Below are 137,477 nucleotides of genomic sequence, written 5' to 3'. Positions count from 1 at the left end.
CTCTAAGGTGATGTGCACTGAAGACATCCACTGGTTCGAGTAATGTTTGAGTGTAACCAAACATTCAAACCTAAGCTGAATGACAAATACAAGTTGAAGGGTGGAGGAATGTAAATAAATCAAAGCAAGCCTACTTTGACCTATTATTGTGATTCAGTAACAGGTGATTCACCGTGGTTTTAGTAAGTCATAGAATTTCCATTATATGTATAGTCATTTCGGTTGCCAACCTTCCATAGCTAGCTAAGTATATGACGCAAAAATTATTTGCTGGTTTGAATGATGCCTGAACAGCATAGCCTATTATGAACACGGTGCCAGAAACATTCCATTTAATAATATTCAGTGCCTTCAGAAAGTATTCACACATTTCATTATATGTGTAGTCATTTTGGCTGCCGACCTTCCACAGCTAGCTAAGTATATGAAACAAAGATTATTTGTTGGTTTGAATGATGCCTGAACAACAGTATAGCCTATTATGAACACAGTGCCAGAAACATTCCATAAAAAAAATATACAGTGCGTTCAGAAAGTATTCTCACTATGACAATAACCTAAAATGCAAGGCCAAATCTACACCGTAGTTGCTTTCCAAGAAGACACTGAATATTCATGAGTGGCAGAGTTACAGTTTACACTTAAATCTGCTTGAAAATCTATGGCAATGATCAATAACCAATTTGACAGAGCTTGAAGAATTTTTGAAAAAAAAATGAAGAAATGTTGCACAATCCAGGTGTGGAAAGCTCTTAAGAGACTTACCCAGAAAGACTCACAGCTTTAATCGCTGCCAAAGGTGCTTCTACAAATATTTACGTATGCAAATGAGATATTTCTGTACTTCATTTTCATAAAATGTGCAAAAAAAATGTAAACATGTTTTCACTTTGTCATTATGGGGTATTTTGTGTAGAAAAAAAAATATTCAATCAATTTAGAATTCAGGTTGTAACACAACAAAATGTGAAATAAGTCAAGGGGTATGAATACTTTTGGAAGGCACTGTATATTTTGAAATGTTATAAAAGGAAGAACAATTAGTGTGACAGCAAAAATTATATATTTTTATTTGGGGATGGGGGAAGGTCTGTTAGAAGTTAGTAGAGCTCTTTTTAATTTTGTTAGTAGAGTTATATGGTGCGGTGGCTTATTGCTGCCACTCAAATTTGTTTTATGTCATTACGAGATAAGGTCATGTCACAAGTAGAGATGAAACAGTATGAAAATGTCATATCATGATTATAGTGACCAAAATTATCACGGTTATCAGATTTATCGCGGTATTGTTAAAATGTGCTGGAAATGTTAAAAAAAGTACTGATACACATACTGAAATCATTTCACCAAGTTTTATATTGAAAACCAACAAACAACAAATAAAATTAGCAGCACTATGCACTTTTTGAATTGTGCATAAACATTAAAACATTAAAAAAATATATACATATATAAAATGCATGAAATGAAATGTATGCATTCACTACTGTAAGTCGCTCTGGATAAGAGCGTCTGCTAAATGACTAAAATGTAAAATGTAAAGATGGCACCATGTGGCCATGAGAGGTAAAAGTTTCCCTAGTGCAGGTTTTAATGAACACAACCTTAAGTAAGCAAATCAAATGTGCATATAAAAGCAACACAAGTAAAGCAATGTGCATGTAAGAACAATACAACCATATGTAAACCAATCCAATGTGTAGGTGTTGACATTAAAATAACAACACAAAATATGTGAACAAATGAAATGAACAGCACTGATTGTATGTCTGTTCTCTCCTAAATAAAGAAATTAGGTGCTGCTGGCCTAACATCCTGTATGTATGCATCTTTGTTCACTTGAGATTGAAATGTAAAAATGTCAGCATATTTACTTTGTCTGGTTTAAGCAGTGACGTGTGAGGGGAGACAATGTGCCCGCTGGCACTGAACACTCTCTCTGATGGCACGTTGGTTGCTGGGATGCACAAAAGCTTCCTGGCAACCCTGGCAAGGTGAGAAAGCTCTGATGCATGGCCCCTCGTTGTTTCATTATAATTATTATTACACACACACACACACACACACACACACACACACACACACACACACACACACACACACCCCCCCGAGTCTATCTTCTGTTTTGCATTTGAGTAATTGCAATGTGCCCAACAATTGACATAAATAAGACTCCTTATTAGAGTCTTGTATAGGAGTCTACAGTGTTTCTCCTGTTGGAACACTTTTACAACCAAGTCCACGACTGCCGGATTTTAAATGAACAAAATATGTTAGTTGGGAGATTAAACTACATAACGTGTTATGTGTTAGAGCCTGCAGAAGCAGGTGTAAAATATACTTTATGTATTTCACCCAAAAAACTTAATTTATTTTAATTTATTATTTTAAAGTTATTTTGAGATGTATTAAACTACTTTCAAGAGTGAATTATTTTATTGTATTTATTTTCTAATTTCTGTTAATGCTGTGATGTCATCAACGGGAGCCATGATTTTACTCCTCAGTTTGCTCAGAGCGTGATAAGGAGAGGTATGTGTTAAGAATGCTCCGGTCTTTTGCATGCACATGTTCGCAAATGCACAAGAAAAGACAAGAAAAAGTTATATTGTCACTGATTTAGTGTTGCATTACTGTTTATAGTAATTTATATTTAGGTGAATGGGAATAATGTTCGAGTGCAACTTTGCAAGGCTAACCCAGCTATCGTTAGCTTTGTTGCGTGAGTGGGTCTCTTTCAGGTGCAGGCAACATGAGTTTTCTGATGATTTTCGTACAGGTATTCTGCACTGTCTTTTGTATTTTATCAGGCAAATATACTTATATTGGAGTCCAGACGGCAGCATTAACTTTTGCCTTGTATTTGTACCCATTCCATGCAGGTATGTTGTGAAATGTGACGATTTTGTATTTCATGTTTAATGTGCCTAGTTAGCTGTCGTTCATTTAAAAAATTGTGTTGCTTCTTCATTAGTATGCCTCAGGTATAATGGTACAATAGTACACTCTAAGAAATATTGAGCATTTAGTAGATTAGTTTATTGGTGTACAACATTTATAAAACGAAATGGGAGTCTTTTGAAAATATGAACATGAACATTTTGTACAATGTATTTTTTTGTTTATGCTTTTACTCCTGAGTTTGCTCACAGCGTGATGAGGACAGGCAAATATACTTGTAACGGAGTCCAGACGGCAGCATTAACTTTTGCCTTGTATATGTACCCATTCCATGCAGTCATTAAAAGAGAGACAACCTGCAGAATTGTGTCCAGAGCCTTATCTTCCACCTACACCTTACCAGAACACAACGCAGAAAGGTACCGGTACAGAGTCGGTTACATTGGTGCCATGACCCAGATCAACATGGATCATTGTGAATCGCTGTTGATCAACACCAGCTTGGTCGCCAGGAGTTGCTATGCTATAAATAGGTTGGAAGTGAAATATCTTACACACACAAGGGACTTTTTTTGTGTTTTGTTGGGTATATCTCTTAGATTAACTGATTCGTTTGAAATTGTTGATACATATATTTCATTTTATTTGTGTATAGTGAATGACTTTTATATTGTTGGAAAAGGAGACTGTTTTCAGTGATGAGCTTGTACTGGGTCTTGGGAGAGGGAGGTTTTTCAGGGAGTTGCCTCAGACCCCAGCTAGAACTATAGATGTTGTAGATTCACCATTTTTCCTCTACTCGGGTGCCTAACGACACACCCTCAGCTCCTATAATTATGCCTAGTGATACCCCCTCAGATAGTTAAGAGGTGGCCAATCCTGACTTTGGAAGTCTTATCACACAACTCGCTCATCAGTTAGGACAGTCTATATCAGCTCAGATTAGGAAGGAAGGAGGATAGAGACGCACATGCTCAGAGCACCAGTGCAGGCCAGACATTCACTGACACACCTTCCCTTAATTTATCTGGTATGAAGTTGGTCATGCAGTCTGACGTGAGAGAGCCCCCATGTTTCAGAGGGGATGGGTCTGACAAGTACTCAGTACATGAATGGGAGGAGCTCATGGATGTTTACCTGAGAAAAAGGAGTGTGCCGGTCATAGAACAGTCACAGGAGATCATGTCCAAGCTTATGGGGAGAGCTAGAGACATCGTAAAGATAACAATCCGCAGCAATACATCTGACACCTCACGAGAACCCTAAAGTGACAATAGATATACTGAAACAGCATTTTAGTGAGTTGACATACTCATCCATGCCTCTTGCCGAACACTTTGCCAGTATTAGGAGAAAATGCCATGGAGTACCGGATCTGTCTGAACAAGGCAGTAGATGTGGCCGATGAGTGTTTGAGGAGGCAGGGTCGGAGCATCGAGGACTCCAGCCGAGAGGTAACGATGATGTTTGTGAAACACTGCCCAGATCCTTCTTTCTGCGGTTTTAAAGTTCAAAACAGCTGATAGGTGGATGGCAGCTGAGATACAACATCTAGACGAGTATCAGTCTGAAATGATAGCTCAAATGCTGACCAGGTCAATGCGCCCTGCTGCTGTGAGACAGGTGACCACACATGTCCAGATGCCTGTACTTGATGATGAAGTGCCATCTTGTCCAGTGTCTCCTAGCCAGAGTGAAGTACTTGTCACACCCTCTAATCAAACTGAGGGAAACTGCATGCAAACCTTGATAAGCTTACTTGATCGTGCGCTAACGCAGAACACTCAGACAACAGTAAGACTGCTGCACCCACCTAACCAAGGGTACTCTTACAGGAAATATTGCATGGTGTGTAACGGTACAAACCACTCTATGCTTGCACACTGTAGAAGGGAGGGTCTGTGTTTGTCATGCTTTGAGTCAGGTCACTGGTAGAAAAACTGTCCGAAGTCTCGGTCTAGATATAGTGAGGAGCCCACACAAGCAACCTATGCAGCGGCGCCGTTAAACTAGCAGGCCCGCATTTGGAGGGGGGGATATTATTTTTTCTTTATTTATTTCACCTTTATTTAACCAGGTAGGCTAGTTGAGAACAAGTTCTCATTTGCAACTGCGACCTGGCCAAGATAAAGCAAAGCAGTTTGACACATACAACACAGTTACACATGGAGTAAACAAACATACAATCAATAATACAGTAGAAAAATCTATAGACAGCATGTGCAAATGAGGTAGGATAAGAGAGGTAAGGCAATAAATAGGCCATGGTGGCGAAGTAATTACAATATAGCAATTAAACACTGGAATGGTAGAATGTGCAGAAGATGAATGTGCAAGTAGAGATACTGGGGTGCAAAGGAGCAAAAAAATAACATGAGGTAGTTGGGTGGGCTATTTACAGATGGGCTATGTACAGGTGCAATGATCTGTAAGCTGCTCTGACAGCTGATGCTTAAAGTTAGAGAGGGAGATAGGAGTCTCCAGCTTCAGTGATTGTTGCAGTTCGTTCCAGTCATTGGCATCAGAGAACTGGAAGGAGAGGCGGCCGAAGGAAGAATTGGCTTTGGGGGTGACCAGTGAGATATACCTGCTGGAGCGCTTGCTACGGGTGGGTGCTGCTATGGTGACCAGTGAGCTGAGATAAGGCGGGGCTTTACCTAGCAGAGACTTGTAGATGACCTGGAGCCAGTGGGTTTGGCGACGAGTATGAAGCGAGGGCCAGCCAATGAGAGCGTACAGGTCGCAGTGGTGGGTAGTATATGGGGCTTTGGTGACAAAACGGATGGCACTGTGGTAGACTCGCACAAATGCGACCAGTTATTTTTTGTATTTGCATTTAATTTCTTTCACTACCAAATGTGAGTGAACTGCTGGCACTTTAGAGCCCACTGAATGTCCATCTTATGTTCGCTAATGTTAGCTTGAAACAATTAGTGTTTACCTTTCCACAACACACACAGTCGAAAAGGGTTTTGTCCATGTGTTTACGCACAGCTGACAGTCGGCAAACTCAGCATCACAACAAACAGGAGGAGGGCAGACAAAGGGTAGCTACGTCGAATAATGATGTATTAATTTCCATGTCCGTTGACACAAACTCCGTACATGTCTGTGTGTTGCAGCTCAAGAATCGGGATGTTAGATTTACTCAATGGATTAATTTTTTATTAAAATGTAATTAAAAAATATATATATTTAAAAAAATCAGGCCCTATTCAATTCTGCGTACTTTCAACTGCGTACCAAGGGCGTAACCAGACTTTTTTTGGGGGGGGGAACTTTTTGGGCCTAGAAAATTTGGATAGGCATTTTTTTTCTACTTATTTTATTTTGCGACGTATAGTGCATAGTACTTGGAGCAACCTCGTTACATATACAAATAATTACCTATCCCAGCATATTAAAATAAGACAGTACTTTACTACCAGTTGCCAACTTGCCAACAACATAAAACTCATCTTCAGATGCACTTTAATCTCGATGGGCAAACAAGCCTATATTTGATGTTACAATTTATACCACAGTGGGCAGTAGTACTATAAAATGGTACCTTACCTTTAGTAGACGTATCATAAAGCGTGACCACCTACATCACAAGGCGCAGATGGCTAGGCTTTAAGTTGAATATGGTGATGATTTCATCATAATCCAATGTATCTGTCAGTTCACGCTCAAAAGACAGCAAACTGAAGTGGTTCAGCCGGGTGCTTGTCATTGATGTGTGAAGACGATGTCATTGATGTCATTGATGTGTGAAGACGATGTCATTGATGTTCATTGATGTTTTTATCCTAGTTGTTGTTGAGAAAAGTCTCTCCACACTGCAGGATGTCATTGGAAGTGTGACAATGATCTTAACAGAGAGTTTATATTAGGGAAAATATAATCAGGGCAGCTGTTAAGTACACTCATTATGGAGGAAAAGTCACTCTTTCCCATGTTCATTTTGTGACTCAACTGCTGAATAAAAACAGTGAATTCAGCATCCTCAATTGATATTTCATAATGATCGCATGTGGTCTTCAGTTGCTCTTTAAGGCCGTAGGTTTGGGATTCTTTGGAAAAGGAGGCTGCCGCTTGCATGATCCCGTATGTGTCTTGAAATCTTGAGTTCAACTCAGTAATCTGTCTGTCTAGAATATTGTTCCAAAGTTGCCTTAGGTCACTGTCACTCTTGATTCTGGATGTTTTCCCTAATGAAGTTGTGACTACACTATCTGCCAATTTTACAGGCAGTTTTCACTGCTGTGATGCACTCACATCCCAATTACTAATATCATGCTTAATCATCATCTCTTCAGTTAGCTTGAGAACTTTATCAAAGTCTCCCCCTGAGTTTTCTCTGAGCGTAGAAAAGCTGCTATTGAGAATTTCACTTAAAACAATACAGTCCGTCACAGATAATGTAGAGCTTTGTAATCCCTTTGTAGCAAAATCACTAGTGTCAAACAATTTACTAAACATGACTAACAGGAATAAAAACTACTTGTTCTGGATTTGTTGTAAGAGGGCATCGGCTCCTAATTTAGTTTGTCCACAAGCCTCTGAAAACTCTGCAAGAACCTCTAAAATGACATCTAGCAGTAACAGCACTTTACTCACAGACCCTGATTTTGAACTCCAACGTACATCCGTGGATCTTTCTAGCTCGATACATGGTCTATCGGGATGCAACTCTTTCTGTACTTCTATGAATCGAGCATGTGTCGTGGACGAATCAGAATTAGTTGGGTAACATAGATAATTAAGATGTTTTATTAGTATAATATGCTTATTTGAGGTACTTGTCATTAGAAAGTGTCCATTGGACTCTGGTGTCTTTTCAGTTGCACGTCTACCTTAGCTGGGGCTCAGACACTTGGGGCCCAGAGAGGGGAGAGGTCAGATTTGTCTTCATATGTGAATGTGTCTTTACTTATTCTTAAACCATGTGAAGGGATGGCGTGATTAATGGGGAACCAATGACTTGTCTCCACAATGTCTGTGAGCAAGTCACTTCCTCCTTTTCTTTATTGTGGGGAGGTTTATGGCAGTAAATGGACCCTTGTATGTCCTCTCTTAGATCTCGCACTTATCCTGTGATAATATATGGCCTAGAGGCTCACTCCCCAGTGAGCCTGTCCAGGAGTAGGGTCAAGAGGGGGTTTGCTTGAGATGGGAGTATCTAGAGTTGACAATTGATATATGCCATTGGATGAAATGGTGTTTTTGTTCAATACCGTACCAGGGAGGGACAGTTCTAAGGGGACCAGATACTGGTCTATATAATGAACCCTGTTGACATAGCAGTTACTGTCTGATGTGTTTTATGGATATCTGTCATACAAAACTTAACCTTTGTGAACTGTTACTAAGTATCTGTGGTTTGTCAATGTTCGTTGAAGGGGGTGTATCGTTGCTATAAAAGATCCCTGTAGCCATTGAGTAATCACCTTCCTGGTTCATTCGAGAGAGTGCATTATTGAAGGTCAAGTACTTTTGCAAAAGTATCTTAAGTATTAAAGATGTAGTTTAACTCGGACTGTGTGTGTTTGTAACTCCTCATTTGGTAATGCGGAAATTAGCCACCACACATGTCTGTGGGATCCACTCATAAATGTTTGCAGCTGGTTTACTGTATCAAAAAAAGTACTGACATGTCCCGACACATTTGTCATGATGCATAGAACTAAATTCAAAACGGTGGGAGTAGCAATGCACATAGACCACTTGCTTAAATGTTTGCTTTAGTAGGACATGTACCCCTCCTCTGTTCCCTGACTGACGTGCCATCGTAACAAAAACCCACACACAGAGTGGGATCCAACTCCAGGGGTTGCAACACTTAACTTCTATGGGCTACGTGGGACGCTGTTCTGACGTCCCACCTGCGGGACACAGCCAGTAAAATATCAGGGCGGCAAATTCAAAAACAACAAAATGTCACAATTCAACTTTCTCACACATACAACTATTTTACACCATTTTAAAGATACACTTCTCCTTGATGTAACCACATTGTCTGATTTCAAAAAGGCTTTACAGCGAAAGCAAAACATTAGATTATGTTAGGAGAGTACATAGACAAAAATAATCACACAGCCATTTTCCAAGCAAGGACATGTGTCAATAAAACCCAAAACACAGCTAAATGAAGCACTAACCTTTGACAATCTTCATCAGATGACACTCCTAGGACATTATGTTACACAATACATGTATGTTTTGTTCGATAAAGTTCATATTTATATCCACTTATCCAAAGGCATAACGCGCGAGCTCGGAACCAGAGACGAAAAGTCAAAAATGTTCCATTACCGTACTTAGAAGCATGTCAAACGCTGTTTAAAATCAATCTTTATGGTATTTCTAACGTAAAATTGCGATAATATTCCAACCGGACAATAGCATATTCATTCAAGAAGAAAAAGAAGGAACGGCGCGCTCGTGTGACTGCACATATCCAATCCCTTTGTTGCCAGGCAGTCCACTTAGAAACTGAGCTCGATTTTGTATTTCCACTCGTTCAATTTGCCTAGAAAGGAATCTGTGAAAATGTCACCCTAAACATTGTTTCAACGAGTCAAATTACGTTCGTATGTATTCCTCAGAGATACTAGAACATAACAAGACTTCACTATATCATTAGGGGTGTAGTATATTCTATAGGACACCATATTTGGTCAGAGAGCGACGCCTTCATGGCACGACAATTAACTTTGTCAAATAAGCACCAATCGGGGTCAAACAAAGCTAGCTAGATAGCCAAAGAGCTGGGCTTTATGGGAGTATCCGGAAACCCTGTGTCTGTCGCAAAATGTAGGTGCTAACCGTTTGCGACAGCATACCTTTTCCTTTTGGACAAAAATTCTAAGAATATTCAGAGTTATGAAGTTATGAAAACTGGTTGTTTTGCAAATGTTGAACTTATAATATGGCTACTAATACTGGCTACTAATACTGGAAAAGCTAAATCAAAGTATACATATGTGATGATAGTCTTGCAGAAAAATGTAATATGAATGCAACTGTCTCCACGATTTGCCCATATGTAGCTGGGTGACTTCACCCTAAATGTCATGGAGAATGCTCATACTTCAAGTTATCCGTCTGAAACTTTGTACATACACTGCTTCCATCTTGTGGGCACCATCGGAATTACCAGAGGGCTGGCTTGAACTGGGTCCTTTCTCTTGCATTTCAAAGATGGTGGTAGAAAAAAACCAGTTGTTTTTTTCTTTGTATTTTCTTCTACCAGATCTATCGTGTTATATTCTCCTACATTCCACAAGCTTCAAAGTGTTTCCTTTCAAATGGTACCAAGAATATGCATATCCTTGCTTCATGAAGTTAGATTTGGTATGTCATTTTAGGCGAAAATTGAAAAAAGGGGGGCTATCCCTAAGAAGTTTTAATTAAAGGAACTATCTCCATACGTTAGGTTAGGACGCCGAGGATGAGAACACGTTGGTATTTCGGGTACTGGTTTCCTGCAGTTATGTTATTAACGACCGTGAGGGTATGTGTTCGGCAGGCAGATGCAGGAACGCCTCGAAATGCTGGCTGCAGTTGCACACCATTGCGTTTTTTTGGCGGAAGGCAAAGATGGCCACATCGCTTGTTGAGCATTTATCTAGCAAGAAAATAATATAAGCTTGTCGTTAATTGTGAAGCAAAGGACTAGTCTGGCAGTCGCATACAACGAACGATTTTATATACATATGTGTGTGAGACACAGTCAGAAGCTGTCTGTCTAGCTACATTTTGGTGGCGTGTCGATGGCTAGATAACTAACGTTAGTATGAATGGGAACGCGGTCGCTGTTTTGGCTGCAATGAGCTTGATACTTGGCTAAATAAATTGCTAGAAGAATAGTGATAGTTAGCTAACGTTAACTGGTTTGCTTGCATGGTCGCTTAATTATCTCGTAGCTAGCAGAAACATTCGATTAACGTTAGATAAATAACTAACGTTAGCCAGCCCCACCGGGCGTTAGTAAGCTAACGTAAACAGCTACTGTTGCTAGTTAACTAACTTAATTTGATCACCGGACCCTTTTACATTATGAAAAACTGTGAGTACCAGCAAATTGACCCACGGGGACTTTCAACACCCTCGTCAACGCAACCCTATACCGAAAATAATGTGCAGAGGCCTCGGAGAAAATGGGAAGTATTTCCAGGGAAAAATCGCTTTTATTGCGATGGACGGATTATTCTGGCCAGACAAAGTGGTATCCTGCCTCTGACACTCGGCCTTATCATTGTCACAAGTGGCCTTTTCTTTGCATTCGAGTAAGTGGCTATTCATCATAATATTGCTTCGCTTTTGTTTAACTTGACGTTACCAGTCTAGACAGCCATCTAACGTTAGTTGCATAGCTATCTAGGTAGTTAACATTACTTCGTTGAGTAGGCTTCCTCAGTTATTCATAGTTGCTGACTAGTTAACTAACAGTGACGCTCAGGGCCATACATACCTACCTAAAAATCTCTGTTTTTGCTTTTGTTTATTTTGTCTATTTGAATTGAGCTTGTCTCTGGTTCATGTAGATTTTAGAGTTGTACAGTAGGCCTATTAGAATGGGTGTCTCAACCACTCAAGGCCAGGGACAGACAAGCTCTCATATCCACTCTTGTCCTCTTGCAGTTGCCCATTCCTGGTGACTCACCTGACCGTCTGCATACCTGTGATTGGTGGAGTGTTGTTTGTGTTTGTGGTCACCTCCCTACTGCAGACCAGCTTTACAGACCCTGGAATCCTGCCTAGGACGCTGCCAGATGAGGCTGCAGACATTGAGAAGCAGATAGGTAAGATAGACTTAGGATATAGTGTAACAGACTGGGGTGATGGCTGGAGAGCTAGACCAGCTGGGGTATATCTGGGGTCAACTGTTTCAGTGGCGGTCATAGTACAGATAAATATCCTTCAGCAGCATGTGTATTCAGTTAAGATTTTCTTTCATATGTGATCTTGTTGATGTCAACAACATGATTGTATTGATGTCAAAGAATCGATCCCTCCCTCTAACCCTCCACTGATCCAAGACACCTCAGGTTCCTCCACGTACCACCCCCCTCCGCGCACCAAAGAAATCCTCATTAACCAGCAGGTGGTGAAGCTTAAGTATTGCTTCACCTGCAAGATGTTCCGCCCTCCTCGGACCTCACACTGCAGCATGTGTGACAACTGTGTGGGTAAGGACTGTATGGGTAGTGACTGTTGTTCAAAGTGTCCAAATATGCCATATCCCAATTTTTTGTAATGTTCTGCCCTCCAGAGCGGTTCGATCACCATTGCCCGTGGGTGGGGAACTGTGTGGGCAAGCGCAACTACCGCTTCTTCTACAGCTTCATAGTCTCTCTCTCCTTCCACACCACCTTCATTTTCGGTTGTGTCGTCACACACCTCACGCTACGTATGTATGCTCACTCGCAAACAAACACGAATGCACTTTGTTGTTTCCTTCCCTGCTGTTCCGTGACAATGTTGACTGTGGAGTGTTAGTATTGGGTTGCTGACTTTTTACCTTCTTGTTTTTCAGGATCCCAAGGAGGGAATGGCTTAGTTCTGGCCTTACAGGAGAATCCTGCCAGATATCCTTTTCACACCAAACATTCTCTCTATCTCATCACAATCCCTATAGTGGCATAGATGCCTACGCTGCTGCTCTTGCTCTTAGCCCAGAGATAAAAGTTGACAAGCATTTAGTTCCTGGTTCTAAGACTTTGGCCTAAGCCCACTCATTCCTAATAGGATCAGTTCCCTGTAGTCCATTCTTCACACACTGGCAATGGTGTAAGCCTGTGGCTTTTAGACAGATGGCATAACTTCAGAAGCAGGTGTGCACCCTAATGTTGTCACTCTGGCTGGCTAGACTCATTATGTGGTTTACAATAATGGGTTTTGTGATTTCTTCTAAACCCAGAACAGTTAGTAATATGGTATAATTGCAGTTCAGGTAAACCAGTAGTTAGGCCTTCATGGCTCTAATATTGTGATTCTGATTGTGATTCCCTAAGATTCACACAATAAGGCCTTCTGATGATCATGTAGCTCTTGTTATTGATAGTCATTGTTGATAACCCTTGCTAGTATATGTTGAAGCCTTGACAAGCCCTCTCACTGTGGTTGAACTAGTTATTTGCTTCTTCTCCATTTGGTCTATTCTGGGGCTTTCAGGTTTCCATACATACTTGGTGGCCTTCAACCTCACAACAAATGAAGATGTAAGTACCAACCATAGATCTTGAAAATAGTAGATAGTGATAGCGCTGACATCATCCACGTATTCCTATAGAAAACTCCAGATGGCGTATGAGGCCAGAACTATTTGAAGCGCCCCATATTCCTGATTGGCACCAAAAATCGCTAAGGATCATGGTCAACGTAGTTGTTTTCATCCTACCTGATAGTCAACAAGGAGCCTTGTCATAGCCTGCCGGCCTGTGAATGGTCTGTTAGCACGTGGTCCTGTGTGACGACAAATGTAGTAGTCAGAATGGATCCCTATTTAATACAATATCTCGATTTGTAGCTAACTTAAAAATAATTCAGTGGGGATCGAACTTGATCATGCTAAACACATTTTAAAGTCCAAAACTTCTGTCTAAAAAAGTTTTTGGCCTGTTTTGGCGATGGTAATTTACATAGGTTTTCTAGGGAAGACCAGGGCTTTTGGCACTGCTAGGTTGCTACTCAGGACAGAACTCATTACTGCATTGGAGAAATTAGAGGCTTCACAAGTAACTGAAGATTAGCTACCTATAATAAACTCAGCAAAAAAAGAAACATCCTCTCACTGTCAACTGTGTTTATTTTCAGCAAACTTATCATGTGTAAATATTTGTATGAACATAAGATTCAACAACTGAGACACAAACTGAACAAGTTCCACAGACATGTGACTAAAAGATATGGAAGAATGTGTCCCTGAACAAAGGGGGGGTCAAAATCAAAAGTAACAGTCAGTAGCTGGTGTGGCCACCAGCTGCATTAAGTACTGCAGTGCATCTCCTCCTCATGGACTGCACAAGATTTGCCAGTTCTTGCTGTGAGATGTCACCTCACTCTTCCACCACCAAGGCACCTGCAAGTTCCTGGACATTTCTGGGGGGAATGGCCCTAGCCCTCACCCTCCGATCCAACAGGTCCCAGACGTGCTCAATGGGATTGAGATCTGGGCTCTTTGCTGGTCATGGCAGAACATTGACATTCCTATCTTGCAGGAAATCACGCACAGAACAAGTAGTATGGCTTGCGGCATTGTCATACTGGAGGGTCATGTCAGGATGAGCCTGAAGGAAGGGTACCACATGAGGGAGGAGGATGTCTTCCCTGTAACGCACAGCGTTGAGATTGCCTGCAATGACAACAAGCTCAGTCCGATGATGCTGTGACACACCGCCCCAGACCACGGACCCTCCACCTCCAAATCGATCCTGCTCCAGAGTACAGGCCTCGGTGTAACGCTCATTCCTTTGACGATAAACGTGAATCTGACCATCACCCCTGGTGAGACAAAACCGCGACTCATCAGTGAAGAGCACTTTTTGCCAGTCCTGTCTGGTTCAGCGACGGTGGGTTTGTGCCCATAGGCGATGTTGTTGCCGGTGATGTCTGGTGAGGACCTGCCTTACAACAGGCCTACAAGCCCTCAGTCCAGCCTCTCTCAGGCTATTGCGGACAGTCTGAGCACTGATGGAGGGATTGTGCGTTCCTGGTGTAACTCGGCAGTTGTTGTTGCCATTCTGTACCTGTCCCGCAGGTGTGATGTTTGGATGTACCTATCCTGTGCAGGTGTTGTTACACGTGGTCTACCACTGCGAGGACGATCAGCTCTCCGTCCTCTCCCTGTAGCACTGTCTTAGGCGTCTCACAGTACGGACATTGCAATTTATTGCCCTGGCCACATCTGCAGTCCTCATGCCTCCTTGCATCATGCTTTAGGCACGTTCACGCAGATGAGCAGGGACCCTGGGCATCTTTTGGTGTTTTTCAGAGTCAGTAGAAAGGCCTCTTTAGTGTCCTATGTTTTCATAACTGTGACCTTAATTGCCTACCGTCTGTAAGCTGTTAGTGTCTTAACGACCGTTCCACTGGTGCATGTTCATTAATTGTTTATGGTTCATTGAACAAGCATGGAAAACAGTGTTTAAACCGTTTACAATGAAGATCTATGAAGTTAATTCGTAACAATCCAGATATCTTTGAAAGACAGGGTCCTGAAAAAGGGACGTTTTATTTTTTTGCTGACTTTATATTTTCTTTAGAACACTACACATACTTTTTTTTGAGGATTGTTTCTAAAATGTTATTGAACAGATGGTGAGAGAGACAGAGGTTGAAGATAAGAGTGGTTGGGTGAAAGGGCAGGTGGACAGATTTCAATCTATTCAGACACGGTAGACATTGTGCCGGAAGAAGCAGTATTCCTGCTAGACCACCAAGGCCGCACTAGACATTCTAATCACCTAAATATACAGTACTTGAATGTTTGATCCTGCTTGGTCTCCAGACTGCTTCTTAACTTTGTCTTTCCTGTGCAGATAAAAGGTTCCTGGTCGAGTAAAAGAGGTGCAGAGGACTCTGGGAATCCCTACACTTACGACAACATCTTTACCAACTGCTGTGCAACACTGTGTGGGCCCATGCCCCCCAGGTCAGTATGTATGGCTAAACCCCCACATCAGTCAAAGTTGCTACTGTCATATGAAATGTATCTCAGTTCACCCTTCGTTAAACTTGGCTCCCAACTTTGGGTTCCCGAGTGGCGCAGCGGTCTAAGGCACTGCATCTCAGTGCAAAAGGCGTCACTACAGTCCCTGGTTTGAATCCAGGCTGTATCACATCCGCCTGTGATTGGGAGGCCCATAGGGCGGCGCAGAAACGGTGCAGCGTCGTCCAGGTTTGGCCGGGGTAGGCCGTCATTGTAAAAAATTGTTCTTAAGTCCCACCTGCGGGACATAGCCAGTGAAATATCAGGGCGGCAAATTCAAAAACAACAAAATGTCATAATTCAACTTTCTCAAACATACAACTATTTTACACCATTTTAAAGATAAACTTCTCATTAATCTAACCACATTGTCCGATTTCAAAAAGGCTTTACAGCGAAAGCAAAACATTAGATTATGTTAGGAGAGTACATAGACAAAAATAATCACACAGCCATTTTCCAAGCAAGGACATGTGTCAATAAAACCCAAAACACAGCTAAATGAAGCACTAACCTTTGACGATCTTCATCAGATGACACTCCTAGGACATTATGTTACACAATACATGTATGTTTTGTTCGATAAAGTTCATATTTATATCCAAAAACAGCATTTTACATTGGCGCGTGATGTTCAGAAAATGTATTCCCACCAAAACCTTCGGTGAATGTGCACATCAATTTACAAAAATACTCATCGTAAACATTGACAAAATATATAACAATTATTTTAAGAATTCTAGATAGACTACCCCTGGATGCAACCGCTGTGTCAGATTTTAAAATAGCTTTACGGAGAAAGCACATTTTTCAATTGCCTGCACCCGTAATGGTTCAGCGGTCAAACGACCTCCACTCATCACTGTCAAACGCTCCCTGAAACATTTCAACGAGCAAGCCTTTCTAATCGACCTGGCCCTGGTATCCTGGAAGGATATTGACCTCATACCTTCAGTAGAGGATGCCTGGTTATTTTTTTAAAATGCCTTCCTCACCATCTTAAATAAGCATGCCCCTTTCAAGAAATTTAGAACCAGGAACAGATATAGCCCTTGGTTCTCCCCAGACCTGACTGCCCTTAACCAACACAAAAATATCCTGTGGCGTTCTGCATTAGCATTGAACTGCCCCCGCGATATGCAACTTTTCAGAGAAGTTAGAAACCAATACACACAGGCAGTTGGAAACACCAAGGCTAGCTTTTTCAAACAGAAATTTGCTTCCTGCAACTCAAACTCTAAAAAGTTCTGGGACACTGTAAAGTCCATGGAGAATAAGAACACCTCCTCCCAACTGCCCACTGCACTGAGGATAGGAAACTCTGTCACCACCGATAAGCCCACTATAATTGAGAATTTCAATAAGCATTTTTCTTCGGCTGGCCATGCTTTCCACCTAACTACCCCTACTGCATTCAACAGCACTGCACCCCCCACAGCTACTCGCCCAAGCCTCCCCCATTTCTCCTTCTTCCAAATCCATTCAGCTCATGTTCTGAAAGAGCTGCAAAATCTGGACCCCTACAAATCAGCTGAGCTTGACAATCTGGACCCTTTCTTTCTAAAATTATTGCAACCCCTATTACTAGCTTGTTCAACCTCTTTCGTGTCGTCTGAGATTCCCATAGATTGGAAAGCAGCTGCTGTCATCCCCCTCTTCAAAGGAGGTGACACTCTTGACCCAAATTGCTACAGACCTATATCCATCCTACCCTGCCTTTCTAAGGTCTTCGAAAGCCAAGTCAACAAACAGATTACCGACCATTTCGAATCCCACCGCACCCTCTCCGCTATGCAATCTGGTTTCAGAGCTGGTCATGGGTGCACCTCAGCCACGCTCAAGGTCCTAAACGACATCGTAACCGCCATCGATAAGAAACAATACTGTGCTGCCGTATTCATTGACCTGGCCAAAGGTTTTAACTCTGTTAATCACCACATCCTCATCGGCAGACTCGGTAGCCTTGGTTTCTCAAACGATTGCGTCGCCTGGTTCACCAACTACTTCTCTGATAGAGTTCAGTGTGTCAAATCGGAGGGCCTGCTGTCCGGACCTCTGGCAGTCTCTATGGGGGTACCACAGGGTTCAATTCTTGGGCCAACTCTTTTCTCTGTATACATCAATGATGTCGCTCTTGCTGCTGGTGAATCTCTGATCCACCTCTACGCAGACGACACCATTCTGTATACTTCTGGCCCTTCTTTGGACACTGTGTTAACAACCCTCCAGCTTCAATGCCATACAACTCTCCTTCCGTGGTCTCCAACTGCTCCTAAATACAAGTAAAACTAAATGCATGCTCTTCAACCGATCGCTGCCTGCACCTGCCCGCCTGTCCAGCATCACTTCTCTGGACGGTTCTGACTTAGAATTTGTGGACAACTACAAATACCTAGGTGTCTGGTTAGACTGTAAACTCTCCTTCCAGACTCACATCCATCATCTCCAATCCAAAGTTAAATCTAGAATTGGCTTCCTATTTCGCAACAAAGCATCCTTCACTCATGCTGCCAAACATACCCTCGTAAAACTGACCATCCTACCAATCCTCGACTTCGGCGATGTCATTTACAAAATAGCCTCCAATACTCTACTCAACAAACTGGATGCAGTCTATCACAGTGCCATCCGTTTTGTCACCAAAGCCCCATATACTACCCACCACTGCGACCTGTATGTTCTCGTTGGCTGGCCTTCGCTTCATAATCGTCGCCAAACACATTGGCTCCAGGTCATCTACAAGACCCAGCTAGGTAAAGTCCCCCCTTATCTCCGCTCACTGGTCACCATAGCAGCACCCACCTGTAGCACGCGCTCCAGCAGGTATATCTCTCTGGTCACCCCTAAAGCCAACTCCTCCTTTGGTCGTCTCTCCTTCCAGTTCTCTGCTGCCAATGACTGGAACGAACTACAAAAATCTCTGAAACTGGAAACACTTATCTCCCTCACTAGCTTTAAGCACCAGCTATCAGAGCAGCTCCCAGATCACTGCACCTGTACATAGCCCATCTATAATTTAGCCCAAACTACTACCTCTTCCCCTACTGTATTTATTTATTTTAGTTATTATTTTGCTCCTTTGCACCATATTATTTATATTGTAACTTTGAACTTTCTTCAAATTATAAATCTACCATTCCAGTGTTTTACTTGTATACTTTATTTACTTTGCCACCATGGCCTTTTTTGCCTTTACCTCCCTTATCTCACATCATTTGCTCACATTGTATATAGTCTTATTTTTGTCTACTGTATCATTGATTGTATGTTGTTTTACTCCATGTGTAACTCTGTGTTTTTCTATGTTGTCGAACTGCTTTGCTTTATCTTGGCCAGGTCGCAATTGTAAATGAGAACTTGTTCTCAACTTGCCTACCTGGTTAAATAAAGGTGAAATAAATACAATTTAAAAAAAATATTCTGAGTACATAGCTCAGCCATCACGGTGAGCTATTCAGACACCCGCCAAGTTCGGGGCAACCTAAACTCAGAATTAGTATTAGAAATATGCTCTTACCTTTGCTGATCTTTGTCAGAATGCACTCCCAGGACTGCTACTTCCACAAGAAATGTTGTTTTTGTTCGAAATAATCCATATTTATGTACAAATACCTCCGTTTTGTTCATGCGTACAGATCACTTATCCAAAGGCATAACGCGCGAGTGCGGAACGAGAGACGAAAAGTAAAAATGTTCCATTACCGTACTTGGAAGCATGTCAAATGCTGTTTAAAATCAATCTTTATGGTATTTTTTACGTAAAATTGCGATAATATTCCAACCGGACAATAGCATATTCATTCAAGAAGAAAAAGGAGGGGCGCGCTCGCGGGACCGCGCATATCCATCCCTTTGTTGCCAGGCAGACCACTCAGTAACTGAGCTCCTATTATCTGCCCAGTGACAGGAAAATGCTCAAACCACTTTCTGAAGGCTTTAGACAGCCAATGGTAGCCTTAGGAAGTGCAACGTCACCCCACAGACACTGTAGCTTTGATTAGAGAATCAAATGAAGAACTACAATTCTCAGACTCTTCACTTCCTGCTTGGATTTTTCTCAGGTTTTTGCCTGCCATATGAGTTCTGTTATACTCACAAACACCATTCACACAGTTTTAGAAACTTCAGAGTGTTTTCTATCCAAATCGACTAATAATATGCATATTCTAGTTTCTGGGCCAGAGTAGTAATCTGTTTAAATTGGGTACGTTTTTCATCCGGCCGTGAAAATACTGCCCCCTAGCCCAGACAGGTTAACTGATTTGCCATGTTAAATAAAAATAAATAAATACCTCAAGGATTCAACTTGCAATCAAAGAAATGGCCTCTTGGGTATTGAAATTGTCTAACATTCTCTTTTCCTCTCATGTCTTTCAGTCTAATTGACAGAAGAGGCTTTTTGCCCCCTGAAAACATTCCACCTGCTGTTGCAGTGGACATGGGGCGGCCCCCTTTCCTGGCCAAGAATGACACGAACATGGTAGGGCCACCATCTTGTGGCTACATGTCCTGAATGTGCTGTAGCTCAAAAGTCTTCACCTTGACCCTTGGAGAATCTCAATTGTATTCTCCTCGTGTCCTCTCACCTTCTTCTGGAGAGAGGACGCGAGGAGTATGCATTTGAGATTCTGTGCCTGTCCTGCATGAGCCCACTATATCCCCTTCGTACCCCCCCCCCCTTCCCCAAACGTACTTACCATAGTATGTTACATGTTGTGTCATAAGAGGGAGGATGGTGCACATTCTATTCTTATAATGCACATTAGGGATAGGACACTGCATCCATGAACATTACGTCTTGCTTTTAGTGTTTTTTTTGTATTTATTTTTTTACCTGATTTTTAAATAATTGTTATTTGCCTGAATCGGAAATACCTCTTAGGGGTACCCCTATGTTTTTTGTTGTTGCAAGTTTGTTTAGTTGAAAGGTTTCCACACTCGTGTTTATTGCACCTGTGTGTACCAGGCTATAAGTGTAGATATCCACAATGGAAATTAAATGGCTGAGGTTTGTAGAAGCTAATTTCTTGCAATAGAGATGCTTTCAGCAAACGGTTGAAAGTTTAGGTTTACATGGGTGAACTCTGGGTTTACATAGATTTTTTTTAATTAAGTACTTTATCACCAGTCATATTGTATTCACTTACAGGCAGGTCTTTGAAAATTCAGATCATTTTGTATTGTTGCATCATGTTCATCTAATTTGTCTTGATTATTTATTTTATTTAACCTTTATTTTACTAAGCAAGTCAGTTAAGAACAAATTCTTATTTACAATGATGGCCTACCCCGGCAAAATCCTAACCCGGATGACACTGGGCCAATTGTGCGCCTCCCTATGGGACTCCCAATCACGGCCGGTTGTGATAAAGCCTGGAATCGAACCAGGGTCTGTAGTGACGCCTCTAGCACTGAGATGCAGTGCCTTAGACCGCTGCGCCACTTAAGAGCAGCGGTATTGTTTGGACTCCCAAAAACAATATTTGGGGTGTCCAATCAAAAACTCATCTTTTGACCAATTGGTAAAATAACCAATGGTCCAAACCTTATGTCTCTGTCATAACTCCAATACGTTTTGAACGAATTTTCACCCTGTAGGATAGTCAAAATTAGCGGGACTAAATCAGTAGAGTCCAGAGAAAAAAAAGTTGTCTGAAATAGTGCTGTGGCAGTCATGAAATTCTGTCAGCTGGTGATTGTCATGCAAATAACTGCCTGTTTTACTGTAATTGACCAGTTTTAATTAAAATCAACACTTTTAGCATCTCCTGGCTTCCATGCATAGCCTACAAGCAACTGATGCAGACCCATGGAACATCTACATTTTAAAAAGTCTAATAAATTCATAGCCTACACCAGCGCAATAAATCCATCTTAGACAGGTCTGAAAAAAAGTAGCCTATTTCAGAAAAACAGAATGGCGTATTCTGAATTGTCCTCATCTTAGGCTATGCTATATGGCTGTGGGCTACACTAGTTCATTTAGCAGACACGATTTCCTTAGAATTCCGTGGCATTATTTTATAGTATGAATACAATTGAACATAGCTGAATAAAATTGAAAGGATATTTCGAGGGAGTGCGCTTATGTGGCTATTCTGTGTTGAGCAGTTAACAAAGAAACAGGTCCTCCTATATGCTTAATTTACAGTTATTTATGCAACTATTGGTTGCGATCCCTGGTGAGTGCGCACGGTGCATATTCACTATTTATCCTTGTTGGGTCAGTGCTACTTTAATGTTATGGCTACGCAATCTACTCATCAACCTATTATTTGTAATGTATCATACATAAGTTTGCAAATGCGATGATGCATGGAATGCTTTATTATAAAGGTGTATTTTTTTTTTAAAGGTCAAAATTAGCTTCCTCAAACTTAACTCACGTGCCGCCTATGTACGCTAGGTTGTGTGCTTAATTTTAATAATTGAGCAATAAATATAGTAGCACAAGAAGCTGGGATCCTCTTTCAAATAGTGGCCAGTCATAACTCTTATAAGAACACGTTTCACTAAGCTCTGTAGGCTATGTGCTCTCTAAACGTGTTCCAGGGGTCCTAGGCCTATAGTTTACATTTGGAGTTATTTGGCCACTTTAGTTAACCTCTCTGGGAAATGTGGGACGCTAGCGTCCCACCCGCGGGACACACTATTCAACAGCCAGTGAAATAGCAGGGCGCCAAATTCAAAACACAAAAAATCTCATAATTCAAATTTCTCTAACTATTTTTACACCATTTTAAAGATAAACTTCTCGTTAATCCAACCACATTGTCCGATTTCAAAAAGGCTTTACGGCGAAAGCATAGCATTAGATTATGTTAGGACAGCACCTAGACAAGAAAAACCACACAGCCATTTTCCAAGCAAGGAGAGGCGTCACAAAAAATCAAAAATACAGCTAAAATTAATCACTAACCTTTGATCTTCATCAGATGCCATTTAAACGACTTCATGTTACACAATACATGTATGTTTTGCTCGATAAAGTTCATATTTATATCCAAAAACCCCATTTTACATTGCCGTGTAATGTAAAGAAACTTTACAGCGAAAGCACACTTTGCAATAATCTGAGTACAGCGCTCAGAGACGAAACCAAACCCGCCATTTTGTGGAGTCAACAAAACTCCGAAATAACATAAATATTCACTTACCTTTGATGATCTTCATCGGAATGCACTCCCAGGAATCCCAGTTCCCAAATAAATGTTCATTTGTTTCGATAAAGTCCATATATATGTCCAAATACCTCCTTTTTGTTCACGCGTTTGGTAGAGTACTCCAAATGCACTGTGCTCGCGCAGTTAAGTTCAGACGAAAAGTCAAAAAAGTTATATTACAGTTCGTAGAAACATGTCAAACGATGTATAGAATCAATCTTTAGGATGTTTTTATCATAAATCTTCCATAATATTCCAACCGGACGATTCCTTTGTCTTCAAAAAAGATAAGGAACACAGCTAACTCTCACGGGAGCGCGTGCCACTGAGCTCATGTAATTTTCTCAGTCATCTGACTCCAGGACCTCTTATTCTCTCCCCATTCACAGTAGAAGCATGAAACGACGTTCTAAAGACTGTTGACATCTAGTGGAAGTGCAAAATGACCCCACAGACACTGTATACTGGATAGGGAATCACTTGAAAAATTACAAACCTCAGATTTCCAAACTTCCTGGTTGGATTTTTCTCAGGTTTTTGCCTGCCATATGAGTTCTGTTATACTCACAGACATCATTCAAACAGTTTTAGAAACGTCAGAGTGTTTTCTATCCAAATCTACTAATAATATGCGTATCCTACCTTCTGAGCCCGAGTAGCAGGCAGTTTAATTTGGGCACGTCATTCATCTGAATTTCCGAATACTACCCCCTGTCACTAAAAAGTTAAAAACCATATCTAAACATGTAGGCCTATGGACTAGGCTACATGATGTGTGTGACTGATTTGAAAAAGTTGCTGTTTCTTGCCTTACTGCACATGCTGGGCATCATTCACAAGTGATAATATTGTCACTTATCAGACTATTCTTAATTTAATCTTGTCTTTACATATTGTTAGGTTCTAAATGAACCTAGTAAAACTCAGACGATTAGTAAAGCTTAAACCAAGCTTAGAGTAGCAACTGTGCTGTACTTTATCCATTTATAGACAATTTGTCTTACTGTGGGTTGATGAACATCAAGGTTTTTAGAGAGTTTTGTAACCCTTTCCAGCTTTATGCAAGTCAACAATTCTTAATCTTAGGTCTTCTGAGATCTCTTTTGTTCGAGGTATGGTTCACATCAGGCAATGCTTCGTGTGAATAGCAAACTCACATTTTGTGAGGTTTTTATATTGTAGGGCAGCTCTAACCAACATCTCTAATCTCGTCTCATTGATTAGACTCCAGGTTAGCTGACTCATGACTCCAATTATCTTTTGGAGAAGCCTAGGGTTTCACATACTTTTTCCAACCTACACTGTAAATGATGTATTCAATAGACAATAAAAGTAAAAATGTTATTAGTTTAAGCACACTGTTTGTATGTTGTGAATTAGAGGTACATCAGATCACATTTTAGACCAATTTATGCAGAAATCCAGGTAATTCCAAAGGGTTCACATATTTTTCTTGCGACTGTACATAATCTATGCACTTAAATAGCAAATGGAGGACGCTTTTCCTGTGTTTCATTTTCATTTCCGACAGGTAGGCTATACTCCTGTTGCAAAACACTGTGCTTAATATTAGGAAAGTTTAGAAGTAAATATAGTAGGCCTAGCCTATAGAACGCTGATGGGATCCTTTTTAAGAGTCCATCAAAACTCAGTTTTCTCGCGCAATTGCATAGCCTATAGAAATGTTGCACAACATGAGCTCATGGGCTCTCATGAAGTGTTTGATTAGATCTTCCATTATATTTGCGTTAATGTCAGAGTGATTAGAGGGACAATAGATCGCTGGGTACCTGGCCGTTAGCGACTGGCCGTTAGCGAGTTTGGTAGGCTATTAATGACCATCAGCAGCATCAGAGCGCAGTTTTGGAGAAGCCTAGTTACCGTGACTGAACGGTCAAGTGGAATTTGACTGCAGTCATGACACATGACCGCCGGTGTGGCAGTATTACGGTAACCGTAACAGCCCTAGTCTCAAAACAAGGAAAATAGCACTGCGTCAGCTAGGCTGGATGCTGTGCAAAAATTAAGGCTACTTGACAGGCTTACCATTGGACCATCATCTTCTCAAATCCGGAGGACATAAAACAATATAGAGGTAAAATATATGGCGATTTTGAGACATGACATAGAGTTGTCATATTTTAGTACATGCTGTCATATTTTAGTACATGCTGTTCATATTACTGCAAAGTTATTTTTCGAAGAGACTGTGAAATGTCAATGGAGCAATGTGCGTACTGCAAGCTCTTATTTTCAAAGCCTTGTCATGCTAATTTACCTATTTGCGGCCCGCGGAAACAACTTGTAAGACAACGGCCCAAAAATGTAAAATCCTTAAGTTTTGTTGAAAGCTGCACCGCTCTGTCAACTGAGCTCAGTGCTAATCAGATGCATTAGCTCACGAAATCTGACTTTTTAGATATAATGTGAGTGATATGTTAGGGAAAGACCCCAGTGAAAGATTCGGAACATGAAAAATCATATTTGTCTTGGTAAAATAGATTTTATTACATAATGAAGTGAAATGTCATAACCAAAGTGTGTTTTCACCCACTCTGGGCAGAGTGGGTGAAAACACCCCACTAAATTATATATTTTTATCCTATAATATGAAGCATTGTAGAGGCATAATTATAAAGTGTTCCCATCTTAAATATGTATTTTTAAGGTTGGCCTCTGTAAGTTTCCTTCATCTTGGCTTAGTAATGATCTTTACCTGTTTTATTCAATGATTTTCTGTTTTTAATCTTTCAGTAACTCCATATTACCATCAGTTTATCCTGCAGTCCTGAGGCCTTTTTCCCTTAGTAGCTTTTTACAATTTGAGTGATTCTCCTTTTTATACCAGAACTAAACTGACAATCTCTGTGCTCCACAATGTGTAACACTTTTAACTCCCAGTTTTGTGATGTGTCCCTCCCACCCCACTATAGGAGGAGAATTGTCAGGGTTTTGCTCTGTCCTGCACAGCCTGAAGGGTAACTTCCGCATGTAGACGGTCGATGGTAAGAGTAGGGCTCAAGCTCCAACCCATCACCACACGTTTATTTTTGCTGTCATCTGTTCAGTTTGCATGTTCATGTGTGGCTGCTGTCATAGGTAACTGTGAAATTACATCACCATTTGTGAGAAATATCTGTTGGCATACTGGCTCATCACCCATCCAATTTTAGGGTTTTAATTTCAGTTAGTACATTGTATTCATCACTCAGTAGAACAAGTGACTCTCACTAGGGCAAGTGGAAAGGTGTTGTGAATTGAGCCATGGTATGTTGTGGGGCATCATGATGTGCCTTACCTCTGGAGCTGCATGCCACTCTGCCACTATTTGAGCCATAACTTATTCTTCATCTCCCTCTTCATTAATCTCTATTTTTCTCTCAGCCCTTTCTAGGCATGTGGATGTCATGTTGATGACTTGATGTAGAACACAGAGCTTAGAACAACTGTAGCATCATATTCTCAAACTTGGGCCGTTCCTATTATCAATCATTGTCTCTTATGCCCTGGGGCAGCTGAGCAGATGTGGTGAGGTCAGATTACAGTAGCCTTAATCCTAAACACTCATCTGTTTGTCTCTTATCCAGTTTGATAATTTAAGGTACTTACCCATATGCAATTGGGGGGGGAAGTATCATATAACCCAGTGTAATGAGGATATGGCATGATGGTGTACTGACGAACACACCCTATTCTTATTTACTGTACTTTTGATTGTATTTATTCAGTAGGAATGGTGTCACTAGAAGCATAAATACAATGGACAGGATAAACTTAATGTCACAGTAGCCAAACTAAAGTAGCCTAACTGTAACTCATGTTTCTCGAATGACATTCTACCCCCTACTACTACAGTATTGCCTTCCTTGCTGTTGTAAATAATAGCTCATTTCCCTGGTATAAACGAGCCTATCTTGTCAACCCCGGTGACCCAAGGGGAACCATACACTTTGTCCTGTCCTACATATCCTCACTCCCCTAACAGGAGGGAAGGGAAGCGTCCCCAAGCTTTGTATCTAATCGTCTCTTTTGTCTTTGTTCCTCCCTGTCCTGTGCTAACAGGATTGCCGCCAACAACTCACGCTTTCTCCACAATGCCATGCTGTCGCACCTAACCTGGTCATTGCTCTTACGTTAATCTCACTGTGCCGCTCCAAACAAATGCTTGTTTTCAGCTCCTGTGCATTTCCCTTCATTAACCATGTTCTGCCATACCATTGCTGTCAGTCTCTCACTTCATATCCCTTCGTTTTTTTCCTTCTCTTGCATTTCCTTTTCTCACTTTTCCCTTTTTCTTGACTTCTCTGCCTTCCTCCTTTCTTCACACAGTGCACTCAGAGAACTAAGGACCTTCTGGAGAGGGTGATCCGCTCTTCTGAGCTCCAGGGCCTGTGGCCCCCTGGCACCCCCAAGACTGCCCCTGGCCAGGAATTGAGAGCCAGACCAGAGTCTAGGTCCCCAGCCCCCTCCTCCTCCGCTGGGCTTCCCCCCTCGAGCTGCTCAGGGTCTGCTGATGGACCTCTCCCCACTGGCTGTTCTGGGTCCGCCAATGGGTGTCCCCCCACGGGCTGCTCTGATTCTGCCAATGGGCATCCCCCCACAGGGTGCTCAGGGCGCCAGGCCCCGTCCATGGAATGTCCCCCTGTGAACAGCAGCAAGAGACCCTCAATGCACTCCAACAACCCGGCCTTCCGCCTGGCCAGTCCCTCTCTCTCCTTCACCCACAATACCGTCATCCTGGGAGACGCTCCTGACATGGGCTTCATCCCACTGCACTGAGCGGACTCAGTGGCTCCAGTAGGACTGCTTCAGAGAACATTCCCCTTCCACACAGCTCCCTGGAACTCATTAGTGGCTACACTGCCATTCATCTTTGTAAGGGCTTTTTTTTTTTTTTTAACCATTAACTTTTTCATGGAACTTACTGCGTCGTCTTCTAAACTCAGGACTTAAGCCAGTGTTTTCCCCTGTCCTATTGGTGATGAATTAGCTGGTAAACATTATTTTCATAGAATGTTTTATTCCTCAAAGGAACGGTCTCCTACTGGCAGCAAGTTAAACTTGGTAACACTAACAAGCACAGATTTTATACAAGTTTTATACACACTGATTCATAGAACATTTGTTTCACGAAGCTTCAAGCCATATGTACTCACTTGGCTGGTGTTCCAACATAGTAACTAAGTAAGCAGCCTCTTTGCCTTTTATGTACTCTGTTGTATTACCTCTTATGCAAATCATTCATACACTTATGGCAGAATAGGGGTGTGTGAGAGGGCTTTTGTTAGTGGATAAGTAGGTTTTGGGCTACCTGGCTTCCTATGCTCTTGGTCTTAGCTGTAATGAAAACACCCAAGGTCTCCCAGTGTAAAAGGGCTCTTTGAAGTTCCACTCCCTCGTTCTACTCTACTGGCTTTTGGATCGGCCATGTTGTGGATATTGTTACGTATGTTTAGTCCTTGGCTGCAGTTGAGACAGTGACTAATTTAGATTGGATGAGACAAGAGCTATTGTCTGTAGTGGGCTGTTTCCCAAGGTTGCTGATGACTGACATCTAATCTGTTGGACCTCTTTTTGTTATTTTTCTTCTACTTAGGCTCAAAGTGTTCAGATTGATTGTTGGATTTAAACTCAGTGAGAAATAAATATACAAAAACGAGTGTGTTTAAGAGAGAGTGTCAGTGAGGCAGAGGGAGGGTGTAAATGTGATAGTGAATGTATTCTGTGTTTGAACTGACTGGTACTAGCCTTTGACTGTCCAAGCTAAATGAACATGTGCATTTTTGATTGTCCTTTTGAATGTTCCTTTTACATGTATTGTAATTTAAGCACTGATCCAAATACAGATCCACTACTGCCTGCTGAGTTTCTTGTGTTTTGGAGGCCAGTTAATACATTTTGACACAATGTTAACTGTTCAATTAACTTGCTAAGGATATTGAAATGTGATGCCTGGTTCCCTCTTTTTCCTCATGTATTATTACTGTAATGGCACATGTTTTATTGTAGAGAAGTAAGGTACAGATTAATAATGTGATGTGTAACGGTTTGCACCATGTTTGAAGCACATAATTTCTAGAAGTGTAAGATAATACCGCTTGCAGGCAATGCCTTGAAGTGACCTTTGCCTGTGCTGCTAGTGGCATGAAACCATATATCCCTTGGACTGGTCGTTTATCATAGACTACTATCTGTAACGTGACATTAAACTGAAGGTAATGCTGTTGGCCACAAGGGGGTGTTATTTTTTTCCACATAACACCATTATTACGTTCTAGGTACATTTTTATAGACTGTAGCGCAATTGGGGTAGGTCCATTGATGCCTACTTTTCCTTCAATATACTTAAATGAACTGTGTGCGTAGTTGTGGAGGACCGCTGTGTGATATCAACCATTTGTGTATTCGTTCATTTGAAACCTCTTATAACTAGGTCAGTTGTATCAAAGATGTTCAGCGCTCCTACAACTGTTATGACTATAAGCTGTGCTTGTACTATTATGGGCTGTTTGATTTGGTTGTGTAGTCTGTAGATCATTCCAGTGATGATTAAATGGAGGAACTGTACCATTGCTCATTAAAATTCATTAGCTTTCTACTGTTTTTTTTCCCCTTCCTCAGAGGAGTCTCGTTCAGATCGTTTTCCACTTCAGTTGTCATTTGAGAGGTTTTGCAGTAGCAACACTGACATGACAATTCTACTCAGTGGAGGCTGGTGGGAGGCACGATAGGAGGACAGGCTCATTGTAATGGCTGGAATGGAATGGTATCAAACGTATGGAAACCATGTTTGACTTCATTTTTTTTATTCCATTCAAGTTGTTACAATGAGCTTGTTGTCCTTTAGCTCCTCCCACCAGCCTCCACTGTTTCTACTGTATACCCAGGCTTTCTATGAGCACACAGAATCTCTGTGACCAATTGGGTCAGACCACAATGCTCCCCAGCTGGCACATGGCCACTTTTAATTAAATAATCGGAAGGTTCCCTCATGAAGAACACACAATGAGAAAGTGTGTGATAACTACATGTGCTTGCTTGAGGAACATCCAATAATGAAAAGGGTCTTGTGCATGTGTGATACCCTGGCCTGACCACAGACTACCAAGTCTCCTGACAGTTTGTGGGTGTATGTTTATGAAACAGGTACAAAGATATATATGTATGTGTGTATATATACACTGCTCAAAAAAATAAAGGGAACACTTAGACAACACAATGTAACTCTTAAGTCAATCACACTTCTGTGAAATCAAACTGTCCACTTAGGAAGCAACACTGATTGACAAATTTCACATGCTGTTGTGCAAATGGAATAGACAACAGGTGGAAATTATAGGCAATTAGCAAGACACCCCCAATAAAGGAGTGGTTCTGCAGGTGGGGACCACAGACCACTTCTCAGTTCCTATGCTTCCTGGCTGATGTTTTGGTCACTTTTGAATGCTGACGGTGCTTTCACTCTAGTGGTAGCATGAGACGGAGTCTACAACCCACACAAGTGGCTCAGGTAGTGCAGCTCATCCAGGATGGCACATCAATGCGAGCTGTGGCAAGAAGGTTTGCTGTGTCTGTCAGTGTAGTGTCCAGAGCATGGAGGCGCTACCAGGAGACAGGCCAGTACATCAGGAGACGTGGAGGAGGCCATAGGAGGGCAACAACCCAGCAGCAGGACCGCTATCTCCGCCTTTGTGCAAGGAGGAGCAGGAGAAGCACTGCCAGAGCCCTGCAAAATGACCTCCAGCAGGCCACAAATGTGCATGTGTCCGCTCAAACGGTCAGAAACAGACTCCATGAGGGTGGTATGAGGGCCAGGCGTCCACAGGTGGGGGTTGTGCTTTACAGCCCAACACCGTGCAGGACGTTTGGCATTTGCCAGAGAACACCAAGATTGGCAAATTTGCCACTGGCGCCCTGCGCTCTTCACAGATGAAAGCAGGTTCACACTGAGCACATGTGACAGAGTCTGGAGACGCCGTGGAGAACGTTCTGCTGCCTGCAACATTCTCCAGCATGACCGGTTTGGCGGTGGGTCAGTCATGGTGTGGGGTGGCATTTCTTTGGGGGGCCGCACAGCCCTCCATGTGCTCGCCAGAGGTAGCCTGACTGCCATTATGTACCAAGATGAGATCCTCAGACCCCTTGTGAGACCATATGCTGGTGCGGTTGGCCCTGGGTTCCTCCTAATGCAAGACAATGCTAGACTTCATGTGGCTGGAGTGTGTCAGCAGTTCCTGCAAGAGGAAGGCATTGATGCTATGGACTGGCCCGCCCGTTCCCCAGATCTGAATCCAATTGAGCACATCTGGGACATCATGTCTCGCTCCATCCACCAACGCCACGTTGCACCACAGACTGTCCAGGAGTTGGCGGATGCTTTTAGTCCAGGTCTGGGAGGAGATCCCTCAGGAGACCATCCGCCACCTCATCAGGAGCATGCCCAGGCGATGTAGGGAGGTCATACAGGCACGTGGAGGCCACACACACTACTGAGCCTCATTTTGACTTGTTTTAAGGACATTACATCAAAGTTGGATCAGCCTGTAGTGTGGTTTTCCACTTTAATTTTGAGTGTGACTCCAAATCCAGACCTCCATGGGTTGATAAATTGGATTTCCATTGATTATTTTTGTGTGATTTTGTTGTCAGCACATTCAAATATGTAAAGAAAAAAGTATTTAATAAGATTATTTCTTGCATTCAGATCTAGGATGTGTTGTTTAAGTGTTCCCTTTATTTTTTTAGCAGTATATATATATATATATATATATATATATATATATATATATATATATGTGTGTGTGTGTGTGTATATATGTATATGCGTATATATATATATGTATATGTGTATATATATATGTATATGTGTATATATATATGTATATGTGTATATATATATATATATATATATATATATATGTGTGTGTGTATATATATATATGTTTATATATATGTATACGTGTGTGTATATATATATATATATATATATATATATATATATATATGTATATATGTGTGTATATGTATACATGTGTATATATGTATATATGTGTGTATATATATATTTATGTATATATATGTATATACGTATATATATGTGTGTATATATGTACAGTTGAAGTCGGAAGTTTACATGCATCTTTTGACATAAATGTCAATTAGCCTATCAGAAGCTTCTAAAGCCATGACATTTTCTGAAATGTTCCAAGTTGTTTAAAGGCACAGTCAACTTAGTATATGTAAACTTCTGACCCACTGGAATTGTGATACAGTGAATTATAAGTGAAATCTGTCTGTAAACAATTGTTGGAAAAAAATGACGTGTCATGCACAAAGTAGATGTCCTAACCGACTTGCCAAAACTATAGTTTGTTAACAAGACATTGTAGAGTGGTTGAAAAACAGGTTTTAATGAATCCAACCTACGTGTATGTAAACTTTCTACTTCAACTGTGTGCATATATATATAGGAATGAATAAGAGGTTGCACAACAATGTTTTATCACTCTGCTACTGAGCGATGCTCTCTCTGAGCAGTTTTGTGCTGTTTGTATAAACATTTTTTAATACATTTCTGAAACTAATCTCTTATCTTCCCATACATTTTTGCCATGCCATTATACAGTGCCTTCAGAAAGTATTCATAGCCCTTGACTTTTTCCACCTTTTGGTGTTGAGATTTTTTGTCACTGGCCTACACACATTATGTAAAAGTGGAATTATGTTTTTCGAAATGTTCACAAATTAATTAAAAATGAAAGCTGAAATGTCAATAAGTATTCCAACCCCTTTATGGCAAGCCTAAATAAGTTGCTTAGACTCCGTGTGCAATAATAGTGTTTAACATGATTTTTGAATGACTACCTCATCTCTGTACCTCGCACATACAATTATCTGTAAGGTCCCTCAGTGGAGCAGTGAATTTCAAACAGATTCGACCATGGATGTTTTCCAATGCCTTGCAAAGAAGGCCACCTATTGCTAGATAGATTTTTTTTTAAAGACCTTGAATATCCCTTTAGACCATTGTGAAGTTATTAATTACACTGTGGATGGTGAATCAATACAGTCGCTACAAAGATACAGGTGTCCTTCCTAACTCTGGAGAGGAAGGAAACCGTTCAGGGATTTCACCATGAGGCCAATACTGACTTTAAAACAGAGCTTAATGGCTGTGATAGAAAACAGAGCGGTTGTTACTCCACAATACTAACTTAATTGACAGAGTGAAAAGAAGGAAGCCTGTACAGATTAAAAATATTCCAAAACATGCATCCTGTTTGCCACAAGGCACTAAAGTAATGTGGCAAAGAAATTGTGGCAAAGAAATTCACTTTTTGTCCTGAATACAAAGGGAGAAATCCAATACAACACATTACTGAGTACCACTCTCCTTATTTTCAAGGATTTTTTCAGGATCAAAAATAAATGGAATGGAATGGAGCTAAGCACAGGCAAAATCCTAGGGGAAAACCTGGTTCAGACTGCTTTCCACCAGACACTGGGAGATGAATTCGCCGTTCAGCAGGATAGTAACCTAAAACACAAGGCCAAATGTGGAAAGCTCTTGAAAGACTCAAACAGAAAGACTCACAGATTGTCTACAAAGTATCGACGCAGGGGTGTGAATACTTATGTAAATGAGATTGTTCTGTATTTCAAGACATTTGCAAACATTTGTCATTATGGGCTATTGTGTGTAGATGGAATAAGATGGAATAAGTCAAGGGGTATGGAAACTTTTAATACTGTATTTCCTGTATTATATTATTTAAGAGGCTGTAAGTAAGAGCCTGTATTGTAGGTTCTGTGTGTGTCCTTTTCCCGAGTGATTCTGCATATACACACAAAAGAGAAACTGGAGCATGAACAAACAAATCTTAGACTAGTTACTATTACATAACTCCCTCTAAAACTGTATGTTGTATCTCATCCCACATCAAAGGCCTTCTCACTGCAGCATGTCAATGTTATAAATACATAGCCTATCCTAACTTCAAACGGGGGGTCAGAAATCAAGTAGATGTGCCTCACAAAATGAGGAAGCCATGGCATCAGCGTTTCAGCATGTTACATTTTGACAGCAATCTACTTTAAAACAGATATTGTCATTTCGTTGTTCTATTTTGCTAATATTTACCACCCTTACTATAAAACAGAATCAGAGTAACACCTAGTTGTGCCATTGTGGATATGCCAAGTCATACTGTAGCTGACATCTGGACCAGACCACAAACAGTTAACCAGTAGATGACTTGTTTCATTGCTGTTTATGTGTAACCTTTATTTAACTAGGCAAGATAGTTAAGAACAAATTCTTATTTACAATGACGGCCTACCCCGGCCAAACCCAGACGACGCTGGGCCAATTGTGCACCACCCTATGGGACTCCCAATCACGGCCGGATGTGATGCAGCCTGGATTTATAGCTGACTCGGTTTGGATGGCGAGGCTGAGGTGTACTATCATACATGTTAACCCCAAATCTTTTATGGGACAGAGGCCAGCTCAGTCCAACCAGAGTATTGGGGGTGCATGGCCTGCCTTGAGAATGAGAAATGAGCCAAAGGAAAATGTAGGTTAAAGCAGAAACGTCTTTAATTTTAAAAGGCTGTGCCTCCCTTGGATAAATACATATGTGTTTGGTGAAATTGAAGCCAGGCTTATACATTTACATTTACGTCATTTAGCAGACGCTCTTATCCAGAGCGACTTACAAATTGGTGGATTCACCTTATGATATCCAGTGGAACAGCCACTTACAATAGTGCATCTATATCTTTTTTTGGGGGGGAGGGGGGTTAGAAGGATTGCTTTATCCTATCCCAGGTATTCCTTAAAGAGGTGGGGTTTCAGGTGTCTACGAAAGGTGGTGATTGACTCCGCTGTCCTGGCATCGTGAGGGAGCTTGTTCCACCATTGGGGTGCCAGAGCAGCGAACAGTTTTGACTGGGCTGAGCGGGAAGTGTGCTTCCGCAGAGGTAGGGGGGCCAGCAGGCCAGAGGTGGATGAACGCAGTGCCCTTGTTTGGGTGTAGGGCCTGATCAGAGCCTGAAGGTACGGAGGTGCCGTTCCCCTCACAGCTCCGTAGGCAAGCACCATGGTCTTGTAGCAGATGCGAGCTTCAACTGGAAGCCAGTGGAGTGTGCGGAGGAGCGGGGTGACGTGAGAGAACTTGGGAAGGTTGAACACCAGACGGGCTGCGGCGTTCTGGATGAGTTGTAGGGGTTTAATGGCACAGGCAGGGAGCCCCGCCAACAGGGAGTTGCAGTAATCCAGACGGGAGATGACAAGTGCCTGGATTAGGACCTGCGCCGCTTCCTGTGTAAGGCAGGGTCGTACTCTGCGAATGTTGTATAGCATGAACCTACAGGATCGGATCACCGCCTTGATGTTAGCGGAGAACGACAGGGTGTTGTCCAGGGTCACGCCGAGGCTGTTAGCACTCTGGGAGGAGGACACAATGGAGTTGTCCACCGTGATGGCGAGATCATGGAAAGGGCAGTCCTTCCCCGGGAGGAAGAGCAGCTTCGTCTTGCCGAGGTTCAGCTTGAGGTGGTGATCCGTCATCCACACTGATATGTCTGCCAGACATGCAGAGATGCGATTCGCCACCTGGTTATCAGAAGGGGGAAAGGAGAAGATTAATTGTGTGTCGTCTGCGTAGCAATGATAGGAGAGACTATGTGAGGATATGACAGAGCCAAGTGACTTGGTGTATAGCGAGAATAGGAGAGGGCCTAGAACTGAGCCCTGGGGCACACCAGTGGTGAGAGCACGTGGTGCGGAGACGGATTCTCGCCACGCCACCTGGTAGGAGCGACCTGTCAGGTAGGACGCAATCCAAGAGTGAGCAGCGCCGAAGATACCCAACTCGGAGAGGGTGGAGAGGAGGATCTGGTGGTTCACAGTATCAAAGGCAGCAGATAGGTCTAGAAGGATGAGAACAGAGGAGAGAGAGTTAGCTTTAGCAGTGCGGAGAGCCTCCGTGACACAGAGAAGAGCAGTCTCAGTTGAATGACCAGCCTTGAAACCTGACTGATTTGGATCAAGAAGGTCATTCTGAGAGAGATAGCAGGAGAGCTGGCCAAGGACGGCACGTTCAAGAGTTTTGGAGATAAAAGAAAGAAGGGATACTGGTCTGTAGTTGTTGACATCGGAGGGATCGAGTGTAGGTTTTTTGAGAAGGGGTGCAACTCTCGCTCTCTTGAAGACGGAAGGGACGTAGCCAGCGGTCAAGGATGAGTTGATGAGCGAGGTGAGGAAGGGGAGAAGGTCTCCGGAAATGGTCTGGAGAAGAGAGGAGGGGATAGGGTCAAGCGGGCAGGTTGTTGGGCAGCCGGCCGTCACAAGACACAAGGTTTAATCTGGAGAGAGAGGGGAGAAAGAGGTCAAATCATAGGGTAGGGCAATGTGAGCAGGACCAGCGGTGTCGTTTGACTTAACAAACGAGGATCGGATGTCGTCGATCTTCTTTTCAAAATGGTTGACGAAGTCATCCGCAGAGAGGGAGGAGGGGGGGAGGGGGAGGAGGATTCAGGAGGGAGGAGAAGGTGGCAAAGAGCTTCCTAGGGTTAGAGGCAGATGCTTGGAAGTTAGAGTGGTAGAAAGTGGCTTTAGCAGCAGAAACAGAGGAGGAAAATGTAGAGAGGAGGGAGTGAAAAGATGCTAGGTCCGCAGGGAGGCTAGTTTTCCTCCATTTCCGCTCGGCTGCCCGGAGCCCTGTTCTGTGAGCTCGCAATGAGTCGTCAAGCCACGGAGCAGGAGGGGAGGACCGAGCTGGTCAGGAGGATAGGGGACATAGAGAGTCAAAGGATGCAGAAAGGGAGGAGAGGAGGGTTGAGGAGGCAGAATCAGGAGCTTGGTTGGAGAAGGATTGAGCAGAGGGAAGAGATGATAGGATGGAAGAGGAGAGAGTAGCAGGAGAGAAGTTTGCGACGGCGCAATACCATCTGAGTAGGGGCAGAGTGAGTAGTGTTGGAGGAGAGCGAGAGGGAAAAGGATACAAGGTAGTGATCGGAGACTTGGAGGGGAGTTGCAGTGAGATTAGTAGAAGAACAGCATCCAGTGAAGATGAGGTCAAGCGTATTGCCTGCCTTGTGAGTAGGGGGGACGGTGAGAGGGTGAGGTCAAAAGAGGAGAGGAGTGGAAAGAAGGAGGCAGAGAGAAATGAGTCAAAGGTAAACGTAGGGAGGTTAAAGTCACCCAGAACTGTGAGGGGTGAGCCATCCTCAGGGAAGGAACTTATCAAGGCGTCAAGCTCATTGATGAACTCTCCAAGGGAACCTGGAGGGCGATGAATGGTAAGGATGTTAAGCTTGAATGGGCTAGTGATTGTGACAGCATGGAATTCAAAGGAGGAGATAGACAGACGGGTCAGGGGAGAAAGAGAGAATGTCCACTTGGGAGAGATGAGGATTCCAGTGCCACCACCCCACTGACCAGATGCTCTCGGGGTGTGCGAGAACACGTGGTCAGACGAGGAGAGAGCAGTAGGAGTAGCAGTGTTTTCTGTGGTAATCCATGTTTCCGTCAGCGCCAAGAAGTCGAGGGACTGGAGGGTAGCATAGGCTGAGATGAACTCTGCCTTGTTGGCCGCAGACCGGCAGTTCCAGAGGCTGCCTGAGACCTGGAACTCCACGTGGGTCGTGCGCGCTGGGACCACCAGGTTAGAGTGGCAGCGGCCACGCGAAGTGAAGCGTTTGTGTATGGCCTGTGCAGAGAGGAGAGAACAGGGATAGATCGACACATAGTTGATAGGCTACAGGAGAGGCTACGCTAATGCAAGGGAGATTGGCATGAAAATTAACTAAACAACAGGGGAAGCGAGAGAGCAGGGCCTCCCTCACTAACAATTCACTGAAACGCTAAAATATAACTTTTCTAGCCACTAGAAATTAAAATGTATGTAAACTACAGTGGTTCAATGTTTCAGGAATAGGCTCAAACTTAGTTTATTCCGCTAGATAACTTGGTACAGTATTCTTCAATTCTTCTTATGGCTTTGAACATAGAGAAATTCCACAGTGGAGGGTAATTTAACCAGAGTGGATTGATGGAATATGTTTTATTGATTTTGCATCATTATGTACTTGAAGAATTTACACAACATAGTTCATATACAGTGGCAAGAAAAAGTATGTGAACCCTTTGGAATTACCTGGATTTTTGCATAAACTTTACATTAAATTTGATCTGATCTTCATCTAAGTCACAACAATAGACAGTAATTATTAAACTAATAACACACAAATTATTGTATTTTTGTTGTCTATATTAAATACATAATTTAAACATTCACAGTGTAGGTTGGAAAAAGTATGTGAAGCCCTAGGCGAATGATTCTCCAAAAGCTAATTGGAATCAGGAGTCAACTAACCTGGAGTCCAATCAATGAGACGAGATTGGAGAAGTTGGTTAGTGCTGTCTTGTCCTATAAAAAAAACACACAATATGTGAGTTTGCTATTCACAAGAATCATTGCCTGATGTGAACCACGCCTCGAACAAAAAAGATTTCAGAAGACCTAAGATTAAGAATTGTTGACTTGTATAAAGCTGGAAAGGGTTACACAATGATCTCTAAAAGCCTTGATCATCAGTCCACGGTAAGACAAATTGTCTATAAATGGAGGAAGTTTAGCACTGTTGCTACTGTCCCTAGGAGTGGCCGTCCTGCAAAGATGACTGCAAGAGCACAGCGCAGAATGCTCAATGAGGTTAAGAAGAAACCTAGAGTGTCAGCTAAAGGCTTACAGAAATCTCTGGAACATGCTAACATCTCTGATGAGTCTACGATACGTAAAACACTAAACAAGAATGGTGTTCGTGGGAGGACACCACAGAAGAAGCCACTGCTATCTCAAAAAAACATTGCTGCACACCTGGGGAACACAATACTATGTGTGGAGAAAAAAAGGCACAGCACACCAACATCAAAACCTCATGCCAACTGTAATGTATTGTGGAGGGAGCATCATGGTTTGGGGCTGCTTTGCTGCCTCATGGCTTGGACAGCTTGCTAACATTTTTGCAGGAGAATTTGCAGGAGAATGTTAGGCTATCTGTCCGCCAATTGAAGCTCAACAGAAGTTGGGTGATTCAACAGGACAACGACCCAAAACACAGAAGTAAATCAACAACAGAAAATACGCCTTCTGGAGTGGCCCAGGCAGAGTCCTGACCTCAACCCGATTGAGATGATGTGGCATGACCTCGAGAGCAGTTCACACCAGACATCCCAAGAATATTGCTGAACTGAAACAGTTTTGTAAAGAGGAATGGTCCAAAATTCCTCCTGACCGCTGTGCAGGTCTGATCCGCAACTACAGAAAATGTTTGTTTGAGGTTATTGCTGCCAAAGGAGGGTCAACCAGTTATTAAATCCATGGTTTCACATACTTTTCCCACCCTGCACTGTGAATGTTTACACAGTGTGTTCAATAAAGACATGAAAACGTATAATTGTTTGTGTGTTATTAGTTTAAGCAGATTGTGTTTGTCTATTGTCACCTAGATGAAGCTCAGATCAAATTTTATGACCAATTTATGCAGAAATCCAGGTATTTCCAAAGGGTTCACATACTTTTTCTTGCCACTGTGTGTGTGTATGTAAGTATATACTGTACAGTTGAAGTCGGAAGTTTACGTATACTTAGGTTGGAGTCATTAAAGCTCGTTTTTCAAACACTCCACACATTTCTTGTTAACAAACTATAGTTTTGGCAAGTCGGTTAGGACATCTACGTTGTGCATGACAGTCATTTTTCCAACAATTGTTTACAGACAGATTATTTCACTTATAATTCAATCTATTACAATTCCAGTGGTTCAGAAGTTTACATACACTAAGTTGACTGTGACTTTAAACAACTTGGAAAATTTCAGAAAATTATTTACATTTACATTTACATTTAAGTCATTTAGCAGACGCTCTTATCCAGAGCGACTTACAAAATGGTGCATTCACCTTATGATATCCAGTGGAACAACCACTTTACAATAGTGCATCTAAATATTTTAAGGGGGGGGGGGGGTTAGAAGGATTACTTTATCCTATCCTAGGTATTCCTTAAAGAGGTGGGGTTTCAGGTGTCTCCGGAAGGTGGTGATTGACTCCGCTGTCCTGGTGTCGTGAGGGAGCTTGTTCCACCATTGGGGTGCCAGAGCAGCGAACAGTTTTGACTGGGCTGAGCGGGAACTGTGCTTCCTCAGAGGTAGGGGGGCCAGCAGGCCAGAGGTGGATGAACGCAGTGCCCTTGTTTGGGTGTAGGGCCTGATCAGAGCCTGAAGGTATGGAGGTGCCGTTCCCTTCACAGCTCCGTAGGCAATCACCATGGTCTTGTAGCGGATGCGAGCTTCAACTGGAAGCCAGTGGAGAGAGCGGAGGAGCGGGGTGACGTGAGAGAACTTGGGAAGGTTGAACACCAGACGGGCTGCGGCGTTCTGGATGAGTTGTAGGGGTTTAATGGCACAGGCAGGGAGCCCAGCCAACAGCGAGTTGCAGTAATCCAGACGGGAGATGACAAGTGCCTGGATTAGGACCTGCGCCGCTTCCTGTGTGAGTCAGGGTCGTACTCTGCGAATGTTGTAGAGCATGAACCTACAGGATCGGGTCACCGCCTTGATGTTAGTGGAGAACGACAGGGTGTTGTCCAGGATCACGCCAAGGTTCTTAGCACTCTGGGAGGAGGACACAAGGGAGTTGTCAACCGTGATGGCGAGATCATGGAACGGGCAGTCCTTCCCCGGGAGGAAGAGCAGCTCCGTCTTGCCGAGGTTCAGCTTGAGCTGGTGATCCGTCATCCACACTGATATGTCTGACAGACATGCAGAGATGCGATTCGCCGCCTGGTTATCAGAAGGGGGAAAGGAGAAGATTAATTGTGTGTCGTCTGCATAGCAATGATAGGAGAGACCATGTGAGGATATGACAGAGCCAAGTGACTTGGTGTATAGCGAGAATAGGAGAGGGCCTAGAACAGAGCCCTGGGGGACACCAGTGGTGAGAGCGCATGGTGCGGAGACAGATTCTCGCCACGCCACCTGGTAGGAGCGACCTGTCAGGTAGGACGCAATCCAAGCGTGGGCCGCGCCGGAGATGCCCAACTCGGAGAGGGTGGAGAGGAGGATCTGATGGTTCACAGTATCAAAGGCAGCAGATAGGTCTAGAAGTATGAGAGCAGAGGAGAGAGAGTTAGCTTTAGTAGTGCGGAGAGCCTCCGTGACACAGAGAAGAGCAGTCTCAGTTGAATGCCCAGTCTTGAAACCTGACTGATTAGGATCAAGAAGGTCATTCTGAGAGAGATAGCAGGAGAGCTGGCCAAGGACGGCACGTTCAAGAGTTTTGGAGAGAAAAGAAAGAAGGGATACTGGTCTGTAGTTGTTGACATCGGAGGGATCGAGTGTAGGTTTTTTCAGAAGGGGTGCAACTCTCGCTCTCTTGAAGACGGAAGGGACGTAGCCAGCGGTCAAGGATGAGTTGATGAGCGAGGTGAGGAAGGGGAGAAGGTCTCCGGAAATGGTCTGGAAAAGAGAGGAGGGGATAGGGTCAAGTGGGCAGGTTGTTGGGCGGCCGGCCGTCACAAGACGCGAGATTTCATCTGGAGAGAGAGGGGAGAAAGAGGTCAAAGCACAGGGTAGGGCAGTGTGAGCAGGACCAGCGGTGTCGTTTGACTTAGCAAACGAGGATCGGATATCGTCAACCTTCTTTTCAAAATGGTTGACGAAGTCATCCGCAGAGAGGGAGGAGGGGGGGGGAGGGGGAGGAGGATTCAGGAGGGAGGAGAAGGTAGCAAAGAGCTTCCTAGGGTTAGAGGCAGATGCTTGGAATTTAGAGTGGTAGAAAGTGGCTTTAGCAGCAGAGACAGAAGAGGAGAATGTAGAGAGGAGTGAGTGAAAGGATGCCAGGTCCGCAGGGAGGCGAGTTTTCCTCCATTTCCGCTCGGCTGCCCGGAGCCCTGTTCTGTGAGCTCGTAGTGAGTCGTCGAGCCACGGAGCAGGAGGGGAGGACCGAGCCGGCCTGGAGGATAGGGGACAGAGAAAATCAAAGGATGCAGAAAGGGAGGAGAGGAGGGTTGAGGAGGCAGAATCAGGAGATAGGTTGGAGAAGGTTTGAGCAGAGGGAAGAGATGATAGGATGGAAGAGGAGAGAGTAGCGGGAGAGAGAGAGCGAAGGTTGGGACGGCGCAATACCATCCGAGTAGGGGCAGAGTGAGAAGTGTTGGATGAGAGCAAGAGGGAAAAGGATACAAGGTAGTGGTCGGAGATTTGGAGGGGAGTTGCAATGAGATTAGTGGAAGAACAGCATCTAGTAAAGATGTGGTCAAGCGTATTGCCTGCCTTGTGAGTAGGGGGGGAAGGTGAGAGGGTGAGGTCAAAAGAGGAGAGGAGTGGAAAGAAGGAGGCAGAGAGGAATGAGTCAAAGGTAGACGTGGGGAGGTTAAAGTCACCCAGAACTGTGAGAGGTGAGCCATCCTCAGGAAAGGAACTTATCAAGGTGTCAAGCTCATTGATGAACTCTCCAAGGGAACCTGGAGGGCGATAAATGATAAGGATGTTAAGCTTGAAAGGGCTGGTAACTGTGACAGCATGGAATTCAAATGAGGAGATAGACAGATGGGTCAGGGGAGAAAGAGAGAATGTCCACTTGGGAGAGATGAGGATTCCAGTGCCACCACCCCGCTGGCTCGATGCTCTAGGGGTATGCGAGAACACGTGGGCAGACGAAGAGAGAGCAGTAGGAGTAGCAGTGTTATCTGTGGTAATCCATGTTTCCGTCAGCGCCAGGAAGTCTAGGGACTGGAGGGTAGCATAGGCTGAGATGAACTCAGCCTTGTTGGCTGCAGACCGGCAGTTCCAGAGGCTGCCGGAGACCTGGAACTCCACGTGGGTCGTGCGCGCTGGGACCACCAGGTTGGAGTGGCAGCGGCCACGCGGTGTGAAGCGTTTGTATGGCCTGTGCAGAGAGGAGAGAACAGGGATAGACAGACACATAGTTGACAAGCTACAGAAGTGTTATGTCATGGCTTTAGAAGGTTAGGCTAATTGACGTAATTTGAGTCAATTGGAGGTGTGTCTGTGGATGTATTTCAAGGCCTACCTTCAAACTCAGTGCCTCTTTGCTTGACATCATGGGAAAATCTAAATAAATCTGCCAAAACCTCAGAAAAAAATTGTAGACCTCCACAAGTCTGGTTCATCCCTGGGAGCAATTTCCAAATGCCTGAAGGTACCACGTTCATCTGTACAAACAATCGTACGCAAGTATAAACACCATGGGACCACGCAACCGTCATACCGCTCAGGAAGGAGAAGCGTTCTGTCTCCTAGAGATGAATGTACTTTGGTGCGAAAAGTGCAAATCAATCCCAGAACAATCCCAGAACAACAGCAAAGGAGCTGTTGGAGGAGAAACAGGTAAAAAAGCATATATATCCACAGTAAAACTAGTCCTATATTGACATAACCTGAAAGGCTGCTCAGCAAGGAAGAATCCACTGCTCCAAAACAGCCATAAAAAAGCCAGACTACAGTTTGCAACTGCACATGGGGACAAAGACTGCACTTTTTGGAGAAATAATGGAACAAAAATAGAACTGTTTGGCCATAATGACCTTCGTACTCATTCAAGTTTTATTTTTATTTTTTTACTATTTTCTGCATTGTAGAATAATAGTAACGGCATCAAAGCTATGAAATAACACACATGGAATCATGTAGTAGCCACATTTTTTTTTAAACAAATCAGCATATATTTGATATTTTTCAAAGTAGCCACCCTTTGCCTTCATGACAGCTTTTCACACTCTTGGCATTCTCTCAACCAGCTTCACCTGGAATGCTTTTCCAACAGTCTTGAAGGAGTTCCCACATATGCTGAGCACTTGTTGGCTGCTTTTCCTTCACTCTGCGGACCAACTCATCCCAAACCATCTCAATTGGGTTGAGGTCCGGTGATTGTGGAGGCCAGGTCATCTGATGCAGCGGTCCATCACTCTCCTTCTTGGTCAAATTGTCCTTACACAGCCTGGAGGTGTGTTGGGTCATTGTCCTGTTGAAAAATAAATGATTGTCCCGCTGAGTGCAAACCAGATGGCATGGTGTATTGCTGCAGAATGCTGTGGTAGCCATGCTGGTTAAGTGGGCCTTGAATTCTAAATAAATCACAGACAGTGTCACCAGCAAGCACCCCCACACCATCACACCTCCTCCTCCATGCTTCACGGTGGGAACCACACATAGATAATCAGTTGACCTACTCTGCATCTCACAAAGACACGGCGGTTGGAACCCAAAAATCTCAAATTTGGACTCATCAGGCCAAAGGACAGATTTCCACCGGTCTAATGTCCATTGCTCATGTTTCTTGGCCCAAGAAAGTCTCCTCTTATTATTGGTGTCCTTTAGTAGTGGTTTCTTTGCAGAAATTTGACCATGAAGGCTTTATTCACGCAGTCTCCTCAGAACAGTTGATGTTGAGATGTGTCTGTTACTTGAACTCTGTGAATCATTTATTTGGGCTGCAATATCTGAGGCCGGTAACTCTAATGAACTTGTACTCTGCAGCAGAGGTAACTCTGGGTCTTCCTTTCCTGTGGCGGTCCTCATGAGAGCTAGTTTCATCATAGCACTTGATGGTTTTTGCGACTGCAATTGAAGATGCAGTTCTTGACATTTTCCGTATTGACTGACCTTCATGTCTTGAAGTAATGATGGACTGTCGTTTGTCTTTGCTTATTTGTGCTGTTCTTGCCATAATATGGACTTGGTCTTTTACCAAATAGGGCTATCTTCTGTATACCCCCCTACTTTGTCACAACACAACTGATTGTCTCATACGCATTAAGAAGGAAAGAAATTCCACAAATGAACTTTTAATAAAGCACACCTGTTAATTGAAATGCATTCCAGGTGACTACCTTTTTTAACCTTTATTTTAACAGGTAAGACATATTGAGAATCTTTTACAAATGCTGCCTGAATGCACCACCACCATGCTTCACCGTATGGATCGTGCCAGGTTTCCTCCAGATGTGACACTTGGCATTCAGGCCAAAGAGTTCAATCTTCGTTTCATCAGACCAGAGAATCTTGTTTCTCATGGTCTGAGAGTCTTAAGGTGCCTTTGGGCAAACTCCAAGCGTGCTGTCATGTACCTTTTGCTGAGGAGTGGCTTCTGTCTGGCCACTCTACCATAAAGGCCTGATTGATGGAGTGCTGCAGAGATGGGAGAACCTTCCAGAAGGACAACCATCTCCACAGAGGATCTGTCAGAGTGACCATGGGGTTCTTGGTAACCTCCCTGACAAAGGCCCTTCTCCCCCGATTCTTCAATTTGCCCGACGGCCAGCTCTAGGCAGAGTTTTGGTGGTTTTAAACTTCTTCCATTTAAGAATGATTGAGGCCACTGTGTTCTTGGGGACCTTCAATGCTACAGAATCTTTTTTGGTACCCTTCACCAGATCTGTGCCTTAACACAATCCTGTCTCGGAGGTCTACGGACAATTCCTTTGACACATGGCTTGGTTTTTGCTCTCACGTGCATTGTCAACTGTGGGACCTTATATACACAGGTTTGTGCCTTTCCAAATCATGTCCAGTCAATTGAATTTCACACAGTTGGACTTTTATCAACTTGTAGCAACATCTCAAGGATGATCAATTGAAACAGGATGCACCTGAGCTAAATTTTGAGTCTCATAGCAAAGGGTCTGAATACTTATGTAACTGTGATATTTCTGTTTTTACCAACATTTCTAAAAACCTGTTTTTGCTTTGTCATTATGGGGTATTGTGTGTCGATTGAGGGAAACAATTACTTTTAACCATATCAGAATAAGGCTGTAACGTAACAAAATGTGGAAAAAGTCAAGGGGTCTGAATACTTTCTGAAAGCACTGTATTTTGATTTTTTTTTAAAAGTCAAATAACTCAAGCATAGATTGGTAACATTTTTTCTAATTTGGCACACTTACTGTAAACTAGAGGCCAAGAGTTTGGTCAAAAAGAATGACACCGATTGGCTGATAAGTGGCACTGTTATAAGCAGTCTCACTTAAACCTTTGTATCCACCGCCCCGTTTGACCTAGAGAATTGAAACCCAAAAGGTCCGTCAGGATAGATTTTCCTCAATCATCGAAAAACGTATTCTCATGAACCATAAGTCCAAATAACACCATTCGGTATGTAGGCCCATGGTACGTACATCTCGTGATGTAGTTTGAGAAAAGCGAAGTAATTGGTTAAGATATAGCTTAGTTACTGATACATCAGATTTTACATGTCCATTTAAATCATTTGTAAATCCACTTCACAATGGGCTATCAACTTGAAACATTTTAGCGTCATCAAATACTTGATGAACCATGTTGAGTTTGGCATTGATATCTATTAACAATTCAATTTTATTACTATGTAACACTAATGTTTGAAATAATCATTAAAAAAAATATTCTCATGGACAAAGTCAGATTCACTCAAAATGTGGTCTTTGATCTCATCACAATAGTCCCTGAAGAGTTTGAGAAAATAATGTTGATGCATTCAAAGATTAAAATCTTCCTCTCATGAACTACAGGACCAAATGACACCATGAAATGTAGGCCCATGGTACGTCTTAACTTAGTTTGAGAAAAGATAAGGGCTGAGTTATTCACAATTAAAATATCAAATTTTACGTGTCCAGTTGAACCACTGTAAACTTGTCATTGCTATCACGGACGTCCCTAAGATGAACCACACTGAATTTGGTATCGATATCTCAAAAGACAAAGAAACTATTAACAACTCATTCAACTATATAATGCTAATGCTCAAAATCATCTTCTCCTCATGGACCATACGTCAGATTCACTCCAGATTTTGTATTTACATTGATTGGACATAAAGGAAGATACAGCTAACTGCCAAAATAAAGGAAACACCAATATAAAGTGTCTTAATAGGGCATTGGGACACCACAAGCCAGAATAGCTTCAATGCACCTTGGCATAGATTCTACAAGTGTATGGAGCTCTATTGGAGGAATGTGACACCATTCTTCCACAAGAAATTCCATAATTTGGTGTTTTGTTGATGGTGGTGGAAAACGCTCTCGTAGGTGCCGTTCCAAAATCTCCAATAAGTGTTCAGTTGGGTTGAGATCTGGTGACTGAGATGGCCAAGGCATAAATGATTTACACCATTTTAATGCTCATCAAACCATTCAGTGACCACTTGTGCCCTGTGTATGGCGTAATAGTCATCCTATGGGGGCATAACCATGGTAGCCAAAAATAATGTCTTGCCTAGAATTTTTATACATGACCCTAAGCATGATGGGATGTTAATGTCTTTATTAACTCAGGAACCACACCATGTGTGGAAGCACCTGTTTTCAATATACTTTGTATCCCTCATTTACTCAATCAAGTGTTGCCATTATTTTGTCAGTTACCTGTAGTTCCTACATGATAGAGTGCCTGCTTTGTTATCCAATGGATCATGTGTCCTTTCTGTCATCACGTGAACCCTGTTCATTGCTGCTCGCAGCTATATTTATGTAAATTTTTTACATGGACATTAATCAACATTTCTGTAAAAGTGCCAGTTTTAACCAGTTGGCTAATTTGCGACCGCAGTCCCTAGGCAGGTTATTAAAAACACCGACAATACAGACTGACAATAAGCACATACCGAGCAACATATAACTAGCAAAACAATGCAATGCAGACAGACAAAGTAAAAACACAAAAAGCAAGCAAACAAAATTTAAAAAAATGTGTCCATGTCTAACAATGTACGACATGGAAAGTGGCTATACACAGCTAGAGATTGTTCACACACCTGATTATTCTTTAGCCATGTCTTTAGGTTCCCAGCTAGCACATAACATATTTTTAGCACATATTTTTCTTAAAGCTTGATGAGAGCATGGTTGTCCTATGGTTATGTTGCATACAACCTTCCCACAATGTTTTGGGAATGGTGGCGGATACCCAGCTAGCGCCTAACGTTTTGAGAACCATATGTTTCTTAGGTGGGAATTTCAGTACTTCAGCATAATGGGGCGGCACGTAACCTAGTGGTTAGAGCATTGGGTTGCTAGATCAAATCCCCGAGCTGACAAGGTAAACATCTGTCGTTCGGCTCCTGAACAAGGCATAACCCACTGTTCCTAGGCCGTCATTGTAAATAAGAATTTGTTCTTAACTGACTTGCCTAGTTAAATAAAGGTTAAATACAAAATAAAAAAATTCAATGTTTCTTCATGGGTGTATTTAAAGTCATGTTCTGGGGAACGTTCCGAGAACGTTAAGAAATAACGTTCTTCTGTGGGATTTCAGTTCTTCAGCATAACATTTTCTACAGTATTCCTCATGGTTACCGTAAATTCCGGACTATAAGCCGCAACTTTTTTCCCAGGCTTTGAACCTCGCGGCTTAAACAATGACGCGGCTAATATATGGATTTTTCCCACTTTAAATTTTTTTCTCAAAAAAACAACACTTCTTTGACGTGCTCAGTTTTTTGGCGGCATGAAGCTTTCATTAGACCAATGAAATTGCCGAACAGGTTAAGGTCAAACAACTTTTTTGTTTACTGTTTAGATTAAATCGAGCGCTCTCAAACTTCACATCATTCTGATTACGGTAGTCATTTTGTCACCCTCATCATGGCAAAGACACGGAGAAATGCATATGATGCAGCTTTCAAGTTGAAGGCGATTTATCTGGCTGTTGGAAAAGGAAATAGAGCTGCTGCACGGGAGTTTGGTCTTAATGAGTCGATGATAAGACGTTGGAAACAGCAGCGTTAGGAATTGACTCAGTGCAAAAAGACAACTAAAGCTTACTGCAAATTTTTTATTTTTTGTTACAAGCCGTGTTTCGTTAAAGCCTATTTATTTTTGTTACAAGCCGTGTTTCGTTAAAGCCTGTGTAAAGTTAATTTGTTTCAATGTACCGGTAGGCACCTGCGGCTTATAGACATGTGCGGCTTATTTATGATCAAAATAATATATTTTTTATTTTAATATACACTTATATTCAGGTGCGCTTAATAGTCCGGAAATTACTGTATATTTAATGTTATGTTCTCAGAACATTAAGAAAACTTTCCATAAAAACCACAAGAAAACATTAGTAACATTCATAGAACGTTCTAAGAATGTTATTAAAAAACATGCTTTCAACGTTCTCAACCTTAACAAAACTCTCTATCTTGTTAAGTGTGTTCAGGTGTGTTGGTCGCGCCCACTAATTGGTCACACTTGAGCTTAATGAGTGCTTTTTTCCTTTGAAATGGGGTCTGTTTGAATAGACAAAAATGAACAGCTTTGTATGAGTTAAAAAACATGGCATGCTAGCTCCATCTTGGTGGGGCTGTGGACTTATTCCATGGATAGAGAATCGAAGATCATAGGTTTGAACTCATTGAAGCCGTGTCACAATAAAAAATAAATGTTTGCATGATTAATGCCTAAGCAAATTAATTTCCAAGTGTCCTATCTGTGCTTGGAGTTCAAAATAGTTAATCTAAGCTAGCAGTGTTATTAAAAGTCTTATTGAAACATGTTCTGAGAACGTTAATTTAATTACCTTCAAATAACCTCCCTGCAACCTAAAAATGAAGGATCCCAGAACAGGCAACATTTTCACTTCCGTTCTCAGAACGTTTAAAAAATGTTACATTTTACTGGTCAGGAAACTTATGGCTTCGTTCCCAGAACCAATGGGAAACCAAAAATGTACATTCTCACAACTTCCAAGGAACCAAATGTGCTAGCTGGGTTATGTGTGAAAGTGCAGTAGGTGGGGCAGTTCCATGTGTCAGAATGGAAGGTGAGGACACCCACATACAGTACATGAATCAAAGCCAACTAGGCCTGTGCAGTGTACAAGAACATTAAATAAAACAGGAAGCTCTGTTGAAGTGAAATTCTGGGCTAGTGCATGTTAGTTGATCTTACTGCGTGCATTTCCATATATATGTGTACCATGTCTTTCTAATGGGTGTAACCTGGGTTTTATTATCTCTGTGTGAGTTGGATGTGTGTGCTTGGTGGTTGGTGGGCTGGGTGTGTGTGTATGCAGAGATCCAGCTAAAAGTAATTGGATCAATAGTGTGGCATGTAGGCCTATTGGATTAGACTGAGCCTTGGGTACCTGAAGGTATGCTCGCTCTGCTTGCTTTCTACTGACACCTGATGGATCGAAATTCTTTATTAAATAGCTGGACATTGAGGGTGAACCTATTTGCATGCATAGCCGCGGGAAGTCGTTTGGGGGTGGGGGAGCTGATAATTTTTGGTTGACGACAACGGCGCTACAGACGGCTATATCTGTCCCCTAATAAAGGACTAGTAAAGGCACAGTGCACTGCTTTTGTGAGATTTCTTTTCCAGAAATAAAATAAAATACGTATTCTGATTTTTCAGGGGGTGCTGCAGCACCCTCAGCACCCCTACTTCTCACTGCTATGTCTGCATGTCTCCTTTCCACATGTGTAAGACCATCTTCTATGTGGGTCACACCTACCTGCCAGTTGTTTATTATGACATATAATAAATGCATAAGCTCTTTGCACCCTGTGAGACTTTCGGCCCCAATGTGTGGCCATTTCTTAATCTTGAAGGAGCATTTTTCATCTTGACTGGGTCCGATATTGATTCAGGTTGTTTCAGCAATCTCCCTAATATGGCTCTCTGTGCATCCTGTTCTGTTCTTATTGACGTTGTACGTTGGTGGGTCCAGGGAAAGAGCTGCACGAGTGGTCAGCTAGTCCAAAGATCAGTGAGACCACCGCCTCAGCATTTTAGTGTTTGGGCTTGCATGCCCATTTCAATAGTTTACCATGCATGAGGTCATGACCTGATTTTGAGGTAAATGATTGAACAGCGCTTTGGACTTGGTTGCCTTTCTATCTCTCTGATGATGTGCGGTGCATATAGGCTACATGTATGTACTACAAGTCTTTATGTAGCCTGTATCGATTTCCCATCTACATCAGGAACTCACTGTACACATTTGATAGCAGAAAAAAAGCTTATTTTGCAAGCTGCTATCAGTCATATAAATAGTGTTGAAATATGTTGGTAATACTATACATAGATATATTAAGCTTCTATTGTGGAAAAAGTATACACTTGTGGAAAATGTTTGGAAACCTGAATGTGTGCCATGGAAAAGTCTCGGGGTACCAGGTTATCTATGGTTCAGGGCTTATCAGAGCAGTGCTAATCATAGTGGCTCTGTGATATGGATTTAATCACCATAAAATTCCCTGGTTGCAGACAACACATTAAACAGCAATCCTGACTTGTCAGCACTTTGGCTACTTGTCTGCTTACAGAGTAATGTTTATCTAAAGACTGAAGGGAAACAAAGGCTGTGGAACTTCCAGAGAGACTAGAGCCTAAATCCAGCGCCTTAGACCACTCGGCCACACTAACCAGCTCTGTCCTCATAGCCATACTTTCTCATCTGTTACTTAGGCCTGCTGCGCTCCCATTATTTTCAATGTCTTATTTTTTCATTTTTCATTTTATTTTGTTCATTTATATCATGTTGCTTTTTCTTTAGGGTGGCTGGTAGCCTAGTCGTTAGAGCATTGGGCCAGTAACCGAAAAGTTGCTGGATCGAATCCCCTGGCTGACAAGGTAAAAATCTGTCGTTCTGCCCCTGAACAAGGCAGTTAACCCACTGTTCCCCGGTAGGCCGTCATTGTAAAGAAGAATTTGTTCTTAACTGACTTGCCTAGTTAAATAAAGGTCAAATAATAAAAATTAAAAAATGCTTGCCATCGATCATTTGGACCTTGAAGGACTGAGAGCATAGACATTGAATATCTCAAGAACACTACTCAATAATTAACCATAAATGCTATCCCTTGTATTATCTATAAGAACCATTGACAAATCAAAACTTGCTAGGACAGTAGTTTGACTGAACTTCAGTCACTCGGACATTACTTCTTTAGGAGCAATAACAATAAAGAAAGGTTGACAAGGCCCTGGTAATAAAAATGTATTTATGCTCAACTACAACTACGCCCTGTCATGGTGGGATATGCAAATACATATACCCATACTAGCAGGGCAGGGACACAGAGACAAAGAAATAGGCAGAAAACAAAGAGACAAATAGGCAAAGAAAGCTCCAGAAATATAGACTGTGAGGCAGAAACTGTGAGATGTACTGTATGTTGATGCGTAAAGTCATTGTGGGCAGCTGCTGTTGGGTCTGTAACTCCAAACAGACTTTGGCCTGCTTGACCAATAACGCCTGTCCTGGGCCTGCTTTCATTTACACTTTTAAATCATAAAACTTAAAATGCCTCTTTTCAACTTCTGGCATCAGTTTGAAAGCTGTTAAAGCTGTTAATCCTGCACCAATATTTGAATAGGCTATCTTTTAGAAGTGCTGAACTGTGCTAGATGTGTGTGTGATCCTGACCTTAGCTGACACTGCCACTGCAAGTGTTGTGCGTGCTAGAAGCGATTAGCAAGAGGAGTAGCTCTGTGTCTCTGATACTTTGCTGGGCCTGCAGGACTTTCTGTAGATTTATACAATGGCTTTCCAATGTGTTTTCCCCTGTTATATCCCAGACAGATCTCTACTTTCCCTGGCAGCTCCTGGATGGGAATGGGGTGTTTTCTGGGAATTAAATCAGAAATTCCCTTTCAAGAGGGTTCACCCCCCATTTCTGTTAAATGGAACAGAGAGAGGAGGGGGTCACTTCCTCCAGTGTGTTTTTTTGCTTGCAAAAATGTCATTTACATGCTACTGGGTGATGGGAGAAAGCAATGGGGTGTCGTATTTGTTTATCGATGCGCATTCCCCAGCTCTGCTGATTCGATAGATTTTAGCCCCTTTATGTTGAGTAACCTAATACACAGGGAGGAATCATAACTGAACTGGCTTGCATCATGATTATCCCACTCTGATCAGAGATAATATTGTTGATAACTGGGATACTAGTTTGCATAGTGTTGTGAAAATCAAAGCTTGCCTGCAGCTAACTTTACAGTATAGGATTTTGTTTAGCAGAGCTCAAGAAAAGTCTTAATGGGTTCCCTCTGGGTAGCAGCCAGGGGCTGCTTTGCTCCAGTCCTGACAGGAAGGTGCTGTTGGGCGAGGGGTCCCAGCCCCTGCATTTTCTGCCTTTTGGGGGTTGGGTTGGCTGATTCGTAACAATGTAAAGTCACCAACCCGATCAGTTCCAAGACCCCAGCTATTATTTTCTTCATTTATCTGACTTTAATTTATCTGTATGTCCAGCCCTTATATTCAGGCTCACAATGAAGTGTTTTACCATTTTCTTTTCAGGACAACCAGGGCTATAAGTAAAACACAAAACAATTTGAGATAAATAGTTACATTCATGAGTTTAAGTGACAAATGTCAATAAAAGTAAACAATTGATAAAAATGAATGTATATGAATGCTGTGAGTACAGAAATTGTTTGCTCAGTCATTAGCCCCGGGCCCCTTCAGGATCCGCCCTTGTCTCACAAACACCGCGCTATCTCAGCCTTTGTTAATCACACAGAAATAGACAAATACAATGGTACAAACCAGATGTCTGTAGCTCAAACACACAATGTTTAAAATGGGTTAGAAGTCCAAAACGTGCCGAATTCACAGTGAGACTGTAGCAGAGGAAGCAGTTGGTGTCGGGATGTCCCAGACAGAGGGGGTAAGATGACTGGATTCTCTGGACGCCTCTTCCCAATAGCTAAACAACCGCATGCCTTCTGCACATGTGCTACTTTACCTTGAAAGGCATGTTGTGCAAACTTATTTGCTGTAACTATAAATTACATAATAGACATGTTGTACAAACATCTTTCTCTGAAGTGTTGTAACTATAAACAACATAATAGACAAGTAGCCTACAAACTTTGATTGCAACTATAACAAACAACATGTTGTACAAAGTTGTATATGGCATTGAGGAGTACACCACATCAGTCACTGGCTTCATCAATAAGTCGTCCCCACAGTGCCTGTACGTGCATACCCCAACCAGAATCCATGGATTACAGGCAACGTCTGCACTAAGCTAAAGGGTAGAGCTGCTGCTTTCAAGGAGCGGGACTCTAACCTGGAAGCTTATAAGAAATCCCGCTATGCACTCTGACGAACCATCAAACAGGCAAAGCAGGACTACGATCAAATCGTACTACACCGGCTCTGACGCTCAGATGTGGCAGGGCTTGCAAACTATTACAGACTACAAACGGAAGCACAGCCGAGAGCTGCCCAGTGACACGAGCGTACCAGACAAGCTAAATTACTTCTGTGCTTGAGTTGTGCGTGGCGGAGATCTTCGTGGGCTATACTTGGACTTGTCTCAGGATGGTAAGTTGGTGATTGAAGTTATCTCTCTAGTGGTGTGGGGGCTGTGCTTTGGCAAAGTGGGTGGGGTTATATCCTGCCTGTTTGGCCCTGTCCGGGGGTATCGTCGGACGGGGCCACAGTGTCTCCTGACCCCTCCTGTCTCAGCCTCCAGTATTTATGCTGCAGTAGTTTATGTGTCGGGGGGCTAGGGTCAGTCTGTTATATCTGGAGTATTTCTCCGGTCTTGTCCTGTGTGAATTTAAGTATGCTCTCTCTAATTCTCTCTCTCTTTTTCTTCTTTCTTTCTTTCTTTCTTTCTTTCTTTCTTTCTTTCTTTCTTTCTTTCTTTCTTTCTTTCTTTCTTTCTTTCTTTCTTTCTTTCTTTCTTTCTTTCTTTCTTTCTTTCTTTCTTTCTTTCTTTCTTTCTTTCTTTCGGAGAACCTGAGCCCTAGGACCTTGCCTCAGGACTACCTGGCCTGATGACTCCTTGCTGTCCCCAGTCCACCTGGCCATGCTGCTGCTCCAGTTTCAACTGTTCTGCCTGCGGCTATGGAACCCTGACCTGTTCACCGGATGTGCTACCTGTCACAGACCTGATGTTTTCAACTCTTTAGAGACAGCAGGAGCGGTAGAGATACTCTGAATGATCGGCTATGAAAAGCCAACTGACATTTACTCATGAGGTGCTGACCTGTTGCACCCTCGACAACCACTGTGATTATTATTATTTGACCCTGCTGGTCATCTATGAACATTTGAACATATTGGCCATGTTCTGTTATAATCTCCACCCGGCACAGCCAGAAGAGGACTGGCCACCCCCATAGCCTGGTTCCTCTCTAGGTTTCTTCCTAGGTTCTGGCCTTTCTAGGGAGTTTTTTAGCCACCGTGCTTCTACACCTGCATCGCTTGCTGTTTGGGGTTTTAGGCTGGGTTTCTGTACAGCACTTTGTGACATCAGCTGATGTAAGAAGGGCTTTATAAATACATTTGATTGATTGATTGCTCGCTTTGAGGCAAGTAACTCTGAAACATGCATGAGCTCATCAGCTGTTCTGGATGACTGTGTGATCACGCTCTCCGCAGCCAATGTGAGTAAGACCTTTAAACAGGTCAACATTCACAAGGCCGCAGGGCCAGACGGATTACCAGGACGTGTATTCCGAGCATGCGCTGACCAACTGACAAATGTCTTCACTGACATTTTCAACCTCTCCCTGTCTGAGTCTGTAATACCAACATTCTTCAGGCAGATCACCATAATCCCTGTGCCCAAGAACACTAAGGCCTAAATAACTACCGACTCGTAGCACTCACGTCTGTAGCCATGAAGTGCTTTGAAAGGCTGGTCATGGCTCACATCAACACCATTATCCCAGAAACCCTAGTTGTAGAAACATCTCAAGAATAATCAATGGAAACAGGATGCACCTGAGCTCAATTTCGAGTCTTATAACAAAGGGTCTGAATACTTATGTAAATAAGGTATTTCTGTTTTTTATATTTAATACATTTGCTAAAATTTCTAAAACCTGTTTTCACTTTGTCATGTGGTATTGTGTGTGGATTGCTAAGGAATATTTTTTATTTAATCCATTTTAGAATAAGGCTGTAACGTAACAAAATGTGGAAAAACTCAAGAGGTCTGAATACTTTCCAAAGGCACCGTAGGCAGGACAAAGACAGGCAGTCTAAGGCAGTATCTAGCTACAACTTACAACATTCCAAAATAATGGAAACAGATTAGTAAATGAAGGATACAAAGAATATTGAAAGCAGGTGCTTCCACACAGGTGTGGTTCCATGGCTGAGTTAATTAAGCAATTAACATCCCATCATGCTTAGGGTCATGTATACAAATGCTGGGGAGGCCATTATTTTGGCTACCTTGGCTATGCTCCCATAGGTTGACAATGCCCCCATCCACAGGGAACGAGTGGTCACTGAATGGTTTGATGAGCATCAAAGACATAGTTTTCCACCACCATCAACAAAGCACCAAATGATGGAATGTTTCATGGAAGAATAGTGTCCCATCCCTCCAATAGGGTTCCTGACACTTGAATCTGGTTTGGTTCGTGGTGGCCCAACACCCTATTAAAACACTTTATGTTGGTGTTTCCTTTATTTTGGCAGTTACCTGTTGGTTACATCAATTGATGGGGAGTTACAGACAGCATAAAACCAACAAAGATTTACACAAATCATGTCTTAAAATATATTCCACATAGGATACTGGCACATTCCACATAGGCTACCGGTGGACTGATTTGTGCGTAAAGTAACATGTGCAGAATCTGATAGGTTGTTTAGCTCTGGGGAGGAGGCGTCCTAGGGGTCGGAGCGGGGCTTTCGATTCAGTCGCGCAGCCTCTGACGTTATTTTATTACCCAGCCCATGCATGACTGAGAATGACTCACGCTCAGGCCTGCAGGAGTTTTGCATTTTACTGATTGCCCACTGCTGTCAGCACCTTCACTTACCTTGGGTCCATCATCACCAACAACCTGTCATTTGACGCCGAGCTCAGCAGCCTCACTGGAAAAGCAGCCACCACTTTTGGTAAATTACAGTAGGGCAGGGGTATTCAAATCTTACTCTACAAGGTCCGGAGTACTGTTGTTTTTTTGTTCTACCTGATAAGTAATTGCAGTCACCTGGTGTCCCAGGTCTAAATCTCTTCCTGATTAGAGTGGAAGAATGAAAAAAAGCAGTGGAACTGGCTTCGTGGTCCAGATTTGAATTTGAGGGATCTAGGGTATTGAAAAACCACAAACTCACAGTCCACACAAAGGTACGGGTGTACAGAGCCTGCATCACCAGCACGTTCCTGTATATGGCAGCGAAACCAGAACACCATAAGTACACCAAGAGCAGAGTCTAAACAACTTACACCTGCGCTGCCTGAGGTGAATACTGGGCATCACCTGGAAAGACAGGATCACTCATACATCCTGGTGAGAGCAGAGCTACCCAGTATGTACACTCTTCTGAGGCAGTGACGTCCCCACCAGTTGGATGGAGGACAGACGAATCCCGAAGGACATTCTCTATGCAGAATAATTGAGCTACCTAGCTGACATTATTATTCGTATCCCAGAGCTGTTTGCTTTTCTAGTTAGAGCCTAATGTTAACTAGCTAACATTCAACCTAGTTGGTTAGCTCCCAGCATTGTAGCATTGTTGGCACTGTGTTCATTGCTGTTTAACTAGCTAACGTTAGCTGGCTGGCTCATTAGCTAACGTTACTTGAATATGGTCGGAGTCAGTAAATGTCTGACAAAAAAGCGTAATTAAATTGGTGCTAGCAGAGCTGGCTAGGCTGTTTTCATGTTATCCATAGGTAAACAAATCATTGGCCAGAGCGCCAAGTGTGTGCTCTGAACGCTCCGAGAGCGAAACTGTCACGGGTGTCGTAGGGATTGGACCAAAACGCAGCGGGAACGTGTAAACTCATCTTCTTATTTTATTAAAGAAGGGAAACAAAAGAAACACGTATACAAAAACGACACTAAACAGTCCCGTCAGGTGCACGAACACAAAACAGGAAATAACTACCCACAAAACCCATAGAAAAAACACCCCTCTTAAATAGGACCTTCAATTAGAAGCAACGAGGAGCAGCTGCTTCCAATTGAAGGTCAACCCAATAAACACCACATAGAAATAGACATACTAGAACTAACATAGAAATAGACTAACAAGAACATAGCCCAACAAACCCCGAAACACTCTAAACAAACACCCCCTGCCACGCCCTGACCAAACTACAATAACAAACAACCTCTTTTACTGGTCAGGACGTGACAGAAACGAGATGGGTGTGAGAGGGTGTGAACGATGCTGAAGGCCATTTTCTCAAAAGTGAGTTACAAGTAGATCAACTTTCAAAGCAGAAATACTTTCCCATTGTTCCTCAAAATGCAGTGTATGATATACCATTTTGTAGCTCAGAGTCTCTACTTTTATCTAATGTAAAAAACACCATTTCAAATTTTGCTACATAAGACCGAATCCAGGTGGTGTCACAATTGTCATCTGGAAAGAGACCAATTGGCCGCCCACAGATACGCTACTAAGACGTCTGCAAGCAAGACCTCAAGTCCTTCGCCAGCAACACTGACACCTGGGAAGATGTGCTATTATATTCCCTGGCAACCTTAGGGAAATGTTTTGTGGTAGTTTTTTACAGATATTGTGAACAACATCTTAGTGAATGTTTTTTTATAGATATTTTTGTTATTTTTTAGAAAAATATATTTGGTGATGAAAAACATTCTTTGAATGTTTGTGGGACGTTATCATCCTAATGTTAGTTCACACCCTAACTAGAACTTAGCTAATGTTCTGGGAATGTTCCCTTTTCGCTGGGCTGTTTGTTTTTATCAATACACATCATTGTTTGTTATGCCTATACAGGATCTTAATTTGACCACCCTGTTTCAAAGTAAATGTTCCTGCGCTGCAGGAAATGAACACTTGTAGTGTATTCCAGATTTAAAAATGCTTCTAAAGTTTGTCAATTCCACTTAAAAATGTCAGACTTGATTTGCCCTAACGAAAAATGTATCAACCCATACAAAAATGTCCATTAATTATAATCCACATAGTAATTCACACTTCCTGTTGCTGCAGGGTTATTTTTCACCAGTGAGAAACTGGTCAAATTAAGATCCTATACCTGGGTAGGTGTCTCGGACAACATCTCCATTAATATTAGCCGAACGTTCCAGTAATGTTTTCTCAGAGCCAATTTAATTGAATCCAGACATAATTGCTGAAGAATGTTTAGGGAACGTTATTGGAACAATCATGTCATAACGTCACACTATAACTTTGTGAGAGCATTGTGGGAATTATCCCTGCTTGTTGTTATGGGTGTTTTTAATTACATCTACATCACCATTCGCAGAATGTTCCTGTAATGTTTTCTCAGAACCATTTCTATTGCTCTTACATTTTGTTGTGGCAGTATGTTTTAAAAACATTACTGGTACATTGTGTTATTACATTACCTGGAAATCTAATGAGAACATTTGGGGAATGTTCTGTGGTGGTTGTTACAGATGTTGTACACCACGTTCCAAGGATATATAATTTAAAACATTTTCTGGAGAAAGAAATCATTCTTTGAATGTTTTGGGGATGTTATCATCCTAATAGGTAGAACTTAATGGGAATCTTAGATAATGTTCTGGGAATATTTCCAATTTGCTGCGTACTTTCCTCCATTTGAATCAACAACTTGAAGTAGCCTAATCTGAAATGGTTTAAGACTGATCAGAAAGTGCCTTTGAAGCAGAATTCCACTACCTTCAGATGTTAGAAACATGTGATGTAACTCTATATGAAAGGTTGACTTCAAAATGACGGAAAATACCTTTGCTCTACCTACAGCACTGTACCTAACTTGTTCTGTCTGCAATTCAACACTATCTACTAATTACAGCTCTGTGGCATATGCATGTGCTCACTGGCCAACAAGGAAGTCCCATGAGTAAAAAAAAAGTGAGTCCACTCTTACATATTGATGAATTCTGAAAAGGTTTTATAGCCTTTTGAGGGTGATGGTTTTATCCTTCCCCCACCTGCCAGTATGACTGTTTGTGTCCAGTTAGTCATTGTCAACCATATTGTTTGTGTCCCGAATGGAACCTTTTCCCTATAGTGTACTACTTTTGAGCAGGGACCATAGGGCTCTGGTCAAATGATTTAGTGCACTAGGCCTATATAGGGAATATGGTGCCATTTGGGACCCAAACATTGTTTGGTAACATCTATTTACAGCTCTGACTTACAACATGCTCTGACGTCTTGCGTCATTCAGTCGGTTGAGTGACATTTATTTCACTGGATTCTCTGTTGTCTTTCTGCTGCTCCAGGGCCAAAGGTAGACTATTAATCATCAATGTAGTCAATGTTGCAACATACAGCCATTGATTAGCCTCCCTTATAATCAGACTACACTTTTCTCATTGATGTCTAAGACTGTGTCCTTAAATTAATTTCTCCATGGAGACAACTCAAGTGTCAAATATGTCTTCTGTTCAGGATTAGATTGATGAAATTCGAAGTGGCTCCTTTTTTTTTGCCTTGTTTGAGCATGAATAGTGCAGGATTAGTGGTTTGTTTTACGCACCATTTATTCAAGGTGTGATCAAATACTGCAAATCTCACCCCGCCTACAAGACTCACACTTCCAGTGTGCAGGACTCCACCAGGATGTGGCCTATGGCTCTGGGTCTGACATAGAGTTGGGTGGCAATAGAGAGTTTATTGGCTCTTGACCATTAGATACAGGAGGGATAGCAACTGATTATAATAGAGAAAAGTATTATCATTCAGCTCACAGTGCACACTATTTCATTCACTGCTTCCTCTGTCCTGTTTTTGCCCTTTTTCCCCACGAATAGTGAACCCATTTACATTTAAGTCATTTAGCAGACGCTCTTATCCAGAGCGACTTACAAATTGGTGCATTCACCTTATAATATCCAGTGGAACAACCACTTTACAATAGTGCATCTAAATCTTTTAAGGGGGGGTTAGAAGGATTACTTTATCCTATCCCAGGTATTCCTTAAAGAGGTGGGGTTTCAGGTGTCTCCGGAAGGTGGTGATTGACTCCAACCCTTTACCTCATTTGTAATGCACTTTGTTATGACACCTCTCGTGATGTCAAAAACTGACACATCTGATCCGTCTTACCCATCATCACTAGGGAGCTGGGAACGGCAAGTGCTTTGACATTCTACACGGTCCAGGGTTGCCTCCCACGATGTCTGGCTGCCACATGGCAGGTTATTTATAATTTGATGACGCAGGTGTCTCACATCACCACCTGTTGGACCCTTTGCTGGAGCTGCCTCTGCACAGCTGCCAAACGACTGAGGATGTTGTTGCCATGGAAACTGGATTATGTTGACATCAAGGCCTTTGAAATTGTTGTCCATGGAGACAAACTTCATGGTCCCTCAACATGCAGGATGTGGTTATCAGCCTTCCATAGCTTCTATGAGTCACTACACAGCAGCCAGCCCAGGTGAGGGCCATTTTGTAGCTGGAAAAAAGTCTAGCCGCCTGTCATGTGTGTCATCACCACACATGAACGAGCACACACAAACACACACACACACAAGCACAAGCACATATGAGCCCACATAGTTATTCTAAGGGGAAATTAAGTGTGTGTGTTTCTTCAATGCATGACTTAACGAACACATGACAATAAACAAATCTCAATCAGCAAACAAACTTTACAATGTCATTAAAATTGCTCAGATGCTATAATTACCATTAAACCTGGCAGAGTCGAAGGAGATTGGGTGTGGGTATGTGGCTTGTGTAAAACTACTGTCTGAGAACACGAGAGACATAATCGGTTTTACCATTGGGTAAGAGACCATGCTCTTATGTTATTCATTTGTCATCAGCACAAGACATTGCAAATAGTCAGCTGCATTGCAAAAAGTTATGTGCATTAACCAAACATGAGTTTCAGTAGAGACTCATGTTTGACTCTGTTTCATATGTAGTATATTGCCGTGTAAGGCATAATATGAGGAAAATTACAGTCTAATTCAGTTATGAGTTCATGATTCACTACCACACTCCATTCTAAAACCGAAACGTAATACAGACAGTACATACAGTATGTGAAAACATCAAAGACACACAAAGTCTACACAGCATTTATACTGAGTGTACAAAACATTAGGAACATCTGATCTTTCTATGACATAGACTGACCAGGTGAATGCTAGGATCCCTTATTGATAATCCACTTCAATCACTGTAAAGGAAGGGAAGGAGACAGGTTAAATAAGGATTTTTAAGCTTTGAGACAATTGACAGATGGATTGTGTATGTGTGCCACTCAGAGCGTGAATGGGAAAGACAAAATATCTATGTGCCTTTGAACAGGGTATGGTAGTAGGTGCCAGGTGCACCGGTTTGAATATGTCAAGTACTGTAACGCTGTTGGGTTTTTCACGCTCAACAGTTTCCCGTGAGTATCTAGAATAGTCCACCACCCAAAGGACATCCAGCCAACTTGACACAATTGTGGGAAGCATCAGAGTCAACATGGGTCATTATCCTTGTAGAGTCCATGCCCCAACGAATTGAGGCTGTTCTGAGGACAAAAGGGGGTGCAACTAAATATTAGGAAGGTGTTCCTAATGTTTTGTACACTCAATGTATATTCAAGATACTGCCGTCATTTTTTTCTCACATTTTGAAATACAGATGTGCCTATACATAACATATTGAGATGAGTTTTCAACAGCATTATTCCTGCCAGAAACCCTTTGTTTTGCATAATGTGACATAATTTCTGGTTTTGTCTGCAAGATTTGCATGCTATTTTAAACCTGAAGAGTCTACTGACACACCCGTGCGTCAATCTAAGTAACATAATAAAAATATCCCTATCAAAATCCATCAGTTTAAGGTAGAGATATCATGGGCTGCGTCTCAATTCACCGCATCCACCTATGTCAGCCTTCCACATCTACGGTGGAAGGTGGTGTCATGACGTGGCCCTTTTTGGGTATAGATAGTGGCTTCTCCCTCTCTCTCCGACACCTAGGTTCTGTTATCTCAGGTCATAAATTCCTTGATGAGACACTCTCCCCCTGTCCATGCAGAAAGAGACACATAGAGAGAACAAAGGATTTCACATGGCGAACTCCTAAATCCCCAAAATGAGGATTTGATACAAAATGTCCACTTGTGAGAAGGTGGGAATGGTCCGTGGACACTTAAGGGACGGGTATGACGAGTGTGTTTCATTTGGTGACCTCAGAGAGGACAGAAAGCACACATACCTATATCTCTGAATATGTACATTTCTCAATTATGGGGTTTGTATCTAATTGTTGTATAAAATGAATGAGCAAAGATGAAACTATTTGTGAAATGATGTAAGGTGATGTTAAACCTTTAACCTCTATGGGCTAGGTGGGACGCGTCCCACCTACTCAACAGCCAGTGTAATCCCGTAGCGCGATATTCAAATACCTCAAAAATGCAAAAACTTCAATTTTTCAAACATATGACTATTTTACACCATTTTAAAGACAAGACTCTCGTTAATCTAACCACACTGTCTGATTTCAAAAAGGCTTTACAACGAAAGCAAAACATTAGATTATGTCAGGAGAGTACCCAGCCAGAAATAATCAGACACCCATTTTTCAAGCTAGCATATAATGTCACATAAACCCAAACCACAGCTAAATGCAGCACTAACCTTTGATGATCTTCATCAGATGACAACCCTAGGACATTATGTTATACAATACATGCATGTTTTGTTCAATCAAGTTCATATTTATATCAAAAACCAGCTTTTTACATTAGCATGTGACTAGCATGTGACTAGCATTCCGACCGAACACTGCCGGTGAATTTACTAAATTACTCACGATAAACGTTCACAAAAAACATAACAATTATTTTAAGAATTATAGATACAGAACTCCTCTATGCACTCGATATGTCCGATTTTAAAATAGCTTTTCAGTGAAAGCACATTTTGCAATATTCTAAGTAGATAGCCCGGCATCACAGGGCTAGCTATTTAGACACCCAGCAAGTTTAGCACTCACCAAAGTCAGATTTACTATAAGAAAAATGTTATTACCTTTGCTGTTCTTCGTCAGAATGCACTCCCAGGACTTCTACTTCAATAACAAATGTTGGTTTGGTCCCAAATAATCCATTGTTATATCCAAATAGCGGCATTTTGTTCGTGCGTTCAAGACACTATCCGAAAGGGTAAATAAGGGTGACGAGCATGGCGCATTTCGTGACAAAAAAATTCTAAATATTCCATTACCGTACTTCGAAGCATGTCAACCGCTGTTTAAAATCAATTTTTATGCAATTTTTCTCGTAAAAAAAGCGATAATATTCCGACCGGGAAATCGTTTTTTATTACAAAGAGAGTGAAAGTAAAAGCATGCTATCCCCTCATGCACGAGCCTCAGTCTAATGGCCCTCTGATAGAGCACTTGCCAAACACGCTAATGTGTTTCAGCCTGGGGATGGAATTACATCGTTCAGCTTTTTCACGCCTTCTGAGAGCCCATGGGAGCCGTAGGAAGTGTCACGTCATGCCAGAGATCCCCTGAATTTGTTAGAGATGATCAAGGAGGGCAAGAAATTGTCAGACAGGCCACTTCCTGTAAGGAATCTTCTCAGGTTTTGGCCTGCCAAATGAGTTCTGTTATACTCACAGACACCATTCAAACAGTTTTAGAAACTTTAGGGTGTTTTCTATCCAAAGCCAATAATTATATGCATATTCTAGTTACTGGACAGGAGTAGTAACCAGATTAAATCGGGTACGTTTTTTATCCGGCCGTGCAAATACTGCCCCCTAGCCCCAACAGGTTAATGAAAGACAATTGTATTCCCTTTCAAGTTTAACTAAGTCATTGGCCCGTCCCCGTGAGCACAGACATGATCTGGCGTCATGGAACAGCCCTTTTCTACTGTTACGAATAAAAACCCCTCCTGAGGAAATCTTCTTCAGACCATGTGTACCTCGGTCAGCTGAGTGGGCAAAGGTTTGAGTAGAGACCACAAAAACCTCAGTGTCCGCTAAGGTTGCAATGGTTGTTGAATTCCTAACCATACCACGTGGAGCATTGGCTACACGGGTGGAAATGGTTAAACTCTAAGACTATCGATCCCGACAGAATAAGGAGCAAATCTTAGATACTAATTACTCGTCTGCAGCTAGAAATTATGTCCACCTGGGATGCGAAGACCGACAACTGCCGAAACATCTATTCTATGAGAATATTTCTGAATGGTACTCTGAAGTATCCATTCTAACCACAAAAGACTGATCTTCAGGGAAGCAGAGAGAGAGACGATGATGAACAGACTCTCCAACAGAAGGACTGACGAATCCAAAAGAGATCACAACGACACACTGGGCGTAAATATATATTGATTGAAATTATTCCCGAATGAGTGAGCGTTGATGTGCAAAGGATAAGCATTTCAATTTATATAATTATCAACTGTATAGTGACTCCTTTTGTTCTTTCCCGCCTTTTCAGTCCACACCCACTTCCCTTTGTCCACCAAGCCGTCATATCAGCTTAGCCCACTAGGGAACCTCCCCCTATCATTTCCTTGTAACCATATCTACTGTGTTGTTTGTTTATGCATTTCTGTGATTATTTAGTTAGTTAGTAAATAAATGATTAAGACAATTGATGTATGGCTGATTCATAGTAAATGCTGGGTTCGTGTGGATAACCAACAATTTACAACGTTTGGAATGAGACTAACGTGAGGTAAAGAATAATTCATTATTTAGAAGACTAAGTGATCAAATATTAAACTATCTGATTAATTAGAAGACTAATTAATCAGATATTTAAAGAGTAATACTGAAGATTTTCCTTGGTGCCCCGACTTCCTAGTTAATTACATTTACATGATTAGTTTAATCATGTAATAATAATTACAGAGAATTTATTTGATAAAATAACTGTCTTCACTTTAATGATGCCAAAGACATGACAGTGGCCAAGCTAAAGCTGTGTTCCTCAGACCACGAAAACGTCTGTAGCGTCCGAACGGTTTGGCCTACATACTATGATGGTGTTCTCCGTTTTGCTCGACGACCCCCACAAGTGTCATGGAACTCGTCAGCAGCCTGTAACGCTGACACTTTGTAGCTTCCGAACTGTTTCAGCTACAAACTGTTGTTCTCTATTTTGCTCTACGACCCCCACAAGTGTCATGGGACTCGTCTGAAGGTAACCCATACAAATGAATGGAAGTATATGGAGGTAGTTTTGTGCCAACAAAAATAAGGGGTTAAATATGTGTAAAAACAAATTAAAAACACTTCAAAACCTTATTCCTTATGATTTTTTATGCAGTCTTTTTTTGCCATTCATGATTGTGTTATTGAATGCATTTCTATGGGCTATAGCAGTAAAGAATACCTGGGATAGGGGATAGGATACCTGGGATAGGATAAGGTAATCCTTCTAACCCCCCCCCTTAAAAGATTTAGATGCACTATTGTAAAGTGGTTGTTCCACTGGATATTATAGGTGAATGCACCAATTTGTAAGTCGCTCTGGATAAGAGCGTCTGCTAAATGACTAAAATGTAAATGTAAATGTAAGGCCATATTCAATATTTTATTCAATAATCTTTTAATATTCGTTTTTGTTATACTTAACCTGTTAGGGCTAGGGGGCAGAATTTACACCGCCGGATAAAAAACGTACCCGATTTAATCTGGTTACCACTCCTACCCAGTAACTAGAATATGCATATACTTATTACATATGGATAGAAAACACCCTAAAGTTTCTAAAACTGTTTGAATGGTGTCTGTGAGTATAACAGAACTCATTTGGCAGGCAAAAAACTGAGAAGGTTTCATGCAGGAAGAGGACTGTCTGACAAGGTGTCGTTCTTCTTGTCTCTGTTTATTGAAGAGTGAGGATCTTAGCTGTCCCGTGACACTTCCTACGGCTGCCATAGGGTCTCAGAAGGCGCTAAAAAGCTGAATCGTGGCTTTGCAGGCTCTGGCTGAAAAAAAGTAGCGCGTTTGGGTAGTGGCTGGTTACAGTACTGTGAGACTCAGGCTCGTGCCCGCGTCGACCGAAAGCTTTGTTTACTTTCCTCTGTTTAGCTAAATGGACATTCCCGGTCGGAATATTATCGCTTTTTTTACGAGAAAAATGGCATAAAAATTGATTTTAAACAGCGGTTGACATGCTTCGAAGTACGGTAATGGAATATTTAGATTTTTTTTGTCACGAATTGCGCCATGCGCGCGACCCTGATTTACCATTTCAGATAGTGTCTGGGACGCACGAACAAAAGGCCGCTATTCGGATATAACGATGGATTATTTTGGACCAAACCAACATTTGTTATTGAAGTAGCAGTCCTGGGAGTGCATTCTGACGAAGACAACAAAAGGTAATCAAACTTTTATAATAGTAAACCTGATATTGGTGAGTGCTAAACTTGCCGGGTGTTTAAATAGCTAGCCCGTGATGCCTGGGCTATGTACTTAGAATATTGCAAAATGTGCTTTCACCAAAAAGCTATTTTAAAATCGGACATATTGAGTGCATAGAGGAGTTCTGTATCTATAATTCTTAAAATAATTGTTATGCTTTTTGTGAACGTTTATCGTGAGTAATTTAAAATTGTTAGTGAATTCGCCGGAAGTTTGCGGGGGTATGCTAGTTCTGAACGTCACATGCTAATGTAAAAAGCTGTTTTTTGATATAAATATGAACTTGATTGAACAAAACATGCATGTATTGTATAACATAATGTCCTAGGGTTGTCATCTGATGAAGATCATCAAAGGTTAGTGCTGCATTTAGCTGTCTTCTGGGTTTTTGTGACATTATATGCTAGCTTGAAAAATGGGTGTCTGATTATTTCTGGCTTGGTACTCTGCTGACATAATCTAATGTTTTGCTTTCGTTGTAAAGCCTTTTTGAAATCGGACAGTGTGGTTAGATTAACGAGAGTCTTGTCTTTAAATAGCTGTAAAATAGTCATATGTTTGAGAAATTGAAGTAATAGCATTTCAAAGGTTTTGAAAATCGCGCCACAGGATTCAACTGGCTGTTACGTAGGTGGGACGAATTCGTCCCGCCTAGCCCAGAGAGGATAAAGGGGTCCCCCCGTCCCCTGGCTTTGACTTTTAGAGGATTAATGACATTCCAAAGGATAAAAGTATACTTTGTATTCTATGTTATATTACGAATTAAGGGAACAACATGTGCTTTAGATGAGGAAGGAGAGTGGAAACAGGTGGTGATACTGTATCAGAAAGGATATGGAAAAGTGCAGCAGAAAGCTGTATGTGAATGATGGCTTTCCACATAATGGTTATCATTGACTTCCAACATTAATGAAATCAAAACACGACTATACAAAACACACTCACAAGTGCCACGTACAGCAAATAAACGTCTTCTGATACGCTTGTGGATATTTTCCATTAGTTGACTCAGACAACAGCAAAATGATTACATTTCTCCCCATATCACATAATGTCACTCATTATTGATAATGGAAACTTGAAAGCTGTGTGCGCTTGGAAAACAGAACATTTGTTTCATATTCAACAGTTTCCTATTATGTATTGTTTATGTAGTTTAAGCATCAGTAGGCTTAGCCCATGCTTTTTGCTTTGCAAGTCTTAGCCATTGCACCTCAAGGTAAACAACATAAACAAAAGGCAATACATTCTCATAAAATGTTGCACAGTAACTATATGCTTGTGATATTATTGTTATGGTATGCTTTGACAAATAGTCAACATTCGGCTAGTTTAGAGATTATGTGAACGTAAAGGAGGATGAAAAATATTGTGAGTAGGCCTACAGTGCATTCAGAAAGTATTCAAACCCCTTGACTTTTCCCACATTGTGTTACATTACAGCCTTATTCTCAAATTGATTAAATACTGGTTTTTCCTCACAATACCCAATAATTTATTTTGCAAAAAAAATATATATATACAGTACCAGTAAACAGTTTGGACACACCTACTCATTCCAGGGTTTTTCTTTGTTTGTACTATTTTCTAAATTGTAGAATAATAGTGAAGACATCACAACTATGAAAAAACACATATGGAATCATGTAGTAACCAAAAAAGTGTTAGAAAAATCTAAAATATATGTTGATTCATTTAAGTAGCCACCCTTTGCCTTGATGACAGCTTTTCACCTTCTTGGCATTCTCTCAACCAGCTTCACCTAGAATGCTTTTCCAACAGTCTTGAATGAGTTCCCACATATGCTGAGCACTTGTTGGCTGCTTTTCCTTCACTCTGCAGTCCAACTCATCCCAAACCATCTCAATTAGTGGGACTACTTTTGACTGGTGCTGTATCTATAAGGTCCCAGAGTTGACAATGCATGTCAGAGCAAAAACCAAGCCATGAGGTCGAAGGAATCGTTTGTAGAACTCCGAGACAGGATTGTGTTGAGGCACAGACCTGGGGAAGAGTACCAAAACATTTCTGCACCATTGAAGGTCCCCAAGAACACAGTTCTTGGGGACCTTCATTATTCTTAAATGGAAGAAGTTTAGAAACCACCGGAGCAAAGTACAGAGAAAAGGTTCACCTTCCAACAGGACAACGACCTTAAGCACACAGCCAAGACAACACAGGAGTGGCTTTGGGACAAGTTTTTGAATGTCCTTGAGTGGCCCAGCCAGAGCCTGGACTTGAACCCGATCGAACATCTCTGGAGAGACCTGAAAATAGCAGTGCAGCGACGCTCCCCATCCAACCTGACAGAGCTTAAGAGGATCTGCAGAGAATAATGGGAGAAACTCCCAAATACAGGTGTGCCAAGCTTGTAGCATGATGCCTTTTAGAAGACTCGAGGCTGTAATCACTGCCAAAGGTGCTTCAACAAAGTACTAAGTAAAGTGTAAATGTAAATGTGATATTTCAGTTTTTAATACATTTGAAAAAAACCTGTGTTTGCTTTGTCATTATGGGCTATTGTGTGTAGATTGAATAAATAAATAATAATTTTCATCAATTTTAGAATAAGGCTGTAATAAAATGTGGGAAAAGTCAAGGGGTCTCAATACTTTCCAAATGCCCTGTATGATAACCATAATCTACGTAGAACTCTGAGGCATTTGCAACTAAACAATTTGACATTTGTATATTTGACAGGTGAATATGTTTAGAAGGATGGTAGCTTATTGATGGTAAGTGAACAACTTATTTTATTGTAAATTGTAACTGACTAGTTATTTATGATGCAAGTTGATTTGTAGATTAGTTGGTCTTGACTCGAGTTTAATGTCAGCTGCAATAGAGCTTGCCAGCTTTTAGTCCTAAAAAACGGAAATGAGTTACCTCTGGTTTGTTCAGCAATTCATATGGTGGAAATGAATGGGGAAAGAATAGGGTTTTGTGTTAAATGCCCAAAATAAGGTCTTAGGTTAACACAGGCTCAGGAGATCTTATACGTTTTGTTCCATGAGATAATATCAGTCTGTTAACATGACCTTTATGAATTATGAAGCCTTTAACGTGCTTTATGTGCTTTTTTTTTATTACATTAATACTTAAAAATTCAGAAACTGACATTAGCTGATGAAGATTATTGCATAGGACTCAATGTATACGATCTCCTCAGCCTGTGTTTATAACATACCTTATTTTCTGCGTTTATCCAAAAACCCTACAAAAATGCATTTGTCCAACGAACCATGGCGGAATTAGTGCCTTCAAAAATACTCTATTGCTCTCAATGTCGAACGCGCCCAATTTCTTGGAGGATATCAGTGAGTATGGAAAGGGGTGGAGGCTCATGGAAATGCGTCACTAGTACACAGGTTGTGCCAAACTATTTTCTCTGCACTGACTGGTGGCACTCGCAACAAGGCAAGGTCTTGATAATTAATGAGTGAACCAAAAAAATCTGACCCTCTATGCAAATGAGGAGCCTTTATAGACCTTGGATGAGCTTTTGGGATAACGATTCGCTGCAAACTTGTGACTGATCAGCTTAACAACTGTGGATAAAGAGTTAAGCTTGTCTTGCATTTCAAACTTCAAGTATCTGACAGCAATCACAGCTTTATTACCTTGCTGAATGAGGAAACGGATACTGAACATTTGTAGGCTATTGGAATTTACCACGATTGACCAAACTCATCCATTCATTATTCCCCCCTGCATTTTTAAGACGCATACCTCCACCGATTGATCCGGGAGTGATACAGCAAGATTAGACTACCGCATTCATTCCAATATATTTTTACACTTTCTGTTCGGTGTAACATCGCAATGTCAAGCGATACGTCTGATCAGAGTAGGCGGTTCTGTATGCTGTCTTGGGATCAGGTGCATCGTTTGAACTCAATTCTCAGAGAAGCAATCCCGATTCACGGCCGGGGAAATTTCCCTACACTCTCTGTACAACCCCGGCAGATCGTTCAGGTAAAGCGCGTGCGCCACAACTTCCATACTGAGTATATGCTGTCTACTCTGAATCGCTTCATGTTTTGTGATGTACTGTTAGTATGCATGTGCTTTGTTGCAAATAAAATGTCCCTATGGCGTATTAAAATAGTCTATTCGCCTATATTCTATTGAGTGATGGAGCCATGTCTCTGACCGACCTGGTCTCAAAGGATGTTGTATTATTCTGTATGTCAATCCGAGATACGAATTTAGTATGATGTGTTACCTTTCGTATGGTATGTATTAATGTGTGGATGTCCAATCATTTTGTATGATACGAATTTGCAAAAAGTACAATATGTTACGAATTTGCGAAGCTTATGATATTACGAATTCTAGCTAGATGGCTAACATCAGTTAGGCTAGGGGTTAGGGTTAAGTTTAGGTTAAAGGGTTAAGGTTAGGGTTAGCAAAAATGGTAAGGGGAAGGGTTAGCTAACATGCAAAGTAGCTAAAAAGTAGTAAGTAGCTAAAGTTGCTAAAATGCTGAAGTCCGTGTTAAGATTTGCATTCGCAACCTATGGGTTGCTCGACGTTTGCGTTTATACGCCCACTATCCACCCTGACCGACCACCCAACATTAGTTTTTGCCTTATGTTACGTTTGGTTACTTATCATACCAAGTTGAGTACCTCGGATTTAAATGTACTATGTTACGTCTAGTCTGATGCATATCTCTTCACTGTAGCAATAGTCATTCTCTAGTTCAGTTCAAAGTGTGAGCTGAACTCCAACCCTGCCCCATATAGGACCTTTACTGTTGACGTCCACTCTGTTCAGTAGTGAGCCTCAGTAATAGATGTCCCATTGGTGTTAACCCAGTACTTAACAATAGCTATTGCATTAACTCTTTGCAACAATTTAGATTACTGTAACTGTATTTAGAGAAAAGTAGCCTACAGCAATGTGCTGATTCATACAGTCAGTTAACAAAACAGGTCAATTAATTTACCTTGCTGCTACAGTTTATGTTGTGTCATCAAATCTCAAATCTCTCTCATCAAATCCTTGTCATCAGTCACCATATATTAATTACCACTGATGAGTCACATTTGACTGGAAGTGTCTTGCATCATTATGGGTCTGTTTCTAATATTTGTCCAGATGGGAGTTTTGATATACTCCACTTTTCTGATATGCATATTCACAATACCTTTCCAATTGACGGTGGCAGAAGGCTCCGTCATTTTGTATCATTAGAGAACAGTGGTGGTCAGTGCCAATTAAGATAAGGGAGGACGATTTTTGTTTTCATGAGCATATTGCAGCATATTGGATGACTCTCATTCATACTCCATTCAGCCAGTTCAATGTAACAGCGATATGTTTAGGCTACTACTTGATACTCAAATTTTCTCTATACCCATCATGAGGTTGCTACAACTTAGCCTATAAATGAAAGTTTACAACGTAGGTGCACACAGGTCGAGAGACAAATTTGAGGTCACAGACACATGGACAGACAATGAAATTAAATACCGTTGCGCACACTCTTGCCTGCATCTAGCTTATATAGTGTGTAATCATTAGTCCAACAGTTGCAAACGAGAGTTTCTGTTGGAAAAATTCAGGTATGTTTATCCCCGTTTTGTTCCGTTTGCTTCCTTTTTAAGAAACCTTTTCAACAGAATCAGTGGAATGAATACACCCCTGAAACACAGTTCACTTTCATATCAGCCACTTTGTATTCCTTGTCGCATCTATGCGCTCTACTCCTCTCACCTCTTCCCTTCGCTTGTGGATTTCAATGCGCAACACATCAGCTGTATGGGATCAGGTGAAAAAACCTTTCCAAGCCAATGCGCTACACACAGCCTACATCGTTGTCACCATATTAGCTAAAGTGACATCATAGTCAGCATAGCTAATAGTCAGTCAGAAAGCAGTTACACCGACAGACCCCAGTGGCAATAAGTTAGTAATACCAAAAGCTTACCTTGACCTGGAAGAGTTCCACTGTTGTGTTGGAAAGTCATAGCCAGCTAACTAACATAGTATCACTCTGTTTGAGCAGGGTGTTTCAGTAGCCTTAACTAGCTAGCTGCATTTGCTAAGTAAGTGAAACTGAAAGTGAAAAAAAAAATCTTTCTTTATTTCTCTCTTGCTTCTCGTTCATTTTGGAAGAAATTAATTTGTTAAACTATTGTCTTTCTCTCTCTTTGAGTCAACAACTCACCACATTCTATACACTGCAGGGCTAGCTAGCTGTAGTTTATGCTTTCAGTACTAGATTCATTCTCTGATACTTGATTGGGTGGACATCATGTAGTTCATGCTGGAGGACGTCATCCGGAAGTTGTCATAATTACTGTGTAAGTCTATGGAAGGGGGTGAGAACCATGAGCCTCCTAGGTTTAGTATTGAAGTCAATGAACCCAGAGGAGGACAGAAGATGGCTGTACATGGTGCTACCCTACAGAGTGCTGTTGAGGCTACTGTAGACCTGTGTTTTAATTAATTATTTGGTGACGTGATTATATTTAGTAGAATTTTATCTAAAAAGGATCACTTTTTAAATGTTTTACCATTTACATTTTTATGAAATTTACTGAGGAGGATGGTCCTCCCCTTCCTCCTCTGAGGAGCCTCCACTGTTTAGAGATCTTGTGATCTTGATAGTTTTAGGACCCCTGAGTGGTAGTCGGACCTCTGATTTTCAAAGGTTCCCTTATTGGCAAGAGTCCCTAAAATATTCCTTAGGTCCTACACCTAGCTTATACCACAAAAGGTTAAACTAATTTACTTAAATGAATGGTATACCCACAGAACTATAATGAGATTCTCTTTCTATGGATATACCATCCAGATTCCAAGCAACTACAGACAGTTGATGCTCCCTGATATTTGGGGGGGACAAGACAGTGCCTTGTGCTGTGTCTACCAAGGTGGTGCTGCTATCTGTCCAGGTCTCTCTTGAAAAATAGATTTTATCTCAATGAGACTAACCATGTTAAATAATCTGGACTGGCCAGTACCAGTATCTCCATGCTGTAACTCTATCTCCAGCCCCCGTCTGCTGGTTTTCATTAATGTCCCCCTCTACATCAGACATGTTCTTATGCATGGGATGGATGGTGATTATGTAATTGAAAGATCATGCCAGCTGGTTTAACAATTAACATATTGATTTGACTGACAGTTATGTAGTTAGTCATGATTTAATTCATCCAGGATTTGTGGATGTTGTAGTGGATATGTTCAACCTTTCTGATAAATGCTAGATTGACTATGCAGGTGCTGTTCCATAGTTTGGAACAGCACGTTCCCCAGGATTAGTGGGAACCATATGTCATCTTCCCATCCTGACCCCATTTGCTTGCTGAAAGAAAAGTAAATGTAATGACAAACATGAATGAGGCTCTGAAGATCAGCTTGATTATGTTTTTTAAATAGTTTTAGTGTTAGGATTTTTTGGACTTTATTATGGCACCACTCATAGGAACAGATTAATTGTTACCCAAGAGTGTTTTGGCAACATACGTTGGACAACATTTCTGCTGTGAGTGTCAACATACTATTCAAAGAATGTGTTAACAGTAGTGTTTACGCCATATTGTCATCTGCAGTTGTCACTTGCCAGCCACTATAGCATCCTAATGTCAGGAGCGTTCTCTTGTGATCAGTGGCGGTATATCAAATGAGATTTTGTTTTACTACAATGTAAAAACAATTTAAACTGAGCCATGTTGGTTTAAAAAGCTGACTCTTCCAAATGAAAAATGGATTACTTGTGCTTACAGCCCAACACCGTGCAGGACGTTTGGCATTTGCCAGAGAACACCAAGATTGGCAAATTCGCCACTGGCGCCCTGTGCTCTTCACAGATGAAAGCAGGTTCACACTGAGCACATGTGACAGACGTGACAGAGTCTGGAGACGCCGTGGAGAACGTTCCAGCATATGGTCTCACAAGGGGTCTGAGGATCTCATCTCGGTACATAATGGCAGTCAGGCTACCTCTGGCGAGCACATGGAGGGCTGACCCACCGCCAAACCGGTCATGCTGGAGGGTGGCATTTCTTTGGGGGGCCGCACAGCCCTCCATGTGCTCGCCAGAGGTAGCCTGACTGCCATTATGTACCGAGATGAGATCCTCAGACCCCTTGTGAGACCATATGCTGGTGCGGTTGGCCCTGGGTTCCTCCTAATGCAAGACAATGCTAGACCTCATGTGGCTGGAGGGTGTCAGCAGTTCCTGCAAGAGGAAGGCATTGATGCTCTGGACTGGCCTGCCCGTTCCCCAGACCTGAATCCAATTGAGCACATCTGGGACATCATGTCTCGCTCCATCCACCAACGCCACGTTGCACCACAGACTGTCCAGGAGTTGGCGGATGCTTTTAGTCCAGGTCTGGGAGGAGATCCCTCAGGAGACCATCCACCACCTCATCAGGAGCATGCCCAGGCGTTGTAGGGAGGTCATACAGGCACGTGGAGGCCACACACACTACTGAGCCTCATTTTGACTTGTTTTAAGGACATTACATCAAAGTTGGATCAGCCTGTAGTGTGGTTTTCCACTTTAATTTTGAGTGTGACTCCAAATCCAGACCTCCATGGGTTGATAAATTGGATTACCATTGATTATTTTTGTGTGATTTTGTTGTCAGCACATTCAACTATGTAAAGAAAAAAGTATTTAAGAAGATTATTTCTTTCATTCAGATCTAGGATGTGTTGTTTAAGTGTTCCCTTTATTTTTTTGAGCAGTATATTTCTATCTAACTTTGTGAATAAACTCCAATAACATGTTTCAATTTAGCTAGCTTGCTATGGCATTTATCAACTCAATCAATCAATCAATCAATCACATTTATTTATAAAGCCCTTTTTACATCAGCCGATGTCAAAGTGCTCTACAGAAACGCAGCCTAAAACCCCAAACATCAAGCAATGCAGATGTAGAAGCACGGTGGCTAGGAAAAACTCCCTAGAAAGGCCGGAACCTAGGAAGAAACCTAGAGAGGAACCAGGCTCTGAGGGGTGGCCAGTCCTCTTCTGGCTGTGTCGGGTGTTGATTATAACAGAACATGGCCAAGATGTTCAAATGTTCATAGATGACCAAAAGGGTCTGATGATGATGATAATAATAAATCACAGCGGTTGTAGAGGGTGCAATGGGTCAGCACTTCAGGAGTAAATGTCAGTTGGCTACTGAAATACTCCAGATATAACAGACCCCCGACACATAAACTATTGCTTCATAAATACTGGAGGCTGAGACAGGAGGGGTCGGGAGACACTGTGGCCCTGTCCGACAATATTCCTGGACAGGGCCAAACAGGCTAGATATAACCCCACCTACTTTGCCAAAGCGCAGCCCCCACACCACTATAGGGATATCTTCAACCACCAACCTACTACCCTGAGACAAGGTCGAGTATAGCCCCCGAAGATCTCCCCCACGGCACGAACCCAAAGGGGGCACCAACCCGGACAGGAAGATCACGTCAGTGACTCAACCCACTCAAGTGACACACCACTCCTAGGGAAGGCATGCAAGAGCACCAGTGACTCAGCCCCCGTAATAGGGTTGGAGGCAGAGAATCCCAGTGGAGAGATGAGAACCGGCCAGGCAGAGACAGCAAGGGCGGTTCGTCGCTCCAGTGCCTTTCCGTTCACCTTCACACCCCTGGGCCAGACTACACTCAATCATCAATAAAGACTTAAAGGTCGAGACTGAGTCTGCGTCTCACATGGATAGGCAGACCATTCCGTAAAAATGTAGCTCTATCGGAGAAAGCCCTGCCTCCAGCTGTTTGCTTAGAAATTCTAGGGACAGTAAGGAGGCCTGCGTCTTGTGACCGTCGCGTATGTGTAGGTATGTACGGCAGGACCAAATTGGAAAGATGGGTAGGTGCAAGCCCATGTAATGCTTTGTAGGTTAGCAGTAAAACCTTGAAATTTGCCCTAGCCTTAACAGGAAGTCTGTGTAGAGAGGCTAGCACTGGAGTAAAGCTTAGGTCTAGTCAAGATTCTAGCAGCCATGTTTAGCACTAACTGAAGTTTATTTTGTGCTTTATCCGGGTGGCGGGTAGCCGGAAAGTAGAGCATTGCGGTAGTCTAATATGGAAGTGACAAAAGCATTCATTTTTCTGCATCATTTTTGGCCAGAAAGTTTCAGATTTTTGCAATGTTACGAAGATGGAAAAAAGCTGTCCTTGAAATATTCTTAATATGTTCGTCGAAAGAGAGATCGGGGTCCAGAGTAATGCTGAGGTCCTTCACAGTTTTATTTGAGATGACTGTACAACCATCAAGATTAATTGTCAGATCCAACAGAAGATCTCTTTGTTTCTTGAGACCTAGAACAAGCATCTCTGTTTTGTCCGAGTTTAAAAGTAAAACATTTGCTGCCATCCACTTCCTTATGTCTGAAACACAGGCTTCCAGGGAGGGCAATTTTGGGGCTTGTATCGCTGTGTATCGTCCGCATAGCAGTGAAAGTTAACATTATGTTTCCGAGTGACATCACCAAGAGGTTATATAATGTGGATATGTATATGTATATATAATGTGTATATGTATATGTGAAAACAATAGTGGTCCTAAAACAGAACCTTGAGGAACACCAAAATTTACAGTTGATTATCAGAAGACAAATCATCCACAGAGACAAACTGATATCTTTCCGACAGATAAGATCTAAACCATGCCAGAACTTGTCCGTGTAGACCAATTTGGGTTTCCAATCTCTCCAAAAGAATGTGGTGAATGATGGTATCAAAAGCAACACTAAGGTCTAGGAGCACGTGAACAGATGCAGATCCTTGGTCTGACGCCATTAAAAGGTCATTTACCACCTTCATGAGTGCAGTCTCGGTGCTATGATGGGGTCTAAAACCAGACTGAAGCATTTCGTATACATTGTTTGTCTTCAGGAAGGCAGTGAGTTGCTGCACAACAGCTTTTTTTTTTTTAATTGAGAGGAATGGGAGATTCGATATAGGCAGATTATTTTTTAAATATTTTCTGGGTCAAGGTTTGGCTTTTTCAAGAGGCTTTATTACTGCCACTTTAAGTGAGTTTGGGACACATCCGGTGGATAGGGAGCCGTTTATTATATTCAACATAGGAGGGCCAAGCACAGGAAGCAGCTCTTTCAGTAGTTTAGTTGGAATAGTGTCCAGTATGCAGCTTGAAGGTTTAGAGGCCAAGACTATTTTCAAGAATGTGTCGAGATATACAGTGGGGGAAAAAGTATTTGATCCCCTGCTGATTTTGTACGTTTGCCCACTTACAAAGAAATGATCAGTCTATAATTTTAATAGTAGGTTTATTTGAACAGTGAGAGACAGAATAACAACAAAAAATCCAGAAAAACGCATGTCAAAAATGTTATAAACTGATTTGCATTTTAATGAGGGAAATAAGTATTTGACCCCTCTGCAAAACATGACTTAGTTCTTGGTGGCAAAACCCTTGATGGCAATCACAGAGGTCAGATGTTTCTTCTAGTTGCCCACCAGGTTTGCACACATCTCAGGAGGGATTTTGTCCCACTCCTCTTTGCAGATCTTCTCCAAGTCATTAAGGCTTCGAGGCTGACGTTTGGCAACTCAAACCTTCAGCTCCCTCCACAGATTTTCTATGGGATTAAGGTCTGGAGACTGGCTAGGCCACTCCAGGACCTTAATGTGCTTCTTCTTGAGCCACTCCTTTGTTGCCTTGGCCGTGTGTTTTGGGTCATTGTCATGCTGGAATACCCATCCACGACCCATTTTCAATGCCCTGGCTGAGGGAAGGAGGTTCTCACCCAAGATTTGACAGTACATGGCCCCATACATCATCCCTTTGATGCGGTGAAGTTGTCCTGTCCCCTTAGCAGAAAAACACCCCCAAAGCATAATGTTTCCACCTCCATGTTTGACGGTGGAGATGGTGTTCTTGGGGTCATAGGCAGCATTCCTCCTCCTCCAAACACGGCGAGTTGAGTTGATGTCAAAGAGCTCCATTTTGGTCTCATCTGACCACAACACTTTCACCAGTTGTCCTCTGAGTCATTCAGATGTTCATTGGCAAACTTCAGACGAGCATGTATATGTATTCTTGAGCAGGGGGACCTTGCGGGCGCTGCAGGATTTCAGTCCTTCACGGTGTAGTGTGTTACCAATTGTTTTCTTGCTGACTATGGTCCCAGCTCCCTTGAGATCATTGACAAGATCCTCCCGTGTAGTTCTGGGCTAATTCCTCACTGTTCTCATGATCATTGCAACTCCATGATGTGAGATCTTGCTTGGAGCCCCAGGCCGAGGGATATTGACAGTTCTTTTGTGTTTCTTCCATTTGCGAATAATCGCACCAAATGTTGTCACCTTCTCACCAAGCTGCTTGGCGATGGTATTGTAGCCCATACCAGCCTTGCGTAGGTCTACAATCTTGTCCCTGACATCCTCGGAGAGCTCTTTGGTCTTGGCCATGGTGGAGAGTTTGGAATCTGATTGATTGATTGCTTCTGTGGACAGGTGTCTTTTTTACAGGTAACAAGCTGCGGTTAGGAGCAGTCCCTTTAAGAGTGTGCTCCTAATCTCAGCTCGTTACCTGTATAAAAGACACCTGGGAGCCAGAAATCTTTCTGATTGAGAGGGGGTCAAATACTTATTTCCCTCATTTAAAATGCATATCAATTTATAACATTTCTGACATGCGTTTTTCTGGATATTTTTGTTGTTATTCTGTCTCTCACTGTTCAAATAAACCTACCATTAAAATTCTAGACTGATCATTTCTTTGTCAGTGGGCAAACATACAAAATCAGCAGGGGATCAAATACCTTTTTCCCCCACTGTAGTATTAAAAAACTTGAGTGTCTCCCTTCATCCTAGGTCCTGGCTGTGTTGTGCAGACTCCGGACAACTGAGCTTTGGAGAAATACCCAGATTTAAAGAGGAGTCCGTAATTTGATTTCTAATGATCATGATCTTTTCTTCAAAGAATTTCATGAATTTATCACTGCTTAAGTGAAAGCTTGGGGAATGCTGCTTTTTAGTTAGCTTTGCGACAGTATCAAAAATACATTTTGGATTGTTCTTATTCTCCTCAATTAAGTTGGAAAAGTAGAATGATCAAGCAGCAATGAGGGCTCTTAGTACCTTGCAGTATCGGTCTTTCCAATGTAGTCACAAGACTTCCAGTTTGGTGTAGCGCCATTTCCGTTCCATTTTTCTGGAAGCTTGCTTCAGGGCTTGGGTATTCTCTGTATACCAGGGAGCTAGTTTCTTATGACAAATGTTTTTTTGTTTTAAGGGGTGCAACTGCATCTAGGGTATTACTCAAGGTTAAATTTAGTTCCTCAGTTAGGTGGTTAACAGATTTTTGTACTCCGATGTCATTGGGTAGGTGGAGGGAGTCTGGCAGGGCATCTAAGAATCTTTGGGTTGTCTGAGAATTTATAGCACAGATTTTGATGATCCTTGGTTGGGGTCTGAGCAGATTATTTGTAGCGATTGCAAACGTAATAAAATGGTGGTCCGATAGTCCAGGATTATGAGGAAAAACATTAAGATCCACAATATTTATTCCACGGGACAAAACTAGGTCCAGAGTATGACTGTGGCAGTGAGTAGGTCCAGAGACATGTTGGACAAAGCCCACTGAGTCGATGATGGCTCCGAAAGCCTTTTGGAGTGGGTCTGTGGACTTTTCCATGTGATATTAAAGTCACCAAAAATTTGAATATGCCATGACTACAAGGTCCGATAGGAAATTAGGGAACTCAGTGAGGAACGCTGTATACGGCCCAGTAGGCCTGTAAACAGTAGCTATAAAAAGTGATTGAGTAGGGCTGCATAGATTTCATGACTAGAAGCTCAAAACATGAAAACGCAGTAAAATAAATTATTTGTTAATTGAAATTTGCTATCGTAAATGTTAGCAACACCTCCGCCTTTGCGGGATGCGCGGGGGATATGGTCACTAGTGTAACCAGGAGGAGAGGCCTCATTTAACACAATAAATTCATCAGGCTTAATCCATGTTTCAGTCAGGCCAATCATATCAAGATTATGATCAGTGATCAGTTAATTGACTATAACTGCCTTGGAAGTGAGGGATCTAACATTAAGTAGCCCTATTTTGAGATGTGAGATTTCACAATCTCTTTCAATTATGACAGAAATGGAGGTCTTTATTCCAGTGAGATTGCTAAGGCGAACACCGCCATGTTTAGTTTTGCCTATCCTAAATCGAGGCACAGACACAGTCTCAATGGGGATAGCTGAGCTGACTACACTGACTATGCTAGTGGCAGACTCCACTAAGCTGGCAGGGTGGCTAACAAACTGCTCCCAAGGATGAACCAGACTTGTAGAGGTCTACAATTATTTTTCTGAGGTTTTGGCTGATGTCTGTTGATTTTCCCATGATGTGAAGCAAAGAGGCACTGAGTTTGAAGGTAGGCCTTGAAATACATCCACAGGTACACCTCCAATTGACTCAAATTATGTAATTAGCCTATCAGAAGCTTCTAATGCCATGACATCATTTTCTGGAACTTTCCAAGCTGTTTAAACGCACAGTCAACTTAGTGTATGTAAACTTCTGACCCACTGGAATTGTGATACAGTGAATTATAAATGAAATAATCTGTCTGTAAACAATTGTTGGAAAAATGACTTGTCATGCACAAAGTAGATGTCCTAACCGACTTGCCAAAACTATAGTTTGATAACAAGAAATTTGTGGAGTGGTTGAAAAACGAGTTTTAATGACTCCAACCTAAGTGTATGTAAACTTCCGACTTCAACTATAGGTGTCTGGCTAGACTGTAAACTCTCCTTCCAGACTCCTATTAAGCATCTCCAATCCAAAATTAAATCTAGAATTGGCTTCCTATTTCGCAACAAAACCTCCTTCACTTGTGCTGCCAAACATACCCTCGTAAAACTGACTATCCTACTGATTCTTGACTTCGGCGATGTCATTTACAAAATAGCCTCCAACACTCTACTCAGAAAATTGGATGCAGTCTATCACAGTGACATCCATTTGTCACCAAACCCCATATATTACCCACCACTGCGACCTGTATGCTCTCGTTGACTGGTCCTCGCTACATATTTGTCGCCAAACCCACTGGCTCCAGGTCATCTATAAGTCTTTGCTAGGTAAAGCTCCGCCTTATCTCAGCTCACTGGTCACCATAGCAACACCCACCCGTAGCACGCACTCCAACAGGTATATTTCACTGGTCATCTCCAAAGCCAACACCTGCTTTTGCTGCCTTTCCTTCCAGTTCTCTGCTGCCAATGACTGGAATGAATTGCAAAAATCACTAAAGCTGGAGACTTATATCTCCCTCACTAACTTTAAGCATCAGCTGTCAGAGCAGCTAATCGATCGCTGCAGCTGTACACAGCCTATCTATAAATAGCCCATCCAACCAACTACCTATCTCGTCCCATATTTGTTTTTGTTTTTCTGCTCTTTTGCACACCAGTATTTATACTTGCACATCCTCATCTGCACATCTATCACTCCAGTGTTAATTGCTAAATTGTAATTACTTCGCCACTATGGCCTATTTATTGCCTTACCTCCTTACTTCATTTGCACACACTGTATACAGAATTTTCTATTGTGTTCTTGACTGTACATTTGTTTATCCCATGTGTAACTATGTGTTGTTGTTTTTGTTGCACTGCTTTGCTTTATCTTGGCCAGGTCGCAGTTGTAAATGAGAACTTGTTCTAAACTGGCCTATCTGGTTAATCGGGATAGCCCCCTTTTTTAAACATTTTCGCCTAAAATTACTTACCCAAATCTAACTGCCTGTAGCTCAGTCCCTGAAGCAAGGATATGCATATTCTTGGTACCATTTGAAAGGAAACACTTTGAAGTTTGTGGAAATGTGAATTGAATGTAGGAGAATATAACACAATAGATCTGGTAGAACAAAATAAAAATAAAAAAACGTTTTTTTCCTAGCACCATCTTTGAAACGCAACAGAAAGGTCGCAAATCTAGCCATCACTCTGGTTGTAATTCCGATGGTGTCCACAAGTGGGCAGCAGTGTATGTGCAAAGTTTCAGACTGATAACCTGAAGTATGAGAAAGCTACTTGACATTTAGTGTGAAGTCACCCAGGTACATTTGGGCTAATCGTGAAGGACACATTTCCATTACATTTTTCTGCAAGAATATCATCAAATCTGTATACTTGGACTTTGATTTAGCTTTTCCAGTATTATTCTTACAGTATATTGTAAGTTCAACATTAGCAAAACACCCAGTTTTCAAAACTTCATAACTCTCCACATTCTTGCAATTTTTGTCTAAAAGGAAATGTAGCGTACCATTTTAACAATGGTACGCTACATGATTTACATTTGTACCGCTGACGGAACGCCTATCCCTAAGATGTAATAAAGGTGAAATATGATTTTTTTTAAAATAAAAATTAGCTGCTGTCAATTTTGTTTTGAATGGTAATTTGTTTAACAATGGTACGTTACTTCGTAGACATGACTTCTCCTCTTCAAGCCACTTCCTTAGATTTGATTGATGGAACAATCCAGCCAATGGTTGCAGCAATACTGCAAATCTTTTTATACAAACGTACAAAACTTTCTATAGCTTGTGAATCTCTTGGTAACGTGACAAGTGTGTGCAGATAAATCTGCAAGTGTGTTTTTGATTCACAGCAGAATATTAGTAGTCGTAAATGGACTTGTAATAATTCTGCAAATCTTATTGAATGTATTCAAATGTCATGTTTCAAGTTTGTGACTAGGGATGCACCGATATGACATTTTTGGCTGATACCGATATCCTCCTTGCCAAAAAACCCAATACCGATATTTTTACATTTTAGTGGCCTTTTAAGCATTTTAGTACAGTTTGTGGTTACCATGTGTTATTTCATAGATTTGATGTCTTCACTATTATTTTACAATGTAGAAAATAGTAAAAAATTAACAAAAACCCTGGAATGAGTAGGTGTCCAAACTTTTGACTGGTACTGTATGTACATTTGCTTTCTGTATTACATTTTCAATAAATGGGTGAGAAAAATATTATATTAATCCATTTGAATTCAAGCTGTAACCCAACAAAATCTAGGGGTATGAAGTCAAGGGGTATGAAAACTTTCTGAAGCCACTAAGTGTTGAGTCAATCTGACACTGCTACTTTGTTGCAGAATTAGCACAGAAAGCAATATAAGGCTACTGATCAAAAAGTTACTAATAATTTAGTAGCATTTGGCATCAAGGCACACCATTCAATTAGCTTTAATTATATACATACCAATCATGAAGCCCATGTCTGTCTTTGCTGTAGTGCCATTATGTATGTATATGCACTTAGAGGTGTACTGTTGAATGAAACTGCAGGCCATTGTCTGTCTGCAGCCTAACCCATTATGTATAAATAGAGGCAGCTTATGATCTGATGGGCATGATGAGAGTGTTAATTACTGTCAGACTGACACTAATCTGTCAGGACGGGGAGATTTGAAGGCTGCTTTGGGAGGAGGTAGGGGGGTAAGAGCTGGAGAGGTGTTTTGCTAAAATGTGATGCAAGTACTTGAGATATAATATGTGTAGGATCTGTACAATAGGTTAGCCCAGTTTCCAGTTGTATTTAAGATTGTTTGCTCTTTGATATTTTAAATGTTTTAAATGTTTTATTTCACCTATATTTAACCAGGTAGGCCAGTTGAGAACAATTTCTCATTTACAACTGCGACCTGGCCAAGATAAAGCAAAGCAGTGCGACACAAACAACAACACAAAGTTACACATGGAATAAACAAACATACAGTCAAAAACACAATAGAAAGAAAAGTCTGTATACAGTGTGTGTGTAAATGGCGTGAGGAGGTAAGGCAATAAATAGGTCATAGTAGTGAAGTAATTACAATTTACAAAATTAACACTGTAGTGATAGATGTGCAGATGATGATGTGCAATTAGAAATACTGGTGAGCAAAAAAGTAAAGAAGAAAATTGGGGATGCGGTAGGTAGATTGGATGGGCTATTTACAGATGGGCTGTGTACATATCGGTTTGTGGGCTTTGTTATAAACATTAGCTAAAATGATTAATTCTTAAATTAAAAGTTTCTCTGCATTTCATTGCACAAATATACTGCATATTGTTACATGCAAAATAAGTTTAAAAAATTGATGGTAGAACATGGTAGGCTGTAGTTAGTGAAATGTAGACTACACATTTCCTAGCATCTATCTTACATATCTGCCTGTACTAAAGCTGTGCTAAAGCCTTATTGAGTGTGTTGAGGTTTCTGACTGAAAGCTGTGATCACTTTCAAATGCAAATTAAACCGATTCTTAACCAAAAGAGCTCTTTTGGATTTTAAGAGTAAATGACATGTTTCCTTTATATGCGCAAACTGTGCATTTGAATGGTGCCAACCCACCAAGTGGATAGAGTTTTAACAACTTTACTACTAACCCCTCAAGCTTTAGTGTGCTGTTATAGTGCCCCATCTTTGTCTTTCCTGAGGGCTTCTAGACACACTTTCTCAGTGTGACTGCCAGTGTCTGTTAGCGTGCCATTCCTAGCACTACCTAACTATGTAGCACAGACCCAGTGATGTCAGACGTGGGACATCCTCTTTCACAGATGATTGTGGTGGCCTCTTTGCTGAACTGGTCCTGCAGATCACCGGGTCTCTGAAAGTGAAACCTTTGACCCAACGGTTGTAGGGATTGGAGCAAGATTTTCTCATTGTCTGCTCCACTAGGGCCTATGCTAAGGCAAGCGCTTACTACTGGTGTGAATCGCAGTGCAGGGGTAGAAATCCTATAGCACTAACTGCTGCTGCCTGGGTTGTGTTCATTAAATCATGCAACAGAAAGCGTTTAAAAATGTTTTGCAATGGAAACCGAAAATGAGATTTTCTTATTTAATTTTGTGCCTACTGAACATGGCCTTGGTGAAACAGGCATGACCCAGCCAGTGAGTCAGATCCTCAGTGAGTAGTCCTAACTCTTCTGCTATCCTTCTGGGCCTGTTAGGTTCCATTCAAACTGATGTGAAATGTACTTTCGTGAGCAGTGTATTGATCTCTGCCTAGTGCTTACACAGCCTATTGACTTTTCCAGAGGCCCATGTTGGAACTTATTGAGAAATGTCTCAAGCTGTTTACTTGAGTCTTTGCAGGTTCGTGTGTGTGTGTGTGTGTGTGTGTGTGTGTGTGTTCTTTGGTTGAATAATGTTGGCAAGGAGGAGGCAGGTTGTCTGGCACCAAAGTCAGCACATGTTCCACAAGGGAAAGGCATGTCTGTCCTGTATGGGCAAGGAGTGCCTTTGGACATAACCAATTACATTTATATTACTTCAGAAATGTATTTTTCTTAATTAAACATAACAATGAAAAGTGTTTGAGCGTATGTCTAATGCATACTCTCTCTCTTCTTTACCCAGGTGGTGCGGGCGCGGCTGGAGGAGAGGGGCGTGTCAGTACGAGACGTGCGGCTGAACGGCTCTGCAGCCAGCCATGTGCTCTACCAGGACACTGGCATGGGCTACAAGGACCTGGACCTGATCTTCGGTGTGTCTCTGAAGGACGACCAGGCTTTCCGGCTGGTCAAGGACGTGGTAATGGACTGCCTATTGGACTTTCTACCAGCGGGGGTCAGTAAGGAGCGCATCTCGCCGCTGACCCTCAAAGAGGCCTACGTGCAGAAGCTGGTGAAAGTATGCAACGACACAGACCGCTGGAGCCTCATCTCGCTGTCCAACAACACAGGCAAGAATGTGGAGCTCAAGTTCGTGGACTCTCTCAGGCGGCAGTTTGAATTCAGCGTGGACTCCTTCCAGATTGGCTTGGACTCGCTGCTGCTGTTTGACCACTGCTCAGAGACGGCCATGTCCGAGAGCTTCCACCCCACCGTGATTGGGGAGAGTGTGTATGGGGACTTTGAGGGGGCCATGGGCCATCTGTGTCAGCGGATTATTGCCACACGCAGCCCCGAGGAGATCCGAGGCGGGGGGCTACTTAAGTACTGCCACTTGCTGGCGCAGGGGTTCAGGCCCATCTGCGAAACAGAGATGAAGGCTCTGCAGCGCTACATGTGCTCGCGCTTCTTCATCGACTTCTCTGACATCTGCGAGCAGCAGCGTAAGCTGGAGGCCTACCTGCAGAACCACTTTGCCGGCATGGAGCACAAGCGCTACGAGTGCCTGATGACTCTGCACCAGGTGGTGAATGAAAGCACTGTGTGTCTGATGGGCCATGAGCGGCGCCAGACGCTCAGCCTCATCTCCATGTTGGCGCTGCAGGTGCTGGCTGAGCAGAACGCCATCCCCACGGTGACCAACGTCACCTGCTTCTACCAGCCCGCACCCTACGTACGTGACATCAACTTCAGCAATTACTACATAGCACATGTGCAGCCACAGCCACCGCTAGTTCACTACAGTAACTCTCACCATACTTGGCTGCACTGTAACTGAGCTAACAAGCATGTGCAGGGCAGAGGTGGATGTGGCATCCACAATGTTTCTCTCCATTGGTTTGGAGTGAGGAGGAGGGCTCGGCGGAATGGCAGCATTGCTCTTTGTCTTTCTAAATAAATAAACTAAGCAAATGGAAATGTGACTTGACTGAAACAATCCTTTACTGCTGTATGATTTTAGCCAATCTTCTCTCAACAATTTTTTTTCTCCTCTCACAACATTTGTTAAGCTGATGGTCCTTTTCACATGTAGCAAGAATGTTGGAGTAGTTCTTTAAGTGAGAAAGAAATCTTAGATTTTTTTAATAAGAAAAAACATTTATTTTGGAGGAAACAAACTATGAAGCTTTATTTTCAGACTGCTGCTTCAGTTGACTTATTTTTTAAACAACAGTTACAGGACCAAAGATGTATTTTGTTCAGAACAGAAGGGATTATTGTGATTCCAAGTGCCTAAAATGATCTGAGCAATTTACAAAAACGCCTCTGTAAAGTGAGAGCTGTAGGTTTTTTTTGTTTAGGTTTGTGTTGCCTAGATTACTCCAAATCTCTTTTCATGGACAGAGACATTCATCTTCATGCGATTTTAAATAAATAAAATTGAAAAAATCCCTATCCTCATGTTTTTTAAATTCTGAAATATGTGTATTATAAGCATAGCCTGTGTAAATGGGAAAGAAAGGCCTTGATACTGTTGGGTTCTGAAAATATGAAATATACTTATTCATTGAGGGAGTGCTGAGGTTTAGAGAGTCTACACCAGAAGTGAATGGTTATAGGAAGGTATATAGTGTGTGCAATTAAGCTTGGAATGTGTTGAGTTAAGGGATGCGATTTACATGTGGCAGGCATTGATAAGGGAAGAGAGCCATGGATTAGTGATGGAGGGGGGTTGAGGTCAGGTCACATTAAGGGAGAAATACAAGTTTATGGCCCGTATCACTAGTGCCCTGCCTAGCAATAAAGAACGATGCTTGTACAGATGTGTAAGAGGGGACTCAGCCTATGAGGAATGGTTAAATATCAGTGCTTGTGTGAAAAATGTTTTTGTCTAATGCAGCTGTATTGATCCTCTGGGAAGAATAAACTTGGTTAAGCTTTCATAGTGTCTGTTGAGTTTTTTACTCTGAGAATTAGAACCTAACAATACCAAAATAGCTCAATGGCCTTGAAATGAATTAGATCAACCTCCTAGTTTATGGATCCTGTCATCTGTTGTACATGCATCTTTAACTACCCATAAAGTGATAGGATTTCTACACCATAGAAACTGTGGGGACTGTAAGTTGCTCTAGATAACAACAAAAATTCAGCTTACATATACATGTCCACCCTTTTTAGAGGGTAATGTAGCTTTGATTATCTTGATGACATACTGACAACTAAGACAACCCAGACCAGTTCCAGGAATTAGCCTGTGGAAAAGCATAGTGTCTGTTGAGTGAGTGCCACTTCTTAGACTGGGCTTGTAAGATGCATTACAATCTGAGGACATGAACCATAAGGAGGCCTTTCTGAAGCACAATGGCCTCTCTCTGGTGTGACACTAAAGCTTTGACAAAGGCTGGTTTGTTCTCCCACCCATGTTGCCAGTGGAAACTGAATCCTATTTGCTTGAATAATGCCATATCCATGTAATTTTGCTTGTGTATATATCAGCATATGGTTGCGTCACTCTGGTTGAGTGGCCAGCGTGGATCAATACATGGTAAAATGTGGCGGAGGGAGTGGATGCCCATCTGGAATTGCCATTTCTTTTCACTTGCTTGATTGATACTAGGGAGCATACATTAATGGTAACATTAAACACTTACCGAACACTACAAAGTGCAATAAATAAACTAAGCAAAATAAACTAAGCCTGAAGATTGAAATGGGACATGACACTTTCTAGCGGCCCAAACTAATGCACAGTACACTGTGGCCTGAGCCAGTTATCACTTTGTTTTCTATTCTCTAGCTTAAGTTATCCAAATGCAGACATTCCTGAGAAGATGTATTCAGTTTAGCATGCATACACACATAATGGTACTGAAAATGTCAGTGTATGGAATGTGATGTAGCTTGCTATGTCACTGCCATTTTATTTTCTCTCCAACAAATCCAAAAACAACACATTGAGCTACAGTATACATGGTTTATATTGGTCTTAATGTGAACTAGTCTGCTTATAAAGTGGCAAGAAAAAGTATGTGAACCCTTTGGAATTATCTGGATTTCTGCATAAATTGGTCATACAATTAGATCTGATCTTCATCTAAGTCACAACAGACAGTCTGCTTAAACTAAAAACACCCAAATTATTGAATTTTTCTTGTCTTTATTGAATACATAATTTAAACATTCACTGTGTAGGTTGGAAAATGTATGTGAACCCCTAGGCTATTGACTTCTCCAAAAGCTAATTGGAGTCAGGAGTCCGCTAACCTGGAGTACAATCATTGAGACGAGATTGGAGATGTTGGTTAGAGCTGCCCTGCCCTATAAAAAACAATCACAAAATTTGAGTTTGCTATTCACAAGAAACATTGCCTGATGTGAACCATGCCTTGAACAAAAGAGATCTCAGAAGACCCAAGATGAAGAATTGTTGACTTGCATAAAGCTGGAAAGGGTTACAAAAGTATCTCTAAAAGCCATGATGCTCATCAGTTCACGGTAAGACAAATTGTCTATAAATGGAGAAAGTTCAGCACTGTTGCTACTTACAGAAATCTCTGTATCATGCTAGCATCTCTGACGAGTCTACAATACGTAAAACACTAAACAAGAATGGTGTTCATGGGAGGATCTGGATGTTCCACAGTGCTACTGGCAAAATATTCTGTGGACAGATGAAACTAAAGTTGAGTTGTTTGGAAGGAACACACAACACTACAGTGGCTTGTGAAAGTATTCACCCCCCTTGGCATTTTTCCTATTTTGTTGCCTTATAACCTGGAATTAAAATAGATTTTTGGGGGGTTTGTATCATTTGATTTACAAAACATGCGTACCACTTTGAAGATTCAAAATATTTTTTATTGTGAAACAAACAAGAAATAAGACAAAAAAACAGAACTATTCACCCCCCCAAAGTCAATACTTTGTAGAGCCACCTTTTGCAGCAATTACAGCTGCAAGTCTCTTGGGATATGTCTCTATTTGTATTTATTATGGATCCCTATTAGCTGCTGCCAAAGCAGCAGCTACTCTTCCTGGGGTCCAGCAAAATGAAGGCAGTTTATACAATTTTAAAACATTACAATACATTCACAGATTTCACAACACACTGTGTGCCCTCAGGCCCCTACTACCACATATCTACAGTATTAAATCCATGTGTATGTATAGTGCGTACGTTTTGTGTGTGTGTGTGTGTGTGTGTGTGTGTGTGTGTGTGTGTGTGTGTGTGTGTGTGTGTGTGTGTGTGTGTGTGTGTGTGTGTGTGTGTGTGTGTGTGTGTGTGTGTGTGTGTGTGTGTGTGTGTGTGTGTGTGTGTGTGTGTGTGTATATGCATGTGTCTGTGCCAATGTTTGTGTTGCTTCACAGTCCCCGCTGTTCCATAAGGTGTTTTTCTTTATCTGTTTATCTGCCACTCCTGTGGCGGGCCGGGCGCAGTACACACTGACATGGTCGCCAGGTGTACTGTGTTTCCTCCAACACATTAGTGCGGCTGGCTTCCGGGTTAAGTGGGCATTGTGTCAAGAAGCAGTGTGGCTTGGTTGGGTTGTGTTTCGGAGGACATACGGCTCTCGACCTTCGCCTCTCACGAGTCCGTACAGGAGTTGCAGCGATGAGACAAGACTAACTACCAATTGGATACCACGAAATTTGGGAGAAAAAGGGGTACATTTAAAAAAAATATATATATATATATAATTGAGAAAAAATAATAATATTCCATGACACTTGTCAACTGTGGGACCTTATATAGACAGGTGTGTGCCTTACCTAATCATGTCCAATCAACTGAATTTACCACAGGTGCGCTCCAATCAAGTTGTGGAAACGAGGATGATCAATGGAAACAGGATGCACCTGAGCTCAATTCCAAGTCTCATAGCAAAGGGTCTGAATACTTGTGATAAATGTGATATTCAGTTAAAAACAAAATGTATATACATTTGCAAACATTTCTAAAAACTTGCTTTTGCTATGTCATTATGTTGTTTTGTGTGTAGATTGATGAGGGAAAAAAACTGTTCAATACATTTTAGAATAAGACTGTAACATAACAAAATGTGGAGAAAGTCAAGGGGTCTGAATACTTTCCGAATGCCCTGTATGTGTGTGCTGTGTGGAGAAGAGATAACAAGGCAGAGACATGCTAATGACAGACTTGCTTTTTAATGGCCTCCGCAACACACTTCCACAATTTATTATGGTCTGTAGCTAAGAAGGGTTGGTCCTGGTCGGTCCCTGGATGGGAGACCAGATGCTGCTGGAAGTGGTTTTGGAGGGCCAGTAGGAGGCACTCTTTCCCCTGATCGCAAAGGGTCAATTAAACCACAATTTACTTCAAATAAAAGGTCCTGCAGAGATAAAATGTTGATTAAAAGCATCACTTATCTCATTTTTCTCAGTAAATATGCTAGACTCTGACATAACGTGCTTAGGCAAGGGAGGGAGATTAATTTCAACATTTTCAGTGCATAAACTGTTTTCCAAAATTTAGACAGATCACCAACAGAGTCTGAGATAGAACATAGAAAGTAGCATGATTTAGCTTTCTTAATTGAGGAAGTACATCTATTTCTCAATTGCCTGAAAAGTTGCCAATCAGCTACAGCGTCAGTTTTTCTAGCCCAGTCCTGATTCCTCGTCATAACAAGATCTGAAAGTTCTATGGAGAACCAAGGATTTGTTATATTTTTTTACTCTAAGACTTGTTTGTCTGCAAGAGCAATAAAAATAGATGAGAACAATTCTATAGCTAATTCAGGGTCAGGCACACAGTTAGCAATTAGCAATCGGGAGGCTGGTGTCTATGGGATCAATATCATGCCAAATGTATTGTGAATACACAGCATGCATTTTGTATTCGTGTATCATGATCTGTACTAATAAGTACTAATCCACAAATGTAAATCACCAATCCACAAATGTAAATCATAAAATGACTGCCATAAATATTTGCACATAGGAGAGATACGCGTAAACATGCAACTCCATATTTTGAGGCGCTTAGGTCACCTGACTTTTGGCAGGGATTTCACCACAAGTAAAAGACAAAAAGTTCTCAGGCGTAGAAAGCGATTTGTAGTCGTAGAAAAAAGTGTGTACTCGTAGAAAGCAATTTCTATAAATCGCTGGCAGCCTCTCCTTCGGCCATATTGATGCCTGCCTTTCAAGGCTGCAGAAATTCTAGTATGGTAACCATATTATCAAATCAAATCAAACTTTATTTGCCACATGCGCCGAATACAACAAGTGTAGACTTTACCGTGAAATGCTTACTTACAAGCCCTTAACCAACAGTGCAGTTCAAGAAGAAGAAAATATTTACCAAGTAGGCTAAAATAAAAAGTTATAATAAAAATGAACACAATAAAATAACAAGGCAGGGGGCACCGGTACCGAGTCAGTGTGCAGGGGTACAGGCAGTATGGTAACCATAATGTTAACCATATGTTTAAACATAGTATGTCCAACGTAAATAATCGAAACCCTAGCCCTAGATTACTCTATATTTGCAACACCATTGCGGTGTACACTGTTCATCGCTCAAATAGTTGAATTAGCTGGCCCGTGTGAGAACTTTTTTTTCTACTGCTACAAATCGCTTTCTTTTTGTCAAATCCCTGCCAAAAGTCAGGTGACCTAAGCGCTTCCAAATATGGAGTTGCAGATTTGCCATGGCTACAGTCCAAACACTTAAAAGACACACCCTATCCATTCAGCCCTCAAATTAAGTGAACACTTCTGATGACGTATCATGACGTCTGACGAGTATACACTTGCAGGGCTTGGGGCGAGGAAGGAATGATTTTTAAATGGACCGCCCTTGCCCGGAAATTCGTCACTGTGTTCGGCAGCTTGTGGGTGCTTTATATGCGCTACAGTCAATTAGGATTGCATGTCATCTTACATTACATATATAATTATTAATATACACCTACTGTATGATAGCTAGCAAATTAATTAGCTAAATAACGTTAGCCTGCCTAGCTGGAACTTGAAAATGTTCTTTTTCTACAATTTCCAAAAGCTAACCAAACAAAAACGTCATTACTTTTATGAGACGTGTTTGCGCTGTCATGTGCATTAGTAGCACAATTTCTAACTTATTTACATTTGTTTTTACTTACACTTGTATGTTGACTCCATATTGACCTTGAGGTTTTAATTTTTGGCTGACTTTTCTTAGTGGATGTACAGTGGTTGCGAATTGAATTATGGGGAGTATCAGGCCCGAAGTGAACATAATTGTACACTCACAAACTCGACTAAAAATGAGGGCTGAGGGGCTTAATGTTGCAAACTTGCATGGCTAATAATTTGGACTGGCCACCAAGATGGTGACGGGGATTCCCCATAGGACATAAAGAGTTTGAACCGCAGCTCTAATTTGTCATGTTTGCGCATATCTCTCCTATGTGCAAATCTTTATGGCAGTCATTTTACTTAAGGCCCTCAGAAATGACCAGCATATTTACAGTTATAAAACAATTCCAATGCAATATATCAATTTACAAATACAAATCAAAAAGTGTTTGTTTGTTGATATTGTATTGCATTTGTGGAAAGGTATTTACATTTGTGGAAAGGTATTCACAATTGTGGATTGGTATTTATTTGTATTTATCATGATACACGAGTATAACATGCAGCATGCATGTGTTAACAATACATTTGGCATAATATTGATCGCACGCCTTGCGGCAGCTTTTTTGCCCATCGCCTCATTCACGATATTGGCAGCCGTGCTCCTGCAGTTCACATGCAGTTTTCCTCACACAGGCCACCCGCGCCTCTCCAGACTGGTGACTCTACAGCTACCAGTTCAGAGTCTTGCCTACTCCCTTTCACCACTTTAAAAAATATATATTTAAGATACATTGGATGCCATGTCCATTTGAAAAATGGTTTGTGATTTCCAATAAGTATTTCCAACACTGTAAATGATTATGTGTGCAAAATATATCAGATAATGAGGGCCAGTCCTGGTTCACTGGATCAACAGGCAACAAAAAATTAATCCAATCAAATCAAAATCAAAAAGCTTCATACACAGTAAAATTGCAACAAAAGTGACATAGTAATCAAAGTGACATAGTAAAGGAATCAAATAAGTGACGTTGTATACTAAAAATAAAAAATTGTACTAAACAAAATCAAGTACAAGAGAAACAAGCAGATCAAAGAAAATAAGATTAAACAAAAATAGTCTATGGGCATGTAATATGGACATTGTTTGCTCAAGTGCAGTATAACTAAAGTGCATTAGCAGCATATAACTATAATGCAAGTACTGTAAATCTACATAGTGCAGTTAGGTGACAGAGTGCATTCGGAAAGTATTCAGACCCATTCACTTTTCCACATTTTGTTACGTTACAGCTTTATTCTAAAATTGATACAATTATGATTATCATCAATCTACACACAATACCCCATAATGACAAAGCGAAAACAGTTTTTTGGATTTTTGCAAATTTATAAAATATAAAACAGATACCTAATTTACATAAGTATTCAGACCCTATGACACTCAAAATTGAGCTCAGGTATATCCTGTTACTATTGATCATCCTTGAGATGGTTCTACAACCTGATTGGAGTCCACCTGTGGTAAATTCAATTGATTGGGCATGATTTGGAAATGCACACACCTGTCTATTTAAGGTCCCACAGTTGACAGTGCATGTCAAAGCAAAACCAAGCTATGAGGTCGAAGGAATTGTCTGTAGAGTTCCGAGACAAGATTGTGTTGAAGCACAGATCTAGGGAAGGGTACCAAAAAATGTCTGCAGCATTGAAGGTCCCCAAGAACACAGTGGCCTTCATCATTATTACAGTAAATGGAAGAAGTCTGGAACCACCAAGATTCTTCCTAGAGCTGGCCGCTAGGCCAAACTGATCAATCGGAGGAGAAGGGCCTTGGTTTAATCAGACCAGAGAATCTTGTTTCTCGTGATATGAGTGTCCTTTAGGTGCCTTTTGGCAAACTCCAAGCGGGCTGTCATGTGCCTTTTACTGAGGAGTGGCTTCTGTCTGGCCACACCACCATAAAGGCCTGATTGGTGGAGTGCTGCAGAGATGGTTGTCCTTCTGGAAGGTTCTCCCATCTCCACAGAGGAACTCTGGAGCTCTGTCAGAGTGACCATCGGGTTCTTGGTCACCTCCCTGACCAAGGCCCTTCTCCTCCGATTGCTCAGTTCGGCCGGGCGGCCAGGTCTAGAAATAGTCTTGGTGGTTCCAAACTTCTTCCATTTAAGAATGATGGAGGCCACTGTGTTCTTGTGGACCTTCAATGCAGCAGACATTTTTTGGTACCCTTCGCCTGATCTGTGCCTCAACATAATCATGTCTTGATCTCTATGGACAATTCCTTCGACCTCATGGCTTGGTTTTGCTCTGACATGCACTGTCAACTGTGGGACCTTATATAGACAGGTGTGTGCCTTTTCAAATCATGTCCAATCAATTGAATTTACCACAGGTGGACTTCAATCAAGTTGTAGAAACATGTCAAGGATGATCAATGGTAACAAGCCAGTGAATTGGTGCTCCATTTATCTTTTGACTAAAAGTGTGCCACTAGTGTATATTCAGTATTTCAAAACATTCAGTGGTGATAAATACAAACAATTAAACTGTTCTTTAGTTCCAAAAGCCTACCAACACCATTTTTCTATAGCTACTACAGCGTCTGAGGGAGGATGGTTACTAACATCCTGTTGATGACATTGGGCTTTCCGGCGTCTTCTGTGAGGGTTTAAGAGGTGCCACCACCTCCTGTAAGCAGTGTGCATTTCTCTTTTGGCAAAGTTGTAGGACAGTATAAATCATAGACTGTAGCAGCCTATGTAAACTCAGCAAAAAAAGCAACGTCCCTTTTTCAGGACCCTGTCTTACAAAGATAATTCGTAAAAATCCAAATAACTTCACCTATCGTCATTGTAAAAGGGTTTAAACACTGTTTCCCATGCTTATTCAATTAATCATAAACAGTTAATAAACATGTACCTGCGGAACGGTCGTTAAGACACCAAAAGCTTACAGACGGTAGGCAATTAAGGTCACAGTTATGAAAACATAGGACACTAAAGAGGCCTTTCTACTGACTCTGAAAAACACCAAAAGATGCCCAGGGTCCCTGCTCATCTGCGTGAAAGTACCTTAGGCATGCTACAAGGACTGCAGATGTGGCCAGGGCAATAAATTGCAATGTCCGTACTGTGAGACGCCTAAGACAGTACTACAGGGAGACAGGATGGACAGCTCGTCATCCTCACAGTGGCAGACCACGTGTAACAACACCTGCACACGATCAGTAGATCCAAAAATCACACCAGCGGGACAGGTACAGGATGGCAACAGTAACTGCCCGAGTTACACCAGGAACGCACAATCCCTCCATCAGTGCTCAGAATGTCCGCAATAGGCTGAGAGAGGCTGGACTGAGGGCGTGTAGGCCTGTTGTAAGGCAGGTCCTCACCAGACATCACCGGCAACAACGTCGCCTATGGGCACAAATCCACCGTTGATGGACCAGACAGCACTGGCAAAAAGTGCTCTACACGAGTTGTTGTTTTTTCTCACCAGGGATGATGGACGGATTCACATAAATTGTCGAAGGAATGAGCGTTACACCAAGGCCTGTACTCTGGAGCGGGATTGATTTGGAGGTGGAGGGTCCGTCATGGTCTGGGGCGGTGTGTCACAGCATCATCGGACTGAGCTTGTTGTCATTGCAGGCAATCTCAACACTGTGTGTGTTACAGGGAAGACATCCTCCTCCCTCATGTGGTACCCTTCCTGCAGGCTCATCCTGACATGACCCTCCAGCATGACAATGCCACCAGCCAAGCTGCTCGTTCTGTGTGTGATTTCCTGCAAGACTGACATTATTGTGTTCTGCCATGGTCAGCGAAGAGCCCGGATCTCAATCTCATTGAGCACGTCTGGGACCTGTTGGATCGGCGGGTGAGGGCTAGGGCCCCCCAATTAAATGGCTATGGGTTCCTAACGTTTAGCGGTACTGGCTATTCATTGAAATGTACATTGCAAGTTGCAATGTTGTCTGTGGCTTCGATTTGAACATAGTTTGAAGCAATAAACAAGTCATGAAATTAAATTTACATTGCAACTTGCTATGTATTAATGCCCTCAATACAATAGACTAGAATTGGCTTGACCACAGACAATTTCACCCTTAATGACAGTGATCAACACTTTGTGTGAAGCGGTTTAGAGAGTGGCATCTCTTTAACAAAGCAACTGGAGTCAGGTTAAAGTGAAGACAAATATTTTAAAATGGTCTGAGGCCAGGGTAAGCCAATCTAAGTTAAAATCCTCTAAAACGAATCATTTGGATGACAGAAAAGGTTTGTAAAGAACACTAAAGTTGTAAAGAAGTAGTTGTAAAGAACACTGTAAAGACACAACCCCATCTCACACAACTTTGTCAAAATAGTCCTCATGATAAGAAACCCAACACCAGAGTGACATCTTCTGCACAATAAAGGGACTCCAACTTTCCTCCATAGTAAATTCATGAGAACACTAGAAAACACTCCAACTAGATTGTTAAAGTGGAGGTGTGTCACCACATGAATAGCGCCCTACATGCCGTGTTCAATGATGTATATAAACACTGGATTGCTATTGGCCAATAAGAGGCTTTGAAGCCACCAGTTGGCCATATTGACACTCCCCAGAAGCAGTCCTCTATAGGAATGAATGTAATTTTACAGTATTTGAATTAAATGCTTTAAGGACTAAATTAACTTGTATTTTTCTTGTTGTAGTGGGGACAGTAACAGTCAAACTTTATCTAAAAATTATACTTTAAGGAAAATGTTTTATTATATATTTTGTATTTGTATGTTTAGCTCACATAATATAATTAAAAATAATGCATTAAGGTGTTTAATAGAATAAATGTGGCGATAACAAATGTAGACATTAATAAATGCATTTATAAAGCTTCCAAAATATTTTTTACAACGTTGGGGGATTGCCAAGATGGAGCGCCCCCTGTTTTGTCATCTAGTGCATATATAAATGATTTCACTGTATTAATCAAACATTAACTTCTGACCTTGTTTTAGGCTACATGGTTTACTACTAAGGTATATCATATAACAATTACTCATATCTTGAAACCAAAGTGTGTGGTTGGATACGCAACTATAGAGAGCAAAAGTAATGGGAAAATGAATGTTTGTTTTGGGATAAATGCCAAAAAAAGGTGACGGCCGCGGGCAGCATTTGGTACTTTAACGCAAGGACACATTCATCACTCCTCCCTGCTCCATTATCAGATAAGTTAACAATGTGGGTCGACACACAAGTTAACTTCTCTCTTAGTACATACATTTCACACTCACGTCAGTAACCGGTTATGGTATAAAGAAATAAACAGACCAGTGTTCATATTTAATATAAGCAATATTTATTATACTTAGATATTATGGATGAGCGCGTTGTTTGTTCTGTTCCTCTCTCTCTCCATCTCTGTAGCTTCCGGGTATGCTAGATAAGGACCCGAGCTAAGGGAATTGGGCTGACTTTGTAGTGCCTGTCCGGAATGGCTCATTAATGTAAATGGGCATATTGGTCGACACTGTCACTAGTGATGTAATTTTGTAAATGTTATATTGTGATGTTGTTTCATAAACGTGTTGCAATGTATATATTTTGGTATGTTTAGATAAATGGAAACTGTAGGTTGAATAGGTAATTGCTTAATTAATTAGTGTTAATTGTTCTGAGGGGAGGGGCTACCCCTACAAAAGGAGCCTCTCTTTCAGTTCATGGAGAGGCATTTTGGATTGAGCTGTGGGTGTGGCAGCATTGTTTTTAAGCTGTCCCATAAGGTTTGATGGCAGTACTGTTGTTTTTGTTTCAGAATCACTATGTAAATAAACACCTTTGCACAGAATAACTTTTGCGGCTCCGCCATCTTTTATTTTTTATGGAGGTTAGGTTTTCCAGTTTAGCATTCTGGCCTACTCTACATGACAGTGATTAACACAGGCTTAAGAGATATGTGTTTGTCATATGTCATATATGTTTTGTTCTGAGATAATGTCATCAGCGAACGTCAGTTGTGAATTTTGAAGCATGTATGTAATAAAAACAAGGACATAATATCATGACCTTTATGAATTATGAAGCCTTTATGTGCTTTATCCCATAGAACAAAACATATAAGATGTGTTAACCTCAAACATTATGTCATTTATCCCAAAACTCCATTCTTCACCCATTAATTTCCCCTATAAGAATTGCTGAACGAACCAGAGTAACTAATTTCCGGTTTTTAGGACTACAAACTGGCAAGCTCTATTGAGGCAAGGCTCATTGGCATTGGGGTTCTCTCCAAAGTCCTCAGAAATATTTTGCATAGCCCCACTGTATTATAGTAAGTTTTGAAGTTATTCAATATTTTTAAAATAAAGACGATATTTGTGTCAGACCCATAGCAACGTCTATATTTAGTTGTTGCCATGTGTGTCATGGGCATTTTGACCTGATGGTCAGACGATCCGACAACAGTCCTTCTGCCTGTAACTTAAGGACACGCCCCTTCGCCGAATGGAATGGACCGCGCCATAACGTAAAGTCTACGTAGGATAAACATTTACATTTTTTATTATATAGGATTTTACATAACATATATTATAACATATATTATTGTACGTTTAACCCATGCCATAAACTATGACGCGAGAAGAGGAGTTAATTCGGATTGCAAAAAAGCTGGACAAGATGGTGTATAGAAATAACACGGTGAGAGTGTATTTTGACACCTTGCTTTATGTCGCATGTTTTTCTGTCACCTCGTGCAGTCAAATGTATGAAATCATGTGTAGATAATGCTTTATTTAGAATTTGCAATGACGTATTCCATTTTATAGTTATCTACATTAATACAAAGTTTTACATTTCAAGGTTGTGCTTTAAAAAGTTGTGCACTGTCCCGAGAGGAACAGCTGTTCAAGTGGCAAATGCTGAACAGGTGTTTGGCACAGAATTGTCCAGCTTTTGCCTATTAAGCAAGACCGTGCGATATACACACACACACTGAATAAAACTACTAATGCAAAAGTGAGAGACTTAAAGCATGCTGGTATTCTACAACAACTCCGTGAATGGAACCGAAAGTAAACAACGCAAGGTCGTGACAGTGGCGTGCTATGGGGCTGTATTTTGTTAGTATGGGCCAATTGTTCAGTGCCGTTTTGGTGGATTGTAAAATGCAAGTCGTTCACTGATACATTTAATGAATTTCCTTATGCTGTAGACTACATAAACACAACTATTTTGACTATTAGGCTACATTACTATTACAAGATTTGTAGATAGTTATTATAATATTACAGTTTGTTATTGATTGTAATTTTGATTAATACCATTGATTACACGTCAATTGTAATGTTAAGTGTGATCACTTAAAAACAGACTGTTGAAACATGTGCAGCTGCTACAGTAGGCCTACTAATTACAGTGCAAACCCTGCCTGCAGCATTAATTCAATAATACTATGCTCCCACGTCACCCTGCTCTTCCAAGTCAACACAGGGTACTACACAGGGGTGCAACTTTGGTTTTAGAAGTTGGGGGACCTAACCTGTCTGCGGGTCCTTCCTCTGAATTTTTTGGGGCATCTAGAGCTCATTTTCTGCATTTCTACACAATATAATATTACCCTTTTGCGGTCACTTTGATTGTAAGAATATAATATATTTTTAAACACATCTACATGAATGTGGATGGTACCATGATTATGGATAATCCCGAATGAATAGTGAATAATGATGAGTGAGAAAGTTATAGATGCACAAATATCATACCTCCCCAAAATGGTGAGGTTAGGATGTCTTGGGGGTATGATATTTGTGCATCTATAACTTTGTCACGCATCATTATTCACGATTCATTCAGGATTATCCATAATCATGGTAGCATCCACATTCAAGTGTTTAGAAACATATTATATTCTTATTTGCAATAAAAGTGACTCAAATGACACAATATATTATTTACCATTAATTTCTGTTGGGCACAAAATGATCTGAAACACAACAAAAACAAACAGCAAATGCATCCAACAAATGTGTGGAGTCACAAGCTTGATGTAGTCATTGCGTGCTATGAATGTGGGACCAAATACTTCACTTTTTACTACTTTAATACACATATAAGTGGATTTGTCCCAATACTTTTTCTCCCCCAAAATGGGTGGGACTATGTACAAAAAGTGCTGTAATTTCTAAACGGTCCCCCGATATGTATGAAAATACCCTCAAATGGAAGTTGTCAGTCTGCACTTTAACGTCATAGTCATTGTTTGATTTCAAATCTAAACTTTTTGAGTATAGAGCCAAAAGAATAAAAAATGGTTCACTGTCCCAATAATTACAGAGGGCACTATAATTCATGTCATAGGCCTAATAGTACTGTAGAGCTCTTTTTACTTGCACACAATATAGCTGGATTGCCCCCTCCTGCCCCTAGGGGTTCACGGCCCTGCAGCGCCCCATCCCGACACACCCCACTCTGCTTTAGGATCTTAGTGAAACATTCATTATTGGTTTCAGGTGTGTTAGGCCAAGGCCATTGTGACAACCAACAGTACGGCAGACCCCAGGACCAGGACTGAGCAGCCCAGCAGCTAGGGATTGCCTAAATGGGTTGCGGTCTATATTCAGAACCACATTCCTGTAAAGCTTAGAGATGATCTAATGTTAAATACTGTTGAAGTAATATGGCTACCAGTTCATCTGCTTCACCTAAAGCCCATTCTTGTGGGAAGCTGCTATAGACCACCAAGTGCTAACAGTCAGTATCTGGATAATATGTGTAAAATGCTTGATAATGTATGTGATATCAACAGAGAAGTATATTTTCTGGGTGATTTAAATATTGCCTGGCTATCATCTAGCTGCCCACTCAGGAAAAACATCAAACTGTAACCAGTGCCTGCAACCTGGATCAGGTTGTCAGTCAACCTACTTAGGGTAGTTACAAACAGCACAGGAATTAAATCATCAACATGTATTGATCAGATTTTTACTAACGCTGCAGATATTTGCTTTAAAGCAGTATCCAAATCCATAGGATGTAGTGATCACAATATAATAGCCATATCTAGGAAAACCAAAATTCCAAAGGCTGAGCCTAATATAGTGTATAAGAGGTCATACAATAAGTTTAGTAGTGATTCATATGTTGATGATGTAAAAAATATTTGCTGGTCTGTGGTGTGTAATGAGGAACAACCATTAATTTAAAAAAAATGACTGTAAAAACTGTTAAATCCCCTTGGATTAATGAGGAATTTAAAAATTCTATGGTTGAGAGGGATGAGGCAAAAGGTATGGCAAATAAATGTGGCTGCACCAACGATTGGCAAACGTACTGCAAATTGAGAAATCATGTGACTAAACTGAAAACAAAGAAGAAACTATACTATGAAACAAAGAGAAATTATATAAGAATGATAGTAAAAATCTTTGGAGTACCTTAAATAACATTTTGGGAAAAAGGTAAACTCCGCTCCGTCATTAATTGAATGGCTCATTAATCACAAAACCAACTGATATTGCAAAGTACATTGGCAAGATTAGCAAATTTAGGCATGACATGCCAGGAACAAACGCAGACACTACACATCCAAGTATATCTGACCAAATTATAAAAGACAAGCATTGTAATTTCGAATTCTGTAAAGTGAGTGTGGAAGAGGTAGAAAAATTATTGTTTTCTATCAACTTGGATGGAAAATTACTGAGGATAATAGCGGACGATATTGCTACTCCTATTTGCCCTATCTTCAATCTAAGCCTATTGGAAAGTGTGTACCCACAGGTCTGGAGGGAAGCAAAAGTCATTATGCCCAAGAATAGAAAAGCCACCTTTTACTGTCTCAAGTAGACAACCAATCAGCCTTTCACCAACCCATAGTAAACTTTTGGAAAAAATTGTGTTTGCCAGATACAATGCTATTTTACAGTAAACAAATTGACAACAGACTTTCAGCACGCTTAGAGGGAAGGACATTCAACAAGCACATCACTTACACAAATTACTGATGATGAGAGGAATTATAACACAAATATTGTGGGGGCTATTTTGTTAGACTTCAGTGCGGCTTTGACATTACAGTGCCTTGCGAAAGTATTCGGCCCCTTGAACTTTTCGACCTTTTGCCACATTTCAGGCTTCAAACATAAAAATATAAAACTGTATTTTTTTGTGAAGAATCAACAACAAGTGGGACACAATTATTAAGTGGAACGAAATTTATTGGATATTTCAAACTTTTTTAACAAATAAAAACTGAAAAAAGTGAAAGACTAAAGCTACATACATAGGATGCTTTAGTGAATTTCAGAATGTCTGGAATAGGAAAGGCAGAAAATAAAACAACTCAAACATTCGCAGCCAGTCATCCAAATTATTCAGCCCCTTTACTTTCAGTGCAGCAAACTCTCTCCAGAAGTTCAGTGAGGATCTCTGAATGATCCAATGTTGACCTAAATGACTAATGATGATAAATAGAATCCACCTGTGTGTAATCAAGTCTCCGTATAAATGCACCTGCTCTGTGATAGTCTCAGAGGTCCGTTTAAAGCGCAGAGAGCATCATGAAGAACAAGGAACACACCAGGCAGGTCCGAGATACTGTTGTGGAGAAGTTTAAAGCCGGATTTGGATACAAAAAGATTTCCCAAGCTTTAAACATCCCAAGGAGCACTGTGCAAGCGATAATATTGAAATGGAAGGAGTATCAGACCACTGCAAATCTACGAAGACCCGGCCATCCCTCTAAACTTTCAGCTCATACAAGGAGAAGACTGATCAGAGATGCAGCCAAGAGGCCCATGATCACTCTGGATGAACTGCAGAGATCTACAGCTGAGGTGGGAGACTCTGTCCATAGGACAACAATCAGTCGTATACTGCACAAATCTGGCCTTTATGGAAGAGTGGCAAGAAGAAAGCCATTTCTTAAAGATATCCATAAAAAGTGTAGTTTAAAGTTTGCCACTAGCCACCTGGGAGACACACCAAACATGTGGAAGAAGGTGCTCTGGTCAGATGAAACCAAAATCAAACTTTTCGGCAACAATGCAAAACGTTATGTTTGGCGTAAAAGCAACACAGCTCATCACCCTGAACACACCATCCCCACTGTCAAACATGGTGGTGGCAGCATCATGGTTTGGGCCTGCTTTTCTTCAGCAGGGGCAGGGAAGATGGTTAAAATTGATGGGAAGATGGATGGAGCCAAATACAGGACCATTCTGGAAGAAAACCTGATGGAGTCTGCAAAAGACCTGAGACTGGGACGGAGATTTGTCTTCCAACAAGACAATGATCCAAAACATAAAGCAAAATCTACAATGGAATGGTTCACAAATAAACATATCCAGGTGTTAGAATGGCCAAGTCAAAGTGTAATCCCGTGGCGCGATATTCAAATACCTTAGAAATGCTATTACTTCAATTTCTCAAACATATGACTATTTTACACCATTTTAAAGACAAGACTCTCGTTAATCTAACCACACTGTCCGATTTCAAAAAGGCTTTACAACGAAAGCAAAACATTAGATTATGTCAGCAGAGTACCCAGCCAGAAATAATCAGACACCCATTTTTCAAGCTAGCATATAATGTCACATAAACCCAGAAGACAGCTAAATGCAGCACTAACCTTTGATGATCTTCATCAGATGACACACCTAGGACATTATGTTATACAATACATGCATGTTTTGTTCAATCAAGTTCATATTTATATAAAAAACAGCTTTTTACATTAGCATGTGACGTTCAGAACTAGCATATCCCCCGCAAACTTCCAGTGAATTTACAAAAAATTTACTAAATTACTCACGATAAATGTTCACAAAAAGCATAACAATTATTTTAAGAATTATAGATACAGAACTCCTCTATGCACTCGATATGTCCGATTTTAAAATAGCTTTTCGGTGAAAGCACATTTTGCAATATTCTCAGTAGATAGCCCGGCATCACAGGGCTAGCTATTTAGACACCCAGCAAGTTTAGCACTCACCAAAGTCAGATTTACTATAAGAAAAATGTTATTACCTTTTGGTGTTCTTCGTCAGAATGCACTCCCAGGACTTCTACTTCAATAACAAATGTTGGTTTGGTCCCAAATAATCCATAGTTATATCCAAACAGCGATGTTTTGTTCGTGCGTTCAAGACACTATCCGAAAGGGTAAAGAAGGGTGACGAGCACGACGCATTTCGTGACAAAAAATGTCTAAATATTCCATTACCGTACTTCGAAGCATGTCAACCGCTGTTTAAAATCAATTTTTATGCAATTTTTCTCGTAAAAAAGCGATAATATTCCGACTGGGAATCTGCGTTTAGGTAAAAAGACGAAAGAAAATAAAGCATGGGGTCGACTCGTGCACGCGCCTAAGCCCATTGTCCTCTGATCGGCCACTTGCCAAAAGCGCAAATGTGTTTCAGCCTGGGGCTGCCTCGATATCATTCAGCTTTTTCCCGGGCTCTGAGATCCTATGGGAGCCGTAGGAAGTGTCACGTTACAGCAAAGATCCTCAGTCTTCAATAAACAGAGACAAGAAGAACAAGATCTTGTCAGAGAGGGTACTTTCTGTAAGGAATCTTCTCAGGTTTTTGCCTGCCATATGAGTTCTGTTATACTCACAGACACCATTCAAACAGTTTTAGAAACTTTAGGGTGTTTTCTATCCAAAGCCAATAATTATATGCATATTCTAGTTACTGGGCAGGAGTAGTAACCAGATTAAATCGGGTACGTTTTTTATCCGGCCGTGTCAATACTGCCCCCTACCCCCAACAGGTTAATCTAACCACACTGTCCGATTTCAAAAAGGCTTTACAACGAAAGCAAAACATTAGATTATGTCAGCAGAGTACCCAGCCAGAAATAATCAGACACCCATTTTTCAAGCTAGCATATAATGTCACATAAACCCAAACCACAGCTAAATGCAGCACTAACCTTTGATGATCTTCATCAGATGACACTCCTAGGACATTATGTTATACAATACATGCATGTTTTGTTCAATCAAGTTCATATTTATATCAAAAACCAGCTTTTTACATTAGCATGTGACTAGCATGACTAGCATTCCCACCGAACACTTCCGGTGAATTTACTAAATTACTCATGATAAACGTTCACAAAAAGCATAACAATTATTTTAAGAATTATAGATACAGAACTCTTTTATGCAATCGCTATGTCCGATTTTAAAATAGCTTTTCGGTGAAAGCACATTTTGCAATATTCTAAGTAGATAGCCCGGCCATCACAGGCTAGCTATTTTGACACCCACCAAGTGTGGTACTCACCAAACTCAGATTTACTATAAGAAAAATTGGATTAACTTTGCTCTTCTTCGTCAGAATGCACTCCCAGGACTTCTACTTCAATAACAAATGTTGGTTTGGTTCCAAATAATCCATAGTTATATCCAAATAGCGGTGTTTTGTTCGTGTGTTCAAGACACTATCCGAAGGGTAAAGAAGGGTGACGCGCCCGGCGCGTTTCGTGACAAAAAAAATTCTAAATATTCCATTACCGTACTTCGAAGCATGTCAAACGCTGTTTAAAATCAATTTTTATACTATTTTTCTCGTAAAAAAGCGATAATATTCCGACCGGGAGTCGTTGTTTTCGTTCAAAGAGAGAGAAAGTAAACATGGTGGAGTCTCGTGCACGAGTGCCCCAGTCTCATTGTTCTCAGATTGACCACTATCCAAATGCGCTACTGTTTTTCAGCCATGGCCTGCAAAGTCATCATTCAATGTTCTGGCGCCTTCTGAGAGCCTATGGGAGCGTTAGAAAATGTCATGTTATGCCAGAGATCCCCTGTTTTGGATAGAGATGATCAAGAAGGCCAAGAAATAGTCAGGGAGAGCGCTTCCTGTTTGGAATCTTCTCAGGTTTTGGCCTGCCAAATGAGTTCTGTTATACTCACAGACACCATTCAAACAGTTTTAGAAACTTTAGGGTGTTTTCTATCCAAATCTAACAATTACATGCATATTCTAGTTACTGGGCAGGAGTAGTAACCAGATTAAATCGGGTACGTTTTTTATCCGGCCGTGCAAATACTGCCCCCTATCCCCAACAGGTTAATAAAGAGCTGCAGTTAGTTGGGTGGCAAGGAATAAGTTAGTCCTAAATATTTCAAAAACTAAAAGCATTGTATTTGGGACAAATCATTCACTAAACCCTAAACCTCAACTAAATCTTGTAATAAATAATGTGGAAATTGAGCAAATTGAGGTGACTGTCATGGTCAAAACATGTTGATACAACAGTAGCTAAGATGGGTAGAAGTCTGTCCATAATAATGCACTGCTCTGCCTTCTTAACAACACTATCAACAAGGCAGGTCCTACAGGCCTTAGTTTTGTCGCACCTGGATTATTGTTCAGTCATGTGGTTAGGTGCCACAAAGAGGGATTTAGGAAAATTACTGTTGGCTCAGAACAGGGCAGCGCGGTTGGTCCTTAAAGGTACACGGAGAACATTAATAATATGCATGTCAATCTCTCATGGCTCAAAGTGGTCCTTTAAGGGCCGCAAGGTGTGCCACAGTATGATGCAACTTTTAAAGGAGGAACCACTGTAGTACCCACTATGATTATTAAAACCTACCCTAACCATAAACCGTGGATAGATAGTAGCATTCGCGCAGAACTGAAAGTGCAAACCACCTATTTAACCATGGAAAAGTGACTGGGAATATGGCAGAATATAAACTTTGTAGTTATTCACTCCGCAAGGCAATCAAGCAAGCTAAACGTCAGTATAGAGATAAAGGAGAGTTGCAATTCAACGGTTCAGACAATTACGGACTACAAAAGGAAAACCAGCCATGTTGCCGAGACCAACGTCTTGCTTCTGGACAGGCTAAACACATTCTTTGCACGCTTTGAGGATAACACAGTGCCACCGATGCGGCCTGCTACCAAGGACTGTGGGTTCTCCTTCTCCGTGGCCAATGTGAGTAAAACATTTAAACTTGTTAACCCTCGCAAGGGCGGCATCCCTAGCCGCGTCCTCAGAGCATGCGCAGACCAGCTGGCTGGTGTGTTTACGGGCATATTCAATCTCTCCCTATCCCAGTCTACTGTCCCCACATGCTTCAGGATGGCCACCATTGTTCCTGTACACAAGAAGGCAAAGGTAACTGAATTTAATGACTATTGCCCCATAGCACTCACCTCTGTCATCATGAAGTGCTTTGAGAGACTAGTCAAGGATCATGTCATCTCTACCTTATCTGCCAACCTAGACCCACTTCAATTTGCTTACCGCCCTAATAGATCCACAGACGATGCAATCGCCATCACTGCACACTGCCCTATCCCATCTGGACAAGAGGAATACCTATGTAATAATGCTGTTTATTGACACTATCTCAGCATTCAACACCATAGTACCCTCCAAGCTCATCATTAAGCTCGAGACCCTGGGTGTGAACCCCGCCCTGTGCAACTGGGTCCTGGACTTCCTGACGGGTCGCCCCCAGGTGGTGAAGGTAGTAAACATCACCTTCACTCCGCTCATCCTCAACACTGGGGCCCCACAAGGGTGCGTTCTCAGCCCTCTCCTGTACTCCCTGTTCACCCATGACTGTGTGGCCAAGCACGCCTCCAACTCAATCATCAAGTTTGTAGACGACACAACAGTAGTAGGCTTGATTACCAACGATGATGAGACAGACTACAGGGAGGAGGGGAGGGCTCTGGGAGTGTGGTGCCTGGAAAACAACCTCTCACTCAACGTCAACAAAACAAAGGAGATGATCGTGGAGACAGCAGAGGGAGCACACCCCCATCTACATCGACAGTACCGCAGTGGAGAAGGTGGAAAGCTTCAAGTTCCTTGGCATACACATAACTGACATACTGAAATGGACCACCCACATAGACTGTGTGGCGATGAAGGCGCATCAGAGCCTCTTCAACCTCAGGAGGCTAAAGAAATTTGGCTTGTCACCTAAAACCCTCACAAACTTTTACAGCTGCACAATTGAAAGCATCCTGTCGGGCTGTATCACCGCCTGGTATGGCAACTGCACCGCCCGCAACCGCAAGGCTCTACAGAGGTTGGTGCGGTCTGCTCAACGCATCACCGGGGGCAAACTTCCTGCCCTCCTGGACACCTACAACACCCGATGTCATAGGTACGCCAAAAAGATCATCAAGTACATCAACCACCCGAGCCACTGCCTGTTCACCCTGCTATCATCCAGAAGGCGAGGTCAGTACAGGTGCATCAAAGCAGAGACCGAGAGACTGAAAAACAGCTTCTATCTCAAGGCCATCAGACTGTTAAACAGCCATCACTAGCATGTTGGAGGCTGCTGCCTATAGTCATAGACTAGAAATCACTGTCCACTTTAAGGAATGGAACACTAGTCACTTTAATAATGTTTACATATCTGGCATTACTCATCTCATATGTACACAATGTATTCTATACTAATCTACGGTATCTTAGTCACTTAATAATGTTTACATATTTTGCATTACTCATCACATATGTATATACTGTATTCTATACTATTCTACGTTATCTTAGTCGCTCGTCCATATGTATATAGTCTGAATTCATTCCTACTTAGATTTGTGTTTTGGGTATATGTTGTGTAATTTGTTAAATATCACTTGTTAGATATTACTGCACTGTCGGAGCTAGAAGCACAAGCATTTCACTACACCTGCAATAACATCTGCTAAACACATCTATGTGACCAAGAAAATTTGATTTGATATAGATTAGGAATAACAAAGGTCCATTTATCGAACCCTATGGCAGGATGTCTTGACCCTGGTTGATTCACAGCAGCTAGCATAATCAAATTGTTCTCTATCATAAACATAACTGTATAACCAATTATATGCATAATCATGAAAACCATAATATTGCAATTTAGAAGGTAATATTTCATGATCAACCATGTCAAACGCTTTGGAAAAATCAAAAAAGACGCCAAGAGTTTATTCGTTATTGTTCAGGGTGGTAAAGATTTTGTCCACAAGTTTCAAAAGAGCCATATCTGTGGAGAATTTTTTTTTACGAAAACCATATTGGTGCTCATATAGAATACACTTTTGATTTAAATGTTACAACATTCTCTTATACATCAATTTCTCTAGGATTTTTGAAAAACATGGTAGTACAGATATTGGGAGATCCTTTGTAAAATATCTTGGATCCCCAGATTTATAGAGGGGATAACTTTAGGAACAATACCAGTTTGCATAGATTTGGTGAAAATATACGTTAGAGGCTCAATAATCGAGGAATACACTGATTTCACCAGAGGCACCAATCTCATCACGACCTGCTGCTGATATCTTTGTTACCAATTACCTCCATCACCTCCATTATATCAGGAGGATCAAACTAAAACAGAGAAGGGAAATGTCCCTTCATGTAATCCAAGGGATTTCATCAGTTTTCTCTATTTTCTTTGACAGAAAGGAACAAACATTCACAAAAAGGTTTTTCAATTCACATTAAATCAGGATCACTATAGGTCTTACCTCCAACAATAAATTGAGATGGTATAGTTGTAGATTACTTTTTCTTATTCAACAGTTGATTGATGATTTTCCAAGTTGACTTTATATTATTTAAGGATTCTTGGAATTTCTTAGTAAAATATATTTTTGGGGATGTCCGAAGTAGGTTAATTTGTTCTTATACCTTTTGTTATTATTATATATTTTTTTCATCTGCAAAAGTTCACTTCAGCGCCATCACAGGCTGGTCTTCCCTGGTTGTCTGACTGTGCTGAGACCCCTGTCACCATTTGATTACCTTGGTGTACATTTATACATTATATTATCCAAGAATAGATTCAATAATTTAAATTACAATTATTCTCAGATCCCAGACTGTAGACTACCCATGAACTCAAGATGGAACTTTGTATCCATTCACTGATTGTTATAATGTACTGCAAAATTCACCTGAGCTCTGTAGACTGGTCTTCCCTGGATGTCTGACCCTGCTGGGACCCCTGACCATCTGATCCTGCTAAGACATGATGAGAATAGTGTTGTCTATTGACTGTGCACCATGACAGTGAAGCCTCTATAGCTGTTTATTACTGTCAGTGGGAAAAGTAGGGAATTACCTAGGGAAACTGACAGATCAATAACGTTTCATTGCTACTGTATACTGACTGTTGGGGAAAAAATTATATCTAATGTTAGCCAACTTTTGGCTAAATCTAATGGTTACATCAACTGGCGAAAACGAGCCAAGTTCATTTACTTCTGTTGAAACGAGACAAAACAAACGCTACAAAACATTTCCATACACACAACAGCTTTTAGATACTGCTACCTGACAGATAGCTAGGCGGAACTGGCTGTGGTAGCTACTAGCTAGCTAGATAGCTATCTAAGTTAGTTCATTCACTTCAGACAGAACTTCAGTTGAGAGGGGATGAAACATTAGCTAACGTTACATGTCAGTTACACTACTAGCTCAGCTCTGGGAATATTATTTTTTTCTCTCTGTTAAGTCAAACAGCAGTTACCTTGCCAGCTACATCAGTCAAATAAAGAGTAACCAGTTTCTGCCCTACTTGCTTTTACAACTTAGAAAAAAGCACAACACACACATATAACAGCTGCCTCTGTTCGCATGTTCTGTCGTCTCCGGACGGTCCTAAATCCAGCCGGTTGAAACCACCAAACAGCCAATCCAACCACTCTGAGTCGTCCACATGGTCCTAAACCACACCTATGCCTCTTCTTTTCTTTTTTATCACAATGCAATGATAAAACTGCATTTTCAGAATGAGGGGGGGGGGTCATGAGGTGTAGCCGCCCGTCCCCAGTGATAGTTGCACCCCTGGTACTACATATGTAATGAAAATAAATAATTCTGCTGCTCTCCCTGTTGGCTACAACTTCCAATACCATCATCTCCATGTTTGTGTACATAGGAGGGTGCCCTGGACCTGCTGAATGAACTGAAGAGCTTCAACATGACGCTGAAACTTTTGCAGGTAGAGAACCTTCAACAGGAAAATCCCACTCACCTGTTATGTATTATTTAGGTGTACAGAAGTTTCATATTTTAGGCTACTTTACATTCAACATTAAATATTATCAAATGCATGGGGAATACAGTGCAGTCAATTTCCCCACAAACAGGGAATGGATTATATAGTTATGCCTACTCCAAGTGTGAAGTCATTATAAAAGTGTAAACTCATTATTTCAAGGATCACATGCAACAAAACATTCTCTCCGCTGAATAGGAAACGAGGATTGGCATATCTGTGAATGGAATCAGGAAGCACTGCACAGACGACGTGGTCGTTTCCCTGGCCAAGATCCTCATCAAGGACTGGAAGAGACTGCTGGGTAGGATTGTAGGAGACTGTCTTTTAGAACGTGAAGCTGTCTGGAGTTGCGTTTTACAGTTTACACAGTACGTAGAGACAACATTTTACCCTCTTTGCCCCCTAGATGCTGCACGTACTCAGAGTACTGAGAGGCCCAATGAGATGAAGAATGGGGTTGACTCCAACAAATCCACAGGGTCCCCAGTCAGGTCCCCCTTAGAGAAAGACACCAGGTAGGTACATACTCACACACTCAAACCATGTAAACATAGAAAAGGGGAAGATACTGGTGTGGTTGTGTTTTTTTTGCTATAGTCACAAGAGGCTGGATATTTCTGATTCAGATACTGAATCTGAATCAGATACTGATACTGAATCTGAAAAGGAAGAATTCTCTGACAAAAAGCGAAAAGAGAAGCACAATGTTGAACACAAAAAAGACGAGAGAGCTGTTGACCTTAAAAAAGAGCGATATACAGAGGCATTCAAAAACAAACGGCATGCAGAACAATCCAAAAATGGAAAACATATAGAAGATGCCAGAAAAGAAAGACCTGTAGAACACTCCAAAAAAGAACAACACTTAGAAGAACCCGAAAAGGAGAGACACTTCGAAGAATCCAGAAAAGAAAGACATGTACCTGTACATGACACAAAAAATGAAAGACGTGCAAGAACCCAAGAAAGAAAGACATTTTGAAGAACCCAAGAAAGAAAGTCATTTAGAAGAACCCAAAAATGAGAGACACACAGACGAACCCAGAAGGGCGAGTTTTGCAGATGAAACGAGAAATGAAAGACACATAGAGGAACGCAGAAAGGAGATACCATTGTACGAACCCTCACAAGAGAGACCTGTTGAAAACCACAGACAAGAGTTTGAGAGGTGAGAGGTGCCTCTGTAAAGTTGATTCCATACAGTCTAGAGAGGACAAGTGCTGGGCCTCAGGGATGTGTTGTGTTTTCAGGAGAAGCGTCTTGGATGATCTTTACCCCTCTTGTTACTCTCCTCCACGGCCCTCCCGACCACCCCGTCTTCCTCCCCCTGTCAGACGTATGTCTGAGGGGGTGAAGAAAGAGGTGAAGAAGGAGAGAGAGAGGTCAGGATGGATAGATACTCTAGTGTCAACGCATGGAACTTTTCTGAGAACACTATTACTTTCAGATGCTATGGTACATTACTGAATGAGTGGTTTGTTCAGATAAAAGGCTACAGTTTGAGATGTTTATATTGGAAGCCCTTGAGATGGATTGCACACTAACCTTGTTATTTCACTGACTTGTTCATACAGCATACCACTGGGCACAACATGTCATTTCAATGTAGAAATGTGGGTAATATTTCGTTGAGACGTTGATCAATGAGATTTCAACCTTTATTCACCCACTCAAAAAGTCAGCCAGAAGTTTGTTGAATTACAAATGCATTATCACTATGCTTGCAACCATCTAAAAGCATATCTAAATTCCAATGGGAAAACAATGTCAGATTATTGGTTTAGTTCTCATCTAAATGTGTTATCAGTGTACTTTCAACCATTTTAAAAGAACAACAAAGTTGAAAAGGGGAATACAATGTCAGATATTTAGTATTTATACCTAAACGTAATGTTTTATCACTGTGCTTCATCTAATTGCACTACCAAATTACCTGGATTGCAGTTAAGATTACATTAAAAGTACATTGTGCAAGTGTTCAATGCAGTAGATATTCTGCACAGATTATTATAGCAATTGTGAAGATCTCCACAGAACGGCAACCTGTGCACGCTATCTTGAACATGCACACTTTCTATGATTACATAAGAAGACATTTATAGTTACAGTAGGCTAACCTCAATGTGGCCGTAGATGTGTTACTCATTGTAGCCCTTTCCTGCAGTCAAATGACCTAGTGGCCACATGGGTGGAATATTATTCATAATTTCATAATTAATAAACAAATAAAATAATGTATCCGGTGTTTCTATGTCAAACGGGTTTGTTATAGTTCAGTCTTCTGTGATGTATATAAAGTGTAATATTGGGATGCAAACTAAACATTTTATACATCTCTATATCTGATATGGTACATGTCTTATTTTTTTAAAGCCCTTAACCATGTGTGTGAGGCATATACTTTTGTTTCAATGTAGATTTGAAACACTCTGTGTGACCCTGTTTAGCCCACTGCAGTAAAAAGTAAAGGTTGAATAAATACTGTTACTTTAGTTTGTAAAATAGCCTTAACTTTATGCCATTTACTGTATTACAAAAGTCATATTGAATTGTGTTTGGTTTGTCAACACAATCAAATATCAACATTTAAAGGATATATAATGCTTGGATAGTTTCATTTTTACATTTTCACATTTAGCAGACGCTCTTATTATCTTATCCTCTTAAGAATGCATACATTTCATACATTTTCTTTTCTCCGTACTGGTTCCCCGTGGGAATCGAACCCACAACCCTGGCGTTGCAAACACCATGCTCTACCAACTGAGCCACACGGGACCTGTGTGAGCCATCATCTGAGCCACTAGCCTAATCCTATTCTTTAACTTTAAAAAAAAAATTTAGTTGGATGATGTGAATCCAACATAATTTCCTAACTTGACGACAAGGTATTATGCAATTTATTGTATTGCAAAAGTGATACTGAATTGTGTTTGATTGTCAACTCAACCAAATATCAACATTTGAACATCAACATGTGTCTTTTGTGCCACTGACTTAGTCTGGCTTTAATTCCAGTTTGTTTACAAATGAATAATGTATATGTTGGATTAATTTCTCCATTTCAACCAAGAATCAAAGTTAAAGATTACGACTAAATCAGTTTGTGCCCAGTGGGTAGTGACCTTGAAGAGTAACTTACCCAGCACCCTACTTCTGCATGGTGCACGGTGTGATCATGGTCAATGCATGCTTTCCTTAATCATTCGATTTGTGCTAGTTGTATTAGTTCTGGAAAGCATGGTTTTACTCAGATTTCATTTGGAATATTTCAATTTCCATAAAGGAGAAATTCTTCAGACACTCTGTCTCCTTCTCATCCTCGTCCCACCCCTCCGTCCAGATGTCCCTCAGTGAAGGCGAAGAAAGAGAGGTCAGAGGGCATGCTGGTTGTGAATAGACTGAGTTGTCTATTATGGTCCATAGTTTGTGATAGATCATCACCTACCTTTGTTTTATCAGACACAGCGAAATATGCCCTGAAATCACTGTTTTACTGTTTGTTTTGTTACCATAGGTTGTACTTCATACAGCAAAGTCAAAATCATTGCAACTATGAGCATGTTCCTCCTTTTTTGATGATAAACTGTCAGCGATACACAGAAAATTACAAAACGTTTTCAGAATTGCAATAGATTTAGTCTGTTGATTTTTCATTTAGGAAAAAAGCTCCTCCTGACCCTAATGCCCCACTTCCTCCTCTTCATCCTCATCCTTCTATGCCCACTGCAGCAGAGGTCAAGGAGCGGTCAGAGTCAGCTTCTCTCCTGTCAAACTGTATTTATTTCACAAGACACATTGGACTACAGTATAAATTGTACTTCCTGTATTATACTTATGCTAACATTTGTATTCTATTCTACTGAGCCATTTACTTTATGTTCGTTTGTATTCTTATCTTTTATTACTTCTTATAGTTGTTGCATTGTCGAGGAGCAACCTGCAAGTAGTGATGGCAAAAGTACGCAATTGTCATACTTGTGTAAAAGTAAAGATACCGTAATAGAAAATGACTCAAGTGAAAGTCATCCAGTAAAATACTACTTGAGTTAAAGTCTAGAAGTATTTGGTTTTAAATATACTTAAGTATCAAAAGTAAATGTAATTGCTAAAATATACTTAATTATATTTACTACTATTAATTATATTTACGATCCAGCAACCGAAAGGTTTGCCTAGGTTAAATGTAAAAATAGGTTTTAAAATCAAAAAGTTGAATGATACATTATTTCAAATTCTCTTGTATTAAGCAAACCAGACGGCACATTTTCTTCTTTAAAAAAAAATGTACAGATACCCAGTGGCACACTCCAACACTCAGACATGTGAAGCTATTGTATTTAGTGAGTCCGCCAGATCAAAGGCAGTAGAGATGACCAAGGATGTTCTCTTGATAAGTGTGTGAATTGGACCATTTTCCTGTCCTGATAAGCATTCGAAATGTAACGAGTACTTTTGGGTGTCAAGGAAAATGTATGGAGTAAAAAGTACATAATTTTCTTTAGGAAAAAGTTGTCAAAAATGTAAATAGTAAAGTACAGATACTGCAAAAAACTACTTAAGTAGTACTTGAAAGTATTTTTACTTAAGTACTTTACACCACTGCCTGCAAGTAAGTGTTTCGGGTCATGGTGCATGTGCATGTGTATCCCCTATATACGACTAATAAAACTTGAAACATGAGTGTGCTACTATACTATCGATAGTAATGATGAATAGTAGTGATGATTGAAAATAATAATATTTTACATTTAGAAAAGAGCCTCTGCGGATTTCTGTGGTTAGAAAAGAGACTCCAGACCCCAATGCTCCTTTTGCAACTCTTCCTCTCCATCTCCACCCTCCCCCTCCTGTGAAGCGCCTGTCAGTGGAAGTCAAAGAGGAGAGGTCAAGGTTGCTGTTATGTTGCATGGTTGTATTTTCGTGTGGTTACTTTTGAGTGTCAGCAATGTCTGTTCTCTGTGACATTATTGAACTGCTCCTGTTGACAGATATGCTAAATGGATTATATTCATTCCGACACAACGCATTTTTGTTGCTTTTCCTTGTGAAGTTTCAAACATCACATTCTTTGCTGTTTGCTACCCAGAGAGGAGTTGTCAGATTACAAACCCGTTTCTCTGTAGGTGATGTCCTCTGACCATGTGAAAAAGGATGGGTCTGGGATCTGTAAATCATACTACCTCATTCATGTTGAGTGTGCTCAATTGTGTTTAGTCTTTTCAGTACATGTTCCTAAATGTCATGATAAATATAGTATCCAACAGTCATTTAATAGTTCCTGTTAGTATATAGTATAAGGTATATAGTGCCTTCGGAAAGTATCCAGACCCCTTGACTTTTTCCACATTTTGTTAGGTTACAACCTTATTTTAAAATTGATTCAATAGATTTTTTTTCTAATTTCTCTCATCTCTGGGTAGCACATTACCCCATAATGACTAAGCAAAAACGAGTTTAGAAATTCTTGCTAATTTATTAAGAATAAAAACAAAAAAATATTAGTGTTCAGACCCTTTACTCAGTACTTTGTTGAAGCACCTTTGGCAGTGATTACAGCCTCGAGTCTTCTTGGGTATGACGCTACAAGCTTGGCACACCTGTATTTGGGGAGTTTCTCCAAGTCTTCTCTGCAGAGCCTCTCAAACTCTGTCAGGTTCGATGGGGAGCGTCGCTGCACAGCTATTTTCATGTCCCCAGAGATGTTTGATCGGGTTCAAGTCCGGGCTCTGGTTGGGCCACTCAAGGACATTCAGAGACTTGTCTCGAAGCCACTCCTGTGTTGTCTTGGCTGTGTGCTTTGGGTCGTTGTCCTGTTGGAAGGTGAACCTTCACCCCAGTCTGAGGTCCTGACTAGTCTCCCAGTCCCTGCTGCTGAAAACATCCCCACAGAATGATGCTGCCACTACAATGCTTCACCGTAGGGATGATGCCATATTTCCTCCAGACGTGACGCTTGGCATTCAGGCCAAAGAGTTCAATTTTGGTTTCATCAGACCAGAGAATCTTGTTTTCCTATGGTCTGAGAATCTTTAGGTGCCTTTTGGCAAACTCCAAGCAGGCTGTCATGTGCCTTTTTTTTTACTGAGGAGTGGCGTCCGTCTCGCCACTCTACCATAAAAGCCTAATGGTGGATTGCTGGAAGGTTCTCCCATCTCCACAGAGGAACTCTAGAGCTCTGTCAGAGTGAACATTGGGTTCTTGGTCACCTCCCTTGACCAAGGCCCTTCTCTCCCGATTGCTCAGTTTGGCCGGGTGGCTAGCTCTAGGAGTAGTCTTGGTGGTTCCAAACTTCTTCCATTTAGCAATGATGGAGGCCACTGTGTTCTTGGGGACCTTCAATGCTGCAGAAATGTTTTGGTACCCTTCCCTAGATATGTGCCTCGACACAATCCTGTCTCGGAGCTGTACGGACAATTCCTTCGACCTCATGGCTTGGTTTTCGCTCTGACATGCACTGTCCACTGTGGGACCTTATATAGACAGGTGTGTGCCTTTCCAAATCATGTCCAATCATTTGAATTTACCACAGATGGACTCCAAGTTGTAGAAACATCTCAAGGATGATCAATAGAAACAGGATGCACCTGAGCTCAATTTCGAGTCTCATAGCAAAGGGTCTGAATACTTATGTAAATAAGGTATTTTTGTTTTGCAAACAGTTCTAAAAACCTGTTTTCACTTTGCCATTATGGGGTGTTCTGTGTAGATGGCTGAGGAAATTGTCTTATTTTATCCATAACAAAACAACATTTGGAAAAAGTTGAAGGGTCTGAATACTTCTAGACATTCTCTAAATGTGGATGATGATGATATAGTTTTGTTAAATTCGATGAAGATTATTATGACAACAGTTGCAAAGCACTGCTAACCGTTCTCCTTTTGCAGAAAATACTCCGATAGCAAAGTGCCCAAAAGACCATCTATTGATGCCAAGGAAGAAAGGTTGGCAAGCCATAGTGCACAGGTGCATGCATAATTATACACTGCATGTGGGCATATGTGCTTGTTTAAGTTGAATCCCATTGACATGAGTTGTGGTTGTATATTTGGTGATATTAGAGAATTGTGTGTTAACCCCTTCATTGGAGCAGAGGTCTTCATAGGGAAATACCGTATGTGAATATTTATCTGTGCTTTGCCACATTGTCATGTTGTCTGCCCTCTGCTGGTGAAGCTGTTTGATCAAGCATGCCTGCTCCCTGAATGCTGTGTGCTTTTTGCCAATGAGCAATGGCTGCAATACATGCAAATCTTACATACAAATGTTTCCTGTTTCAGAAAGGATTTGTCAGATTCCAAACCAAAACCTGCTAAAAGGCAGAGTCTGGACTCGTCAGATTCCAAACCAAAACGTTCTAAAAGGCCAAGTCTGGATGGCAAGAAAGACAGGTTTGCATAATACAGTCGTGGCCAAAAGTTTTGAGAATGACACAAATATTAATTTCCACAAAGTTTGCTGCTTCAGTGTCTTTAGATATTTTTGTCAGATGTTACTATGGAATACTGGAGTATAATTATAAGCATTTCATAAGTGTCAAAGGCTTTTATTGACAATTATTGACAATTACATGAAGTTGATGCAAAGAGTCAATATTTGCAGTGTTGACCCTTCTTTTTCAAGACCTCTGCAATCCGCCCTGGTATGCTGTCAATTAACTTCTGGGCCACATCCTGACTGATGGCAGCCCATTCTTGCATAATCAATGCTTGGAGTTTGTCAGAATCTGTGGGTTTTTGTTTGTCCACCCGCCTCTTGAGTATTGACCACAAGTTCTCAATGGGATTAAGGTCTGGGGAGTTTCCTGGCCATGGACCCAAAATATTGATGTTTTGTTCCCCGAGCCACTTAGTTATCACTTTTGTTCGTCACCAAACTGTTCTTGGATGGTTGGGAGAAGTTGCTCACTGAGGATGTGTTGGTACCATTCTTTATTCATGGCTGTGTTCTTAGGCAAAATTGTGAGTGAGCCCACTCCCTTGGCTGAGAAGCAACCCCAAACATGAATGGTCTCAGAATGCTTTACTGTTGGCATGACACAGGCCTGGTGGTAGCGCTCACCTTGTCTTCTCCGGACAAGCTTTTTTCCAGATGCCCCAAACAATCAGAAAGGGGCTTCATCAGAGAAAATGCCTTTACCCCAGTCCTCAGCAGTCCAATCCCTGTACCTTTTAGGGTAAGTCTGTCCCTGATGTTTTTCCTGGAAAGAAGTGGCTTCTTTGCAGCCCTTCTTGACACCAGGCCATCCTCCAAAAGTCTTCGCCTCACTGTGCGTGCAGATGCACTCACACCTGCCTGCTACAATTCCTGAGCAAGCTCTGTACTTATGGTGCCCCGATCCCGCAGCTGAATCAACTTTAGGAGATGGTCCTGGCGCTTGCTGGACTTTCTTGGGCGCCCTGAAGCCTTCTTCACAACAATTCAACCGCTCTCCTTGAAGTTCGTGATGATCCGATAAGTGATTTAGGTGCAATCTTACTGGCAGCAATATCCTTGACTGTGAAGCCCTTTTTGTGCATAGCAATGATGACGGCACGTGTTTCCTTGCAGGTAACCATGCTTGACAGAGGAAGAACAATGATTCCAAGCACCACCCTCCTTTTGAAGCTTCCAGTCTGTAATTCGAACTCAATCAGCATGACAGAGTGATCTCCAGCCTTGTCCTCGTCAACACTCACACCTGTGTTAACGAGACAATCACTGACATGATGTCAGCTGGTCCTTTTGTGGCAGGGCCGAAATGCAGTGGAAATGTTTTTGGGGGATTTAATTCATTTGCATGGCAAAGAGGGACTTTGCAATTAATTGCAATTCATCTGATCACTCTTAATAACATTCTGGAGTGTATGCAAATTGCCATCATACAAACTGAGGCAGCAGACTTTGTGAAAATTAATATTTCTGTCATTCTCAAAACCTTTGGCCATGACTGTACTAAACTTCACTCTAAAAACACTTATTGACCTCACTTTTAAAGCTGTATGAAGTGACCTTTGAAGGAAAATAATTAAATAAAGAAATATTGTAATTTGTAAAGCTCTTTTCTCACACCCAAGGCACTGTTTTTTTCTTTTTATAATAATAATAAAAGCAGACAACAATCAATGCTATTTACAGGTGTTGTCCAATCCGTTGAACAGAATTAACATCGGTCATTGAAAGCTTTTCTGAACAGCTCAGTCATTTAGCTGTGCCTTAAGCAAGGCCAGAGACTCTACAGCCCTGACAGTGACTTTAAGTGCGTTCCATAGCCTAGGAGCCGCACAACTGAAAGCCTTGTCACCCATAGTTTTTTGTCTGCTGTGGGACTGCTGAAGGGAGATGGACCTGTAGCAGCGAAGGGAGTGTACGATGAAGTCAGACAGATACTTGGGTCCAGAGTTGTGGATAGCTTGGTAGGTGTGAACCATGATTTTAAAGTCAATGCGTGAGCATTTGGGGAGCCAGTGGAGGTTGAACAGAGCTGGAGTGATGTGCTCATGGGGGAAATGGGGTTGAGGACACATGCAGCACAGTTCTGGACATATTGTAGCCTTCTTAGGCACTTGTCAGATTTGTCAACCAACACGGTATTACAATAGTCCAGATGGGATAAGATAAACGTGTGGATGAGTTGCTCAGCTGGAGGCTGTAAAAGGGTAGGTTACATAGGTCGTAACCTGGCAATGCTCCATAGATAGAAGTGTTACCAAAGTTACATTTTTCTGATGTGGGCCTCAAACGAGAGCTGACTGTCAAATATCACACCCAGATTGCGGACCTCACTGGAGGGGAGGACCTTGACACCATCAATATTGAGGCTGTAGCTGCTGATTTAGTTGATGATGCGAGTGCCAATCAGGAAGACCTCTGTCTTTTTGCAATTTAACTGCAGGAAACTCTGCTGTATCCACACTTTGATGTCCTGCAGGCAACTGACCAGGAATGCAGTGGCATTGGCAGTGTTTGTAGAGATAAAAAGCTGAGTGTCGTCAGCATAAAAGTTAAAGCCCAGTCCATGTTTCCCAGTGGCAGCATGTAGATCCAAAACAGTAGCTGCCCTAGGACCGAGTCTTGAGGGACCCCCTGGCGGATCAGTGTGAGAGGACCTGAACCAGTCCAGGACAGTGTCTGACAGGCCTGGTAGCTTCTCCATGCGGTCCAGCAGAATGGCATGACTGACCGTGTCAAATGCTGCATTGAGGTCCAGCAGTATGAGGATGCTGGCAGCCCCAGAGTCCGCATTCATGAGGAGGTCATTGGTGACCCTTACCAAGGCAGTCTCTGTGTCTGAAACCAGGCGGGAAGGGCTCGAGTAGGTTGTGAGTGGCAAGATGTTGTTGGAGTTGGCTAGACATATCATGTTCGAGCAAGGTCAGGTTGGAGATAGGCCTGTAGTTCTGGAGGTTGTCAGGGTCAGATCTAGGCTTTTTAAGTACTGGTGTGACTGTGGTGAGTTTGAGCTGTTGAGGGACACATCCAGTGGTTAATGATTTCCTTGAAAAAAGGCTCCAGAACAGATAACTAGGTCTTGACAAGTGAGGTGGGGATAGGGTCAAGTGAGAAAGTGGTGGGCCTCATTGTTCTAACCAGCTTGGTTACATCAGCTGCAGTGACTGTGGTGAACATGGAGAACCTTGACTCAGGGAGCGTAGGACTGTGTAGGTCAACTACAGGGGCTGGAGAGGACAGGATGGTGTTGTTGTTCAAAGGCTGAAGGAGCTTGCTCACAGTAGAGAACAGCACCTGGGAGTTACCACTGCTGTTGCTAATCAGTTGGGAGTAGTAGTAGTAACATGGTCAAATGAAAGTAAAAAAACAGTATCTAGCACTCACTCAGATGAACAGCAGTGTCACAAGACAGGTGTTTTCTCTCTCTCTCTCGTTGTAGAAAGGACTTCACTGACTCCAAGCACAGTCATTCTGTGAAACTGGCTCTCATTCAGATTCATTACAATGATTGACACTTCTCTGGTCATTACTGCTAAATGCATTAATATGTTGCCATGAGCTATCCAGTGGGCGAAGTACATCTGTCAGCATCTAGTTTTAATTGATATTCGATTGAATTTCAAATAACATGACATCAATATGAAATCAGCATAACAAGCGAAAAGGAGTGGAAAAAGTACTCAATTGTCATACTTAAGTAAAACTAAATGCTAGTAGATTATTATTATTTTTTACTGACATAAGGGGGCACACTTCAAAACACAGACAATTTACAAACACAGTATTTGTGTTTAGTTAGTCCGCCAGATCAGAGGCAGTAGGGATGACAACGCATTCTATGTGCGTGAATTGGACCATCATTCTGTCCTGCCTGAGCATTCGAAATGTTACGAGTGCTTTTTTGCTACCAGGGAAAATGTATGGGAGTTGAAAGTACTTAGTTTCTTTAGGGATGTAGTGGATTAAAAGTTGACAAAAATATACCAAACAAAAATATAAACGCAACATGTAAAGTGTTGGTCCCATGTTTCATGAGCTGAAATAAAAGATCCCAGAATTTTTCCGTACACACAAAAAGCTTATTTCCCTTAAATTGTGTGCACAAATTTGTTTACATCCCTGTTAGTGAGCATTTCTCCTTTGCCAAGATAATCCTTCCTCCTGATGTGTGGCATATCAAGTAGCTGATTAAACAGCATTACACAGGTGCACCTTGTCCTGGGGACATAGAAGGCCACTCTAAAATGTGCAGTTTTGTCACACAACACAATACCACAGATGTCTAAAGTTTTGAGGGAGCGTGCAATTGGCATGCTGACTGCAGGAATGTCCACCAGAGCTGTTGCCAGATAATTGAATGTTCATTTCTCTACCATAAGCCACCTCCAATGTTGTTTTAGATAATTTGGCAGTACAACCAACTGGCCTCACAACCGCAGACCAAGTCTCACCATGTGAGCCCAGGACCTCCACATCCGGCTTCTTCACCTGCAGGATCGTCTAAGACCAGCCACCCGGACAGCTGATGAAACTGTGGGTTTGCACAACCGAAGAATTACTGCACAAACTGTCAGAAACCGTCTCAGGGAAGTTCATCTGCGTGCTCGTCGTCCTCACCAGGGTCTTCACCTGACTGCAGTTCGGCATCGTAACCGACTTCAGTGGCAAATGCTCACCTTCGATGGTCACTGGCACGCTGGAGAAGTCTGCTCTTCACAGCTGAATCCTGGTTTCAATGTTACCGGGCTGATGGCATTGTGTGGGCGAGCGGTTTGCTGATGTCAACGTTGTGAACAGAGTGCCCCATGGTGGCTGTGGGGTTATGGTATGGGCAGGCATAAGCTACGGACAACTAACACAATTGCATTTTATCGATGGCAATTTGAATGCACAGAGATACCGTGACGAGATCCTGAGGCCCATTGTCGTGCCATTCATCTGCCACCATCACCTCATGTTTCAGCATGATAATGCACAACCACATGTCGCAAGGATCACTACACAATTCCTGCAAGCTGAAAATATCCCAGTTCTTCCTTGGCCTTCATACTCACTAGACCTGTCACCCATTGAGCATGTTTTGGATGCTCTGTATCCACATGTATGACAGCGTGTTCCATTTCCCGCTAATATCCAGCAACTTCGCACAGCCATTGAAGAGGAGTGGGACAACATTCCACAGCCCACAATCAACTCTATGCGAAGGAGATGTGTCCCGCTGCATGAAGCAAATTATTGTCACACCAGATACTGAATGGTTTTATGATCCACTCCCCTACAATTTAAGTTATGTGACCAACAGATGCATATCTGTATTTCCAGTCATGTGAAATCCATAGATTAGGGCCTAATTTATTAATTTCAATTGACAGATTTCTATAGATGAACTGTAACTCAGTAAAATATTTTAAGTCGTTGCATTTATATTTTTGTTCAGTGTATAAATAGTAAAGTATAGATACGCCCAAAAAACGACTTATGTATATTTACTTAAAGGAAAACTCAAAATACAAAAAATATTGCATCATAACGGGCCAGATTTTTGTATTTTTCAAGTTATGTATCCTGAGAACTTGATTGCTGACATACAAAATATTGTTGGTCTATATCAACAATGGACTAAGAAATCTAGCCCGTATGATGATTTTGAATCATATGATGCTCCGTTATGCAACTTTCAAAATACAGTAATCTTGTCCTGTATGAAGCATTTTGCATCATATGAAGCAAAATGCATTTCTGTATTTTGAAAGTTAGGTAACTTGATTGCTTTCAGAATAGAGTAATCTGGCCTTTATGATGCATTTTGTGTCATATGATGCGAAACACAGCATCATATGATGCAAAATGGATCATATGGGCCAGATTTTTGTATTTTGGAAGTTACGTATCTTGAAAACTTGATTGTTGACATGCAACATATTTTGGGACTATATCAACAATGGACTGATGAAACAAATACCAAAAGACACATTTTGGGGTGTAGTTTTCCTTTAAGTACTTTACACCACTGCAAGCGAGCCATGTCATTGCATTTTAGTTAAAATGTTGATTAAAAAAAGACAATTTCCTTGTACGTTTTCCACATTTTAACAAAGTTAGATTTTTTTATTTTATTTGTTGAAATGACATTGAATCAATCAGTGGGTAGTAACCCCTTCTCTCTTTCAAATTGTCAATATTTTACTACCTCTCTTTAGGAGGGACTCTATGGGTTCCAAGACTAGCAGCTCACCCTCAGCTAAGAAGCTCTCTAGTGAGACGTAAGAGGGCCCCTTTCTTATGCAGATAGAAAAGATAATTTCCTCTTCTTATTTGTTTTACTGCGTTAAGGCCTTTTTGGTTACTTTGCATAATGGAGCGCATTAAGATATGGATGTTACTTCACTCCATTGCTTTTTCTGTTTCTGTGTTTGTTTCAGGAAAGAATCTCATGGCTCCAAGTCTTCTCACCCTGGCCCTCTGCAGAGAAAGTCCTCAACGGACAGTATTGAACGGTACCCTTTCTAACTGGAAAATACTATCTACTGTATAACTGAAATCAATATGGATCAGATTTTAAACTCTTGATTGACGTATATGCTGTTTGGCTTGTGTACGATGACCAGGAGAAAGAAACCAGATATGCCAAAGATCCCCACCACCCCCACCAGTCCCATGTCCCCCTCCTTCAGCTCAGCAGGGGTTCCCCTGTCCCCTTGCCTGGCCACTGGAGAAAATATCAGGGACAAGTGCATCGAGATGCTGGCTGCTGCTCTACGCACAGATGGTGGGGGAAAAGACTAACTGAATGGATCAGAGTACAAGTACAGACACTCACAGAGATACAAGTAACAAGAGATCAATCTCCACATGAAGTGACTCAACGCACATTCATTCACACACACAGTACAGTATGGAAATGAACATTAAATGAATAGTGGTTACGTTACACACAGAATGATAGATTTTGTAGATGAAAAAGAGTAAACGTAATACCCTCAGTTTTCTCTCCTCAGATAACTTCAAAGAATTTGGGACAAACTGTGACTCAATGGCAGCAGAGATTGAAGATTATATCCTTTTAAATCTGCATGTGGTTCTGAAGTATGTTACCAATTTGGGTTGGTTTCAGTTTGCAGTGTGTTTGCAGAGCTGCCATTTGCTCTCTTGGCTTTGAATATAACAAGTTTGATCTTTGATTGTCACCGTTAGATATTTCAGCCAGGTGGTGAAGAAAGCTTCCTTAACTATCCTCCGCTGCACATATTTACAAGGAGATGGGAGCCACAGATATGAAGTATAAAAACAGGGTGCGGAGCCGCATCAGCAACCTGAAGGACCCCAAAAACCCTGGGCTGCGGAGGAACGTCCTGGCTGGAGGCATCGAGCTCAGACGTGTCGCCATCATGTCTGCTGAGGTACTGTAAACTTCTGTCATATCAACCCATGACCCACCCCTGCCTTTAACATATTCCTAAAATGTTGTATTAAATAGAGTCAAGAAAGTCAAGCACCTACCAAAACATTGAGTAGACAAATCTCCCTCCGAGATTTCGTCTATCTATCCGTCTATCTATCTAGGAGATGGCTAGTGATGAGCTGAAGCAGCTGAGGAACAATCTGACTAAGGAGGCCATTAGGGAACACCAGCTGTCCAAAACCAGCGGTACCATTTCTGATCTGTTTCAGTGCAGCAAGTGCAGCAAAAAGAACTGCACCTACAACCAGGTAAACATACCATACTCTGCATACACACCATATTCTGCTTATTGCAAGGTATATACTATATTTTACTTAAACAGATACACACGGCTCACTGCACTGAAAACATACATATGCTCTACACACTGACCCAATATCAGTTTTATATTGTACGCTCTACCAGTTCCAGTTACATTTTACACATTGAGATACAGTGGAGACAGCCTGTGCTGTTGAATGAAAGCTGCCTTCGTATTAACTGTGTGTGTGTGTGTGTGTGTGTGTGTGTGTGTGTGTGTGTGTGTGTGTGTGTGTGTGTGTGTGTGTGTGTGTGTGTGTGTGTGTGTGTGTGTGTGTGTGTGTGTGTGTGTGTGTCTGTGTGTGTGTGTGTGTGTGTGTGTGTGTGTGTGTGTAGATGCAGACCCGCAGCGCTGACGAGCCTATGACCACTTTTGTTCTCTGTAACGAGTGCGGGAACCGCTGGAAGGTGAGACTTTTCCCTCACCAGTTCAGATAAAGCCCATTAAAATACATAACGCGAGCCCAGCACGAACAGTGGTGTCTCTGAGGCATAACAATGGTCCACAGACATAAATAATCTATCCATTTACTAATATTAATTTGTTTTCTATTCCAGTTCTGCTGATGTGGCCCAGCTCCAATGACGATGTTGCAGACCACATTTTTCTATGAGGGGCAATAATGTTTAGCAATGAGTAATTTTACAAAAACAAAAATGAATACTTACAATTTATAATTGACTTTTTAAGATGGGCTCCCGAGTGGCGCAGCGGTCTAAGGCACTGCATCTCAGTGCAAGAGGCGTCACTACAGTCTCTGGTTCAATTTCAGGCTGTATCACATCCGGCCGTGATTGGGAGTCCCATAGAGCGGGGCACAATTGGCCCAGCGTTGTCCAGGTTTGGCCGGGGTAGACCATCATTGTAAATAAGAATTTGTTCGTAACTGACTTGCCTAGTTAAATAAAGGTTACATTTAAAATATGGTGCTTTTAATGGGGGTTGAAAACATTTTTGTAAGAGGCAGGGGTTGAGACAGTCTCCAGATTGATGGCAGTGTCATTTATTCTGTCCTGGTTGGACACAGGTAATTCAATGGTGCTGAGGAGATGCAGCAGCCTTTTGTGAATTTCACTGACATCAAAATTGTTTTATGCATCTTTAAAACATTTTTTATAGTCTTTAAATCCGCAAAGACCACAGATCAAATCAGAAATCAAGTATGAAAGCTTATCATGCAACCTGTTTCAATTAACATCTTTATTGTTAAAATCTCAAGCCCAAACTTCTGAGGTTTTATTGTCACTGTTTGGGCTTCAGCGAATAATATGATTCATTTTTCTAGATAAGGTAAAGACCAAAAAACGGTGTTTATGTCATTTGTGGGTTTCGCTCTGTGAAATTTTAAAAGAGCAGCTAAAATGGATAAAAATATTTATGAATATGTGGAGTTCAATATTTTCATATGTACTGTATAATATATGGAATAGTAATAACATAGTCACCTACATATTGCTTTGCATCATAATTGAATGAGTAAACAGTATTGAAATTATGCTAATTAATAACAAATTATGTCATTGTCAAATTGTGTTTGAACTACCGGTGAAATGGAAAGTCAATATACTGTACCACTAAGAGCAGCCACAAGATGGCGAGGAAGAGTAATTTATACTGTAAGAGCTCCCACTTGCAAATGACATATCATTTAGGGAGTGAATGTCATTTACAGTACCAGTCAAAAGTTTGTACACACCTACTCATTCAAGGGTTTTTCTTTATTTTTTACTGTTGTCTACATTGTATAAATATAGTGAAGACATCAAACTATGAAATAACATACACAACTGATTGGCTCAAACGCATTAAGAAGGAAAGAAATTCCACAAGTTAACTTTTAACAAGGCACACCTGTTAATTGAAATGCATTCCAGGTGACTACCTCATGAAGCTGGTTGAGAGAATGCCAAGAGTGTGCAAAGCTGTCATCAGCTTTGGCTACTTTGAAGAACCTCAAATATAAAATATATTTTGATTTGTTAAAAAAGAATGCTGGTTACTACAGCATTTTGGACTACAGGAGGCTTTAGTCCGAAAGACAACTTGACTTAAGACAGAAAACAAATATATCAAAGAAATAACTTAGGTTTTGCTCGGTCTTCCTTCTCTCTCTCTCTCAACTGGGGTCCGTCTCTCTCCCTTCTCTTCCGCGGTGTGCCATCGTGTTCCTTTTATTTAGCCTCCACGGCTGGTTGGCACTTTCCTCTAATTACCTGTACTTAGCTGTCTGTGTCGGGGTGCCCAGCTCCTGTATTCCCAGCAGAGGAAGCCAACGTACCTCCCCTCTATTACCATCCCCCGGGGTAGACCTCCTGGGATACCACAGTACATACCCCAACCAGAAGCCATGGATTACAGGCAACATCCGCACTGAGCTAAAGGCTACAGCTGCCGCTTTCAAGAAGCTTATAAGAAATCCCGCTATGCCCTCCGACAAACCATCAAACAGGCAAAGCGTCAATACAGGACTAAGATCGAATCGTACTACACCTTCTCTGACGCTCGTCGGATGTGGCAGGGCTTGCAAACCATTACAGACTACAAAGGGACGCACAGCCGAGAGCTACCCAGTGACACAAGCCTACCAGACGAGCTAAACTACTTCTATGCTCGCTTCACGGAAAATGTCACTGAAACATACTTGAGAACACCAGCTGTTCCGGAAGGCTGTGTAATCATACTCTCCGCAGCCGATGTGAGTAAGACCTTTAGACAGGTCAACATTCACAAGGCCGCAGGGCCAGACATATTACCAGGACGTTCACTGCAAGCTTGCGCTGACCAACTGGCAAGTGTCTTCACTGACATTTTAAACCTCTCCCTGTCCGAGTCTAATACCAAAATGTTTTAAGCAGACCACCATAGTGCCTGTGCCCAAGAACACTAAGGTAACCTGCCTAAATGACTACCGACCCGTAGCACTCACGTCTGTAGCCATGAAGTGCTTTGAAAGGCACATAAACACCATTATTCCAGAAACCGTAGACCCACTCCAATTTGCATACTGCCCCAACAGATCCACAGATGATGCAGTCTCTATTGCACTCCACACTGCCCTTTCCCACCTGAACAAAAGGAACACCTATGTGAGAATGCTATTCATTGACTACAGCTCAGCGTTCAACACCATAGTGCCCTCAAAGCTCATCAATAAGCTAAGGACCCTGGGACTAAACACCTCCCTCTGCAACTGGATCCTGGACTTCATGACAGGCTGCCCCCAGGTGGTAAGGGTAGGTAACAACATATCCGCCACAGTGATCCTCAACACAGGGGCCCCTCAGGGGTGTGTGCTCAGACCCCTCCTGTACTCCCTGTTCACTCATGACTGCATGACCAGGCACAACTCCAACACCATCATTCAATTTGCTGATGACACAACAGTGGTAGGCCTGATCACCGACAACAATGAGACAGCCTATAGGGAGGAGGTCAGAGACCTGACCGTGTGGTGCCAGGACAACAACCTCTCCCTCAATGTGATCAAGACAAAAGAGATGATTGTAGACTACAGGAAAAAGAGGACCGAGCAAGCACCCATTCTCATCGATGGGACTGCAGTGGAGCAGGTTGAGAGCTTCAAGTTCCTTTGTGTCCACATCACCAACAAATTAACATGGTCCAAGCACACCACACCAGTCATAAAGCAGGCACGACAAAATCTATTCCCCCTCAGGAGACTGAAAAGATTTGGCATGGGTCCTCAGATCCTCAAAATGTTCTACAGCTGCACCATCGAGAGCATCCTGACTGGTTGCATCACTGCCTGATATGGCAACTGCTCAGCCTCTGACCACAAGGCACTACAGAGGGTAGTGCGAATGGCCCAGTACATCACTGGGGCCAAGCTTCCTGCCATCCAGGACCTCTATACCAGGCGGTGTCAGAGGAAGGCCCTAAAAATTGTCAAAGACTCCAGCCACCCCAGTCACATACTGTTCTCTCTGCTACCGCACGGCAAACGGTACCGGAGCGCAAAGTCTAGGTCCAAGAGGCTTCTAAACAGCTTCAACCCCCAGAGTCATAGACTCCTGAACATCTAGTCAAATGGCTACCCAAACTATTTGCGTTGCCCCCCAACCCCCCCCCCCCCCTTTCCAAACCACTGGCACTCTCTGTTGTCATCTATGCATTGTCACTTTAATTAACTCTACCTACATGTACGTATTACCTCTACTAACCGGTGCCCCCGCACATTGACTCTGTACCGGCACCCCCCCTGTATATACAGTTGAAGTTTACATACACTTAGGTTGGAGTCATTAAAACTCGTTTTTCAACCACTCCACAAATTTCTTGTTAACAAACTATAGTTTTGGCAAGTCGGCTGGACATCTACAGTGAGGGAAAAAAGTATTTGATCCCCTGCTGATTTTGTACGTTTGCCCACTGACAAAGAAATGATCAGTCTTTATCATTTTAATGGTAGGTTTATTTCAACAGTGAGAGACAGAATAACAACAAAGAAATCCAGAAAAACGCATGTCAAAAATGTTATATATCCATGGAATTCAGGATCTTGTCATGGTATCTCTGTGCAATCAAATTGCCATCGATAAAATGCAATTGTTTTCGTTGTCTGTAGCTCATGCCTGCCCATACCATAACCAAACTGCCAACATGGAGCACTCTGTTCACAACGTTGACATCAGCAAACAGCTCGCCCACACGAGCCATACACGCTGTCTGCCATCTGCCCAGTACAGTTGAAACCGGGATTCATCTGTGAATAGCACACTTTCCCAGCATGCCAGTGCCATCGAAGGTGAGCATTTGCCCACTGAAGTTGTTTACTACGCCAAACTGGAGTCAGGTCAAGACCCTGGTGAGGACGACGAGCACACAAATAAGCTTCCCTGAGACCGTTTCTGACAGTTTGTGCAGAAATTCTTTGGTTGTGCAGACCCACAGTTTCATCAGCTGTCCGGGTGGCTGGTCTCAGACAATCCGGTTGGACGTACTGCCAAAGGCTCTAAAATGACATTGGAGGCAGCTTATGGCAGAGAAATTAACATTCAGTTCTCTGGCAAAAGCTCTGGTGCACATTCCTGCAGTCAGCATGCATGCTCCCTCAAATATGTGGCAATGTGGTCTGTGACAAAACTGCACATTTTAGTGTGGCCTTTTATTGTTCCCACCACAGGGTGCACCAGTGTAATGATCATGTTGTTTAATCAGCTTCTTCATATGCCACACCTGTCAGCTGGATGGATTATCGTGGCAAAGGAGAAATGCTCACTAACAGGGATGTAAACAAATTTGTGCACAAAATGCTGTAGAATATATACAGTATATTTTAATTTGTATGCAGGTGATACAGATGGGACAAATCATTCACTAAACCCTAAACCTCAACTAAATCTTTTAATGAATAATGAGCAATATGAGGTGGCTAAACTGCTTGGAGTAGCCCTGGATAGTAAACTGTCATGGTTAAAACATATTGATATATTGACAGTGTTTAAGATGGGGAGAAGTGTGTCCATAATAAAGCATTTTTCTGCCTTCTTAACACCACTATCTCCAAGGCAGGTCCTACAGGCCCTAGTTTTGTCACACCTGGACTACTGTTCAGTCGTGTGGTCAGGTGCCACAGAGGGATTTAGGAAAATTGCAATTTGCTCAGAACAGTGCAGCACGGCTGGCCCTTGGATGTACACAGAAAACTGGCATTAGTAATATGCATGTCAATCTCTCCTGGCTCAAAGTAGAGGAGAGATTGACTTCATGTCTGTTTGAACTACTGGCACACGGATCGGACACCCATGCATACCCCACAAGACATGCCACCAGAGGTCTCTTCACATTCCCCAACTCCAGAACAGACTATGGGAGGTGCACAGTAGTATATAGAGCCATGACTACATGGAACTCTATTCAACATCAAGTAACTCATGCAAGCAGTAAAATTTGATTTAAAAAAAATGTAAAAATACACCTTATACACACAGCAGGGACTGTGAAGCAACAGAAACACAGACACATGCATACAAACACACAATAACATACGCAGTATACACACATGTACACATGGATTTTGTGTTGTAGATATGTGGTAGTAGAGTAGGGGCCTGAGGGCACACACTTAATGTGTTGTGAAATATGTTTTGAATGTATTGTAATGATATTAAAATTGTATAACTGTCCTTATTTTGCTGGATTCCAGGAAGAGGAGCTGCTGCCTTGGCAGCAGCTAATGGGGATCCATAATAAATACAAATACAGTGTCGTATTCCATTGTTCCATCAGTTGGCCAAGTCTTTTCACATTTGAAGTCTGATTTTCAAACACTGCAGAGGTCACTATTGGATCTAAAGTTGGTGGTAAATGCAAACAAAACAAAATGCTTACTTTTTTGTAGGTCCCATAACCCATATTTAATTGAATTTGTAATGATTAGTTTGAATGGTACACAAATTGAGTGAGTTCCTTCCTACAAACATCTTAGTATCTGGCTTGATGACAAACATGTCACTGAGCTGGTGAAAAAGTTTAAGTTTAAGGTTGGTTTCTTTTACAGAAACAAAGCATGTCTCACTTGTTATTAGAAAGGAAATTGTCCAGGACATTTTTATGTAATTTTAAGTTTATGGGGATATCAGAAAGTATTCAAACCCATTGACCTTTTCCACATTTTGTTGTGTTACAGCCTGAACTTAAAATTGACTAAATTGAAAAAAGAAATATGACTGGCCAACACACAATACTGCATAATGTGAAAGTGTTGTTCAACATTTTTACGAGTTAATAGAACATGAAAAGCTGAAATGTCTTGATTCAGTAAGTATTCAACCCCTTTGTTATGGCATGCCTAAATAAATGCAGGAGTTAAACACTTGCTTAACAAGTTGCATAATAAGTTGCATGGACTCACTCTATGTGCAATAATAGTGTTTAACATGATTTTGGAATGACTACCTCATGTCTTTACCCCACACGTACAATTATCTATAATGTCCCTCTGTAAAGCAGTGAAATTTCAGATTCAACCACAAAGACCAGGGAGGTTTTCCAATGCTTCGCAAAGAAGGGCACCTATTGGTAGATGGGTAAAAAAACAGACACTGGTGAAGTTATTATTAACACTTTTGGATGGTGTATCAATATACAAAGATACAAGCATCAATATACAAAGATACAAGCATCCTTCCTTTACTCAGTTGCCGGAGAGGAAGGAAACCGCTCAGGGATTTCACCATGAGGCCAATGGTGACTTTAAAACAGTTACAGAGTTTAATGGCTGTGATAGGAGAAAGCTGAGGATGGATCAACAACATTGTAGTTACTCCACAATACTAATCTAATTGACAGAGTGAAAAGAAGGAAGTCTGTACAGAATAAAACTATTACAAAACATGCATCCTCTTTCAAACAAGGCACTAAAGTAATACTGCAAAAGATGTGGCAAAGCAATTCACTTTTTGTCCTGAATACAAAGTGTTATGTTTGGGGAAAATCCAATACAACACATTACGTTACTGAGTACCAATCTCCATATTTTCAAGCATAGTGGTGGCTGCATCATGTTATGGGTATGCTTGTAATTTTTAAGGACTGGGGAGTTTTTCAGGATAAAAACATTTACGGAATAGAGCTAAGAACAGGCAAATCCTAGAGGAAAACCTGGTTTAGTCTGCTTTCCACCAGACAGTAGGAGATGAATTCACCTTTCAGCAGGACAATACCCTAAAACACATGGCCAAATCTGCCCTGGAGTTGCTTACCAAGAAGACAGTGAATGTTTCTGAGTGGCCAAGTTACAGTTTTTACATAATCTATGGCAAGACCTGTAAATGGTTGTCTAGCAATGATCAACAACCAACACAGAGTTTTAAGAATTTTGCACTGCAATGCAGCTGGACTTTCCTGGTTAACACTACAATAATACCTGTGGTCAAGCCAGATTCACGCCAAGTTGACATCTACTTCAGACAAGTGGAAAACGAAAACACACCAGTCACTTCAACAAAAGTGAGAGTCAACCCGGAAATGACCCGGTGGTATCAAGTGATTGACATTATCATCAAAGGTAAAGCCTCTAGAGATCCTTCAGAACTGAAACCTTTTGGACAACTGAGTTGTCAGCACAGTCCGGTTGTCTGCTGTGAGGGAAGAGAGTTGTCATTCTGCCTTCGCTGAGGAAAGAAGTGTTGCAATAGCTACACTCAGGTCATTGTGGGAGGGTTTGTGTTAAGGAAATTGTACAAACCTACTTCTGGTGGCCTGGATTGGATGGAAGCATTGAGGAGAAAGAGAAAACACGTTCCTCATGTCTGAAGGTTCACAACGTACGTCAACTTCCACCTCTTCATCCGTGAGATTGGCTGGAGGAGGTGTGGCAACGTATACAAGTCAACTTCACAGGTCTATTTGAAGACAGAATGTTTCTCGTGGTTGTGGATGCTCATAGCAAATGGCTTGAGGTTGCCATTATGAGGTCTATTACTGCAGAGAAGACTGCAGCTAGTGTCCCAAGAAATGGCCACGTTCCTACAGGTGAATGGCATACAAATACAGGTCTGCACCATATCATCCATCTACCAACGGGCTAGTGGAGAGGTTTGTACAGACCATGAAACATGCCTTAAAAGCATCTCGGAGTTAAGGGACACTGCACCAATGCTTGAACAGCTTCCTGCTATCCTACAGGAACACACCACACAAAACCACCAAGGCTTCGCCTGTATCCCTAATCATGAAGAGAGAGCTACACACAAGTTTAGACCTACTCAAACTGCAGAATGCAAAGGAGACGTCAACAGGAGAATCAAGTCAAATATTGTGAACTGAGAGCAAAGGACAGAGCTTTCAACCCTGGAGAAAAGATCTTAGCTAGGAAGTACCTCAAAGGACCAAAGTGGGTTGCTGCTACAGTCATTGCTCAGGGTGGTCCTGTCCTACACTGTCCACACGGCAGAGGACATCATCTGGAAAAGGTACATAAATCAGTTACTGTTGAGTAAAGTCACACTGAAAGAACCACCAGTCGTGAGTGGTCCAGAACTGTTACTAGGTGATACACTGATCCAGCAGTCAACACCTAGGGCCTCACAGTCACCTTCACCTTCTCAGGACAGACTCAGCCGCACCCACACAAATGTGTTATGAGACTGTGACACAGGTAACTCACATGCTTACACCTGTGTCAACTCCAAAGTCTAGACATTGTTGTTGAGAGCTAGGTCGACCGTCGTTACCCTACGAGAGATAGACGGGCACCTAGACACTTGGACTTGTAGACAGACTCTGCCACAGAGCATCATGCGGGTTATGTGTGTTGAGATGAGCACGTTGTAGATAAGTTGTTGAACTGATTCCTGTCTCCCGTCTCATCATTATTGAATTGTTATTAAGATGTCTTTATCAAACCCAACAATTACCATGAACCATGCTCTTGAAACTTTGAGTACTGCATCTCTCATAGGCTTACTTGGTTCTGCCTAATACTTTATCAAGGACCTTCCAA

General features: G+C 41.6%; 3 protein-coding genes and 1 long non-coding RNA gene across 8 annotated transcripts; all 4 read left to right on the top strand.

Annotated features, from left to right (window-relative positions):
* Positions 1-10,070: 10,070 nt before the first annotated feature.
* zdhhc18a (zDHHC palmitoyltransferase 18a) lies at positions 10,071-29,357 on the top strand. 2 transcript variants are annotated; one of them, XM_014169766.3, is made up of 10 exons: positions 10,072-11,174; positions 11,530-11,690; positions 11,928-12,077; positions 12,161-12,298; positions 12,425-12,476; positions 13,007-13,109; positions 15,429-15,541; positions 19,976-20,078; positions 25,695-25,766; positions 27,091-27,359. In XM_014169766.3, the coding sequence occupies exons 1-9, from the start codon at positions 10,945-10,947 to the stop codon at positions 25,734-25,736; spliced, it is 1,092 nt and encodes a 363-aa protein (XP_014025241.1). In that variant the 5' UTR covers positions 10,072-10,944; the 3' UTR covers positions 25,737-25,766; positions 27,091-27,359. The 2 variants fall into 2 exon arrangements, with proteins under 2 accessions (XP_014025233.1, XP_014025241.1); XM_014169758.3 differs by lacking the exon at positions 25,695-25,766 and having other exon boundaries at positions 10,071-11,174; positions 27,091-29,357.
* A 41,117-nt stretch (positions 29,358-70,474) lies between these two features.
* Positions 70,475-88,620, top strand: tent5ba (terminal nucleotidyltransferase 5ba). The gene is made up of 2 exons (XM_014169745.3): positions 70,475-71,071; positions 86,486-88,620. The coding sequence occupies exons 1-2, from the start codon at positions 70,919-70,921 to the stop codon at positions 87,515-87,517; spliced, it is 1,185 nt and encodes a 394-aa protein (XP_014025220.1). The 5' UTR covers positions 70,475-70,918; the 3' UTR covers positions 87,518-88,620.
* An 11,478-nt stretch (positions 88,621-100,098) lies between these two features.
* Positions 100,099-128,933, top strand: tcea3 (transcription elongation factor A (SII), 3). 4 transcript variants are annotated; one of them, XM_082963864.1, is made up of 14 exons: positions 100,099-100,461; positions 112,694-112,756; positions 113,012-113,117; positions 113,223-113,331; positions 119,705-119,761; positions 120,098-120,208; positions 126,449-126,511; positions 126,671-126,745; positions 126,857-127,017; positions 127,247-127,307; positions 127,498-127,648; positions 127,812-127,958; positions 128,347-128,418; positions 128,569-128,933. In XM_082963864.1, exons 1-14 carry the CDS (start codon positions 100,393-100,395, stop codon positions 128,575-128,577), a joined length of 1,254 nt encoding a protein of 417 aa, XP_082819990.1. In that variant the 5' UTR covers positions 100,099-100,392; the 3' UTR covers positions 128,578-128,933. The 4 variants fall into 4 exon arrangements, with proteins under 4 accessions (XP_082819990.1, XP_082819997.1, XP_082819999.1 ...); XM_082963871.1 differs by lacking the exon at positions 126,449-126,511 and having other exon boundaries at positions 100,104-100,461; XM_082963873.1 differs by lacking the exons at positions 119,705-119,761; positions 120,098-120,208 and having other exon boundaries at positions 100,112-100,461.
* On the top strand, positions 113,340-115,308 carry LOC145861395 (uncharacterized). The gene is made up of 2 exons (XR_014381178.1): positions 113,340-113,984; positions 114,067-115,308. It is a non-coding gene; the product is annotated as an uncharacterized LOC145861395 (long non-coding RNA).
* Positions 128,934-137,477: the final 8,544 nt, after the last annotated feature.

Source organism: Salmo salar, chromosome 02 (assembly GCF_965601325.2).
Source record: "Salmo salar chromosome 02, fSalSal1, whole genome shotgun sequence".
Lineage (NCBI taxonomy): Eukaryota > Metazoa > Chordata > Actinopteri > Salmoniformes > Salmonidae > Salmo > Salmo salar.
This window is presented reverse-complemented; position numbering and strand designations above follow the sequence as displayed.

What these genes read in the sequence shown, in the direction of transcription:
- tcea3 (XM_082963864.1), top strand. Translation starts at nt 100,393, where the DNA reads ATGACGCGAGAAGAGGAGTTAATTCGGATTGCAAAAAAGCTGGACAAG. An exon ending in TGGTGTATAGAAATAACACG is followed by an intron (nt 100,462 to 112,693) that starts GTGAGAGTGTAT and finishes TTGTGTACATAG; the next exon opens with GAGGGTGCCCTGGACCTGCT. An exon ending in CCCTTAGAGAAAGACACCAG is followed by an intron (nt 113,332 to 119,704) that starts GTAGGTACATAC and finishes CTCCTTTTGCAG; the next exon opens with AAAATACTCCGATAGCAAAG.
- tent5ba (XM_014169745.3), top strand. Translation starts at nt 70,919, where the DNA reads ATGTCAAGCGATACGTCTGATCAGAGTAGGCGGTTCTGTATGCTGTCT. An exon ending in AACCCCGGCAGATCGTTCAG is followed by an intron (nt 71,072 to 86,485) that starts GTAAAGCGCGTG and finishes TTCTTTACCCAG; the next exon opens with GTGGTGCGGGCGCGGCTGGA.
- zdhhc18a (XM_014169758.3), top strand. Translation starts at nt 10,945, where the DNA reads ATGAAAAACTGTGAGTACCAGCAAATTGACCCACGGGGACTTTCAACA. An exon ending in CATGTGTGACAACTGTGTGG is followed by an intron (nt 12,078 to 12,160) that starts GTAAGGACTGTA and finishes TCTGCCCTCCAG; the next exon opens with AGCGGTTCGATCACCATTGC. An exon ending in TTACAGGAGAATCCTGCCAG is followed by an intron (nt 12,477 to 13,006) that starts ATATCCTTTTCA and finishes AAGCCCTCTCAC; the next exon opens with TGTGGTTGAACTAGTTATTT.